This window comes from Nothobranchius furzeri, chromosome 1 (assembly GCF_043380555.1).
Source record: "Nothobranchius furzeri strain GRZ-AD chromosome 1, NfurGRZ-RIMD1, whole genome shotgun sequence".
Taxonomy (NCBI): Eukaryota; Metazoa; Chordata; class Actinopteri; order Cyprinodontiformes; family Nothobranchiidae; genus Nothobranchius; species Nothobranchius furzeri.
Genome location: NC_091741.1, coordinates 109,107,453 through 109,251,631, shown reverse-complemented (window position 1 = coordinate 109,251,631; position 144,179 = coordinate 109,107,453). Strand labels below are relative to the sequence as shown.

Genomic DNA, 144,179 nt, shown 5'->3' with positions numbered 1-144,179 from the left:
GAAACACTGATCCTAAAAGAAAGTGGACTTTCTTTTCCTTGTGACTGTAAACTCTCAGAGAGAACAAATCTTCACTACAAACGAATACAATACTAACAGGAAGTGGGAGTAGAGAGACTAATTCTGCAGATCGTTTGAGTTCTCCTCGAGTCAGTCGGCATTTTATTAGTAATGTTTAGAACCACAGGTGGACTAGAATAGCACCACAGCTGGCCTACTGAGAGGAGACAAGCAGTGGCACCCTCAAGGGGTAGCAAGGGGGCCATGACCACCCATGGAAAATTGATGGCCACCCCACTGAATCCACTTGGGGAAGACTCCCCCTTTAATGAATCACATTTGTGTTCGCACAAACTGTACGTTTGCCTCTGTTAATCAGGACATGAATGTACAAACCAATGAATGCAGTTATTAAAAACTGAGCACATAAATCTCAATTTCAATAAATGTGGCTGAGGCTCCCCATTTTCTAAAAAAGTATAAAATCAGTAGTTCTGCTGGATGCTTTTAGGACAGCAACACGTGAATTCAACTGTTGCAAAATGCTAAAACATTTTTGGAAAAAAATATTTAAAAAATTTGTTTTTCTGAAATTTGACGTGAATGTGTTTAATGTGTTGTGCTTTTTAGTGAAAATTAGTAAAGAAGCATGCCACAGCCACAGGCTCCTTCCAGAGTTATCGCAAGGACCGATCTGGTCATCACCCTGAAACCTTCACTGACTCACACACACACACACACACACACACACACATTACTTTTTCAGATGTTAGAGGAGGTTGAGGGCATCTGAATACTCATCATGATCCAGAATGATTCCAGAGTTCATTCCAGCGGTTCTCAGAGTCAGTTGTTCTGTCGGTCAGCACAACAGCACAGACATGTCCCACCTGGAGCTCTTCGTTCGGCTGAGCGAGAGCTGCTGGTGGTCCCCCGCTAAAAATGCAGCTTTTGGGGGGATCGTGCGTTCTCGTTTCTGGCTCCAATGCTCTGGAACGAGTTACCTCCGAGTGCTAGGCAGGCGCCATCGCTTTACGTTTTAAGACTCGTCTGAAGACTCATTTTTATGTGACGGTGTTTCAGCACTAGGGATCACAACATTGCCTTGATCTTTCATTGTTTTTTGTTTGTTTGTTTGTTTTAAGCTGCTTTAACATCTTTTAATATTAGTTTCCTGTTTTTATTCAACATTATTTTAATGATTTTTTGATTGTTTTTAGTTTCTACCTTTCCTTTAATGCTACACAGCATTATATTTGTGCCTATTGTGAGTTTTGTGGTTGTGTTCAGCACCTTGGTCAGCTGACACGGTCGTAGAAGGTGCTTTACAAATAAACAAATGAATGAATGATCATTAAACCCATGTGGTTAGTCAAACAACACCTGGAATCATTTCAGCCAAAACTAAAAAAGGCAAATCTACTTAAACTGAACAATAAAAGATGACTGAACAAACAGCCTTTCGTTTTCTACTGATGCAGTTTGGATCATTTCTGTAGTTTTTACTTTAAAATGGAAGAGAGTCTCTTCTGCTTCACAATGACAACATGCTATTTGGTATGTTTTTAGACAGGATATTGTTGTATTTTAATTGATATGTTGATTGATGGTTTTCTTTTGCTTTTGTTTTTTGAACTTCTGCTATGGACAAGTGTTGTGACTTAGCACTGGTGCTATAAATACTTACATCAATGCATCTGGTGAGTCTTCAGGTCCCAAACTAGAAACGGCCAACGAAGTGTGAGTTTGTAATGGACGAGTTATTATAGTAATGGTTAGGTTCTGCATATAACTGCATATCATCATCACCATCATCATCATCACTTTCATCATCACCACTATAATGTCCAGTAATGGTCAGTTTTTAAGTACAGTTTGACCCTTTAATATCTGGTCGACATGGAGACTGGAGTCTGCAAGTCTTTTTCCCCCCGTGTCCTGTCTGGCTGTGAAGCAAACAGAATTGATGTCTGAATGCCGGTGACAAGCCGTACAGATTTACTGTCAGGTGGAGCATCAAAGCTTCTGCTTTTAGTGTCACGCTTGATACTGATACTCGGGCATGTCCTGCCGGCAGCAGGCCCCCGGGTCGACCCAGGACACGTTGGAGAGGTTACATCTCCAATCTGGTCCGGGAACGCCTTGGGGTCCTGCCGGAGGAGCTGGTGGAGGTGGCCAGGGAGAGGACGGTCTGGAGCTCCCTAGTTGGGATGCTACCCCCGCGACCCGGACCCGGATAAGCAGAGGAAGACGGTGACGCCTGATACTTAAAACTTTATTGCTATTGTTTTTTGAATGCTTGTAATGCCGACCAGACACGGAGACAGAGGTGAAAGAGAAAGGAAGAGACAAAAGGAAGGGGGGGAGGGGGTCCACAAAAACAAACAATGATGAACAAGAATCTGCTTCTAGACCTGCAGAAAGAGAAGAAAAAGAACAAACAAAAACAAGGGACACAACAACAATACAAGATCCAGTTATCACTGCATCAACTTGATGAAGAAATATATAATCATCATTGTTTAACTGAACAATCACACGATAATAAATCACAGTGCATTTAGTGCCAACAATAGCCTTAAGACATGTGCCCAAGTCCATACTTGTGAGAGCACCATGTGAGCACCTGTGTGTGTACGCCAAGCCCCCACAATGCGGGTGAAAAATTTAAGCAAATGCGGAAGTGAAATAAATTGCAGTTCCACCCTCATCCGCTGGGGGCTGCTGTCAGAAGCGAGCAAATCCTCATTGAGTCCCATGTTGAAAACACCAATTTCACAGCAGAAATAAACATGTTTACAGCCTGGTACCAGAACATGTTTTTGGTTTAAATGATCTAGTTTACACTCATGACAACTCTGAGGGGGGTGAATTTTTTTCTCACTCTTCTGTTTAAGTGCATTAAAAGCCTAAAATTCTATATAATTAATGAGCATCTGACCCACGTGAGCTAGCTCCGGGGAAAGGCCTCAGTCGAGCCTCGGCCTGGCCTGGAAACTGTTCCGGGATTTTGAGTCTCTGTGTTTGTGTATTCTTTTTTGGATATTATTTGTGCAATTGCTGGACAAAATTACTTGATGTGGCATTAATTGCACTAATAGAGCGTCCAAGGAGTCTCCACTTCATTTTTTTCGGTAAGTAAAATTATATTTATGTATTTTAGGTCACTGCCGAGCTGAGCTTAGATTTTAACATGTACTGTTTAACCATGAAATGTAAATGTAATAGGGTAAAACCCAGTGCATTTAACATAATGCTGCACTTTAGAATATCATCTAAATTTAATAGACTTGTATCATTTGAGTTACTTTTATTAAATATCATGAAACATGATTTATCAGTATTTAATGAGTTTATTCCCATCAAGCCATAATTTTTTTTCATCTCAGTTTGTACTGTTTCTAGCATCTGTTTGATATTATCTCCTGCATAATAAAAGGTAGCATCATCTGCAAATAGAATACATTTTAATTTATTTTATATAGAGGCAATATCATTTATTAACATAATAAATAGTTTCGGACTCAGTACTAACCCTTGTGGTACCCCACAAGTAATATCACTTAGATTTGATTTAATGTAATTTATTTGTACATATCATTCAAATAACTTGTTCACCATTTTAGAGCCATTGCTTTGATACCATATTTACTAAGTTTTTTAAGAAGAATTTCATGATCTACTGTATCAAACGCTTTTTTTAAATCAATAAAAATACTTATGAAATGGTTCTTTTTGTCAATGGCTTCTGATGTTTCTTCTGTAAGTTAGTGCCATGGAAGTTGAATGATTAGTTCTAAAACCATATTGACTGTCGTTTAATATATTTTATTTCATCAGTAGTTCATCTAGCCTAGTAATAAATAGTTTTTCTAATATTTTTGAAAATTGCGACAATAAGGACATTGGTCTGTAATTGGAAAAAGTGTGTTTTTCACCACTTTTGTGGTTTTCATTCCCTATTCATATGCATGTATATTTTATTTTCTAGATATTTTCAGGGTCATATTGTCATGGTGTGAGGGTGGAGATGGCGGACCAAGTGTGGTGGAGGGTTCAGGAGGCAGGAAAGCAGGCACGGATGAAAAAATAAAAATGGTTTAATGGTGAAACGGGAGAGACGGGACAAAACACGCATGAACAAACAATGATCCGACGAAGACAGCAACAAGGAGAGAGGTATAAATACACAGGGAAATCAGGAACACATGGGCAGAGTAACGAGGGACAGGTGAGAACAATAAGGTTAATCAAGGCAGGAGAGACACAGTCAGGGAGGCCGGGGCAGATCATGACACATATATTTAGTATTCTAGTTCCTCATATGTACATGTAACATCCATTTTTTTCCTTTATTTACCTGAATTTCATTTTCATGCTTCTGTAGGTGATTTTACTCTGTTTTACAATTCACTTCCCACTTTCAATGATTATTGAATTTTTCCAAATCTTTCAGATCTTTTATTATCTTCGCTTGTGACCCTTCTTGTTCTTTGATCCATACATTCCCATTTCTTGTCCATGTTGCTACAATTTTTTTTAGATCCGTGCCTCTCTAGCTATTGTCCCATTTCTTTTTGTTAAGGGTTCATTTATATATACATTGGTGCCTCTTAGCTTGATTGCTTGCACCAGTACACTGTTCCTTTGTTTACTGCTGATGAATTTTAAAATAATAGCTGGCTTTGTTTTCTCAGATTTTTTAGGCAGTGTGTGACATATAGATATAGCTTCTTTTTGGATAGTTATATTCTTACTGTGCAGAAAGGTTGTTCAAGTGTCTCCAGTTCTTTTTCTGAGGCATCTTCTGCTGAGTCATGATTCGTCGCTGCATAGCTTTTGTGTCGGGTTTCCAGTCCCATTATTATCAGATCCTCTCTTCTTGTGTACTGTTCGAGTTCATCAACTCTTTGCTCTAAAGCTGTTATCATTTTGTCTTTTCAGTCAACAGTACTTTAAGTTCTTTCACCTCCTCCACCAGTCTCAATAATCGATTCTGCTGTGCTGTTATATTTGACAGCTCACCTGACATGAAGTTCAGTGATCGTTTGATCTCCTCCAGGTCATCTTGAGCCATGTCTTTGCCTTGTCCCGCAGCTCTTCCTCCAGGCATCCCTGCCACTCAGATAGATGTTCAATTTGCGTAATCACGCAACGCGATGTAGTTGGTCCTATCTTAATCGAACCACTCCTGGTTCGGTGCTGCTGGACCAGGCTGGTGGAGAAATGCTGGGTTCAGTATTGCTGGGTCGAGTCAGTGGAACAAGCCAGGTTTGATGTTGCTGGGCCGAACCGATTGTACCACACCGGATTTGGTGCTGTCACAAGGAGCCGGTGGAGTCACGCTGGTTCTGTGCTGCCGGGCCAAGCCGGAAAAGCCACGCTGGGCCGAGCCGATAGTACCACGCCGGGTTCGGTGCTGTCACAACGAGCACAGCTGCTGTGACTTCACACCTGCATTCACAAACCTTTGTTTGTCCATCAAACATGGTTCTCCCCAGCGGCAGCTCAGCGCATCTCTGACTACAGCGGCGCCTGTCTGCTGCGCGGCTGCCGGCTTGTGGAGCTCTCGGGAGACCTCTGTTTCCCACCTGGTTTTACCCAGCGGTCAGCCCGGCGCAATTCTGACTCAGAAGCTTCTGTGCTGTGCACAGTTAACTCCGGTTGTAGCTAGGTAGCTACCTCCGTTAGCTTAACTCCCACCTCCGCGTTAGCTTTGGGTTAGCTTGTAGCTACATCGCTTCAGTTCGGCGGGTGTCGTCATTTGATCCCAGCCTTACAGCCTCAGCTCCACCTCTTTTCCCTTTTTTGGAATTCTCTTGGTTTGACGGAACCTGTGACACAGTCAAAATGGCGGTGGTGGCCACCTCCCATTTAGGCTCGAAAACTTATAATTGGAGCCTATGGACAGGCATTGTCCAATATATATGTCAGTGGTATGGACAGAGCCACAGACAGTCATGCCAATCATACTGAAGGAGACCTGATGAGACTGCACTGGCCACAGCAGAGGCCAGGGGGGCTGCCAGAGATTTTGGGCCCCATGCAACATTATCAAGTTGGGCCCCCTGGGGGCTCGTCCATAGCTGGAGCTGGGGTTCCACCCTCCCAGATTCAAAGGGAGAAAAAAATATAATATATATACTTTATATTAGTGTTTCAGTTTTGCTTAACTATGTAGGTCTACATGCATTCTTACTTGTTTACATATCATTTTCACCAGCTGTCTCTCATTAAACAGTGAATTTCCTTCAACAGAATTAGCAATATCACTGCTGGAAAAAGCAAGAAATGCACATGCTGAAAGGTGTTAATCTCCTTTTCCCTTTTACTCCCTTTAAATATGTTTATTTATTCTAAAATTTTATTTGATGATAAAATTCAAATTTGGATATCTAATTAAATTTCCATGTTGTGTCAAAGATTTACAGAACTTCATTTTCAGCTGTCTTTCCTCTTGAAATCAAGTATTTCTGTATGACTGACAAAAATTAAGGATTCACTGCTGACAAGGTGACTTCTTTATTAAGTCTCCATGGCTTCACCATAGACACAAAATGAATAAGCACACAGTTCAAACCGGAGTCAGTTAGGGTTACATAACATTTTAAAGTTGGATAACTTTGCATGAATACGTATATAAGTCTCTAGAAACCCATTTTTCTCAACAACAAAAAAACAGCTAAAAATATATTCAGCCTTGATTGTACACAGCAAGATTTATTATTTACAGTGATATAATTAATAATGCTCCTGAGTGACATACTTAGTGACGGACTAAATAACAATGCTTCAACCTGCCCAGCATCAAAAACAATCTATACATTTTTACTGATTGATATATATAATTATCATTATGTGGAAAAACAATGTGTTTATCACCAAAAATGGCCTTTTTATACTCCTTTGTAATAGTACTGATAAAGAAGCGAGCCTTAAGTGATTCCCACAGACCCCCTTAAATGCTAACATGCTACACTGCTCACCTTCTTGAGGTTCATTGGGTTGTGAGGGGACACCTGCTGACATATCACCAGCTGCTGATTCTGGTAGGGACAAGGGCGACAACCCATTACCATAATTAGCAGGGCCGGCTTTGCTGACAGGCGACACAGGCGGCCGCCTGGGGCGCCATCTGATGGATAGGGTGCTAAATAAAAAAAAATAATAATAAAAAATAAAAAGTTTATTAAATTTATGTTTGTTATATGAAATGCACTCTCTACATGCTCAAAATTCCCCTCTGAAATGGCATGAAATTAAAACATCAATATTTAAATTCTAATGATCTAGCTGCCGCTCCGACGCATTTGACCGTTAAGGGTGCCGTAGATAATCTGCGTGGGCAGCACTGTAGAAGGACATCCTGTTGTCGTCGCATTTAAACTTTTGATATTTTACAATGAAAAGAACATCACCTTAGCCATCGGGATCAGCATTCTGAAAGTGAAGGAAGGAGGATGAAAAAAAACGGGCCCAAAGCAGAGGTATGTAGACTATAAATTTGGCAAAGGAACTTTTTGCGTTACAATTTTAGTTAACTGCCTCTCCTGCCATGCACGGTCCACGGACGGACCCTCGCTAGCTGTTTACATACACAATACAGTATCTCATAACTTTAACCAATTAATTTTACTTTTAAATCTTCGTGTCCAGATGCATTGAGACAATATCTGCAGCCACACAGGCACCTGTTGACATCTTCTACACCTGTTGAGTCTCACTGTGAAGATGAAGAATGTAAGATTTTTTTTACAGTTTTTTGGAGTATGATTGCAGCCTTTATATGAACTTCGATTCAAGTTTTAAGTATGCATACAATATGAATTTAATATTTTCATATCAGAAGAACGTTAGGTGTGGGTGTAGCAAATTTTCAACTTTGTCCGACACATCGGGCGGGCGGCACCGCCACAGCCATGGCGGGGACTCCCCAGCTGCCGTCGGGCCCAGCGGGGGAGTAAGAACTGCCTATCGCACTGCCAAAAACACAGCATGACATCTTATGGCGTCTCTTTCTTGTTTACGCTGCAGCGTCTTCATCCAGGCATCACGCAGCAGCACATTTACTGAGCTACAATCTCAGCATCTAGAACCAGGTGAGTAAGTTACTTGTTAGGCTATTTGTAATCAGCTGTAGAAACGGGCTTTTTCAAATTAAACGGCTTATCACATATATCGATATGCAAAATTAATTAATTAAAATCCACACCGGACACTTGTTTTGGCACAATGAGTGCAGCATTGATTTAGCATTGAGAATATTAAATAATCTGAACATCCACATCTGAAATTGTCTCCTTAAGATGTTATTGTCAGTTAGGCTGTAAATTTGTAAAAAAGGATGGACGTTAGTTTTTATGACATTAGTGAGTCTTCTTCAAGGCCTAAAGGTGTATGCCCTGAAGAAGGTCGTACCGAAACGCATCGGCGTTTCCTTGTTTAATAAATGAAATCCTCAGAGTGCCTCAGATCACCGGTTCTTCTTCCTCATATTCTAAATTTATTTGATGCTGAAGAACACCTGAGAGTGAGACATAAGTTTTTTCAAATATTCCCCATGGATGCGCTCACTTCCACCTGTTTTTGATAATTTTATTCATGTTTTCATAGAACAGATTAAAAAAGATAAATAAAATAAAAAGTCCAGTAACATTAAAAATAATGAAAAGCATCACTGCACATGACTGAGGAATATTGAATGTGAAAGTGGCACTGTTCTTGTGTGTGTGTGTGTGTGTGTGTGTGTGTGTGTGTGTGTGTGTGTGTGTGTGTGTGTGTGTGTGTGTGTGTGTGTGTGTGTGTGTTTATTTTCTCACAGAAGAAGAACCCAACACCAGCAGACTCAGTGCTCCAATCCAACAGTCTGAAGAGACACCATCATCAGCTTCAACAGATGTCTGTGAACATGTATGAGCTGCTGGCCCCATGGATCCTGCTGACTGGCCACAGCAGTTGAACAAAATGGAAAGTAGAACTTTCTTTATGATGACACTGATATTTGAGCTTTGCTTTTGATTGCACAGTTTAATGCTGCTTTTGATTTTGCACCCCCCCCCCCTCCCATGACATTTGCACAACATTTTGAGTTATTGGTTATTGTAATATTCTCAGGTTACTTATCTTTCAAGCTTACATTTATTCTTCAGGCTGTTGGCTTTAAAGAGTTGCTGTGTGAATATTTAAAATAAAAAATTAGTTACTAAGGAATAACTCTGGAGTTGCTTTTTCCAATGTGTGGTGGGTGGGTGGACTTGGGTTTGGGTGAGAGGTGTGCAGGCACGGGGGGGCAAATGGGCAGTCTCGCCTTGGGCACCAAATTACCTAGAGCCGGCCCTGATAATTAGATAAAACATAGTTCCTCACACTGTGGATATCAAAGCTAGCAAACAGGCTGATTTTAACCACTCACTAACTAAACCCACCTTTCTTTGAGAAAAACTGTGGCCTACTGACGCTCTCTCTTCTTCATGTCCTCTTTCTCCTTTCATTCTTTCCTTTACTCTGACCCAGACGTTGCTGCCTTGGCGCTCTCTGGCTGTCTGACTGCTGCGTGAGCTGGCCTTGGCTGCTACGCGCCCCTCGGCCAGGTGGACTGTACCATTTTATACTGAGGGGGGGTTCAAATTAATTAGTCAAAATAAAGAAGGGGCCTCTGAATAAATACACATTTCATAAAGACTAAAAGATTGTTTAATGTCTTAAATGAGAAAAAATACTGCAAAATAAAGTACTTGTGATTTTTAAACTATTTTTTATTCAACTTTGAAACTTTTTTGGGCCCCTGACAGCTGTGGGCCCTTAGAATCTTCCTAATCTTTCACCGCTTTACAGCGGCCCTGGCAGAGGCACCAACATTAGGATCTGCTGGCACTAAATCACTCCTTGAAACGCAACACAAAGAATCTAATCTGGGATTAGAAGTCCACCCAAATGTTCCTGGACCAACACCTAGCGAGACCAGCTGGCTTGTCCTAGTGGTTTCTGAACTAAGCAGGACAGGACTGATCATCAGAATTATAAATGTACCGTCATTCTTTCATCCATCTCACCACCTTTCCTTCTGTCTCTCATGCTGTCAGTTATTATCTTCCTTTCATCCCTTGATATTCCCTCCTCCTCCTCCTCCTCCATCTTAGCTTCCACCTTCTCTGTGTTTTCGTCATCTTAAATCAATGTGTCAGGTGAGAATGTCCAGGATTTCAAAAATAAAATGTTTCTGTAATCAGATTTTCTTTTTTCCCGCTTTCTCTTTGTTTTCAGCTTTCTTGTCTCAGTCTTTCAGGAGAAGTATTTAAAGTTCAGCTCTATCGAGAGTCAAGCCCCTCTGTTCTCTTTTTGCTTGCCTTGCTGATTGTTGGTACAGTGTGTGTGTGTGTGTGTGTGTGTGTGTGTGTGTGTGTGTGTGTGTGTGTGTGTGTGTGTGTGTGTGTGTGTGTGTGTGTGTGTGTGTGTGTGTGTGTGTGTGTTTGGTGCTGGCTGGATGAGGAGAAAAGCCTCTGATGGCTTCAGTCACTTCCCCTGAGCCTGCCGGATTAAGTAGGACACATATGAATGGAAATACACAGATTTTGTTTCCAACTGTGCTTCACACACACACACACACACACACACACACACACACACACACACACACACACACACACACACACACACACACACACACACACAGGTCACAAAATGATATGAAAGTGTGCGTCCTGGTGAACACTTTATCTTACTCTGATTCCAGGAAGTGTTGCACAGGCTGTTTTTAGTCCCGGCCATTAAATATTTAAAGGGACCAATAATACGGTTTAATTGAATCTGAGGCCCCGCCCTCCAGAGGCGACAGGCTCCAATCACAGCCAATTAGGGGAAGATGAGCCTGACAGTAATGGGTGCTATCTGTTAGTCCCTGGAGACACAGTTCATTGGTGTGTGTGTGTGTGTGTGTGTGTATGTGTGTGTGTGTGTGTGTGTGTGTGTGTGTGTGTGTTTGTGTGTGTGTGTGTGTGTGTGTGTGTGTGTATGTGTGTGTGTGTGTGTGTGCGTGCGCGCGCGTGCGTGTGTGTGTGGGGGGGGGGGGCGTGGGCGCACATCTACATTAACCCAATTATTTTGTCGGTCCCCTGTGTTCTCTCATTAGAAGTCGCAGCCAGCAGGGACCAGGATGTGTGTGTGTGTGTGTGTGTGTGTGTGTGTGTGTGTGTGTGTGTGTGTGTGTGTGTGTGTGTGTGTGTGTGTGTGTGTGTGTGTGTGTGTGTGTGTGTGTGTGTGTGTGTTGGGGAGGGGGGTAAGTAAGGAGAAGTCAGCTACAAATAAACAGAATGGTGCCAAAGGAAGGAAACAGAGACGCTTGTTGAAATGTGAATGAGCCACAAACTCCCAGTGTGAGTGGCGTTCTCACCCTCTACTCAGCTCTACTTCCTGCTCATCGTCGCTCATACGTGGTCACACCAACACATTCCAGCTGGTGTGATGTGGCGCCACGTTTTAATCTGGTTCTTGACGACTACTGGAACAAGGCCGGGCTGGGCTCCCCAGCAGCAGTGTGTGTTTATTCTCCTTTAGCACCTAATGACACACCTCAACCACCTCCTTTTAATCCCTGCACCTTACTGGTCTGAAAACTACCTTATGCCTCCTTTATGGCTCCAAATGAGTAAAGAAATGCAAAAGCAGAAAAATGTTCACAACTTTTATTCTTGGCTTGGTTGTTAAAGGGGTTAACTGACAGGTAAGATTGGTTTTAGTGGAATGGAGACGATTCTCGGACCAGCAGGAGTGACCCCTAGGCTCTGTGGCAGCCTGATGGCTCCTCCATGAACCAGACGTCTGACTGCTGTCTGAGAGCTTCTGGGTTTCTCTGAGCCCACAGGATTTTCTAACCATCGACTTCAAAAGTTATTGCTTGTGGCACGGTGTAGAGCTGAATACCTATTGTTTCTCATACCTGACTAAAGAAAACAAAAACACGTCAGCCTCCGGCTCTCCTCGCTCTCCCAGATGAGTTGGAACCGGTGTCGTAGCCTAAACCATACCACCTGAGACCCAGACAAGACCAAGACCTTATATATCAAAGAAAGATCATAACAAAACAAAACAAAATTCATATTTTTATTTAGGTTTGCTTTCAAATACGTGACACAACTAAAACAGTCTTTCTCTGTTGTTTCCTGCACAGTGAATGACGCAAATGTCAAATCACCAAACTTGTCGTGCTTCACTTGTAGAAAAAGCTGACTAGTCACAATAAACCTTTAATTTAGAGAGAGAAAGGGAAAAGAAGCTGAGGAATTGTTGCACTATCAATGATTTGAAGGTGTTCTTGCACAAAAAGCTTATCAGCAATCCAACATCGCCTAAACTCTATACTGTAAGATTTTTCCGAGAATGTTCTTTTCTTCTGTTTCTTTCTGTCAAAAAGACAGTTTTTGAACATTTTCACACACCAGCTGTAACAGGGGAGGGAATTTGTTTACAGGAGATGCTCACAAAGTAAATAAAAACAATCTGGAATTTAGATAAACAAGCAATTAAGTGATGTTTTCCTGCAACATCCGACTCCTTAAACCCAAACCAGGTCCGTATTATCAATGTTACTGTCATGGCTCTCAGGCTGCCATCCTCCTCTGCCTCAGCTGCCTCCTCAATCAAGCCCTCAGCCACTTAATTATCATCACCTGTGCCCTGTCATCAGCTCATGCCACACACCTGCCTCCACTGCTATATTCATTCATTCATTCATTCATATAGCAGATGCTTTTATCCAAAGCGACTTACAATTTATAACCTATAGGGTATGTTGTGATCTGTGGGGGAAACCGGAGTACCCGGAGGAAACCCAGGCATACATGGGAAGAACACGCAACTCCACGCAGAAAGGCCGAGCCGAGTTTCGAACCTGCAACCTTCGTGCTGCGAGGCAACAGTGCTAACCACTGCGCCACCATGCAGCCGCTCTCACCACCCAGCCTGCTCTCCAACCAGTGCCAGCTTATTGAACACCATAGCTAATAAATTCTCCATCCTTCCATCCATCCTCTGTCTCACGTATCTCGACCTGGTTCTGTCTCCTGGATTCTCGTCTCTCCTCGCCTCGCCCGTGGTTTGGACCCTTGCCTTGTTCCCTGCCAAGTTCCCTACCACGCCATAGAGCATAGAGCTCCGGGAGTTGACGTCACTTCTCCCGGCATGCAACAGTTCAAATCGAAACGGCGCCATCTTGGCAGGCAGAAGCCCGCAGCTGGACTATTTGTTATTGTCAGAAAACTCAAACGGGAGATATGGTAGATTCCTGTTGTGCCCCAGGATGCAGAACAGACACGGACGACATAAGGAATGAGCCATCTACAGGATTCCCCAAGATCCGGAGCACCGCAAACGTTGGATCATTGTAATAAAACGAGCTAGTGACTGGGCTAAAATGAAACTGTGGGATCCCGAGAGTAAAGGTTTTCGCTTATGCAGCGACCACTTCATATCAGGTACTTAAACCAACGTTTCCTCAACTGTGTATGGTGTTTATTTTAAATGCTTTTATTACGATTCTTAGTGGGCTTCCTAAACTTATTTTGGCGTGGCTTTTTCTGCCTTCTTACTCATAGCAACAAGTAAACGTCACGTAAAACATTGCCTTGTGAGTTCTGCGTGCTGCCGTTTACGTGTTTTATGATCACAGCAATTAACCGGCTAAGCTGTATTTAATTTTTAAGCAATGGTTGATCAATTGTCAGATCACACATAAAAAGCACTTTGGATTGCTATTGTCTGTCTCACCGAGACAGATCCTGAGACGCTCCTGCCTGACATATTTATTTTATTCACGGAAAAAAAACAGACTAGTGATTTCTCTTGGCGTTCAGTTTATACATTCAAACAGCACAGCACTCTATTTAAACTACTTACGTGTAAATCTGTTATTTGTCCATCCATCCATCCATTTTCATCCGCTTATCCTGAGTCGGGTTGCGGGGGCAGTAGCGTCGAGAGGCCCAGACTTCCCTCTCCCCAGCCACTTAGGCCAGCTCCTCCGGGGGAATCCCAAGGGGTTCCCCGGCTAGGTCCGGTAAGAAGTCCGCTCCGACAGCTTCTGGCGTTTTTAAAAAGTATCCCAGGGGCACGGTAAGGGTCGGAGATGTTTAGTCTATTTAATTTTTGACTAAATAAAACGATTTCTTCGTTTTTAAATTGTGAAGTAAACTCCAAACAAGTAAAATCCAAGCCGATCCCGTTCATTTTGTTTACCTTTGTTGCCTGCCAACATGGCGTCTACTCTGAGAGTCACGTGACGTCCGGAGCTCTGTTGGATTTCCCGGATTATCGACATTGGATCTGTTCCCTGACTTCAAGCTCTTGCCTGCCTCCTCGGATCTCCTGCTGTCATCTCTGGTTCTGGCCCATGCTTCCACCTGGCCACGTCTCAGCCTTCTCCCTGGTTCTGACCACGCTTCTGCCTCAAGTCAGTTCAATTCAATTCAAATTCAAAAATACTTTATTAATACCAGAGGGAAATTCAATTGTTTCAGTACACACAATTCTGAGATCAGACATACATAGACACTTGACAGGAATTGAATGACTGTGTCATTCTCAACACGAGTCGCGCTACCGTTATAGATCAAGAGGGTCTATCAATCAATCAAATCAATCAAAGATACTTTAATAATCCCAGAGGGAAATTAGAGTTTCAGTACACACAATTCAGAGATCAGACATACATGGGCAAGACACATGACAAGAATTGGTGACTGTGGTCATTCGCAACCATGAGTCGCGCTACCTTAATAGAGATAAGAGGGAAACATGAGGATTGGTTCAGGTGGAGGGAAAAAAAGGCACTTCAGAGTTACCCTCCCACCAGGAGGGCAGTTTTGCTCTGCAAAAAAGAAATACCTCAGACAGATATGCAACAGACTTCAGACAACATAAGTGTCCACTAGGTGGGTTGGTGGGTTGGGACTATCCCCACTTCAGTTCCTGCAGCCACGATAGAAGCAGCGCATGTCACCTCAGTGTGGATGGGGGAGAGGGAGCATTTAGGGTATGGGGATAGAGTCAGGGGGAGGGGAAAAAAGGCACTTGAGAGTTACTCCCGACAGCTGTGCTATGCAAAAAAAACCACCTCAGACAAATATGCGCACAGACTTCAGACGATACACAACATAAGTGTCCACTAGGTGGGGATGGAGGGTTCTGGGACTCTCCTCACTTCAGAGTGTGCAGCCGCAAGAGCAGCGCTCATCACCTCCATTTGGACGGGGGGAGATAATGGGTTAGAGATCACATTGAATCCTTGAGACAGTTCCACGGCCTTCACCGGTCACAGTCCCGCCCAGGCTGGGATAGCGAGAAAGAGTTTCCATAGCGACCGCAGCATTCCACATTTCTTCTGAGGGGAGTTTACACTTCAGCCTCACAGGCTCCAAGATTCAGATAGCAAGAATAGTTTTGGGTACAGACAGAGATAATTTCCTCTCTGCCTTAGAGTTCTGTTGGTCTTCAACCCCTCCAGGTCCATTAATGGCGTTATCAAACTATTCTAATCCGTGCTGATCTGTCAACTCTCCTTGATCGACTCAACCTTCTGGGCCAGAGCCTGATTCTCAGCCAAAGTTCTGAGCTTACGACTCATCTCGACAATTATATGAGTTTGTGAGTTTACAGCACGGTGCATTCCATCCCTGAGCTCCGGGATTAGGCCAATATTCCTAGAAAGCTCATTATTTTTCCGGTATGGAAAACCGCTCAGGCCAAACAGCAGGAATCCCGACACCAAAACGACGAATATCCAGACATCTTCAGAATCCTCTACAGACAGTTGAGACAGGCAGATCATGTTCCACTGTTTCCAGGCGTCCATGATATACCCAGCTGGCTCTGTCCCAGAGGGGCATCCGGGAGCCCCTTCTCCTGTTCTCATCGTTGAAAAGAGTTGAGAGACCAACTGACCAGATCCATGTTTAATAATTTCCATTTTCCAGAAAAAATGCAGAGAGCGCAGTGCACAGGCTGACAGGACAGAGAGCCTTGGGAAGAGAAGGGAGGGAGAGGGGAAAAAAACATCTGTACTCTCCAAGAGCCGGAAGGAGAACCCAGCCATCTCTTTGTGCAGTGTTGGTGACCAACTCCGGAGATTTTTTATTAAACATTTTAAACGTCTACATCCAAGCTCAGGTCATTACAGTTACCTTGTCTTTACCAGGTGAAACAGGAAAAACGAGAATACTTACCGGTATGTCAGTAATTTAACCTAAAATGTGAGACAGACTCCTTCCATGCAAAGCCAGATGTTTCAAGACTTTTTATTATAATTGTGGTGATCATGGCTTACAGCTGATGGAAACCACACAGTCAAAATCTCAGATAATCAATACAAAAATCTATAGAACAAAATATTAAACAGAAATGCTCCAGAGAGGCCCCTTTTGCACTCTAATTGAACACAAGCCCTTCCTCCTCCACCCGCTCCACCCTACATTGGTCTCAACCGGTCTCATTCAAAAACACCAGGCTCCGCCCTGTCAAAGACCAAGAAAGGACCACTACCCAGCATGTTTTCATTGTTTCTCTGCTCCAACACAATTGACTCAGCAGCTGGATCACATTTTCAGCAGCTCGAGGAGCTCTACAGAACCCTGTTAATTACCTGCTGACAGAAATCAGGTGTGTTGGATCAGGACCATCAAACGCCACCGGTCAGCCGCTGGAGTATGCATAAAGAGCTTTGCAGCGACCGTTTGTGTCAGAAAGTGTGCAGGAGGTGGGCTGAGATCCAAAACCACTTGAGCACATTTCTAAGACAGATGAAGCAGGGTGTCGTGGGTCTGGAAATAACTTTGTATCTCCATTACCGCTGTGGTCCTCATGCATCATAACACAGACCATACAGGTCCAGGGTGGACCCCGCCTCTCACTCAGTAACCCCCACACCCCCACCTCCCAAAGACCCTGCAGAGGAACCAGCAGGTTGAAGAACAGCAGCTAGGTGCTGCTGCTACAGAAAACATCAGATCAGTAAAAGTATGATCTCACCAGACGTGTGGAGTCTTTTTTTAATTGTGATGAGTGTGGATGATGTGATAACTCCAATTAAAGTGGAATGTGTGAACAGATGTTCTCAGTAGCTCATTGATGAGGGTCAATAGATCCAGTAAGCTGTGTGCGTCTCATTGCAACCATCATCAAACTCGGTCTAATGGGTCCATGGCTCTTGGAGCCAAGGGGATGTCGATGGCTCCGGGACTGAAACACGAATCAGAACTCCAGCGTGTGTGTGTGTGTGTGTGTGTGTGTGTGTGTGTGTGTGTGTGTGTGTGTGTGTGTGTGTGTGTGCGCGCGTGCGTGTGTGTGTGTGTGTGTGTGTGTGTGTGTAAAAGCTTGTAGATGATTTTGTTTCTGTGAAAACGTCCAGGGCAAAGCCAGGAAGTTTGAATGAATTTAATGGAAGCTGATTGGTTGACGCAGATTCCCGTAGCTGACCGATCATGGTTCAGGCCAGTGGTAGAAACACGCCACCTCATTAGCATACACAGGAAGAAATACATTTACAAATCAATAAATACATGTAGAGATACAACATTTATATTTATTCATTTCCTCATTTGTTCATTTAGGACTAAATGAGTCGTCTGTTCTTTAGCTGATGTAAAAAACAGAGGAAGAATCTTTCCTGTGTTCCTGTCTTCATTTACATGTTTCAGATGGACTTCACCCAACTCAAACACCCCACACACACACGCCTGATTCTGCTGCTCCTCCTGTATCACTGGTTCCCAGTATCAGCAGTCTGGCGCTGAGGAGTGAATCCAGTCAGGTAGAGGTGCTGCACAGGTGATGTCATCATCACCAACAGGTGTGAGCTGGTTTCCTCACCAGCAGGTGGACTAGTCCACTGAACCACTACTAGAAGAAAATAATTTAGGATTAACAAATTGGATTTAATCTGGAGTAGATTAGAGCAGCAGAGTGAAGCACTGGTTTGTTGTTAATCTCACAAGGTGTGTGCTTGTGTGTGTGACCTTTGGCCTGTGAGACACCTCCCACCGCAGCTTGGGGACAGAGCCAGGACACACCCACAGTAGCAGCAGGTGTCTCATTGTGTGTGTGTTGGGGGGGGGGGGGGGTTAGTGGTGAGGCCAAAGTTCAGGGACTTTAGGGGTACTATGAAGAGTTGAGAGGTTCAGTGAGGGGACAGCACCTCATCAAATTGGTTATGGTCCCAGGGGACAAGGAGCTGTTGAGACATGACATCATCCTGTCCTGGAGGGGGGACACGACCTCTGCATGAAGAGAGATGTGTCATCAAGCATAAAGGGGAGATTGCCCCATGGTTTGAGTTAATAAGATTAGTTTAACAAACAGCTGACCGTGAACCCGTGTGGACCCATGTCTGGCTCGTTATTGCCCCTTTTCCAGCAGCACTACTCAAAAGCCCCATTCCCACCTGTACCGGGTCGGCCCGGGCCGGGTAGCGTAGGTTGTTTACATATCTGGGTGGCCTGGAATTTTCCCGGGCCAACCAAGGCTCATTCTCGGCCCTCTTCCCGAGGGGTACTGCTTCAGGCCGACCAGGGCCAACACGCCCACTGCTGACAGCAAATTCACACCTTCCATTAGAGCAAGCCTCTGATTGGTGGGTAGAATCAGCCCACATGGGCTTAAGGCAAGGATGTGTGGAATCAACCGGGCCAGGCTGGGGCCGACTGGGGCTACCCGGCCCGGGCCGACCCGGTACAGGTGGGAATGGGGCTAAAATTTCCCTCAATGTGGCCCCTGAGCTAAAATGAGTTTGACACCCCTGCTCTGGAGCATTCCATTCAGGAGGAATTGGGGGGGTTGTGACCTGTGAAATAGCTCAGGGAAGGCAGATGAGTTTCATTGAATGTTTTAGGATTAATTAAAGATGTTTCTATTTTTGTATTGTAATTATTTAAAGAGATCTTAAGAGATGAGGATGTAAGGATAATTTAAGAATATGGAAGGATTGTATTTTTGTATTTACCTGTGTCTGGTTTTAGGATTGGTCCAATTAGTCACACCTGTTATAAATACAGCTCTGTGTTTGTTGGAAGGATGATGGATGGAGCGGCAGGCATGGATTTGTGCTGCCTAGATTTTAATTTTGTAAAATGTAAATAAAATACACTTGGGTCTGCACTGGACATCGGTCTCCTCAGCATTACTTTTTCCTCGGAGCACGAGGGTCATCCTGACAGGTGCCCTCGGCGCCACAGAGTGAGATCAGGAAAAAGAGAGTAACGCGAGTATTCTCAGAAATACCTCAGACAGTAAAGTCAAAAGTAGTTGTACAGTTCTGTGTTTTTGGCTCAATTCTTGGGTACAAACGATCTGATTTTTTCCATTTTAAAATTCAGAAAAAATATACAAAAACGGGCAGATATTTTTTTCTATAAGATGTCGATATTTGTGGAAAGTAATTTAGAAAATATCTAAATAGAGCTAAAATATTACTGGTATCGGTGTCGTTCTGTTGTGGATTGTTTTTGGGTCTAGAACATTTGTGATTGTGTCATCTCATGGTCTTTGTGTTGACGTACTTATTTGAAGCAACAATAATCTGGTGGCTCCTCTGAGGTTCTCGTATCTCCTGTGGCCTCAGCTTCCTGTGAGTCTGATGCTGCGCTGCCACCTTCTGGCCAGAAACACTGAATGATGTGTGTGAAAAGACAAAACACTCAAGTATCACCCCCTCTCCTGACGTGATACTGACTGTGCAGATTAAACCCCTCCTGGGCTCGAGACTCAAGACTCTATTGTTGTTTCACCCACGGTCGAACGAGAGAGTTGCTTCTCACCAGCTCACCTTCAGAGCTTCACTGGTGTGGAGACTGGGCTGGGGCAACTCTCAGGAGAAAACAGAGCAGTCTTTACAAACAGCCAGCACTGCACCAAGTGCCGAACACAAGAGCATGAAAGCATTAAAACATAAACTTTATGACATAAAAACACGAGGCAACAGTCGCAGAGGAGTTTCAGACGTGGACAGAGTAGTCGGTGCCCTTCAGTCAGTGAAAGAAAAGCCTACACGTATCACAGAAACTTGAATCTGTCAAAAGTTTTACATAAAATTACATGAAATGTAACCATTGAAGTTCAGACACTGCTCTTCAACCAGGCTTCAGTGGAATTATTTAAAAAGATTAACTCATAGAGCAGGCCTAGGCAAAAATTATGGTACCCCTAACTTAACCTTTTCAGACAGCCACTGCAATCAAACGATTCCTGCAACTGTCAGTGAGACCTCTGCACCTCTCAGCAGGTATTTTGGCCCACTCCTCATCAGAAAACTGCTCCAGTTGTCTCAGGTGTGAAGAGCGCCTTTTCCAGACAGCATGTCCTTTGCCAGTCTTTCCAAGGGGTGCCATCATTTTTGTCCAGGCCTGTTCTGTTGGTTTTTTGTTTTTTTCTAACCCTCTCAGGCTCAAAATAAGTTTTGATAGAAGGACGAACAACTAAGCCCTTCGGGGTACTTCCGAGTTAAAAAATGCTCATGAAACACGTGTGTGGAGTAACCAGGTAGGTAGGTTTTAAAGTTGCTAATCTGCAACGCCTGCCTCCAGAGGGTTAATAATTCAGTTGAAGCCTTGTTGAAAAGCAATGTCAGCGTTGCAGGTTTGTGTCCCGCTCATTCTGTTGCAGTCGTTGTGTCCTTGGGCAAGACACTTCACCCTCCTTGTATGCTAGGGTTGATCGGAGAGAAAGAAAGGAGAAAGATCCTTTGACAATCATATAAAAGAAGTTTAATACGAACTGTGAACAGGCAGCCAGAGCAGTGAGGGTAAACCAGTGAGGATGATCGGTTGTTTCCGTGGAGCGCTGGTTAAAAGCCGAGAGCAGCATTTGAGAGAACTGGCTAATGCTAAGGGGTGGAGCCTCAGGGGGGGGGGGGGTAGCGGGCCCCAAGCCCAGCTCTGATTTGTTCTGCTTGTGCTAATGCTAATACACAGAGTAGTAGTAATTCAGACAAGTTGTTATGAAAGCACATATTGCTGATCAAGTCTTCTACAGCAGTGGCAGCGTGGTGAGAAATATCTCGGTGCCAAAAGATGTTCCTTTCTAGTTATGCAGTTGGAAGATTACAATAATCCCTCAACAATCATTTCTTTCCCTTCTTCAGATCAGCAGCTTCATAAATAAACAGACCAAACAATCACCTGCATATCCTCGAGATAAGGGTCGTTTTCCACTATCAGAACCTCCAGGTAACGGTGAAGCTCTCTGACAACGAAGATGCTCGATTGCTTAATGGAAAATTAAAGAAAGGGCAGGAGCCATCCAAGTCTGCTGACCTGGTGTGTGTGTGTGTCCACCATCATGATGGGAGTGTCAGACAGGGTTATGGGGGAGTGGGGCTGTGTGCTCCCCTGTATTCTGGTTGTTGAGCACCAGGTTGTTGTGGCTGCACCAGGACACCAGCCGTTCCACCTCCGTTCAGTAGGCAGACTCATCCCTGTCGGAGACGAGTTTGATGACGGTGGTGTCATCTGCAAACTTGATAAGCTTGACAGACTCGCTGTTGGAGGTGCAGCTGTGAGTGTACAGGGAGAAGAGCAGAGGGGAGAGAACACAGCCCTGAGGGGAACCGGCACTGATGGTCTGCAGGTCAAAGAGATTCTTCCCCAGCCTGACTTGCTGCTTCCTGTCTGTCAGGAAGTCAGAGATCTACCTGCATATGGGGTCGGGCACGTTTATCTGGGACAGTTTGGATTGGAGGAGGTCTGGGAGGATTGTTTTGAAGGCAGAGCTGAAGTCCACAAACAAGATCCTGGAATGGGTACCCGGGCAGTCCAGATGCTGCAGGAGGAAGTGTAGAGCCATGTTGTCTGGCATGAAGGAACGGCCATCATTCCTGTTTGGATGACTCGGTGCAGAATACATGTCTGACATTCTCAACAACCAGGCAGCTTCAGGCAGTCATAAAGACGTGACCAATCAGCACACAACTCATTTATGTTAATGTCCAGGTGGAGTGGGCAGCCTTTATTAAAAGGCTTTATTTGGTCATTTATCAGGGCTCCTGGGCTATTGTGAGCTCCCAACAGTTTCAAATGCTTTATAGAGGATCAAAGAACAGCTCCCAATTGTAAAAGAAAAACTCATTCCTGGGAAACTTTAATAGGAATACCTACATTTAATTTCCATTTCAGATTAATAAAGTTTTTTTGAGTTTGAATTAAATTGAAGAAAAGATCCTCAGACCTTCATCTACCCGGCTACCTCTTCCAACGCATCCAGAGAGACCCCAAGGTCTCACCAAGCCAGTGGAAATAAAACCATTCAGGAGACATCTAAACCTGGTCTCATCACTTCCTGTAGTGGGAGTGGCCAGGCCTGTCACCGCTCGGCTAAGCTGGGACGTCGTTGGAGAGGAATTCAGATGTCTAGCTCCATCAGCCGGATTAGGGCATTTTCATACATTTAAAAATATGTCAATCATTCGTTTTTCAGACCCTGCATGTAAACGCGCCAAGTGTGGCTGTTTATGACATGAAGATGTAAAGTAGAGAAGGGTTGTGACTTTGTACAAACCACAGACAGACACTGTCTGGACTCACGCGGCCGCCATCTTGGATGGGTTCCAATTCGCTCCCAGTGCATCTATTTCTACTGAGGAAGTTGTTAACGCAACAAAAAAACACATTTTATCATGCTTTATCACTAAATCAAACATGGTATGGCCTCATAGTTAAAATATAATTAAATGAATAAAGACACCAGCCAGAACCGCCGCAAGCTTCCCAGCAGGGGCGTGCTTCCTCTGAAATCTGCGCCATAATTTGCCCACCAGAGTCCACTTGGTTCGCTTAGAGTAAAGGTTGGAGTAAAGCTCACCAACCTGGCAAGCACGCCGGAGCCTCTGACGGGTCACGAAGCTGCAGTGGTCTGCAAATATGGAGAGTAGTCCTTTCCTCTTTGGACCATCAGCCCTGCTGGCACTGGCCCGTGCCCTCTGGAGCCAGGACAACAGCAGGCCCACATTCCTGCCCAGCCAAGGGAGCCTCTCAAGCCTACCCCTGCCCCCATCTACTGCACGTCCAAATAACCTACAGTCCTGGAGCTTCATTGTGTTTACTCCGATCTCACAAATAGGACGACGGGAAACCGACTGAAACATGACAGCCGCGACCGTGACACAAGGCTCGAAAGACGAGATAAAGCCGAATATAATCGCACGTGCCTGATCTGAACTCGAGTGGTGTATCGTTATTGGATTTCTGTGCAAGCCGCAGTTTGGCCATAACGAACACCATGTTCGAACATAAGGATGCCCATCGGTACACTTGGTACCAGGGCAGCGAAGGTCGCAGGTCGATGGTAGACTTTGTAGTCGTATCATCTGACCTGCGGCCGTATGTTTTGGACACCCGAGTGAAGAGAGGAGCGGAGCTGTCAACTGATCACCACCTGGTGGTGAGTTGGATCAGATGGGAGGGGAAGATCCCGTGTAGACCTGGCAGACCCAAACGCATAGTGAGGGTCTGCTGGGAACGCCTGGCAGAAGAACCTGTCAAGACGGTCTTCAACTCCCACCTCCGGCAGAGCTTTGGGATGAGGATCAGCACCTCCAAATCTGAGACCATGGTTCTCGACCGGAAAAGGGTGGCTTGCCAACTCCGGGTCGGGGGAGAGGTCCTACCTCAAGTGGAGGAGTTTAAGTATCTCGGGGTCTTGTTCACGAGTGAGGGTAGGAGGGATCGGGAGATCGACAGGCGGATTGGGTCGGCGTCTGCAGTGATGCGGACGCTGAGCCGATCTGTCGCGGTGAAGAGGGAGCTGAGCCAGAAAGCCAGGCTCTCGATTTACCGGTCGATCTACGTCCCAATCCTCACCTATGGTCATGAGCTTAGGGGAATGACCAAAAGAACGAGATCGCGGATACAAGCGGCCGAAATGAGTTTCCTCTGTAGGGTGGCCGGGCTCAGCCATAGAGATAGGGTGAGGAGCTCGGACATTCGGGAGGGACTCGGAGTAGAACCGCTGCTCCTCCGGATCGAAAAGAGCCAGTTGAGGTGGTTTGGGCATCTGGTCAGGATGCTCCTGGACACCTCCCTGGGGAGGTGTTTCGGGCATGTCCTGCCGGCAGGAGGCCCCCGGGTCGACCCAGGACACGTTGGAGAGGTTACATCTCCAATCTGGTCCGGGAACACCTTGGGGTCCTGCCGGAGGAGCTGGTGGAGGTGGCCGGGGAGAGGACGGTCTGGAGCTCCCTAGTTGGGATGCTGCCCCCGCGACCCGGACCCGGATAAGCGGAGGAAGACGAAGACGAATCCCACGTGATCTGTGCATCCATAGGCTGCACAACAAACAGGAATATTGGTCCGCCCTGCGTGAACTCCAGTTAGGCTTGGAGAGTGAGGAACCCATCCAATATGGCAGCGATGCCATTACGCTCCCCAGCGCCCAATGGGGCGTCTAAGTATTCATGTCCATGGTAGAAACGCCCAACAGGATTTCTAGCAGACTTAGTAGCGACACTACGGCTCGGCTCACCTCAGGTGCATGTAATCTCACAACAGACAAAAACAGCTTCCAAAAACTGTTTATGCACATAAAAACAGGTCATTCTGAAAGAAACAGGCAGCAGTAATAAGGCCTTAATCTGACATCAGAACAGCGGTTTGTCTTTTTTATATGAATATACAATATTCTATGGTTGAACATAAATTACTGCTCTGACAAACGAGGTTAGGCATCAAATGTTTCAAACATTTAAATTTCAAAAGGAAGAAAACTATCTCCAGTTTCATCGTCAGGACAAGTCTAACAGCAAATTACATTTTTACACCGACCGTCTTTGAAACGTCCAGAACAAGCGTCGTCGGATTTGGCCGTTGGTTCCTCATAAAGCTAATAAAGACTTGCAGTTGTGATGCAGAAGTCCGTGAATAAAAACATGTTCAGTCAGATGTAGTCGTCGTCCACGGGCTCTCCTGGAGTATCGCAGTAATGAAGGAAGAGGACCACCACTCGTTGAAAAACACCTCTTTTCCTCTGTCTGCACTCTGAGATCTCCTCACCAATGGTCTCCATGCAGATGTCAGCAGACAGCTGTCCTTTACGCCGTGGAGCGTAGATGGTGGCTAACACACGACACACAGAAAACGGGTTTATGTCAGCATGGCGCATCTTTGGCTGTCACAAGGACATTGATGTAATAAAAACACTCAAGAACAACTTACACACATCCTTTACCTGTAATATTTATGGTAAAAATGGTAAATGGACTTTATTTGTACAACTCTTTATAGGGTTGCTACCCCCAAGGCACTTTACAACTAACTAGTCACTCACCCATACACAAACACATAAAAGCCCATTAATGCTTGTTAATTTCCTTCCATTTAACACTACGCTGGCTTCCCTTTCCCACTTTTCTCCTATATAGTCTCTTTTCAAGTCTTCTAGAGCCAAGTACAGTCTAGGAAGTATTTTCTGAGTCGCCCGTGATTCATACGCCTCGGTCATGAGTTTAGTTTATCTTGTCCGGTTTGTATTATTCTCAAAAGCTGAAAATAAAGAAGCACATGTCCCTTTATTGATGGAATATGTGCATTTACATTTTATTCTTTCAGAAAGAAGGTTGTAAAAATATGGACTGTTAATATAAACAGCTGTCAGAGCAGGTCGATGGATGTTTTTACAATACTTACTGCTTTCATCATCCTCAAAGTCGCAGCGGGCATAGCTGTTAGGATTGGTCGCCCGAAGAGTTCTTAGCCAGGGAAAATCTGTCACCATGCTGTAGGGAGCACAATCCACCACTCCTAAAAATCATATCGAAGAGGAATGGAGAAGACAAGAACATGGTTACCCAAACTTCTTTTTACAAATGCCTCGTGACCCATCTATCGAATTATCTAAAGGTTTCTATATTAAGGGTGCAACAGTACATTTGTGTGTGTGTATATATATTTATAAATAAATTGCCATCTCTCCCTCCGTGGGTGTTCTCATCCTTCCAAGCTCAGGTCCTCTACCAGAGGCCTGGGAGCTTGAGGGTTCTGCAGTATCTTAGCTGTTCCTAGAGCTGCACTTTTCTGGACTGATGTTTTTCTTGGGATCTGCATTAGCCACACCTCCAGTTTGGGGGTTACTGCCCCGAGTGCCCCTATGACCACTGGCACCACCAATGTTTTCATTCTTCAGGTTTTCTAGGCTTTTGTGTTTCTTTTTCATGATGTTGCATCACTTGGCATCGCCACATCAACCACAATGGCTGTCCTCTGTTGTTTGTCCACCACCACAATGTCCCACAGGAGCTTGGCTCTCTCGTTTTCAACCACCTTAGGGGGTGTTACCCACTTTGACCTTGGGGCTTCCAGTCCATACTCTGAACAGATGTTCCTGTACACGGTGCCAGCCACTTGGTTGTGGCGATCGATGGATGCTTTCCCTGCTAGCATCTTACACCCTGCAGGTATGTGGTGGATTGCCTCAGGGGCCTCTGAATAGCCTACACCTTGGGTCTTGTCTGGTGTGGTAGATCTTGGCCTCTGTTGCTCTGGTGTTCAGGGCCTGTTCCTGTGCAGGACTTTAACATTCACATGGGCAATGACCGTGAGACCTTGAGAGGTGTGGTTGGGAGGAACGACCCCCAGATTTCAATCCGAGTGGTGTTTTGTTATTGGACTTCTGTGCATGTCATGGATTGTCTATAATAAACACCATGTTCAAGCATAAAGGTGTCCACTAGTGTTTGTTGTTAGCCTCAAGCGCAAACTGCTGGCTTCATTATCACTTGTAAGTCGCTTTGGACAAAAGTATCTGCTAAATACATAAACACGTGTGCTCTTGGCACCAGGATACCTTAGGCTGCAGTTTGATGATCAACTTTCTTGTTGTTTCATCCGATCTGCGGCCGCATGTCTTGGACACTCGAGTGAAGAGAGGGGTGGAGCTGTCAACTGATCACTACCTGGTCAGTTGGCTTCGATGGTGGGGGAGGAAGCCGGTCAGACCTGGCAGGCCTAAACGTAATGTGAGGATCTGCTGGGAATGTCTGACAGTCTCCTGTCAGAAGGAGCTTCGTATCCCACCTCTGACAGAATTTCGAACACATCCAGAGGGAAGCGGGGGTACACTGAGTCCGAGTGGGCCATACTCCGTACTTCCATTGTCGAGACAGCTGACCGGAGCTCCGGCTGCAGGGTCGTTGGTGAATGTTGTGGTGGCAACCCTGAACCCGTTGGTGGACACCAACGGTTAGGGATGATGTCAAGCTGAAGAAAATGTCCTATTGGGTCTTTTTGGCCTGTGGGATCCAAAGGCAGCTGATAGGTACCGGCAGGCCAAGTGGAACATGGCCCAGGTGGCTGTGGAAGCAAAAAGTTTGGCGAGACCATGGAGCAAGACTTTCGAACAGCTTCGAGGAGATTCTGGTCCACCATCTAGCGTCTCAGGAGGGAAAAGCAATGTGCTACTAGCACTGTTTACAGTGGTGACGGTGAGCTGCTGACCCCTACCCGGGTCGTTGTGGATCAGTGGGTGGATTTCTTCGAAGATCTCCTCAATCCCACCAGTATGTCTTCCAGTGAGGAAGCAGAGTATAGGGACTTTGGGTTGGCCTCTCCAATCTCTGGGGCTGAGGTCACTTAGGAGGTAAAAAAACTCTGTGGTGGCAAGACCCGGGGTTGTATGAGATCTGCCTGGAGTTCGTGAAGGCTCTACAAAAATCACATGGACATCAGGGACAGTTCCATTGGACTGGTAGACCGGGGTGGTGGTTCCCCTATTTAAAAAGGGGGACCGCAGAGTGTGTTTCAACTACAGGGGGATCACACTCCTGAGCCTCACCGGTAAGGTCTATTCAGGCATTCTGGAGAGGAGAGTCCGTCGGATTGTTGAACCTCAGTTTCAGGAGGAACAATATGGCTTTTGTCCTAGCCGTGGAACACTGGACCAGCTCTATACCCTTAGGGGGTCCTGGAGGGTGCATGGGAGTTTGCCCAACCCATCTACATGTGATTTGTGGAGTATGGGGTACCAGGCCCTTTGATACGGGCTGTTAGGTCCCTGTACGACCGGTGTCTTGGTCCGCATTGCCAGCAGTAAGTTGAGCTCATTTCCTGTGAGAGTTGGACTCCACCAAGGCTGCCCTTTGTCACGATTCTGTTCATAACTTTTATGGACAGGATTCCTAGGTGCAGCCAAGGTGTTGACGGCATCCGTTTTGGTGACCAAAGGACCAGGGGCCTCATTTATGAAGCTTGCTTATGCACAAAACGGGGTCGGAAAACTGCGTAAGCAACTTTCCATGCAAACTTTGGGATCTAAAAAAAGCTTAACGGGAAAATGTGTGCAACTTTATGTTGACTAAAGACCTGGCTTACGTATATTTTGGACATGGAGAGCACCTGCAGTGCTTCTGCTAAGAAGGATACAATTATGACACACTGGAGGGACTATGTCTCTTGGCTGGCCAGGGAATGCGTTGGGATTTCCCCGGAGGAGCTGGCCCAAGTGGAGAAGGAAGTCTGGGCCTCTCTTCTTAGGCTGCTGCCCCTACAACCCAACTCCGGATAAGTGGCTAAAAATGGATGGATGGATATAAACCCAACAGAACAGGCAGGACTTTCCATATCTAGAGCCTCTTATATAAAAATTGCTTGGACACAAAACTGTAACAGAAAACTGCGTAATTGACTTTCCATGCAAACTTGGTGTATTACAAAGAAAAACTTGATAGAGGCACGTGCTCAACTATGAGCAAACTTTGGGCCAGGTGAAGGCTGTTTAATTTGGCCGCAGTATCCATGATCTCCTTCTTTCGGTCACAACCCAAAGTTTGTGACCATAGTTGAAGGCAGGGCTGGGCAATCAATCGAAAATTTATCATTATCGAAATTTCTGACTCTTATCGTGAAAATTTTTCCTATGTCAATGAATTTGATAATAAAAAAATGAAAAGATGTGTGTACGTTGGCAATGTTCATGTCCCTTTAGGAAGCTGTACCACGTTGAGCCACGTAAAAATGTGACTCAACATAATACATGTGACAGCCCCATCTAGTGGACAACTTGTGTTTCTGTGCATACCTGTAGTTATCGTCCATTTATCGTCACAAGGTGAAATCCTCAAAATATCGTGATACTGATTTTAGGCCATATCGCCCAGCCCTAGGTGAGGGTAGGAACGTAAATCGACTGGTAAATCAACACATTCTCACACCCAGAGCATCAAAATATGACACATGTGACCAAGCCTCAATATATGACGATTCAGGATGCCCCAGCGCATCAGTAGTAGGGCTGTCACGGTTGAGGAATTCCTCCTGCGGTGATTCAGGGTGGCTTAATATTGCGGTGTGCGATATTATTGCAGTCCTTTTTTTATTGCAGTACTATCTAAACATAATGTTTACACATTTAAAAAAGGTTAAAAATTGCAATGCCTTCTTTAATAACACTTTACTGAATGCAGATCAAAGGGCAGTAACAACACAGATCGCAGTAACGTTTGTTTCTCCGACAGTCGGAGTCCGACTGAACTTAAAAACAACAAAATTCAGGAGGAGGTTAAACTTTTAAATGCAAATTTGGCTGCAGCATCTAACAAATAAGAAACAAGTCCCCATTTTGTTTAGTTGTTTAAAATCAAGCATAAAAAAATTACATGTACCGGGCGCCCGCGCGCCGGGGGGGAGGGGGTGGGTGGGCACACTATCATTTCACTTTCACACACACGAATGACGGTGATTTATAGCTCGGTCACGTCCTTGTTACCCACAAGGAAAACCAGCATGTTAACAGTATACGGTTTGAGAGAGGACCTGAGAGGGGTGGCAACATTTGCAGCAACACTGAAAAGCCTCTCGGATGGTGTGCTCGTTGCACTAACGCACACGTACCTGCATGCGACTGGCGAGCAAAGGGAATCTCTCCCGGTTGTTGCTCCACCATGTCAGGGGGGTTTCTTTAGGGTGGATGCATTCCTCCTGCAGGTAGCGAGTGAGCTCCAGCTCGGCTCAAACTCTCTTCGGGACGGTTGCAGAAGCAGTGCTTGTCCGGGACTTCAGCAGGTCTCCGAGCGTTTATTATTATTTTTTGCCGCTGGTGGCAGCGCTGTCTCGGTCAAGGACCCTGGCTGTGCAGCAGCTGACGTACTGAAAACCAAAGTGCTCCCAAAGGAGCGAAGTTGATACCAGTGCAGCCATCCTTCTCAACATGCATCATTGAGTTGAACCAAGTTCAGTAATCGCGGTGGCCCATGATGCAGCGCGGTGGGTTTCTTCATATTGCGATATTTCATTTTTGCGGTTACCGCGACAGCCCTAGTCAGTAGAGGATGATCAGGGACACGTGGCGCCGCTGGTGTCCATATTTGACGCCTGCGGTCACACGGACATTATTCCACGATTTAACCTTCCCCTCACCCCAATCCTAACCTTAACTCAGTAACTCAGCTGAGTTAAGGTTAGAATGGGGGTGAGGGGAAGGTTAAGTAGTTCACAATTCGGTCTAATGTCCGTCTCACTGCGGGCGTCGGACACAGACGCTCTGGGACAGTACGTCCTCAATGCGTCCTCTCCTGACGCGCAGGGGCATCCCGAACTGTCATATATTGAGGCTTGGTCACACGCGTCATATTTTGAAGCTTTGGGTGTGCTCAGCTCTTTCATCACAACTGACCGGGACAACTCCTGCATCACTGCAGACGCAGCACCAATGTGCCTGTCGATCTCCCGATCCATCTTTCCCTCATTCACGAACAAGACCCCGAGATACTTAAACTCCTCCACTTGGGGCAGGACCTCGTTGCTGAGAAGTCTAATTAAATGATTTCATTAAATGTTCCCCTTAGAACTGGAATATCTCAGTGATCCCTGAGCACCACAGTGCTGCTTTTTATTTGATGGCGTCAGTGAATATTGCATTCTTAGCCTACATCTGACCATTTCTTTTTAAGACGTTTTTCTTATTTTTAAAGTCCACTGAGATTGCATCACAGCTCCACCAAAAGCAAGCAGTGTTTTATAGGTCTGACCTGCGTATCATGTATACTAAATTAATACTAATACTAAATAAATAGCACATTCAATATATACAAACAGTGGGTGTGATGAAGAACAGAATTTATTACCTTCAAGTGTGTAGATGTCCCGACCCCAGGGGTATCTGGGATACTTCTTCACATCTTCTTCTGTTCTGGTGGCCTCTGGGAAAAACTCGTACTTGATCAGCTCTCTGACAGAAACAGAAACCCAGAAAGCGAGCAGCGTTGAGTAGTTTGACCCGTTGGACCTCCAAAAACCATCAAGAGACATCAGTCTGTTGTTCTTTTGCTTAAAGATCTCCACAGCCTGAGAATCCTTTGTGTGAGAACTTAACTCCATGTTCATGCCTGGTGGGAACACACTTCCACTTATGTGTTTACATTAACCCGATATTAAGGCAGGTTACACTGCTGGGGCAATAGAAGCTACTCACTGGCTGATGTTGGCTATGGTGTCCATCCAGCTGCGAATGCGAACTTTGTTGCGTATATTTGGTGGATTGCTGAACTCGTGAACTATTGCAATATGATATGGATAAGGCCCCTGGAAGAGCTGCCGCTCCAACGCCACAGAGTCGATCTAAGGAGGAAAGAGAAGCACAACACTGACCTTCAGGAACTGGATCTAAGTCTTACACTGGATTGGACCCAGCTGCTTCAGCAAACCACTCGCCCAACTCATTAGGGTTACGAACATGGGTGGACCATGCCAGTGGTTCCTAACGCCTCAGTACCACCAAAAAACATATGACTGTCCCAATCTCCTCCCAGAGAGAGAGAGAAAGACAGACGCTCATGAAGGACTTTGGCTCTTTTTGGCTCCAGGAGTCTCTGTTGTTGGGTAAATGACTAACAACTAGGGCTGGGACTTGATTAAAAATTTTAATCTAATTAATTACAGGCTTTGTAATTAATTAATCTCAATTAATCGCATTTTAATCGTTCAGGAAAATGTGCTCTCAAATAAAACTTTTAATTAAAATTATGAGACAGAGAATCAAACATTAGACATGGTTCCTACTGTAAACTAAAGCTTTGAATAAAAAAATGCATTTTAATTATTCAAATGTCACTGTGTGATATGAAACAAAACCCCAAATCAACTAAAATTTATAATTTCATATAGAAAACACGTGCAAAGGGTTCCTGAGCCTTTAAAAAGTCTCTCTGTCTAGTTGAATTACTGAAATAAATTTGACTTTGCACCAGATTCTAATTTTTCCAGTTTCACTTGTTTGTATAATTGGGAGTTTTTATTAGCATTTCTACTCATAATGTAGTAAAAACACATAAATAATAATCCTTCAAAATGACAGTAGAACAGGCACAAATATGATCTAGGACTTAAATGTACTAACTTTTAACACCAGAGCAGGCATGGCATATTCTGAGAATGATCTTTTGTAAAGTTCCCATTGCCACCGGGCAGCTGCAGCAGAGACGATCTCTGAAAAATGTCCGTGACACGGACTCCGTTGTTGTCTGGAAGTTTTTTTTTTTCAAAGTTAAGAAAAGAGGCGGACGGGTTTCCTAAATCCTGCATCAGTCCAAGCAAGGCAACTTCTTTCTGTTTTTATTCCGTTTAGTAGCCTTTAGCACTGTGCATTGTTATGTGCGTCAGTGATATTCAGTCTACGAGGAAGTCGTGCAATGACAAAGGTTCCGCCACGCTTGAAATGCAAGCTGCGATTAAATGCGTTAATTTTTTTAACGCGTTATTTTTTTCTAATTAATTAATCGTAATTAACGCGTTAAAGTCCCGGCCCTACTAACAACATAATACATGTCCTTTGACAAATGTTGAGGTGGATCTGCGTCTGCATGACCAAGCCTTGTCCCTGGAGGCCTATTCACTGGGTGATTTCCTGACTGGGATTTGTCCCACAGGTCCTGCTGTATCTTCATAGAGCTGATGTTACAGCAGTGATGACTCCAAACAGTTTTCTTAAGACAAGGAGTCGTGCTGTGACCCTCTGGGGTTAAACTTAAATAAAAACCAGAGAGGACCCCAGTAGTCTCCTACCTGGTGCATCGGGCGCATATAGATGATGCGATTTCTCTCTGGAGGCATTCTAAGGATCTGATCCAGAACCTGTTCCATGTCCAGCTTCTTACACTGAGCAAAATCAAATCTGTTGACAATGGGCGCCCGCTCGATCTGCAGCTGCTTCAACACTCGACACCTGGTGGCTGTAAAGAGGGACGGCAAAAGAACAGAGATTAGTTTTACATAAATGTTGTAATTAATATGAAATGTTTTCTTTGACCACGTTTCATACCTAATTTGTAATATGACCAACGAAAAATCTAAATGTATGTCACGTAGGAGTGCGTGAGCAATACCTCTGATAACAGATGGCTGCTGCTATGTTCTTTTAGCCTAGAAATCTAGAAAGATCATAGGAGCAGCAAGAAGATTTTGCTCTATATGTTGGTCAAGCCACACTCCAGAGGAGCCTCAGCAGGAATACTGTTGGCCTGAACGTTTGCGTTTTGCCAATCACAGTACTCTATATGTTTGGTAGGTGGGATGATGCAACACAGTGGAAAAACAAAGATGGCGACAGCTCATTCGAAACAACTTGCAATCAACGTTGGACTATTTAGACTTGGGCTCATTCTTTTTTTGAGCCCAGAGCAGACAGAGGTTAGGGTTAGGTCCTGTATTCATGTCTTCTTCGATAGGGTGTGGTGGACTGCCCCGTTGACTGACATCTGTAGCAGAGAGCTGATTATTGAGACTTTGAAAGACAACCATAGATACCGCCCCATGACTGAGTCATGGCTAGGGCTGCATGATGTTAGGAAAACCTGCGATGCGCGACAACAGCAATGAATATTGTGATGGTGATATGACTTGCAATAAGCAAACATTTAACTCAAGAACAAAAAAATCTAAAACAAAGACAAAAATTACAAAAAAATGATCCTAAAACATGGGAAAAGCAAAAATTGTTACCAAAAGATGTAAAGAAAGGGAAAAAGAAGATGAAGATGAAAAGGTAATCAGGTAACAAAGCTAATTCAGGTGTTTGCTAGCCACCTAAATTAAGTGCCGTCTGCCTAGGGGGTGGGAATTCAACCTATAAGAACTCTCCCGATTGGCCAAATGAGCAAAGAGCTCTCTTTGATTTGTCAAAAACTTCATGCTTCCGTTTGATTGACTAAATGCTTACAGCAAACCTTAGAGCTGACCAAGCATTGCTTTTTTCTGTTCTTCGCGATTTGCGTATCAGGCATGCTGACAACAGGATGACGACACATTTGCCATGTATTGTGCAGCCCTAGTCGTGGGTGGCCAGACTATACATTCCCATCTATAGGATGGCTTGCCAGGCTAATGTTCTTTAGTAAGATATCAGAGTCCCTCTGTTGGTTACCATGGATGAACATCATCTTGGGACAGTCTTTCAGGACAAGGTCAGTGATTCCACAGTTTGTTAACGTGATGCCAACCAGGTTCTTACTCTTCAAAGTCAAAACCTGTAGAAGATAAGAACATCTTTGTAAAGCAGTCAATTCCTGTGTCTATCAAATAGACCTGTAGACACCACTGTACATCACCAGGATATCACCTGGATGTCACCAGCTGAGCTTTGATGGGTTGTTTACTTTAGGCCACATCTGCAGTGGACTCTAGAGCTTTCTGTCCATTCTGATCCAAACCACAGTCGGTGTGTTTACATGCGCATCAGAACAGCGAACTATTGCTCTAAATAGACTGACTTTTTATTTACATGCATGTAAACGAGTTAGTCTGGCTTCCTGCAGTCAGTTTCTGTGTCTGCTCTTTTCCTGAGTCTGCTATTTGTGTATGCAAGTGCACGCACGCATGTTAACAACTCTTTTTTCAATCCATCCATTCATTTTCATCCGCTTATCCGGAGTCGGGTCGCGGGGGCAGTAGCCTAAGTCGAGAGGCCCAGAATTCCCTCTCCCCAGGCACCTGAGCCAGCTCTTCCGATGGAATCCCAAGGCGTTCCCTGGCCAGGTGAGAGACATAGTCCCTCCAATGTGTCCTGGGTCTACCTTTAGGTCTCCTCCCGGTTGGACGTGCCCGGAAAACCTCACCAGGGAGGCATCCTGACCAGATGCCTGAGCCACCTCAACTGACTCCTCTCTATGTGGAGGAGCAGCGAATCTACTCCGAGCTTTTCCTGGGTGACTGAGCTTCTCACCCTGTCTCTAAGGGAGAGCCCAGCCACTCTGCGGAGAAAACTCATTTCAGCCACTTGTATCTGAGATCTCATTCTTTCGGTCACTACCCAAGGCTCATGACCATAGGTGAGGGTAGGAACGTAGATCAACCGGTAAATCGGTTGGGGCTGCATGGTGGCGCAGTTCTTAGCACTGTTGCCTCGCAGCATGAAGGTTGCAGGTTCGAAACTCGGCTTGCGGCCTTTCTGTGTGGAGTTGCGTGTTCTCCCCATGCATGCGTGGGTTTCCTCCGGGTACTCCGGTTTCCCCCACAGATCACAACATGCCCTTTAGGTTATAAATTGTAAGTCGCTTTGGATAAAATCAAGAGCTTCACCTTCTGGCTCAGCTCTCTCTTCACCACGACAGACCGGTGCAACGCCCGCATCACTGCAGATGCAGCACCAATCCGCCTATCGATCTCACGCTCCGGTCTTCCCTCACTCATGAACAAGACCCCGAGATACTTGAACTCCTCTACTTGGGGCAGGACCTCATCCCTGACCCGGAGAAGGCATTCTACTCTTTTCCAGGTATTTTTCTAACAGGAAGTCTGGTTGAAATAAGTCTCCACCCTTGGTGTAACTCACACTTTTGTTTGGTTTTCTAACGAACATGTAAACTAGGATAAAGACTCTGAGTTTATCATTTTAGATCGACTTAGATGCACATGTAAGCATACTGAATGAGTCAAGCACAATTCACGATGCTCTCCTTCCTTTAACACGGTAAACACTTGGAGCCTGAACTCACGCGGAGCCAGTTTTGAACCCCACTGATGTCTCACTGGCTGAGTGGGAGGACAATCAGCAGTCATGTGTGTGTACCTGAACGTGGTCGTCCTCAGTGACAGGGTCCGAGGTGCTGGTTGATTTGTCAGCCATTTGTTTCCTTTTTACTGCCACTCGAGCCCTGGGTCTGCAGAGCTCTACGGGGAATGCATAGAAAGCAACTGAGTGAGAATCAGGTAGGTCTTGGTGGCCTGATGCAGGATTCTCTGGTGAGAAACACAAACTGCAAACAAAGACACTAAAAATCGTTCATTCAGCTGGAGACTGATGTTATGCTTCACTAATATAAAGCTGCAGTTGCAGAAATGTCCAGCGGTTCAGACGTTTATGGACTGTAGCTCCACTTTTACCTGTCTCGGGTACCAAAGGTGCAGAAGACAAGCGAGTGCACGATCTAGTCAAAGGCCTTCTGGGAACAAAATCCTGACCGGCATTTTGGTGTGACCCGGTACCAGAGGAAGCCCCAGCAGTGTCTCTGTGTCTCTGTCCCAGAGTGCTAGGAGCAGGACATCTGGACTCTGGTCTGTCCACACCAGCAGAACCAGAAGCCTTCCTCACCCCAGCCCCCCGTGTTAAACTACACCCAGTCTGTTCTTTACACAGGTTCTTGTCACTCCTCATGAATCCAGAAGCTCGGTGGTTGTTCGTTCTGTGGGTGTTTCCACCTCCTACTCCACATCTCTGCATTGGGCTGGAGTGGACTGCAGCAGATCCAGCCACTGGTCTGTCTCTGGAGTTTGCTCCTTGCTCAGCATTCCCAGTGCTCTGTTCTGTCCCACCATCAGTCCTTGGTCTTGGATTGGCCTCCGCAGTATCACAAGTCATTTCTTTATTGCTAGTCCTTCCAGAGCTCTCAGTAGCAGCCTTGATGTCTGCCTTAATTTGTTCGCTGGTCACCTGGCAGCTCTTCTCACAGCTGCTCTGTAACAGCCGAGGCTTAGACTGATCAGAGGCAGCAGCGGTGCTGCTGCGCCGAAGTGGAGTTTTTCCTTTACCTGTGGAGGAAAACAGAGGCTGAATAGGCATTGTACAGGAGGAAACCTGCAGCCCTGTAAGGGCATGCCCTGGGCCTGATGAATAAAGCTTGAATAAGTGTCTTTTTTTCCTCGTGTCCTGTCTGGCTGTGAAGCTAACAGAGTTGATGTCTGAATAAGTGTCTTCAACACAAACGTTGTGATTTAAATAAAAGATTGACGGGACATTTTTGGCAACTTTAAGCAAACCCTGAACCTGGTTTAAGCAGATTTTTGAGACAGAGAAACTGGCAGAGCTGCTTGTGAGATGGTGACAGGGTGAATTTAAGCTACACGTTCAGATCTGCCCTTAAAGTGTTCATCGCTACAAAAACGCTGTGCCACTTTAAAGTTCTTCTGTTTGTGATGCCACAAGTGTGACCCCCAAATAAAACACTGTTGCCATGCCTTTACTTCAGAAACAAGCACCTCAAGTGAAATTGCATGTTCTAGACCTCTTGGTTGTCATGGATACCAGTGAAATGCCACAGATCAGCTAACTTATGTACAGTACGTCGCTAAAGTATTCCAACCCTTTGAACTAGTACAGTTTGACACCTCATAACCACAAACTTAAATGTTTTATTGAGTCATTCAGATTCTATGTGATAAACCAACACAAAGTAGCAAATTATTATGAAATGAAATTAAACTGATCCATCCATTTTCCTCCGCTTATCCGGGGTCGGGTCGCGGGGTCAGCAGCCTAAGCAGGGAGGACCAGACTTCCCTCTCTTCAGCCACGTGGGCCAGCTCCTACGGGGGAATATCAAGATGTTCCCTGGCCAACTGAGGGACATTAACCCTCCAGCATGTCCCGGGTCTTCCTTTGGGTCTCCTACCAGTCGGACGTGCCTGGAAAACTTCACCAGGGAGGTGTCCAGAAGGCATCCTAACCAGATACCCGAGCCACCTCAACTGGCTCCTCTCGATGTGGAGGAGCAGCGGGTCTACTCTGAGCCCCTCCCGGACGACCGAGGAGCTCACCCTATCTCTAAGGAAGAGCCCAGACACCCTATGGAGAAAAGGCATTTTGGTCGCTTGAATTCTCATTTGGTCACTACCTAAAGTTGATACATAGTTTTCAAAAGATAGCAAATAAAATTCAGAAAAGTGAGGCGTATATTTGTATTCGGCCCTCTGCACTCTTAAACTCCTAAATAAAATCCAGTACAGTCAATTGCCTTCAGAAGTCACCTAATTAGATAAAAGAGTCCAACTGCAAACCTACCAAGACACGGTCATCCATCTAACCCGACAGACCGAGCTAGGAGAGCTCTGCTCAGAGAAGCTTCCAGAAGGACCATGGTCATTCTGGAGGAGCTGCAGAAATCCACACTTCAGGTGGGACAATCTGTCCAAAGGAGACTGTAAGTTGTGCCCTCCACCAATCTGGCCTACATGGAAGAGTGGCAAGAAGAAAGTCGTTGTTGACAGAAAGACATCAAAGTCCTGTTTGTCAGGAGCCACGTTGGGTTCAGCAGACATGTGGTAGGAGGTGTTTTGGTCAGACCAGACCAAAAGGCAAAGGAAAGGCACTGCTGATCACCCTGAACACACCATCCCCACTGTGAAACATGGTGGAGGCAGCATCATGCTGTGTGGGAGCTTTTCTTCATCAGAGACAAGCAAGCTGGTCAGAGTTGATGGGAAGATGAATGGAGATGAATACAGAACAATCCTGGAGGAAAACCTGTTGGGAGGCTGCAAGGGAGTAGAGACTGGGAAGGAGAGTCACCTTCCAGCAGAATAATGACCATAAACATATAGCAAGAGCTACAGAGGAACGGTTTAGACCAATTAATATTCATGAGTTAGAATGGCCCAGAGTCCAGACCTAAATCCCACTGAGCCTCTGTGTTTGAAAAGAATGATTTCAAAATTTCAGTCTAGTACAAAGTTGAAGGGGGCAAATCAGTTTCATTCTACTTTGTGTTGGTCTATCACAGAAAGAGATTCTTCTTCCGGCTCTTGGAGGGTGCAGATACTTTTTTCCTCCTCTCCTCCATATCTTATCCACAAGGCCCTTTGTCTGTCTCTGTCTGCTGGGTGCACGGCTGCTTCTGCATTATTTCTGGAAAGTGAAATTCACTTAAATGGATCTCGTCAGTTGGTCTCTTAACGCGATTGATAAAAAATTTTCAACGATGAGAACGGGAGAAGGGACTCCCGGATGCCCCTCCGCGACAGACCCAGTTGGACACATCATGGACTCCTGGAAACAGTGGAACTTGATTTGTTTATCTCAGCTGTCTGTGGAGGACTCTGAAGACGAGTGGATATTCGTGGTGTTGGTGTCGGGTTTCCTGCTCATTGGCCTTGGAGGCTGCCTGGCTTACCGGAAAATTAACGAGCTGTCGAGGAATATTGGTCTGATCCCGGAGCTCAGGGATGGTTTGCACCGCGCTGTGAATTCACAGACTCACATAATTGTCGAGATGAATCATAAGCTTGGAACTTTGGCCGAGATTCATTATTGGCACAAAAGATGGATGCCATCAAGGAGAGAGTGGACGAATCAGCACGGATTGGGATAGATTAATGTCCATTATTGGGATTTTGAGAGGTTGAGGACCAAGGAACTGTAAGACAGAGAGGAAATTATCTCTGTCTGGCTCCAAAACAATTTCTAATCAGAATCTGGCGCCCTTGAGCCTGCAAGGCTACAACAAAAACTCCCCCCTCAGAAGATATGTGGAATGTGCCGTCGTTATGGCAGCTCAACTCTGTCTCCTATCCCAGCCTGGGCGGGACTGCGGGAAGGCTGTCGAATCGTTCCAGGATCACTGCAACCCTCCAACCCTCAATGCCCCTCCCCCTATCCACACTGAGGTGACATGCGCTGCTTATCGTGGCAGCAGGAACTGAAGTGGGGATAGTCCCAACCCACCCCACCACCCCACCTAGTGGACACTTATGTTGTGTTGTCTGAAGTCTGTTGCATATCTGAGGTTTTTTTGCAGAGCAAAGCTGCCCTCCCGGTGGAGGGTAGCTCTGAAATGCCTTTTTTCCCCTCCACCTGAACCAATCCTCATGTAATCCTCTTATCTCTATTAAGGTAGTGCGACTCATGGTTGCGAATGACCACAGTCACCAGTTATTGTCTTGTGTCTTGCCCATGTATGTCTGATCTCTGAATTGTGTGTACTGAAACTCTAATTTCCATCTGGGATTAATAAAGTATCTTTGATTGATTTGATTGTGTTGGTCTATCACAGAAACACTCAATAAAAACTTTAAAGTGCCCAAAAGTGTAAAGTTTCAAGGAGTGTAAATATTTTTGCAAGGCACTGTCTACGGATAATATTCATAAGGTACGTTTTGATACCATACCATTTTATTTGAACAGCGCCTTTTAAGATACAGCATGAGAGCTGAACAAACTGAATAAAAAATGTCTATAAAATAATTCAGGAACTGACAATTCAAAACAATTTAATAAATATGGTAAAATCAACTGTAAGAATAGTAAGAGCAATAAAACTAGCACACCAACAATCAGAACAGTCCAGACGATAAAGGCAACCAGTCAAAACAATAAAACCAAGCATAAAAGAGGTCACTGTCCAAAGGCCAAATCATAAAGTGAGTCTTCAGTCTAGACTTGAAAACCGAGACCGTTGAAGACTCATATCGTGAGAGGGAGCGCATTCCGAAGATGAGGAGCAGCATACACAAAAGCCTGCTCTCCTCTTGCTTTATCGTTCATTTTGGGAATGCAGAGCAGCAAGCGGTCACCTAATCTTAGGGAACGCACCGGCACAAAGGTTGTAAGCAGCTCTGACAGGTAGGGGGTGCCATTTAATGCCTTGTAAGCGAATAACAGGATCTTGAGGTGCATCCTGAAAGTCACAGGAAGCCAGTATTGACATGCAAGAACCGGGGTAATGTGACTGCGTTTATTCGCGTTGTTAGAAACCTAGCTGCAGCATTTTGCACAGTCTGCAGCTGGTTTAATGCTGACACAGGAGCACCAATGACTTTGCATAATCCAGGTGAGAAGTAATTAAAGCGTGTATCACCGACTCCAAATGAGGACGTTTCAGAACAGGTTTGAGGCGTACGAGACAGCGTAGTTGGAAAAACATGATTTAACAACTGCGTTTATCTGTGGTACCGCTAAAAATCCTGCATCTAATTTTACGCCGAGGCTAGTGACACACTTCTGGAGTTCACTACACGGAAGACTAAGAGTGGATTATGCGCATTAAAGGTTTTTTTTTGGCTTAAAAAGTATTTACTACATCTTTGCTGCATTTAGACACAAGAAGTTTGCAGTCAACCACTCTTTCACCTCAGAAAGACACTTTAAAACTAAAGCACCCGCGTCTTGATCTTTCATGGCCAGATAAAGCTGACAATCATCAGCATAAATGTGATAGCTGATGCCGTGACGTTTAAAAATCTGACCCAAAGGTAAAAGATAGATGGAAAATAGGAGGGGTCCCATGTGAGGCATAACCCCTAAGCTGCACACTAAAATACCTACTGTCCAGGTAAGAGTTAAACCAGTCCAGCAGAGTCCGAGAGACCAACCCATGACTTAAGGCAATCCAGAAATGTTTTGTAGTCAGTGTCAAGCGCTGCCGACAGGTCCAACAGCATCAAGAGTACATGTGATCCTGAGTCAGACGCAACCAGGATATCATTTAGTACACAAATCAATGCTGATTGGATGCTATGGTGGGGTCTGAAGGCAGACTGAGATACATCAAACAGCAAATTTATGTCAACATGAATGTGGATGTGTAGGAGGCGGGATGTGAGCAAAAACACCTGAGCATTCTAGTAAGGGTGTGGTTTATGAAGCAGACGTTACGTGCAGAGCTTAGGTGGAGTTTTAGTAAGGATTCTATGCAAAGTTTTACAAATGAGGCTCATGTTCTAATGTGAGGCATGAAGACTAAAAGTGCCTCTTCCATCCTTTAGTAACCCCTCACTAATTTCACACATGGGTTGTAAAATCAGGTGAGTAAATGAACCTAATGATGATATATTGAGATGAATTTTATATGAAGGGTGTCAAAGGTGAGGAGTCTCTCTATGTGAGCATTGTTGATCATAAATGTATTTGGACTGATGAATACACGGTTTCCAATGGTGAGTCCAGAAAAGTCTGAGTATACTGGTGCACAGCGGTGAAGAAGGCCCAGCTTTTGAACCAAGGTGGAGCTAAAGCTGCTAATGCACCTTAGTGTGTCCACGTGCCGCAGCACCATGAACTCTGCTGGTGGAGGGTCATAAATACAGCTGAGTGAATTACAGAATGGTCTCTGCCTCCCTAGACTCAGTAGAACACGCTCCATTTGTCTGACCACTGGTCTCAGGCTAAAGGTCAGACACAGTTGTGAGTTTACCCCAAGAAACATTTTTTGGACTCCGCAACCATATTTATTTATTTACATATATAATTTAGAACTGGTAACCCTCATTAAGAACCCAGAACCCTCGTTTAGAACACGGAACCCTTGTTTAGACCCTGTGTAGCGGCAGGAGGTACTGTTCCTTCAAGCCCAGTAAAGCATACAGTGGTTCCGCCTATTGTTTACTGATGCGGTACAGGTGTTCAGAATAAAGATCAGGTGAGGATGGCCTTGCTTCTTTGTTTGGATGGATCACTGTAAAACTGTGAGGTTCTGTAAACATGTCAACAAATAATAAGTTGCGCTTATTAAATCAGTTTGATTAATGTCAAATTAAACAATTTAAATAAAAATCATTCACTGGTGTGACGCTTAGGTCATCAGAAGTCATGAATTAGCACCCTTGGCGGAGTTTTTCTGCAAATATTCTTCAAGCTGCTCCGTGTCTGCCGCTAGATACCTTTGGTTCTTTTTTACTTTTTTGAGGGGGCAATGATGGGGCTGTTGATGAATTTAAAGACAGCGGCGTCCTAGCCAATCACAAGCTTGCGATCTCCGTCTCGTTCGACAGGTGTTTAGAAAAGTTGGCTCGACTGAGATGAGATCCGACTGGGAGGAGGCCCAAGGGAAGACCCAGGACACGCTGGAGGGACTGTGTCTCTTGTCTGGCCAAGGAACGCCTTGGGATTCCCCCGGAGGAGCTGGCCCAAGTGGCTGGGAGAGGAAAGTCTGGCCCTCTCTACTTGGACTGCTGCCCCTGTGATGGGTTGAAATGTTCTAATTACTGTTTACTGTGTTTACCAGTATGTGTGATTTAATGAATAATAATAAACGGGTTCATTATTGTTTACAATTGCATTGCTTGTCAGTACTTTTTACGTTATGCATCTTAAACTTCATTGCAATTTAGTCGTTGTAGTAACAAAGTGTGGCCACCAGAGGGAGTCTAGCGGTAGTGAGCCTTAGAAGAGAGCACGACCCTCCTGGCTCATTCAATACATGTTTGAGCAGAGGGAATAACGTGTCCGTGTTTCTTTTATCATTCACTCCCCTTTTCAGGTAAGATTGTTTGCATAAGCACACCTGTACTGTAAGATGTAACCAGACCAATTGAACGTTCGGAAGTGCACTGTGTGGTAGATTCGTTGTTTACTATGTTTTGGAGCTGTTGAATAAGGTTTAGCCACCGTTAGCCGCTAGTTCATAGCCGACGATGCTAACTAGCTAAGAAGATTTTTTTTTTTTTTTTTTTTTTTTTTTTTTTTTAATTGCAGAAAAGCATATTTACATTACAAATAAGGCGAACATGCCAATGTATTCAGATGAGAATTGAACAGTCAGTGAAAAGGGGGAGGACAAAAACAAACAACAAAAAAAAACAACACAAAAACAATGCAAGGGACCACTACACAGTTCCAGGAAGTCTACAAAAAAGTCTATACATATCTTCATAGCTGTTATTATTGATACATTTAAGGGATCTTAGATACAATCTAAAATCATGTACAAATGCATTGAACACAGGGGGTGATTTCAGTATTTTTTGTTTATGTATGAAGAATTTTGCCAGACAGAGAAGTAGATTGTAGCAGAGTTCTTGGTTGTTTGTTTGAAGGAGAGTTCCAAAGGTGACGACATCTCTTGAAATGGGACATGGGATTCCAATCTGAGGTTGAATCCAGTTTTCAAAACAGTTCCAAAACGTCCGTGTCTTGTTGCATTCAAAGAAAATATGATCAGTTGTTTCAACATCCTTCCCACAAAAGGAACATGAATTATCATCAATGTTAAAACGTTTTCTGAGCAGATCCTTTGAGGGATAGACATTGTTTAGAATTTTAAAATGCGTTTCTTTGACTTTAGGTTGAACAGGAAGTTTTAAATAAAGAGTCCTTAGTTTAATAATGGAGCTTTTACCAAATTTGTAAATTATGTTGTTCTTGTTGACTTTACAAGGGTATAGTTGATCAGTAAAACACCGTCTAATAAATTGGTTGGTACACTTTTTATCCGTAAGGGGAATACCTTGGATGGAGATAGAACCATACTGTGGATTTATAGGTTGGTGTTGAATAATGTTTCTGTACTGGAAGACCACCTCTTTAGGAAGTGCTAGTAATAATTTTATAAAATCAGATTTAGGAGGGCTAAAGTTATATTTAAGACAAAATTCATCGTACCCTAGTAGTTCACCATTATCTTTCATCAAGTGTACAACAGACCAAATTTTCCTATTCATCCAATCTTCATAAAATAGTGACCTATTACGGCATAATACATATCTATTGTTCCAAATTATAGAAGAGTGAGGGGAATAATTATGTACATACAACAACTTCCAATACATTAGTACTTGTTTGTGGAACTCTGATAATTTTGTGGGCAGTTTGTTTATATCAAAATCTGATAACAGTAAAATTTTTAGACCACCCATTTTGTTAAATATATGACTGGGGATAGAATACCAGAAAGCGTTCGGATTCTTGAGCCAAGATTTTAGCCAATTAATTTTGAGTGTTCCGTTAAGGCAATTGAAATCTATTACTTTTAAGCCTCCATCTTTAATTTCTTTGACCATTTCATCTTTCTTTATATAGTGTGGCTTATTTCTCCAAATGAAGTTAAAATTGATGGTGTTAATCTTTTTAATTAGGTTGTTTGAAATTGCAGTACTGCAGGTTGGATAAACTAATCGAGATATACTCTCCATTTTGGTTAAATAAATGCGCCCTAATATGGAGAGATCCCTCTGAAGCCAAATATTTAGTTTGGCTTTAATTTCATTAAGTTTATTTGTTATGTTTGTCCTTAGGTTAAATTGTTGGTCTTTAGAAATATATGTTCCTAGATATTTAATTTCAGATTTGATGGGAATGTTACAAATTTCTTTTAGAGGGGAGTCATGAATAGCCAATAGTTCACATTTTTTCAAATTTAGCTTAAGTCCACATGCTGCAGAGAATAGCTTTATTTTATCAATAGCAATAGGAATTTGTTTATAATCTTTTAAGAAAAGCGTGGTGTCATCCGCTAATTGACTTATGATCAACTCTGTGCCAAGGACATTTAACTTTTTTAGATCCACACAGTTTTTTAAGTAGATTGCTAACATTTCACTAACTAATATGAAAAGGCAAGGAGAAATTGGGCAGCCTTGTGGTATGCCCACAGAGACATTGAACCTGGGGGTGGAACCTCTGGGTAATGAAACACAGCTGCTAATATTCCGATACAAACCTCTGATTAGATTAGTAAACTTAACGCCAAAGCCAAGATGTTCTAGAACTGAGAAGATAAATTGGTGTTCCACTGAATCAAATGCTTTATAGAAATCTAAAAATAATATGAAACCGTCATCATTTATCATATCACTATATTCAATAATATCCATTACCAATCTTATATTGTTGTGAATAGATCTTCCTTTTAAAAATCCTGACTGTGTTTCCGAAACAATATCTGAAATTCCAGATTGAACACGTATCTTGAAAATGTAAGTCAGAAGTTTATAATCTGTATTTCTTAGGGTAATTGGTCTTCTGTTTTCGATAATCCTATGGTCTTTATCTGCTTTTGGAATTGATATTATTACACCATGTCGCATTGTAGGAGGGAGATCGCAGGATTCAAAAATCTCTGAGAAAACACCAAACAGTAAATCTTTTATTTCTTCCCAGAAATGATGGTAGAAGTTGGCTGTAAGTCCATCTGGACCGGGAGCTTTGTTCAGGGATAGTCGCTTCACAGCTTTATCCAGCTCTAAGCTTGTTATATTGTCATCACATAAAAGTCTGAAGTCATCATTGATTTTAGGAATATGCATTTCAATACTGTTCAGGAAGTTATTACAATTTTCTTCAGAGAATTTTGAGGAGTACAAATTGTCATAAAATTTAAGAATTTCCTTTGAAATTATCTCGTCATCTGTAATTTCTATATTATTTATCAATATTGATTTTATACTGTTCTGTTTTTGTCTCCTTTTTTCCAGATTACAGAAGTATGCATTATTCTTTTCACCCTCCTCAATCCACTTTGCCCTAGACCTAATAAATGCACCTTTTGCTTTTTGAGTATACATTTCATCTAAAGTGGATTGAAGATTCCGAATCTTTTGTTTGTCATCCTCCGTAGGGCTAGAATTGCTGCAGTAAAAATTCAGTTCTTTAACAAGATCTATCTCTTTCTTCTGAGATTCTCTTAAAATTGTTTTGCTAAATGAGATTGAAAATTGTCTAACTTTATATTTGAAAAATTCCCATTTCCTTACTGAAGTGTCTAGTTCTTCTGACGTAATAACACCTGACAGAATAGATCTTATCCCGTCACAATAAGAATCATAATTTAGTAGAGTGGAGTTCAATTTCCAATATTTAGTTGTCCCCCGAGTGGAAACCTTTGGTTTTAATTGTAGATAAATAAGACAGTGATCTGTCAGAGGTGCAGCGGAGATATCAGTATTGATCTCATATGATAGTAAATCATTAGCCACAAGCCAGTGGTCAATTCTGGATTTATAATTTGTGTTGAACCATGTGAATCTAATTGTATTTGGGTTAAGATGACGCCAAGCATCCACTAAATTCTGTTCATAGCAAAAGTTATTAAGGATGGAGTTTGGGTGACTTGAGGAATATTTAGAGGGCCATTTATCCAAAAAATCATCCTGAACCATATTAATGTCTCCCCCAACAATGACATTGTTGGTGGAGTATGATACTTTAAGATGCTCAAGCTGTGAGGCTATTACTTCTAACAGTAGTTTATTTTGGTGTATAGTATTGTACCCATACAGATTTGTTAAAATAAATTTTGCATTATCAATATCAATAACAAGGATTAACCAGTGACCATGTTCATCTTTGTGTTGAGCGATAACTTGGCCCTGGAAGTTTTTTAGTAAAACAGCGACCCCTGCTGACCTCGAAGTTCCGTGGCAGAAGTAAGCTCCGTCGCCCCACTGTTTAGACCAAAAAGTGTTGTCCTCAGGCTTGGAGTGAGTTTCTTGTAGTAATACTATATTAGCATTTTTCCCTTTGCAAAACAGGAAAAGACTTTTCCTTTTAGTTATGTTTCTTAATCCCCTTGCATTAATTGAAATTAAAGAAAGGTTGCTTTTCAAAAACATGTAACACAAATAACAGAACAAATTATGTGCGTGTTACCTTAGAAGAACGTAACAAGTAGCAGAACCCTGAGATAGAAATGAACATTTTAGCTCACATATATGGATTTAAAACCCATTTCCAGTGCTAATTAAGGAGTTATCTTTTGACCGTTGATGTATGCATGACGACCCCTGTAGATCGCCTTCAGCCCCGCCTTGCGTGCTTGCTCCACCTTTGGCCATACGGCCAGCCGTGCCTCTCTCTCTTCCTTGGTGAGATCCTCAGCAAATTTGATGTTCAGCTCCCTGCAGATCGGGTGGCCCTTGGTGGCACGCCAGAGTTCCTCCTTGTAGGTTCTCAGCGAGAATTGTAGGATGATCTGTCGGGGACGGCCGTTGAGGGGGGTACCGAGGCGGTGGACGGTGTCCAGGATCAGTTCCACTTTTTCAGCCCAGTGTGGCAGAATCTTTATTAAAACGCCAGCTACCTTTTTTCGTGTGTCTTCATCCTTTTCTTCTTTAAGATCGTTGAGTCGCAGATTCCATCGTCGCTTGTAAGACTCTTGGTCTTCCGTCATTTTTTCAACACGGAGCAATTTGGCTGTCAGATCTAGATTTGTAGCCTTTAACAATTTAATCTCTTCAGTCAATCCTTTGTTCTTTTCTTTGAGATCTTTTATTTCACCGCTGTTGAAGTCAACCGCTTTCACAATGCTGGCAATGGTGAGAGTGTTTTGTTTTAAATCGCCTCGGAGCTCTTCAATTGAATTTTTGAGACTTTCAACTGCAGCCAAAATGACACTTGCTTCAGCGCTGATAGCAGCCTCTTCATGTCCTCTTTGTTTTTTTAAGGGCAGTGCAGCTTTACCTGGTGAAGTTAAGAGATTCTTGGTCCCCCTCAAATTGGTCTCCATAGCCTCTTGGCACGCATAGTCGTGGGGTAGCAAGGCTTTGATAGCTTTACCGTTAGCTTTGCTGTTAGCCATTCTTCAGCATGCAACCGGAGTAACTTCCAAAGTTTTCCAATGACGGTCAAAGGCGCGTTTGAGAGTAATTATTGCTTAGGAAATAGGTATTAGGTAGTTTTGTGAGTTACATAGAGCTACATCTGCTATAAATTCAGGGTTAGCTACTCAGAGCACGCTACTTCTCGGCTACCCGCTCCACCATCTTCCCTCTCGCTCCAACTAGCTAAGAAGATGACGGTTGGTACTTTTCACTTGTTTCTTTGTGATGACTCTGTATGTATTTGAGTTGAATTAAGTGATTCAATACACGTTTGAGCAGAGGGAATAACGTGTCCGTGTTTCTTTTATCATTCACTCCCCTTTTCAGGGGATTTACACCCCCCACGACCCGGATAGGCGGAAGAGGATGGATGGATGGGCTCAACTCCGTCTGTCCTTGTGTGCCTGTTGGGTGTCGCGTGTCTCCGTACCAGTGCAGACGGAGATGTATAGATTAGGCTTAAATCTGTTGATGCATGTTTGTGTGTGATGAAGACAGACTTGATCAGTTTGTTTTTAACTGTGACTCTAGGAGCCATGACCAAGGAAAAAAAACACTCCCACATCCCTGCCTACTCCAACATGCTTCTGAAATCTGAGATGGACCTAGGTTGTGTTCACACCTTTGGGACATGAATCTGGATGTAGAAACGAGGAAGGAGGCATCAGCCTTGAAACAAGACCCTCCTCTTCCTCACTGTCAGAGTCTGAGATGACAGGAGGTGGCTTGTGAGCAGCACCGTAGGTGGGTCTGCACTGCTGGTTTAAACCACTGGGACCTATAGTTGGAACGGAGGAAACGGGTTAGAAAACAGACCAGTTTCTGATGCAAGGAGTTTAAATACTAAGAATTGAAGTGTTTTACTTTTCATCTGATGGAGAATGAAGTTCCAAACCTGCTTGTTCCTCATCAGGGGGGGCTGAGGGTCCAACTTGACCACTGGGATCATCCATACCCAGTCCTCCTTCTTTATCCTTCACGTTGATCTGAGCTTCAGCCTTTTCTTCTTCATAAACAGCCTCATCTTCTTCATCCATATCATCTTCCTCCATTCCATTTATTTCCATTGCTTATGCAAAAAGCAAACAAAGAAAGAAAAAGTTACTTGGCAGAACCACGACATTTCATGCATGTGTGGTCTGTGCTTAGAGTCCACACCTTCACCCAGACCTGTGTAGAGCTCACCGTACGGCTGCTGCGGCCTCTGGTTGTTGTTGTTGTGGGGTGGAGGTGGAGGAGGCATGTTGGCCTCGTTATTAGGGGGGTGGTGCTGGTTGTTGTCATTGTTAGAGTTCTGGTTGCTGACCAGAGCAGAAGACACTCCGATTCCCGTGCCGGCACTCAGGCCCACTCTGGCACAGCCCTAACACACAAACACAGGGAGCACCGCCCAGGAGGAAAACATCACAAAAGAGTAAACAGCAGGCGTGTTTCCACTGTCGGAACTTCTGAGTCATTTCTGGAAGGGGGAAACTGACCAGGAGATATGATGGCCCGGTCCTCTCAGCATATCGTGACTGCTTCGGAAGTGAGCGAGGTCACTGATCAGCAACAAAAAGTCCTTTTCTGGCCTATTTAATCTATTAGGAGGACTGGGACAGCTGCTGTGATGTAAAACGTGGCACTCAATGACCAGAAGAAGTGCCCTTTTTTTTTTTACAGAGCCCTGTGAATTACGTGGTTGTGGGGCTGTTACTTCATTTTTCAGTTTGGGAGTTTAGTTACATCTATTTTAAAGCGGCGTGAACAGTGCTTATTTGCTCTTTCTTCCATTTAGTTCACAAGCAACTCTTCTAAATGTACTAATGCCGGCTCTATTGGACGTCTGCTGATGTCATGTCCTACTGAGTTACAACCAATCAGTGTGAGTTAACCAAAAGTTCCATTCAGCTACTCTACCGGGCCTTTCAGAGTACCTGCCCCTGTTCAGGTCATCCGAATGTTCCTGAAAAAGACCCGGAAAACGGCCCGTTGAAGTGGGTGCACATGCAAGTTCTGGCAGAATGACCCTGAAGTTCCGATAATGGAAAAACGCCCATAGATACGGATCATCCTGGTCATTAACAGTGCTTCTGCAGAGTAAACCCCCGACGGTCCTGTCTGACCCTCACTCGAAGGCCACCACCTACTCCTCCCACACGCTTCAGGTAGTGGACCGGACCCGACGCAGGTCAGGCCAAAGAGAACCTCAACTAGTTTACCCCGCAGAAGAGCCTGTTACTCACGCCAGCTCTATGTCCCGCTGGGACGGGGTACCTTTAGACCTTTTTGATGATGCTTGGTTTATGGTACCAGTAACTGAACGGTACTTTTTCAGTACATATATATTTTAAAGTCTAATTTAAGGAAGAAAAAAGTATTTATATGTTTATTACCTCGGCACAAACACAGCACGGTTTTAGTGCAAACTATAATTTCATAAACATATTTCTTTTTAGAGCCAGAATAAGAGACAGAATTACAATAAAAAGGTACTTTCAGTGCAAAACAAAAGTAACCGTATGAAGATGTGGAGCAAACCAGTGGAAGACGGGTCCTGCTTCGGCTCGGAGAAGAACAACCAACGAGGTGCTTTATTTAAAAGTGTTTATCTTTAGAAAACGCAGCCAAACATTTGATTTTTATTCAGCATTTTCTAAGTTGGACTTGAACTCAGAGAAGTGTTGTTATAAATGTGAACCGGGTGTGACCGAGACCCCGGTCACAGGATGTGCAGCAGCGGCAGGAACAGAGCAGCGCAGCTCATAAACAGGAATGTTTTGTTGGAAAGCACCAAAATTTAGCAGCAAAAAAGTTCTGGCACCCAGCTTTACGGGTCATGAGGACCCAAACATACCTTGGGCGGTTCTCTGAACATCTGGTCCAGGCAGATAAACTCCAGACAGGGGAGGGACTCTATGAACTGGGAAAAGGACGGCAGTTTGATAGCATGACAGCGAACTAGAGTGAGATCGACAAGGCGGTTCCATCTGGACTGATCTGGGAATAGAAACATCAGAAGATGCAGTTACAGAGCTCCTCCTCTGCTGTGAGGATTCCAACGTAAGCTGTGAGTTTTACCCGACATCCAGTGGTGAGGGTTATGAAGGTGAGGGCAGTTGTAGATGAGCAAATACTTGATATTAGGCAACACTTCATTCACCACCTTTACGCCGATATCAGTGATGATACCAGGGTTCTCGACGACATCAGCCAGCCCGTACTTCACCAGCTCAGAGTGACTCATCTTACCTGCACCACAAACACAACAAATCCAGCATCAAAATACACAACCGGGTCACCAGACGGAAAGACAGGGGAGTCCAGCAGAAAGAAGAAGGAGCTAACATTGTAAGAGGAACTCGTCCACATATCCCAGGTGAAGTGTCTCAAATTGAGGAAACTCAAGCTCGGCCATTTTGAGGGCTGAGAAGACACCGTCTTTTGTTAGTGAAGGCTGGATGCGCAGCTCATGAAGCCTGGTGAAGACAAACATGACCAAGTTAAAAACCTGCTCAGTAGAAATGTAGAAACTGCATTCATGAAGCCATACAGCGCTGTGCATTCTGGGACACTAATCAGGAGGCATCTCTATGCCAGAGCTCCAGGGTTCAGACTGCTGGTGAAATCAGGCCAGAGTGTTGGAACATCAAGGCCTTCCTGATAAATCCCTGCTTGACAAATCACACCTGTTCACTCAAGAACATGTACATTCCACCAACAATGCTCAGGTGGATCCATTCCTCTCTAATTCAAGCAAGAAGCAGCAAGCGAGCCTCACACGCATCCACAGGCAGACCCTGTTCAGTGATGCTAGATGAATGAGAATGGAAGGGAAGACCAGGGCCTCGTTCTTCTCCCACACAGAGGAATAATTATTCATTCATGCCTACGAGGACTACAAAGATGTCAGGACTAAAATAGAGACCACACGCTGCTTGATTAAAGCTGGTGTTATCATGCATAGTTTACATGTTTCCATGGCAACGCCAGACGTCCGCTTCAGCTCATTTCTCCACATGTTTCATTCAACTTTTCATCATTTACGTGTCGTTTACATGTTCTGCTCCAGAGTCTGGATGCTTTTAGACTGGAGGACTTTGTTTTTGCCGAGCAGTTGTGAGTTTTAGGAACTTACGTTCGTGGCGGTCACGTGACCCTAAAGTTATCGCTGTAAACCGTTTAGCTGAACTATATTTTAGTTTAAACTCCACATTTATTAATAATTTAGCCATCAAGAACAAAGCTGCAGCTGCTGCTGAGGGCCAGAGCTGGCACTAATTCACCACCTCGTAGCCGCCAGCTGCTAACAAGAAAAACAAGACGCAACATGCCTCGTCCAATCACATTCCTCAAGCTTCAGCAAGTCTAGCTGCTAGCCTGCCACGGAGCAGGTTTGTGCCATGGTTACCATGGTGACTGGGAGGGGCTTCAGGCTAGCCATGTTAGCGGAACCAAACTTGGGCAGGTTAAACACGGATTTTCAAAAGAGAGCCTGGCTTTTGAGATTAGCTCACTATAGGAAATCCCCCACTACCACCACCGCCACCACCACCCCACCCCACCCCGATCTTTGCATTTTGTTTTTGTGTCTCCTTGTGTTTACAACCAAATTATTTCATTAAATGAGGTCCTCACTTCTCAACTAATACCGAATATCTCAGGTAGAAAAGATAAACATCTAACAGCTGAAGCTGCACGGTCCAGCATCAACATATATCACTATTATAGAACCACACACACACACACACACACACACGCAAATGTAGAAGGCATGTTGGTGGCTGGATGAAAGTACCTGCGAGCAGCGGTGATGATAAGGTAGCCCAAGTCCACCTCCAAAGCATTTTTACAAGCTCCAAACACAATGGTGTGGAGGTTCCTGAATCCTCCTAGGCATGTAAACAAACAAACACACACACACACACACACACTTCTTTAAAACTACATTAGAGTTTATAAAACATCACATCTGAGTCGCGATCGTACGCATGTCTGTAGATGTCCTCACCTGACCTCCAGCTGTCCTCCACCACATGCTGGATCAGCCCTCCCAGGAAGGGAACTCTCACCAGCTCCAGCTGTTCCAGATTGCGGGCCGATGCTAAACCCGTAACCAGCGGGACATACTTCAGCGAGTTGGTCGGCCCTGCACAGTTCCTCATGACAAACGTCCTCAGGTTCACACACAGAAAGTCCTTAAACGGCTGCGGTTTGGTAAGACGAACCCACTTCAGATACAGGTGGCGAAGCATGTACACACAAGGGATCTCTGGGACATTCACACCTACAACACAATTATAACAAATGCTGCAGCATTTATTTATCGACTGTTGTCACTTCAGCGGTGATACGTGGGTGGAACAACAGCTCCTACATTTTAGGCCAAGCAGTTCACTCACCTATGAGGTGGAGGGTCTGGATTTTTGCAGTTGTGGGGATGGTGAGTTTGTTCTCAGCAGGAATGGGAAAGGCGCCGTTACGGTTGCGGAACTTCCCTAGAATGTGAACCTGGGGCATGTAGTTCCAAATGGCCTCCACCAGCTCCAGGTGGGATGTCTCAACTCCCTGAAATTACATCAACTACAGGAGTTAGATATGTCCCTAAAACCGCTACCAGCAGGCAAGGAGAGTCAAGTATCTTGCTCAAAGACACAACTGACACAAACAAAGCCTGTGTTTGAACATGATGGCAGCCTCACTGATCACAGAGCAAACTCCTAAATTGAAAGCCATCCAGCCATCCATTATCTTCCCCTTACCCCGGTCGCCGGGGCAGAAACCTAAGCAGAGGCCAAGACCTCTCTCTCCCCAGCCACTTGGGCCAGCTCCTCCAGTGGAATCTCAAGATGGCCAGTCGAGAAACATAGTCCCTCCAGCGTGTCCTGGGTCTGCCTTTGGGTCTCCTCCCAGTTGGACGTGCCCCGAAAGCCTCACCTTGGAGGCGTCCAGGAGGCACCCTAGCCAGATGCCCGAACAACCTCAACTGGATTTTCTTGATGTGGAAGAGCAGCGGGTCTACTCCAAGCTCCTCCCTGATGACCGAGATTCTCACCCTATCTCTGTGCGACTTTTTCACTCGCAGTGTTCAGCTCAAACTGTACGACTTCCTCGCAGAGCAGATCTCACGAGTCATGCGCTCACACTGCACGTCCCAGTTCTCGCATGCGACCTGACTGCTCACACTGTACGTCTGGTAGCAACACGTCGGCCCTAAAAATATGCTAAAAATAGCAGTTTTTACTCAACACGTCAGACTTTTTTGTCTTGTTTTGCCTGTTGTCCTTCGGGAGTGCTGCAGGAGGACACACAGGGATTTATGGGGTTGGATGAGGAAAACAAAATAAAGTAAATCTGTGTTTTGTGATCAGTTTAATTTGACATGAACACGACAAACACGCTTTCTTGACAATCTTTGTGAGTAAAAAAATGTGTAGAAACAAAAACGAACAGCGTGTGTTATTAGGGAAATAGCGAGCGGCGTTGATGCAGGATTGCGCATGCGCCGTGAGCGGTTCTGATACTTTTTGGGTTGCAGCTGCTCGCAGCGCCGCTTCAACAGTGCGATACCCTCACGAGGGACGAGCGAAATATTAAACATGCCAGAAGTCCGTGCGACCTCACAACTGCTGATCGGCAGCTGGTCACGTGGTGTTAATCGCCTCTCGTAACCCCCTGTACACTACACGACCGCTCGGCGCAAAACTCGCCCCGATGTCGTGGATTCTCGCACGAGTGGAAAATCGGCTCAAAAAAGTGAAAAAGTCGCACAGTGTACGCCCGGCTTTAAGGGAGAGCCCCGACACTCTGCAGAGAAAACTAATTTAGGCCGCTTGTATTCACGATCTCATTCTTTTGGGCACTACCCAACGCTTGTAACCATAGGTGAGGGTTGGAACGTAGATCGACCGGTAAATCAAGAGCTTTGCCTTCTGGCTTAGCTCTCTCTTCATCACGACAGACCGGTACAACACCCGCATCACTGCAGATGCAGCACCAATCCACCTATCGATCTCATGCTCCATCGTTCCCTCACTCGTGAACAAGACCCAAAGATACTTAAACTCCTCCGCTTGAGGAAGGACTTCATCCTTGACCTGGAGAAGGCATTCTACCCTTTTCTGACTCAAGACCATGGTCTCTGATTTAGAAAAGCTGATTCTCATTCCAACTGCTTCAAATTCAGTTGTGAAATACTACAGCAAAAGCTGGAGAACAGTGTCTGGTGAAGCCAACAGGACCACATCATCTGCAAAAAGCAGAGACCCGATCCTCAGGCCACCAAAATGGAACCCTTCAACACCTTGGCTGTACCTAGAAATCCTGTCCATAAAAGTTATGAACAAAATCTTTGGCAAAAGGAAACTCTCAAATGAAACGAGCCCAACTTATTGCCGGCAATGCAGATCAAGCTCTGACACTTGTCATAAAGGGATCTAACTGCCCATATCAGAGGGCCTGGTATCCCATATTCCTGTAGTCACCCCCCATAGTGCCTCCCAAGGGATGCGGTCGAACGCTCTCTCCAAGTCTACAAAACACATCACGGCGGTTGAGTGAACTTTCACACACCCTCCAGGATCTACCAAAGGGTATAGAGCTGGTCCAGTGTTCCATGGCCAGGACAAAATTAACATTGCTCCTCCTGAATCGGAGATTGAACTATCTGATGGACCCTCCTCTCCAGAACCCCTGAATAGTCTTTACCAGGGAGGCTGAGGAGTGTGTTCCCCCTATAGTTGAATCACACACAGCGGTCCCGTCTTTTAAATAGGAGGACCATCACCTGGTCTGCCAATCCAGTGGAACTGCTCCAGACGTTCACACGATATTGTAGTGTCACATCAGCCAACACAGCCCGGCTACAGGGCTTCCTTAAGGAACTCTAGGCAGATCTCATCCCCCCTGGGGCCATACCACCGAGGAGCTTTTTGACCACCTCAGTGACCTCAGCATCCAGAGATTGGAGAGCCCAGCCCCAGTCTACCCTCACAGCAGGTTAACAGTCTGGGTGTCATTCTCGACAGTTCACCGTTTTTCCATGCCCACATCAATAACATAACTCGGTCAGCCTATTTTCATCTTCTATCCATAAATCATCTTCGCTCCTCCCTGACCCCTCATCCTGCAGCCATTCTCGTCCACAGCCTCGTCACTTCCCATCTTGACTACTGCAGTTCACTCCTTTTTGGTCTCCCCTATAAACTCCTTCATAAACTGCAACTGGTCCAGAATTCAGCAGTCCGTGTTATCACCGGAACCCCTTCCTTTCTCCATATCACCCCAGTTCTTCAGCAGCTCCACTGGCTTCCAGTTAAATTTAGGTCCACCGTCAAGATCCTCCTCCACACCTTCAAAGCAACACATAATCTTTCTCCTCCCCACTTATCAGACCTCATTAATATCGCCACCCCATCACGCTCACTCAGATCCTCTTCCTCTCTCTACCTTGTTGATCCTTCTGCACGCCTCATTATCATGGGGGAGCCACTCAGCTCCCCGTCTTTGGAACGCACTCCGCCCCAGACATCAGAAACATCGACTGCTTCACTCTTTAATCCAGACTGAAAACTCATCTGTTCAAAACTGCTTATGACTTGTTTCATTTGTTTTATTCTTGGTATTTTACAGCATTTTATTGTGTTTTATCTTGTGAAACTGACCATTAGTGTTTTGAAAGGCGCTTTCTAATAAAATAGATTATTATTATTAAAGAACTCAGACTCTGCTTCCTCACTGGTAGAAATGCTGGTGGGATTGAGGTCTTTGAAGTATTCCATCCACCGATCCACAATGTCCCGAGTCGAGGTCAGCAGCACACCATCCCCACTATAAACAGTGTTGTAACTGTTGGAGATTTTAATGTAATACTGTCTTAAATGTTCCTTTTTAAGTAATCATATGTTAATCTTATGATTGTGAAGTAAGCCACAGGGCTTTCTCCTCTTCTCTCTGGCTGTGGAATGCGGCAGATAAGCCCTAATGTTTGTCTGGTATGCTGTGGGGGTTGGTGAAATAGCCTGTCCGGCAACAGGTATCCATGGTTACGGAGTTTCTGGCTGTCAGTCATAAATTAAGGCTTCTTTTCTGGAATGCTCTGCTTGGCAGCAGAAAAGTCAGCAGTCACCCCTGTAACTTGAGACTTCCTTTTTAGAAGGTCCCACCTTAGATAGAAGCAACAGTGTTATTGGTTAAGTGTGGACAGTGATGGATTGTTCTTTGTCCTTAGGTGCCTGTGGTTCAATAAAACCATCTGTGGTGGAGAGAACACGCCAGAGTTAATCGGACAAGGGCCTTGGACAGGCTTTTGGCCGGTTGGTCTCCGCTGCCTCTTTACAGCGTACAAAGCCTACTGACTTCTCTCCCGTGTTGTTCCTTTAGGATATAAAAATACCCAACAGTAACGCACTGCTTTCCTCTCTTGAGGCGCTGGACGGTGGACCAGAATCTCCTCAAAGCTGTACAAAGTCTTGCTCCATGGTCTCACTAAACTCCTCCCACTCCCGGATTTTGCCAGGTGTAAGTTACCATCATACAAGTGCCTCATGATTTTTATCTTGAGAGGCGCTATATGAAAGATTGTTTCCTCTTCAAGTTCTTCACAATATTACTGGGCAGTGGAAGAGGATGGCACAGGGCTTAGTTTATATGTCCGTTAAAACTGAGTGACACTGGTGATGAGAGGGTGAATGAGCAAATCTCTGACAACCGGTGTTGTCACAGTTACCATGAATACATAATTCGATTACAGGTTCAATTTTATAAATATAGATTGGCCTTCTACTCCTATCCAGAGTGGCCAAGGGCCTCTTGGAAGCTTCTCCGACCAGGGTTCTCCTTGCTCTCTCTATCACTTCAGGTGGGCGGTCAAGTAGATTTGCAGTTGTAGCATACTTTTGCATTTTGGGATGACAGACTGCTCCTTGTGATCTTCAAAGCTTGGGATATTTTTTGTTTATTTTAACCCTGATTTAAACATATCTAAAACTTTTATCACTAGGTCAGTGATAAAGTTTTAGTCTGCTGAGTTCCTTGGTCTTCATGATGCTGTTCGTTCAGTAAAGTTCTAACAAACTACTGAGGCCTTCACAGAACAGACAATGAGACTAAATTACACACAACTGAACTCTTGTGACCTATCTAGCTGATTTCTGAAGGCAATTGATTTTATTGGATTTTATTTAGGAGTGTCAGAGGACGGGGGCTGAATTCAAATGCATGACACACTTTTCAGAATTTTATTTACTTATGGTGTCCCACAAGGTTCTGTTCTGGGGCCCCTGCTATTCATCCTTTATCTGCACCATCTCCGGCACATGCTGAGTTTTTTAAAGGAATCTCCTAACATCTTTACACAGATGACATCCAACTGTACATCTCCTTTAAGCCCAATGAGACGTCTCAGCTGCAGCTGCTACACACCTGATTAAACTTTATTAAAAACTGGAAGGCTGGGAACTTTCTTCAGCTGAATGAAGATAACCCCCCGTTAGGAATCTTGGTGTGACCTTTGACCCAGCTCTCACCCTGGATTCTCATATCAGTTCTCTTGTTGGCTCTTCCTTCTTCCATCTCAGGAACATTGCTAAGCTAAGTGCCATTCTGTCCCGCTCTGAACTTGAGGCTGTTCTCCACACCTTCATCTCCTCACGCTTAGACTACTGCAATTCTCTTTTCATGTGTCTGAGCAGAACCTCCCTGATCCATCTATAGGTGGTGTGGCTCCTAGTCGAACAAAGATGAGCCTTACTGATGGTTAAAGATGGTTTCCTTTTAATTAGAACCTGTTCCCAACATGCCACTCCAATAACCAACGTAAAAGCTAGTAACAAACACAGTGCTTAACTTGAGCCGGATCTTGCCGGAACAAGATTCGGGAACTGTCTTATTTTTGAAAGGACCGTTCCGGCAACTGTCTGCTAGGATCCGGCAACTCACGCGACCAACTTGTGATATACGCAGGGTTTGAATTACAGGTGAGCTAAAGGGATCCTGGCTCACCCCAAAGTATGACAGGCTCCCCTGGAAGCCCTCAGTTTACACACCCAGGGGGAGCCCGAAAACGATTCTGGTTCTACTTATATTAAGCCCCATTCCCACCTGTACCGGGTCGGCCCGGGCCGGGTAGCCCCAGTCGGCCCCAGTCTGGCCCGGTTGTTTCCACACATCCTTGTCTTAAGCCCATGTGGGCTGATTCTACCCACCAATCAGAGGCTTGCTCTAATGGAAGGTGTGAATGGGCTGACTCTACCCACCAATCAGAGGCTTGCTCTAATGGAAGGTGTGAATTTCTTGTCAGCAGTGGGTGTGTTGGCCCTGGTCGGCCTGAAGCAGTACCCCTCGGGAAGAGGGCCGAGAATGAGCCTTGGTTGGCCCGGGAAAATTCCAGGCCACCCAGATATGTAAACAACCTACGCTACCCGGCCCGGGCCGACCCGGTACAGGTGGGAATGGGGCTTTACATTATCTACGTGGACTCTCCGGGGATTATTTAGAGCTGAGAGGCGCAGAGCTCTAACGCACTACAGACAGATGCGTCCTGAGCACGGCCACAGTAACATTATCAAAGTGTCGCCACCTCAAAAACAAATTTAACACGCGATCGTTCATGTCGGCTCATATCCTTTCATGCTTTCTGTCTTTTATTTGTGCCTGATATGTTTCGCTGCTGCGGAGCGGAGCGTATCACCTGTTTTGTCCTCCGGTGATTTCCCCTTACCGGTGCAGCCGGCGCGCATGCCGCTGTATTTGCGGTCGGTAGATCTTTTAGAACTGCAGTTCAAAGGTAACTCATAAGGTGAATATATATTGAAGCCAGGTAGCAGTTTGTCTTTAGGACTGAGAGGAGATGCAGGAAGATAATAAACGGGCAGGACAGAAAAATAGTCAAATAAAAACAAGTTAGTTTTGTACCTGGTGGTTGCAACAGACACCATTGAAAATAATCAGAAATGAGGAACAGAAAATGAAATAATTTTAATGTTTAGAGCAGCAGGAACTCCGAGAGGCTGCAGGCGCATTCAATTCAATTCAATAATACTTTATTAATCCCAGAAGGAAATTAGAGTTTCAGTACACACAATTCTGAGATCAGACATACATACATACATACATACATGACAAGAATTGGTGACTGTGGTCATTCGCAACTCGAGTCGCACTACCGTAATAGATCAAGAGGGTTTATATGAGGATAGAGTCAGGGGGAGGGAAAAAAAGGCACTTCAGAGTTACTCTCACCCGAGAGGGAAGCTTTGCTATGCAAAAAAATCAGGGAGTTTGCGGCCGCTGCGCAGGGGAAAAGTAGATGCAAAAACTGCCGTTGTTGAAAGAAATGTGTTCACTTTGAAAATGTGCGCGCAATTTTTAATTGTCAAAAACTCCAGCAAATCAACTGAAACACACACACGCACACACACACACACACACACACACCCACACCCTGCGTGTTCCGGCATCTGTTTCGCCTGTAGTGAACTTTGGTTTGATGTCACTATTTGCGTTCTGGAACGTTTCATTTACAAATTAAGCACTGAATAAACACACACAAAAGTAATACAATAAAATGTCACCTTAAAGGTTTTAAAAATTATCTATGAACATCAATTAACCTCTATACTTATTCTAAATAATTATTGCACTAAGCATAAATCTACCTTGTTCCTCCTTTTCGACTGGTGCTAACCCTTTGTTTAATAATTCCGTATTTTAGCTTTGACATTTGTCATTGTCCTGGTTACCATCAAGCAACTGAAATTACATTACAATCATGTCTTTCAAAATAAATCACTTCTAGCTCTACAGGAAATTTCACTATAAAAATAACAAAATACTAATGATCCCATTAATTAATGGTCATTACAGGTGGTTCAGAACGCCTGTGCTCGGTTTCCGACCAAGTCCTCCAAACACACCCACATCACCCCGCTTCACCTCCAGCTTCACTGGCTGCCAGTCAACTTCAGGGTTCATTTCAAGATCCTGGTTCTGGTCTATAGGACCTTACATGGACAAGCACCATCTTACATTGGTGATCTTCTTAGTCCCTACACCCCCAGCAGGTCCCTGAGGACCAGTGGTCAAAGCCTACTGGTTGTGCAGCACCAGGCTAAAGACCAAAGGTGACAGATCATTTGCTGCTGTGGCCCCCAGACTCTGGACCTCTCTCCCCCCGAGCCTGAGATCAGTGGACTCAGTAGTCTCCTTTAAAATCACCTGTTCAGGTTTTGGTGTGACTTGCTGTTCATTCTCTTCTTCCTCACCAACTTCTTTTTCATGCTGCAGTTTCTGTCACTAAAGGTTGTGCTAGTAGCCTACAGCCTGTGTGTTTGTGTGCATAATTTTTCTCCTATTATCTTGGTGTATGTGTCGCCTTAACATTAATCAACATCAGCATTAATAGATTAATGAAGTATATTCTTCTATATTTTGGCTTCTCGTGTATTTTCATATGTATTTATATTTTTGAAATGTCACTTTTATTGTGCGGATCTCTGATCACTCTCACTGAAGCAGAAAATAAGGCTAACAGAGGTAGGATGTGATATTTCACACACTGACCAGCAGACTTGGACAGACTTGCAGTGCTTCCAGAACTCCTGGTATGCTGAAGGCCTCACAACCTCGGACTCGTCTCCTTTCAAGGAAACGAGGATGAAGACCGTACAGCTGCTCCAGGTCAGGCATCTTCTTCAAAAGAGTCAAAAAGCTACTGTCTGTAAAACCTACAAACATAGAAACAAACACAAAATTGTTCCTTAACACACCCACAGAAGCCTTAAAGGTGGGGAACACTCCAAAAACTTTTTTAATGATTATTTATGATTATAATGAGTCACGCTGAGTTTTTCATGCAGGCTGAACATGAAAATAGTCTCCTACACCTATCTCCTGCATTAGCTTCTGACGGTGAAACTCTAGGATTAGAAAATCCTGACAGATCTACGTCACACTGTCACTAACATTCATGGAGGCTTGTGTTATTTGTGGAGATAAAACATCAACGTTGCAGAGCAAACTGAGTCAGTGGTAGAGCTGTTAGCCAATCAGAGGAGAGATGTCCACATATCAGGAAATAAAACTCCAGATCCGTCTGAAACTCTATTCTGATGTGAAATTTTCTAATTCCTGACACCGGTACACTGGGTTTTTTTTTTGTCCCCAGAGTATGACTTACAAGGCACTCATACCTACTAGAGACCGCTGCAGATGTGTTGAATAAACAAGTGCTCCACATCTACGCTCATTTTTCCATTAATCTGCTGTAGCCTCTGGTATGAACAAATGTCTTGTGGGACGTTCTCTGTGGGAAAAAAGCTGATGCTAATGCTTCAGGAAGTAGAAGTTGGTTGGGGCATCTAGTTCATTAATATTCATGATATCTCACCTCTGATTGGCTAACAGCAACGCAACTCTTCCACTGCCTCCGTTTTTTATTCGCTTGTCAGCGAAACCTCTTCTTTAACTAGAGGCAGCAGATGTCTGACCTAAGACATGGTAAAAAATGGTAAATGGCCTGTAATTGTATAGCCCTTTCTTAGGGTTCTCCCCAAGGTACTTCACAACACAATCAGTCATTCACCCATTCACGCACACATTCACACTCTGGTGGGGATGAGCTACAATGTAGCCACAGCTGCCCTGGGGCGCGATGTCAGAGCGAGGCTGCCGAGCACTGGCCCTCCGACCACCACCACCAACAGGCAAGGCGGGTTAGTCTTGCCCAAGGACACAACAGCAGCATTCTCTGGTTGGAGCCAGGATCGAACCTGCAACCTTCAGATTACTGGACGACCCGCTCTACCTCCTGAGCTACTGTTGTCCCTTCCTCATCTCTTCTCAAGCTCAGTCACCAGGATGTACGAGTAATCATGTTGCCAGGTTCCTCCTGGTCTTGTACGTGTGATTCAGCCACTTCCTGCTGTGGCTCAAAGCTGTTCAAGGTTCTGATATAAATTCATATGGATCAGTCGACAGATCAGAGGAACCTGTCCGACGTTTCATGCTTAGGTCATGCTTCTCTGATGTTTATTCATCAGGTTTAAATTAGGGTTAGTGACAGGATGTGTTGCTCTGGGTGTCACGGCGGGGTCGGACCTCTCACCTGCAGGCATGTACTCCCACCAGCGACCTGCACACAGATCCACCAGTTTGATTACTCGCAGGTACAGACTCACAGCTTCACGAAGCTTTTTAGACAGACACTCCATGCACATGATGTCCTTCATAGGAAGGTACCTGCAAAACAGAAGTGTCGCTGTTTAGAGCTCTATCCTAGCATAAGAAATGGCTCAGTGATGGACATGCTGTAATAACACGTTCAGATTCAGACTGTAGCAATGTGCTAGAAGGTTTTAAAGCTAGAGAATTAGAACACACTCATCTTCACCCAGACTAGGACGCATTTTCAATGGCGACAAGAGGATTTCATGTTTGGTATTTTAAGGTGGAATACGTCCGGGGCAATACAAGCCAACAGTATCACAACAATCAGCCTAAAGGGGGACATATTATGCAAACCTGACTTGTTGTGTCCTTTTTGCTGCCATGTGGATCTCTACTGCCTCTTTAAACACTCAAAATGGGAAAAAAACATCCTCCTATTTTAGTCAGTTTAGGAATTTTGTGCCTTTTTAAACATCTACAATTTTGACATCACAAACAGGTATATTAGCATAGAAACAACCCCCCCCCCCACACACACACACACACACACCACCACCACCACCAAAATGGAGAGACTAGGATTTTTTTGCCGGCCTGGGAAAACCGTAGGACTCCCCTAAAGCAGTGTTTCCCAGCCCAGGTCCTCAGGGCACCCTGACCTGCATGTTTTCCATGTCTCTGCTTCTGCACACCTGTTTTACATCGGCTCCTCAGGAGGACACAAGTGCTGCAGATGCCCGTTAATTAGGGTTGGGCATCGAGCATCGATTGGAACCGGGACTAAGTTTCGATTTTTCCTGGAATCGTTCGAGTTCTTTATTTTCTATTCCTAGTTTAGAGTCCTACAGCGATGTAAAAGAGGCTGAATGGATCATTCTTGACTCTGGAAGCTAAGCGCCATAGAAATGTTAGCCTCAGAGAGGACAAAAAGGCAATGAGCCCATCACACAAACCAGAACTTATCCCCACAGATGTCTTCTTGAGCACTGAAGAACTTCAGTTGTCAGGTATGGTATAACACACACACACACACACACACACACACACACACACACCAGGGGTGGACATTAACTTCAAAACCAACCGGCCAGCTGGGCCGGTAACTCTGAATATTTACCGGCCCCGCCAAGAATCTACCGGCCCCGCTGGTCAGCTGCCAAAACGAGTCAAAATAACAACTGAACCGTTTTAAATGTAATAAACCTTTATTTTGTACACATTCACAAACATAATAACGTATTCAAGTTTGAATTTGTTTGTTCCCTCAACAACTCGATTTTGTCGTCGCATACTTCCACCATACAACGCAGTACATCACCAACTCCGCTTTGCTGTATTCGAGCCATTGGCTGTGTTCGAGATGAGCAAGTTCTGCGCAGATTAGATCACCGGTGATCGGCGAGCAGTGCATGCCGGTTAGATTTGTGTCCGAATTGACGCCGACTTGCTCTGACGTCATGCATACGTAGACAACGATAACCTCGTGAGATCAAGGCGGCCGCAGATTTTAGAGCAAGGCGCTGCAGTTGCTCTCCACCGGCTGCAAAACCTAGATGATGACAGGAAACGCCTGGCTCTCACCTGATCTAAGATCTGATTGGTTCATATTTTGATCCAAACATCCGGTGGTAGAACATGAAATGTTAGTTGGTCACATGTATTCTGTAAATCATGTAACGTTGATGATAACAACAATATAGGCCATAAAGAGAAATGTGTTTGGTTTTCTTTTGTCACGTTTCCTATGAGCACACTGAAGCTACAGCTGCTAACCTTTACTTATTATTACAGTCATGTCTCCATATGCAATATATGACATCCACAAGCACGTGAGGATGTGTTTCAGCTGCTAACAGGCACCAGAATTAAAATTGAACAAGTGTGAATGCTAACGCGATATCTTCAGCCATCGTCAGCCCCGAGCTACACATGCAGGGGAGTCCAAGAGATTCAACTGGCAGAATATCTCTCTCTCTCTCTCTCTCTCTCTCTCTCTCTCTCTCTCTCTCTCTCTCTCTCTCTCTCTCTCTCTCTCTCTCTCTCTCTCTCTCTCTCTCTCTCTCTCTCTCTCTCTCTCTCTCTCTCTCTCTCTCTCTCTCTCTCTCTCTCTCTCTCTCTCTCTCTCTCTCTCTCTCTCTCTCTCTCTCTCTCTCTCTCTCTCTCTCTCTCTCTCTCTCTCTCTCTCTCTCTCTCTCTCTCTCTCTCTCTCTCTCTCTCTCTCTCTCTCTCTCTCTCTCTCTCTCTCTCTCTCTCTCACACACACACACACACACACACAGAGGAAAAGAGCTGAGAAAAGGCAGAGAGGAAATGGAGGACACCAAGTAGTTAAAAGAAAAACTACAGCTGAGCCGAGGCGCGAATGGGGCGCGTCTGATCTGAACTGAGGAGCGGCGAGCAGCAGCCGAATTCCATGAGCGATTCGCACATACCACATCAATACTCTGAGGAAATGGCACAACAAGATTTGGAACCAACATTGTATTAATTACTCAAAAATCCAGTAACTATTATTGTATTAAAATTTAATTTGTGACCCTATTTTTTATTACAGTATCCAATGGGATTGATTTTCAAAAATGAAAACAAAACCAATGACTTGTCTGAAGTACTACAACATATTCAGCACAAGTAAGTATAAGTGTTAGCAACATGAGTTTCTGTGTGTGCATGTATTTGTGCAAACCCTATTCTATTTCAGATCCCAAACTTATTGCAGTAAGAATGCCTGCTGTTATCGTACAGAGAACCAACAATGAAATTGAGAAACTGTAACGGCAGCAATTATATTTATATTATTATTCAATTTATATAATTCTATTTAGCTAAGATCACCTTTTTCTTCCACATGACATTTACTTTTGAAGTTTTTCTGATCCAGAAGAGCACCAGAGACACTACAGAAATTATAGTTTGATGCACTCACTCCCACCTGTCTGAATCTATTTAGCTAAGCTTTTATGGCAGGCCACAACCTTCCTTCCTGCAGAAATTTACGTCTTTAGGGAGTTGTGGCCAAAAAAGATGTTACAGATGTCATAGCCCCACTGCTGTGTTTAGAAAACAAACTTGTTAATCGACATGTGCTGTTAGTTTATAATCTGAGACACTTGGCTAGTCCATGGTTTTTTATTTACTGTCTTAATAAAGTGATTATTAGTTTTGTTTCATGTTTTAGATTTACATGAAACTGTAAAAAAAAAAAAAAAGCAATACAAACAAGTGACACCTTTTAATTGTTCATATTTTAACAGCTATAATCAGCTGCTAATTTTTACTTTTTTTCTGCAGGGAGGGTAAATTTGGATTATTTAATTATTGTTTGTAAACCTAATATTTCTGTAAACATTGCAGGTATACCCAAAAGGCCCTGGTGGTGTGTCCAAAATACTGGCGGGAGGTGACAGGCTCACTGAGGCAAACTGTCGAAATATATAGTGCGCCCTTGCAGATGGAAACACCCATGAAGAGAGGCTTGAAGGCATGGTTTGAGAACTGGCATGCTATTAGAGTGCTTTTTGAGGTTTGAGTGGTTTTTTTTTGGGGGGGGGGGGGGGTATCTGTGCTTTTTTTAATGTAGCATGTCTTTAACGATTTTTAATTTTCCTTTGTCGTAGACACACTACAAGGTATTCTTCAGTGGTAAGTCTGGCAAGGACCATGGCATGCTGTGTGCCAACATGACAAAGTTTAGGTATGTCAGCTGTTATGAATATATGTCAACATAAATGTATTTATATTAGTGCAGCATTGACTACTCAGCCAGCAAAACATGATTTGAGCACTATATATGACGTAAACATTTTTGAAATAATTTACCAATTTCTTCACAGGTGTGACAACGCACACAAGCAACGCATTTGCTCCGAGCATCGTCTTTTGCAATGTGTTTGAATAACAATTGTACCACTTTCCACTACAGAGACCCCCTGCCAATCGGGTCTATGAATCAACAAGTCTGGTATGGCTTTATGGTGTGTGTGTGTGTGTGTGGGTGTGTGTGTGTGTGTGTGCGTGCGTGCGTGGGTGCGTGCGTGCGTGTGTGTGTGCGTGTGTGTGTGTGCGTGGGTGTGTGTGGGCGTGCGTGCGTGCGTGGGTGTGTGTGTGTGGGCGTGCGTGCGTGGGTGTGTGTGTGTGGGCGTGCGTGCGTGGGTGTGTGTGGGCGTGCGTGCGTGCGTGGGTGTGTACCCACTGAGGGTTAAGTGAGAAACAAAGATGGTGGTGCACAGTAGTAGTATTAAAACAACCGTTTAGCAACAACCGGAGCCAGCTGGTAAATTAAACTTTTACCGTATACCGTCGGCAAAGCAGCAAATACATCCTTTTTCAAAATAAAGGACTTTAGTGCCTCTATCTGTTCGTGTTTTAAAGAAAAGCCCAAGTCTAAATCGTCCAATGTTGACAACAAAGCTGTTTCAAATGAACATGGTTCCTGAGCTGCCGCCATTTTGTTTGTGTTCGCGGTCGCAGTTCTGACATCTTCAGCTACTACCGCTGATTAGAGCACTGTGATTAGCTCACAATATAGAGCGCTGTGATTGGCCCAACAACAACTAAAGAGAGCTGTGACTGGCTAGCCAGACTGCTGGTAGGAGCCGTGGAGGTTCCAATGGAGCGTTCCTAGACCAAACTCTGCAAAGCAAGAATTTGGTCCAGTTCACCAGGCAAAGGTGGTTCTCCAGGAGAAACAAGAACTTCTACGTAAGACACACAATCATCTGTGAAGGCTTTATATTTTTTATCTTATTGTTTTTTATTTGAGTCCTGCAGAGTAGTACTATAGCATTTGAGTCCAATTTTAAATAATTTAAAGTATTTTAAGTATTTAGTGTACTAGGAAGAAAATCATTCATTATAAAATGTAAAATGCATGTTTTTGTTTTTGTCAGAGCTGCCCCGACACTCACTCATCCTTGACGTGATAACGCGCTGGAACTCTCTCTAATGCTGGAGAGATTCACAGAGCAGTACCCTGCGATTCAAGCAGCCAGCTTGGACCCGCGGCTGAGGAAAAACATTGAAAGGGACAGGTAGAGACAGTTGAGCATGGACAAATAAATACACTCAAAATATGAATTCATAGAACAAATGAGTGTAAATACTTTGCATCAGTAAATTGATTGACTTAAATGACTCCAAAGGGCAGTCACTATGGTAGGCTTTGAGCATAAGTGAGGTGTTTTGTTGAGAAAAACAGAATTTTTCTAACACAGATCTATCTGTTCTTAATTTTTTTGTACAGGCTTGCTCGGCTGACTGAGGAGGGCTTTCGGAAAGCAGAAGACTTCGTCAAACTCATGAAAGTTCTCTACACAACAACACTCTGTGTGTCTTCAGAAAAGAGCCCCACATGTGGACGGATACTTCCCATTCTACAAAAGCTGGAGGTGTGAAAGAGGGAGATAACAGTATTTGTTTCCAACCTTAAAAACAGGTTTGGGCCAACCTGTCTAAGCGCTACCAAGTAAGTGGCTGAGGCAGGCGGCTGGGAAAAAATTAGTACAATTATCTGTACTCCTTTCACTTGTTAAAACATTTAAAGAATGTGTTTTGCAGAGCGAGGAGATCAGGAACTTTCTCCAAGAGGCCACCGCGCTTTAAACACAAGATGGATGATGACACCGTGTGGGACCAAATCCGGAGGAAGCCGATTGAACCGCTGAAATGTTAATTATGCACAACTTTTCTTTTTCAGCAGTTAAGAGCTAAGGTAAAAATGCTTGTTTTCTGTAGTCGACAGAGAAAGACTGTGGAGCTGATGATGAGAACACCATGCAGTCTGACGTTGAGGAAGAGGAGAATGGGGAGGTGAGTGTGTGTGTATGATAAAACCTTTCCCTTTTAGTGAAGATTTTGATGAATCTTTCCTTTTTTTTAGCATCCGCCTCCCTGCAAACTGTCCGGGAAGACTCCACTGGAGGAGCACAGAACATAGTCTCACAGCAGAGCTCCATGTCCATCAAGAGACGAGTGGAAAAAGAGCTGCAGATGTACGAGCAAACGCCACCGGCCATTTTGTCTGATGGCCCTGCTGCCTGGTGGTGGAACCAACAAGACTTATCCGACTGATCTCAGAGCTTGCATTCTCACACTTATGTGTACGAGCATCTTCTACACCCAGTGAGCGTGTGTTCGCCACTGCAGGAGACACCATCTGTCCTGAGCGCTCGCGTATACTGCCTGAAAAGGCAGATATGATCATGTTCATCAACAAAAACTAATCTAATCTAATCTAATCTGGACAGGATTGCAGAAGATGTTCCTTAGTTTTTTTGTTTGATACTCCGAGTCTGCACCAGTTTTGCACATCAGTGGGAGTACATGTTTCTTGTTTAGGTCCCTGCTGCATCAGACACTGTTAGAAGTTTTCAAAATAAAGCTCCATTGTGAAAGTTGTACTTTTGTGAAAAGAAAATGTGTAGTGTTTGTGTTAAAGTATAAATTTCATATTTATATGCTAGTTGAAAACAGCCCTGTGAAAAATTCAAAGTAAAGTTTAAGTTCACAGAATTAAAATTCATGGGGAAGTTCAGACTGTTTCATCAAGTAAGACCTACGGTTATCTGGCCTCCTGAAAAAATCTGAATCGAGAATCGATAGGAACCGGAATCAAAACGAGGAATCGGAATCGTTCAAAACCAAACGATGCCCAACCCTACCGTTAATCACGCATTCATTTAAGTCAGGTGTGGAGCGGCAGGGAAGCACCGGAGTTTACAAGGACGAGATGGAAAACATGCAGCACGGTGTGCCCTGAGGAGCTGGACCGTGTGGCTGGAGAGAGAAGTTCTAAGCTTCCCTGCTTAAACCGTCACTCCCGGGACCCGACCCTGGATAAGTGGAAGATGATAGATGTGTTGGTTTTTGGTCCGTGACCTGGTCTGCACCTCGGTCAGAACGGCCCACAGTTTCTGGTTCTTTTCCTCACAGGGGAGAGGCGCTCGAAGAGTGCAACCACGGCAACTCACCTCAGCTCTTAACACAGCAGACCTTCAATAAAAACAACGAGGCAGCAATTCCATTTTTACTCCATTTATATGTAACAAGCAGAGAAAATGGTACGGAGCACAAAAACGGGATCCGGACCATTTGGGTGGCTGCCAGAAGGTGACTCAGCATCTGCTGACATCATCAAATAACTCTGTCCAGCTATCACCATGGGCCATCTTGGCCGTCTCTGACTGGCTGAAACACCAAAGGATGGTGTGAGGCGTGACTCTTTGGATGTTTGCGCCTGAATATGTGATTGTGGAAATGAGATAAACACAATTCCAGCCAGTTTTAACTAGATTGTCTGTCAAAGGTCAAGAAACCTGGAGCAAAGTGACCCGGTCAGTTACCATCCAACAATAGCGAACATGACCAGGTCCCAGCAACAATCGGTACTGTGCTGTGGGAATGCTTCAGTGGGTCTGATCGTCCCTTTGTCCTCCAACATTCAGCAAAAATCACAAACCAGACTCATCTTTTCTCTGCGTCAGAGCCTCCTAGAACTGCTTCACACAACAACCGAGCACAGGAACCCGAAAATGTGGGTTTTTACTCGGGTGTCTGAGGATGTGACCCAATGTGTGTGTACCCCCGAAAACAAAAATCAGGAATTAAACTTTCAGTCTGTACACAAATCCTTCACATAGTTAAATCATGTATTCACTAAAGCAATAGGGCCTCTGATCAAACAGGATGGTGCATCTGACGGGTGTTGTACCTGAATATGTGACAGAGGACCTCGTGGGAGGTGTTGTACCTGAATATGTGACAGAGGATCTCATGGGAGAGGGTGTTGTACCTGAATATGTGATAGAGGACCTCATGGGAGGTGGTGTACCTGAATATGTGACAGAGGACCTCGTGGGAGGTGGTGTACCTGAATATGTGACAGAGGACCTCGTGGGAGAGGGTGTTGTACCTGAATATGTGACAGAGGACCTCGTGGGAGAGGGTGTTGTACCTGAATATGTGACAGAGGACCTCGCGGGAGGTGTTGTACCTGAATATGTGACAGAGGACCTCGTGGGAGGTGTTGTACCTGAATATGTGACAGAGGATCTCATGGGAGGTGGTGTACCTGAATATGTGACAGAGGACCTCGTGGGAGAGGGTGTTGTACCTGAATATGTGACAGAGGACCTCGTGGGAGAGGGTGTTGTACCTGAATATGTGACAGAGGACCTCGCGGGAGAGGGTGTTGTACCTGAATATGTGACAGAGGATCTCATGGGAGGTGTTATACCTGAATATGTGGAGGACCTCGTGGGAGAGGGTGGTGTACCTGAATATGTGACAGAGGACCTCATGGGAGAGGGTGGTGTACCTGAATATGTGACAGAGGACCTCGCGGGAGAGGGTGTTGTACCTGAATATGTGACAGAGGATCTCATGGGAGGTGTTATACCTGAATATGTGACAGAGGACCTCGTGGGAGAGGGTGGTGTACCTGAATATGTGACAGAGGACCTCATGGGAGGTGGTGTACCTGAATATGTGACAGAGGACCTCGTGGGAGAGGGTGTTGTACCTGAATATGTGACAGAGGACCTCGCGGGAGAGGGTGGTGTACCTGAATATGTGATAGAGGACCTCATGGGAGGTGGTGTACCTGAATATGTGACAGAGGACCTCGTGGGAGAGGGTGGTGTACCTGAATATGTGACAGAGGACCTCGTGGGAGAGGGTGGTGTACCTGAATATGTGACAGAGGACCTCGTGGGAGAGGGTGTTGTACCTGAATATGTGACAGAGGACCTCGCGGGAGAGGGTGGTGTACCTGAATATGTGACAGAGGACCTCATGGGAGGTGGTGTACCTGAATATGTGACAGAGGACCTCATGGGAGGTGGTGTACCTGAATATGTGACAGAGGACCTCATGGGAGGTGTTGTACCTGAATATGTGACAGAGGACCTCGTGGGAGAGGGTGGTGTACCTGAATATGTGACAGAGGACCTCATGGGAGAGGGTGGTGTACCTGAATATGTGACAGAGGACCTCATGGGAGGTGTTGTACCTGAATATGTGACAGAGGACCTCATGGGAGAGGGTGGTGTACCTGAATATGTGACAGAGGACCTCATGGGAGGTGCTGTACCTGAATATGTGACAGAGGACCTCATGGGAGGTGTTGTACCTGAATATGTGACAGAGGACCTCATGGGAGAGGGTGGTGTACCTGAATATGTGACAGAGGACCTCAATGGAGGTGTTGTACCTGAATATGTGACAGAGGACCTCATGGGAGGTGTTGTACCTGAATATGTGACAGAGGACCTCATTGGAGGTGTTGTACCTGAATATGTGACAGAGGACCTCATTGGAGGTGTTGTACCTGAATATGTGACAGAGGACCTCATGGGAGGTGTTGTACCTGAATATGTGACAGAGGACCTCGTGGGAGAGGGTGTTGTACCTGAATATGTGACAGAGGACCTCGTGGGAGAGGGTGGTGTACCTGAATATGCGACAGAGGACCTCGTGGGAGAGGGTGTTGTACCTGAATATGTGACAGAGGACCTCGTGGGAGAGGGTGGTGTACCTGAATATGTGACAGAGGACCTCGTGGGAGAGGGTGGTGTACCTGAATATGTGACAGAGGACCTCGTGGGAGAGGGTGGTGTACCTGAATATGTGACAGAGGACCTCGTGGGAGAGGGTGTTGTACCTGAATATGTGACAGAGGACCTCGTGGGAGGTGTTGTACCTGAATATGTGACAGAGGACCTCATGGGAGGTGTTGTACCTGAATATGTGACAGAGGACCTCGTGGGAGAGGGTGGTGTACCTGAATATGTGACAGAGGACCTCGTGGGAGAGGGTGGTGTACCTGAATATGCGACAGAGGACCTCGTGGGAGAGGGTGTTGTACCTGAATATGTGACAGAGGACCTCGTGGGACAGTTCATTGATGTAGTCCTTGGGCTCGGCGGCTCTCAGGGCTACGTCCCCTCCACTGCTGCCTGCTGGAGGGGGCAGTTTTGAAGCCTTCCTCCTTGGTCCCATCACTTTAGAGTTAGTGTCCACACGTGCACAAATGCATGTGCATGTGTGCACACACACACACGCACATACAGGCACACACACACACACTGCCCAAGTTCTGAATAAACCTGAGACCTGGAAAACATCAACAGGGAAAAATGCTTCATCTATGTATGAAAAGAAATATATCAATCTCCACTTCTCAGATAAGCAGTCCATCTTTGTCTTTAATTATCTAATTAATCAAATACTTCAATATACTCCTACTTCAGTATACATTCACCTCATATTTATTTGTTAGATAAATATTTTATCAAGGATCATTAACTCTCAGGCTTCATTAGGGACATTTGTGTCCATTTGGGCAGTTTGTTGCTTTTCTTTTGGACGTCATTTCACCCTTGTTTGTGCAGATGGTACAAAATTTTGTCTCAAAACCTCTCTCTGGAAAAATTTTGAAATTCAATTTGGAACGTTGAAAACAGACCAAGGGAAGACTATAAAAGAATAAACACTATACACTTGAGTCTTTAGTGGACAAAAACGTCCCATTGACCTCCATTCAAACCAGTTTTTGATCCTGTAACATCTGCAGCAAATAATCATGCTTTCTGTGATATTAGGGTTTCATTTTGAACAGAAGTAGTCAAATTTATGATTTTTACTGTTCACCACCAAATTCAGTCATTTATCCATATGTGGCGCAGGCAAGAAAGTCTACACATTTCTTTTGATCTTCTGCTGTTTGTATTGAATTCAAAAAGTCAGTCTGACCTCTGATAAGAAAATAAAACACCATCTGACTCCCTTACGTGAAGCCTGAGGGTTAAAAATATGATTTGACCTTTATTTGTCCACGTAAAATCCATCTGAGACCTAGAGACCTGACCCAGAGGGCAGCATTAGATTTTTTTTGAATATTATATAAATAAAATGATGAAAGGATTTCAAAGAGACAAGTCCAGACATTGGTCCACCTCTGAGAACATCCTAAACTGAGACTGATTATAGAATAATTTCATTTATCTCAGGTAACCATAAACACCAAACCATGAAGCCGAACATGACGGTTCTGTAGGTAAAAACCTTCCTTCTCTTCCTGGTTCTGATAACTCATTGCCGCTTAGCAGTGGTGAATTTACTCACAGATGGAAAAATAAAAACACTGGCTGATCACAGATTCATTTGATCTTCATATCAGCCAGTAACTAGAGGTTGGTAACTAGAGGAATACCCTAAGAGCTGCTGGTGATCACAACCTTAGGGTACACTTCTAGTTACCAGCACTTTCAAGTACTTTATTACAAATAGAAGCAGCTTCAGAACCTGGAAATCTCATTAAAACACAAGCATGAATCCCATTAAGAGCCCAGGGTCTATTATTATTATTATTATTATTATTATTATTACTGACAGCGTGTGGTGTGGTCCCATGAACACACTCATCCTGAGTCTTTACTGTTTGTTTCAGAGGCTCCAGGGATTTTTAACATCTTAGTAAATCTGTCAATTATGCTGTATTTTAATGACCGTTTTTCTCTCCGGGGAATCGTTATGAACCTCATTTCTGTACATGTGGTCTGTCACCTAGACCTCTGGAAGAAGCTAGAGAGGAGAACAGCTGTGGACCATGCTGAGATGTTCACGTGCAGGGAGAAAACATGACGAAGGGAAACGTCACGTTGAGACGCTGCAGGTATTACTGAGGTGGAGAAGCTCTGGATGTCCACCTTAAGCCAGGCTAGCCCACCTGCTAAGCCAGTGTCAGCACTAGCAGCTATCTTGTTTACAAGCAAAACACACCTGCTACGTGCGAGGGGAGCGCGTGCTCGGCTCCTACCGGGCTCTAGACGGGAAAGAAAGCAAAAGTGTTTCAAACCTACCGGTCACCGGTGTTCCGAGCCGGGGGAAGCCTGTTCTTCAGACATTATTGGCGGACTTCATTCACGAACACAAGGCCGGCAGCCAGAACTGAGGCTTCTCTTCTTCTTCCACTTTGTTAACTAGTGCTGAGTCAAGCAGCGGCACCGCGCGATGGCGCCACCTAGCGGTGAAACTGAGATATGGCGCTAAAGCGCAGAGGAAGAGGAGACAGTGGGTGGCAGATGCAGCTTTTCTGTTGGATATTTCCATGTAATAACCAAACCTGAAGACAACCAGGACAAGTTAGACAGAGAGATATTTGTTCTTTATTCCAATCTACTACTAGTTTACCCTTTAATTATAAATTCACTAGGATAAATACTGTAGCGTAGATTGCCGGAAGGAGTTTCAGCTAATGAGAACAGACACTGATGTCAACTTAGCAGTCAACAACTTTATTTTAACACTGAGCAGCTTCCCACTCCATCTGCCAGCATCGAACACCAACTCACGGTTTGAAAGTAATACCAACTGACAGCAACACATATATGTTTATGTTTATGTATTTAGCAGACGCTTTTTGTCCAAAGTGATAATCGGCATGTTGCCCTTGAGGCTAACAACAACAATAACAACAACTTGACATCAGTCATGGAGAGGAGGGAACAAAGGAGTGGACGGTAGGGTGGTGGGTGGGTGGGTGGGTGGGGGGGGGGGGGGGTGTGCAGGGAGGGTGCATATAAAACATATAAAACACTAAACAAAAGTAAAACAATGCTAACATAACCCAGAACAATAAAGCTGTACATAACGCAACCAAAATGGAACAAACAACTGTGATTTACTCCCACAATGCACCACACCACTGCTTAGCCTGGCAGTGTGTGTGTGTGTGTGGGGGGGGGGGGGGGTACTACACACACCCCTTCTTAGTGGGTTAAGTGTCCTCACAACCCTCAACGTCCCCAGGCATAAAGTCTCTGAATTGACCCGGCTGGCGCCAAATACGTACTGGCCTCCCCGGGTCAACACCTCCCACCACAGTTCCATCCACCACCACGTCACTGGCCAGTCCCGTGTTTTCGAAAAAGGACGAGGGACCACTCCCATCAGCAGCCGTAAGCACAACAGTTCGTGGCCGATATGGTGCCAAACGGTCTTTGTGAAGGACCACTCACCGGCCTCGTCCAGGTAGGCGAACTCGGAACACCACCTCAGAGATCCAGTCCAAGATCTCTCCAGGTCCTTGCCAGGGGCTCATTAGCTAAGGGGAAAGACCTTTATTTCGGACTGACAGTACACCCAGACTTTGTCCCCAGGTGCAAAAGATGGTCCATGAGCTGTAGAGTCATATGCCCGTTTCTGGCGAGCTCCAGCTTCAAGCAGGGTTGATCGAACCAGTTGATGAATCTCCTTCATGCGCTCTTTCAGTCGTCGTTGTAATGAAATAGATTACAGTTATTTAATGAGCCATAAGGCGTGGGATTCCATCGGAAATATGAAATCCACCTTACGGATCTGTGAGGTTATTTAAACCAGAAGATTGGATCTTTTTATTGCAGGGATTAGATAACCGCTTCGTATTCACTCAGAGACAACAGAATAGAGAGAATCAAGTTTAAAAGTTAAGAATTTTATTTCTAACAAATTAAACTAGACTGACTTTAAAACTAAATGTATGGTGTAACTAAAGTGGATGAGGCGGTTGATGGATGACGTGTGATGTTAATCAGAACCAACAAATCCGATGAAGCGATTGTTCTGACGGGAACTGAAGGTGTTGTTTTCGCATTAAGCTTTGGTTAGGAGTACATAAACACATGAGACACCATCGTGCCGGTCTACCTACCCTTCGTGGAGGTCCTCTGCAGATCAGGAATATCGAGGTCCAGTGGACCCTCTCTGGAACCGAGATGAGGCCCTGTTCCTCTGGGTAAATGGGAGGAAAAACACACAGGAAACAAAAACTATTTTTTGTGCCAAACCCTGGAACCAAACATGTAAACCACATGAACTATAATGAACAATAAAGACATAAAATAATAAAATAACAGGCAGCACAGTTCACCAACTACAACCCGAGGGTTTTAGGACAGATACAGTCAAATTAATTAACAGTCAATAAAGTTAGTTAGTTAGTTAGTTAGTTAGTTAGTTAGTTAGTTAGTTAGTTAGTTAGTTAGTTAGTTAGTTAGTTAGTTAGTTAGTTAGTTAGTTAGTTAGTTAGTTAGTTGCAGCATGTATGAAACAAGAAAATTACAAATCAGATTTGCAGAAAGAGGAACCTGACACAAGTGGGGTGGTGTTACACTCCTGTCCAGCAGGGGGCGCGGTGCACCTCGGAGCGGTTTGCAATGCGTCAAACAACCAAGAGAGGAAGAAGGAGAAGGACAGCCACATACTAGTGGACGCTGCACGCCCGGCTCTTTGTGATTGGCTGACAACTGTCCAATGGGAAGTTGACAGAAATGACTTGCGTGTGCGTGTGTGCGCGCGTCGCCGACAGAAGGGAAGCGTGTGGCAGAATGTTGGACAAAGTTCTGATTTGGTGCTTATTTCTGCTCGCTTTCTGCTCCGAACCCTGCGATGCTCAGAAGAAGAAAGAGGTAAACCGTTCCAGCAGCTGGAGACGCTCATGCTGCTCGGGTCGGGTTTAATCAGGCTTCAGTTAAACTTAGGAGCTAGCTGTAGCTAAAGTAGTTTCTGACAGCAGACACTGGCTAATGTTAGTGTCACCAGAACCAAAGCGGAACTTGGACTGAACGGTCAGGTCGTCCTAGTTTTCCGGGCGTTTGAGTTCCCCTCCAGAACTTCCACCCATCGGTGTGTTCCTCCTGGTACAGGTGAAGAGCAGATTAGCTCAGCGTGTGAGCTTGTTTTCCTGCCGAACACAAGATTTTAATGGCATCGGTAGAATGCATTTCCTCTGCTGAGCAGCGGCTGCTGCAGGAAATCCCTCTGAGCCAAAAGACTTCCCTTCTCATTTAATTCAAATGAACAGTCAGACAACAAATACAATTCATGTGTTGTGCTTCTCCACGTCAGCAGCTTTATAGGTAGTCAACGAACACATTTATAGATAAATAGTGAGAAGTTGGGGTATGACTGCACTTGTTTAGCGTAGAATTAAAGGAGCAATATGTAGGAATTCTACAACCACAAAACAGTCGAATGCCTCAGTCATGTCAGAACATATCTAATGTTTTACTCAAATGTTGGGTGAAGTAAGCTAGTGGCTAACATAGAGCCAACAATGCTAACAGTCAATTACAAGCAAATATTCGGCGCTAAAATATCTCAAGCTACTTTTTTAAATTACTAACAACCCAATATTACAGTGAAATGTGTGTGAAGTGAATCAGTCATTCCTTTAAATGAGTCGTTCAGAATTATAGCAGCAAGCTAAAAACAAGAAGGTAAACAGCACTTCCTCTATGCCAGAGAAATCTTACCGTAATGCATGTAGTAAGTGCAACAGCCATGAAAGGCTGTGAGAAAGTGATAGTGGTTACCAAGTTTGTCCACATGATGTCGTTCTTACTTATTGCACCTTTAACGGGGCTCTAGACTAGAGTGGCCATTTTGGTCATAAATGCCATCTAATTTTTTTAGTGGTGCAACGGGAGATAATCTCAGATTACATGGTTGTAACTAGCTGTTCAAGTAGAAAAAAATAGTCTTCAATGCTGAAAATCTCCCAGTGGAATGACAAAAAGTTTTCATGAACAGAAGAAGGAAGGATCTGTTTTTCCCACTGGACCTCAGGGACCTGCTGGTGGTGTAGGGACTGAGAAGATCACCAGTGTGTGTGTGTGTGTGTCATGTGCAGACTCTGCTGTCAGAGAAGGTGACTCAGATGATGGACTGGACCTCCAAGCGTTCAGTCATCAAGATGAATGGAGATAAGTTCCGTAGGTTTGTGAAAGCTCCTCCCAGGAACTACTCCGTGTTCATCATGTTCACGGCGCTGCAGCCACAGAGACAGTGTGGCGTTTGCAGGTGAGACACAACCATGAATAAACGGGTTTCATTTGTATTAGTCGTCCTGAATTTAGAGCTTCCTTTGTCTCCAGACAAGCAGACGAGGAGTTCCAGGTGCTGGCCAACTCCTGGCGTTATTCCTCAGCCTTTACCAACAAAATCTTCTTTGCTTCAGTGGATTTTGATGAAGGATCAGATGTTTTTCAGATGGTGAGATTGACACTGTTCAGAATATATATATATATGTGGAGAGACTGTTGAAGCCCTCTGAGATGCACGTTGATTGTGTCTGTTTGCAGCTTAATATGAACTCCGCTCCAACCTTCCTCCACTTTCCACACAAAGGGAAGCCCCGCAGAGCTGACACTTACGAGCTGCAGGTTAGAGGATTTTCAGCTGAACAGCTGGCTAGATGGGTGGCTGACAGGACAGATGTGCAGGTAAATGTTTGGCCCATCAGGTAGATGTTTGGCCAAGGTCTCAAAATGAGTGCTGTGGCTGATAGTTTTAATGAAAATAAACACTAAAGTCTAAGAAAAAGGATTGTTTAAACGTGTGATCATTACAGTTCTGCTGTTGTGTTTCAGATCCGGGTCATTCGCCCCCCCAACTATGCAGGGCCCCTCCTGCTGGGTTTCCTCCTGGCTGTTATTGGAGGTCTGGCTTATCTACGAAGAAACAATCTGGAGTTTCTTTTTAATAAGAACGTGTGGGCCTTCTCTGCACTGGTAACTTCTTCCAACTCTCTCTCTCACACTCACTCACTCACTCACTCACTCATAAATAATGTGAGGAATCTGGGACCCCGCCTGATTGATGATGGGAATGAGCAGCATCAGCTATCTGTCCTTGTTCTGAGGCCCTGTCCACACGTAGCCGGGGATCTGCCAAAACGTAGATATTCTACGTTTTGACCTGTCATCCACACGAAAACGGAGTTTTTTCACACGAAAACGGATCTTTTTAAAAACTCCGGCCAAAGTGAAGATCTGCGTTTTCTCCTTTTTGGGTGTCTGCGTGTGGACGGACAAAACCAGAGTTTTAAGGTCCGCAACGTCACTTTCTGCTACAAAAACTGCTGACATCACGTGTGCGACCTGTGTTTACACTAGCCGACAGCATGGATGCCCTCAGAGCTGCGCTCGCTTTATCAATTGTCCAAGCGCTTTCTGCTTGTTTGTTTTTGCAAGCGGAATTACTGCTCCTTGCGGAAGACCACAGACGAAGGACGAGTTTAAGAACGGGGGAAGTACTGCCGCCTACAGGTCTGGCATGTCCTTAACAACGTATTTATCCGGGTACGTGTGGACAGAGTTTGTTTTTTTTAAACGAGGTGGTGTGGATGCGTTTCTGGAGGGGCGGATATTCGTTTTTAAAAAACCTGGCTATGTGTGGACTAGGCCTGAGTCCATGTAGTGCTGTAGGTCAGTGGTTCCCAACCTTTTTTGACTCGTGGACACCCTGAGCCATTTTCTCATTGCACAAGCACCCCCTTAAAACTTACTGACAGGTGGTGCAAATGCTCTGACTGGACTCGATGGTTTCTGATCCATGTGAAACTGGATCGCATCCAGTCTGCATTTGGTGTGAACGAAGCTTCAGGCCCTCTCCCAGTAGCAGCTGCAGTCCTGCTCTGGTTTTCCTTCATAGTGTGTCTTAACCCTGGTCCTCAGCAACCCTCCGTCCTACATATTTTAGGTGTGTCCCTGCTGCCACACCTGATCTAAATGAATGAGCGACAGTGTTTCCCCTAGGAATTTTTCCAGCTGTGGTGGAGGTGGTGTTGGCGGGGGGGGGGGGGGGGGGGGGGGGGGGGGGGGGGGGGGAATGACACGTCTCACCTTTATGTTAATATTGTTTTATTTGATGCTCTCCACTTTGAACTGCACCAATCCAGCATCTTCTTTTGCCCCCCTTTATTTGACTCTCTGCCCCCTTTATTTTGGTCCAAGATCATTACTGGGCTGGCCCTATTAAACACCTTCTACACCCCTGCTTAGTAGACTTAATGAAGTATTTTTAAGCCAGTATAAAAATGACTGAAACACACATTTACATATTTGGCGTTATTGACCAATAATTTTTTATTTAATTTATTTGTTAAGAACATCAAGATGCATTACAGTGAACATTATAATAAGCTGGGCGGACACTGTGCGACTTTTTCACTCGTAACACTCAGCTTCAGCTCAAACTGTACGACTTCAGCGCAGGGCAGATCTCACGAGTCATGTGCTCACTGTACGTCTGGTAGCAACACGTCGGACCTAAAATATGCCAAAAATAGCAGTTTTTAACACAACACGTCAGACTTTTTGTCTTGTTTTTGCCTGTTGTCCTTCGGGAGTGCTGCAGGAGGACACACAGGGATTTATGGGGGTTGGATGAGGAAACAAAATAAAGAAACTAAATCTGTGTTTTGTGATCAGTTTAATTTGACATGAACACGACAAACACGCTTTCTTGACAATCTTTGTGAGTAAAAAATGTGTAGAAACAAAAATGAACAATGTGTGTTATTAGGGAAATAGCGGGTGAGCGGAGTTGATGCATGATTGCGAATGCGCCGTGAGCGGTTCTGGTACTTTTTGGGTCGCAGCTGCTCGCTGCGCCGCTTCAACCCTCATGAGGAACGAGATAAATATCAAACACTCCAGAAGTCCGTGCAGCTCACGATTGCTGATCGGTAGCTGGTCACGTGGTGTTAATCGCCTCTCGTAACCCCCTGTACACTACACCACGCTCAACGCTAAACTCGCCCCGATCTTGTGGATTCTCGCACGAGTGGAAAATCTGCTCAAAAAAGTGAAAAAGTCGCACAGTGTATGCCCGGCTTTACTGTCTGTGTGTGTGCGTCGATGCCCGGGCCGAGCTGACGGAGCTCCCGGCTGTGTGTAGGGAGGGGCGGGCGCTCTATCTGACTGGCCAATCACAGAGCGTGAAGACAGTCAGTTACCCAATGAGGATTTCATTCAGCACGATTACAGATATTTTCGAGTTTTACACTCGTTTCTTGCTCGTATTCGTCAAAAATGCTTTATCCATACGCTCATAGCTGTAACCACCCTGCCCTGCCTCCTCCTCCTTGCTACCTGCCGGCTGTGATCACAAGCAACAACACAGTAGTTCCCGCTGCTTCTTCGGGAAACGGCGCAAAAAAAAAAACAAAAAAAAAAAACCATCAATAAAACTTGGGATGTTGTAGGCGTGGCGGTGGGATTTCAGCCGTGGCGGCCCGCCACGGCTGCGCCTATGTAAGGGAAACCCTGAGCGATTAACAGGTTTCTGCAGCACTTGATGTCATCCTGAGAAGGCCATGCAGATATGTAAATCAGGTGGGCTGAAGCTGAGACATGAAAAACATGCAGAACAAGGGGGGCTTGGTTTATTATTCTGGGCCAAAAGGCCTAAAATCTATATCACAATATATTGTTTTCTTCTATTTATGTATTTATGACTGAACGACTGGTTTTACATTCTCACAGTAGAACAAATACTTCTAAAAATTATTGAACCTTTAAAGTTCAAAACTTATTAAAATAAACCTTTTAAGTAGTTTTCATGTTGTGTTATAATTCATTCTTCAGACAAAGCAACACAAAAATCCTCATAAAAGATGAGACTTCAATAAAATTCAAGCTAAATTTGATGAAAACACAAAATTATAGTTTGAAAAAATGTAAAAACAGAAATAACTTTTCTGATTCGTTTAATCACTTTTAATGTTTTTCGTTTTCTCATAGAACTCAGGTGTCGCTTCAGTAGATAACCAACGGTAAAATGATGCGTTGCTGCGTTTTTTTTTTGTCGACATTAATAAATAAATTGGATGTGTATTCCTTTTCTCTGTCTCTGGTTGAGCGACGCTCTGATCGGTGGGTCTGGGGTTAGAGGTCAGGTCCGCGGTGAGCGAGACGGGGAGAGAGAAGCTGAACAACCACGAGCGTTATCGGGAGGAAAAGCTGCGGATGGAAGTGTGTTCAAACTAAATCTCGGGAGACGTCCGTGCCATTTTAGGGGATTAGTGTTAACAAGAAATTAACGCAGATACGACTTAAATTATTTACCGAGGAGGTTTTTCTGTTCAGCATCAGCTCCTGAAACTCAAACGAGGTCCATGTAACCAACATTACCGGATCAAGTGCACCTGAATCCACGCGCTGTGGCACTGACGCAGCTTGAAGAAATTCACGTACAGTCGCGGTTGGCGATAATACATCAACCATACATTACTGAGCGCTAGCGGCTGCATGACTTCATTTTTTTAAAGTCGACCGTCAAGTAATGAAAATCGAGTCGACTTCGACTAGTCATTGATGACGTCACACACCTGAAGCGGGGGTAGGTTCGCTGGAGTTTTTGACAATTAAAATTGCGCCCACATTTTCAAAGTTAAACACATTTCTTTTAACAACGGTAGTTTCTGCTCCAGCCCCCTCCCCCCTCCCCCTGCGCAGCGGCCGCAAACTCACTGATGTGCCTGCAGCCTCTCGGAGTTCCTGCTGCTCTAAACATTAAAATAATTATTTCATTTTCTGTTCCTCACTTCTGATGACCTTCAATGGTGTCTGTATGTTGCAACAGCAGGTACAAAAACTAACTTGTTTTTATTTGACTATTTTTCTGTCCTGCCTGTTTATTATCTTCCTGCATCTCCTCTCAGTCCTAAAGAGAAACTGCTACCTGGGTTCATATATATTCACCTCATGAGTTACCTTTGAACTGCAGTTCTAAACGATCTACCGACCGCTAAAACAGCGGAGTGCGCGCCGGCCGTAACGGTGAGGTGCGTTACCGGAGGACAATCACTCCAGTTTTACAGTCCCTCCACTGGCTCCCGGAAGAATATAGAATACAGTTTAAAGTTTTAGTCCTGACCTATAGAGCTCTTAACAACCAGGCTCCAAGCTACCTATCTGAGCTTTTATCCCCACACACCACCTCTCGGAACCTTAGATCCACATCTGAAAACCTCCTGGCTGTTCCTCGAACCAGACTGAAAACCAAAGGGGACAGGGCCTTTCAGACAATTGCACCCAGACTTTGGAACAGTCTACCTTCAAATCTCCGTCTCTCTAACACTGTAGAGGTCTTTAAAAATCATCTAAAAACTCACCTTTTCATCCAGGTGTTCCCTCCCTAAAGTTTCAGAATGATGGCTTTGTTCGGGTTCACTTTGTTTATAGTCATGATTTTATTTTCTACGTTTAACACAGCTATTGTTTTTCTGATGTTTTTATTGGTTAGAGTTATTTGCCCTGATCTTTATCATGTTGTACAGCGCTTTGTGATTTATATCTGTGAAAGGCGCTATATAAATAAACTTTTACTTACTTACTTACTTACAAAACAGGTGAAACGCCCCGCTCCATAGCAGCGAAACGCATCAGGCACAAATGAAAGAATAAAAGACAGAAAACATAAAAGGAAATGAGCCGACATGAACGATCGCGTGTTAAATTAGTTTTTGAGGTGGCGACACCTGATTTGATAATGTTACTGTGGCCGTGCTCAGGACGCAGATGTCTGGAGCGCGTCAACGATCAGAGATTGGCATACGCAAGCTGGTTAAGGTTAGGATGGGGGTGAGGGGAAGGTTGAATTGCAAGAGGGTGAACGTCACAATTCAATCAAATGTCCGTTTTACGCCGGGCGTCAGATACCGACGCTCTGGCACAGCGCGTCGCCTCCCAGCGCGCAGGGGCTCGTCATCTGCTGTCTTTTCCGAGGACTGCATCTTGCCGGTCATTATCACCTGACGGCGACTAGTCGATGACGGGCATGAAAAGTCACTACAGAGCGGTGAAGTCGACTAGTTCATACAACCCCTAACTTTATTTGCGTTCCAGAGGAAGAGACACAGGATAAAGCTCCAACCTTATTTATATAGTCCACAAAAACACCGCAAAGCATCCTTTTACCTGCAGTCCTTCACCACAACAGTTAACTTCTGCGAGCAACAGAAAAACATGAAAAATGATGAGATTCATCAGGCAGGAATACCACAATATCACAACATAGATTTGAGGTCATATGGCCCGTTCCTACTCGAGTGAAGCGCCCCCCTGTCCTGCACGTTTTCCATGTCTCTGCTTCGGCCCACCTGATTTACATATTTCCATGGCCTTCTCAGGTTGACATCAAGTGCAGCAGAAGCCTGATAATCACTCATTCATTTAGGTCAGGTGTGTGGCAGCAGGGACACACCTAAAACATGCAGGACAAGGAGGCGCTGAGGGCCAGTTTTCGCATGGAGTCTGTTGTTTTCTGGAAACTGCATGAGGATTGTCATAAACAGACAGACAGGAAGTGAGACGTGTTTCAGCGTTTAAGTGTTTTAATTAAATTATCTTCACTTAATACGACTTAATGTACTTTCTGCTTTTGGGGAATCATCAACACATTGACTAAGGGGGTACTCGTGGTTCGAGAAAACGGCTCAGGAGGTACGCAAGTCGAAAAAGGCAAGGCAGCTTCATTTATACAGCACATTTCATACACAAAGCCAATTCAATGTGCTTTCCATTAGCAGGAACAGCAAGAACACCAATCAACGTGAAAATACAATTTAAAAATTCTAAAGAAACCAAGTTCAACCGACCAATGTTGGGAAACGCTGGTGTAGGTAGTCATAGCTACGGTTGCAGCATTTAAACCACATATAATACCTTGACTTTACCGTACAATACGTCCATGGCAGACATTATTCTTATTTCCGTTATTGTTACTTCATGTGGAGAAGGAGATTAGAACATGTGGACATCGTCCAGATGAAGACATCACCAACAGAAGATTGCCTCATAAAGGCCTCGGAGCCCTGCTGGGTGGATATACTGCAAGGAGATCTGACACGTAGTTTGACCCCATGCCACTGAGTGATTTATAAACTAGCAGTAGCACTTTGTAGTTTACTGGTAGCCAGTGTAGAGATTTAAGAACAGGAGTGATGTGCTCGGTCCTCCTGGCTCGAGCATCTTCCCTGCTGGACGAAACCCTAACCAAACGAGAGAGAATGTTGAGGTTTTTGCATTGTTGTTTTAATCGCTACAATATATTTATAGCTGTGCAGTGTTAGAATGTTAAGAAGCACGAAAGCAATGTTTTACGTTGATTTGTTTTCCAAATTAGCCTTTGTAGCTTTAAGACGCCAGCAGCAGCCTTCTGCAAAAGCTGCAGTTGCTTTAAAGCTTATATGGGAAGGCCAGACTAAAGACTGGTGCAATAATGACGTGAAGGCCGATCATTTTCAGATCTTAAATTCATACAAGCATGATGATCTGGTTTCCAGAGTGATGGGATCCTTGTGTCTTCAGACTGGTAGTGGATCTGTACGTCCACACAGAGTCCATACGTGGTCCAGATGATGCTCTGCTGCGGCCATAAAGACACTAGTCATTAAGAATTTGATGAAACGTAGGAGAAACACCATGAGAGAAGGCGTGTGAGCCGACCGGATGTGTCTGAATGTCAGTTAGGGGAACATGTTAAGTTGCTATTTACACATAACGCCAACAGAAAGGAGACCTGATCCAGCGTTTAGTTGTGTAGAAGACCAACTTGTCCACAGTGGGTTTGAACCCAGCCACTGCTGAATAAAACGGGTCTGGTTAGGCTGGCGTCTACTCATACCAACATCTAACCAGAACACCTGCTCCTGCTCTTCTGTGTTGTCAGTGTTTCACCCTGATCATGACGTCAGGCCAGATGTGGAACCACATCCGAGGCCCACCATATGCACACAAGAACCCGAGCAGCGGACAAGTGGTACGACACAAACACACACACACGCGCACGTATCGGACGCCTGCTTCAGTGTTGTTTATTTAATGTTCCTTCTGGGTTCCTCGGAAACAAACGCCAGTCAGTTTGAGATCTTCAGCCATTACAGGAGAACCGAAGAAAAATAGAAAAAAATGAATAAAACGGGCCTTCAAAAACACAAATCCAAATCTTCTTTCCAGAGCTACATCCACGGCAGCAGCCAGGCCCAGTTCGTGGCAGAGACGCACATCGTCCTCCTCTTCAGTATCCTTTCAGCTGGACTCAGGTGTTTGTCATTAACCTGTCTAAAGTTGTCCGGGGGGCGGAGTTAGGGTGTTTGTGTAAACAGGTAGGTGAGATCTACACTTGAACCAAGACCTACCTGTACCCTAAACCTGGACGAGATCCGGAAGCACAGCACGTGGTTGAGTTGAAGGCACGCGTGGTGCTGTTACGGCAGTGTTAGCGCATCTTTCACTGGTCATAATGTTTTGGCTCATTGGTACAGACCAGCTTCATGGCTCAGTGTTGTCTGACCCTTGACCTTTCTGTCAGATGGTGCTATTACCTTGGGGATAATCCTTCTGTGTGAGGCTGCTACTTCTGACGTTGACATCGGAAAGAGGAAGAGTATGTACACGTTTATCATCCAGCTGTTCTTCCGACCAGTAGGACAATCCTGATGTCTGTGGTCTTTCATGGAGCTGCCGTGAAGAGGCATCTCCATCAGACCACAGAGTACCTTAAAGTCTTACTTTCCTAACATACACACCTTTCTTACATCGGTTTCTGCTGTGACCACAAGCACCTGATTCCCAAAGAGCGCTGCTGCTTGTGATGTGCATGTAGAGGGAAGCGACCACCTCCTGGGAGCTAGAGCTGTTTGAGTCACACCCGGGCTCCACCCCATGCATAAGCAGTGGTAGCGTAGTAGGTGTGTATTCTCCATGAGTTCAGTCCCTTCCCACCGAGAGCCTTTCAGACATAAATCGGCAGCGACGGCGTTCTAACGCAGCTGGTCCAACGAGGTCATCACAGGAGGATTGCAAGATCACACGAATTTTGATCGTTCACACTCACAAGTAGGGTTGCACCAATATGAAAATTTTTGGGCCGCTACCATATCCGATATTAACTCATTCACTGCCAATGAAGACTAAAGTCGTCATTTGCATTTTTTTTTTTTACTGTGTGGGCGTCGGAAAGAGCCCCCGCACCGTGAGAACAAACATCTCAGCTCTAACCCGATCTTCATTCCCATACGTCACACGTCACGTGATCAGGAAGATCACAAGACGTGTGATCTTCCTGAACATCCATGTGTTAGGAAATCGTTTTGGGCCGCTGCTGTAAAAAAAGTGAGGCGCGAACCGGAAAAGCTTCTGCTGATCACTATTCAACAACGGATTATGAAAGAACGGATAACGCTCGAAACGCGGGGATTCTTCCTGATGTAAGAAGTGAGTCTCCGCTTTGTTTTGGTTGTTTTGGCGTCAACATCATCCTAGCGCGCAACATTCTGTGACTTAAATAAACAGTAAAAACGGTGAGAAACGCTGGCAGTGAATGAGTTAAGATCACTGTTATGGCCGATACCGATATACTGACATTAATGCTTCTAAACTCCACAGATTTTGTATAGAATGAAAATTATTAAAGCTTAGTTTACGTTATTATGTACACACAACGCACACATTTACAGTTCTGAGAAGATTTCATTCGCTGTTCACATGACTAAACAATCACACATCACCCCCTCACCCTCTGAAACAGGCAAACAAATGGAGACGAGATGGAAAAAATATCGGTTGTATCCAGTAAGGTCTGCGGTTTATTTTCTGTTCTGTTTCCCTTGACTATGGAGGTAAACTGGAAAGGATGTTCTTTATTTACTAGTTAAGCAACTGGAAGTCTCTTTTGCTTTCAGAGTTCCCGTTTACACAGCTCCCGTGTTTTGACTTCCTGTCTGGCCTGATCTGAACCCGCTGAGCCGGACGGGTTCTGGAAGCGTAACGCGTACAACACAGACACAAAGTGTAAATTTCGCAGGGTTGTGTGACGCTACGCTTCTGGATCACATCAGAGATGTGCTGCTTCTCGGCTAGTGGAAACGCCTGTTGACTAAAACGGTGCTATTAGCTGCGTATTACGCTTTGCTGGTGCTACATTTCCCGGGTGTTACACAATGCTTAAGTATCCGGTGGAAAGCTGGGCTGAGGGTAAATAAACAATGAATGGACGCTTCTGTAAGACTCGTAATGTATCTTATGTTCAGAATTGATTTTAAAAAAATTCTGATAAAACACTTCCACTAATGGTGAACAACCAGAACCAGAAGTGGTGGGATGATTCTTGTGGGTCACACAAGCCAGCAGTGTCCGCTTACAGCGCTACCATGATTAGCAGGCATGTTCGGGTTTTCATTCAACAACCTGCAGAAGAGCCCAACTAATCTGGATGTGCTTCAGGCTAAACTTAGCTTCAATTGATCCTTATTTACAGGGTATCCGCGGGTCCTTAAAAAGTCTTAAATTAGCTTTTCCAAATTTAAGGCCCTAAAAATCCTTCAAAATGACAAATAACCCTTAAATACAGTTTCCAAAGGTCAAATTACCAAAGACTCAATAAACAAGATTCTTTTATTCCTATAAAATTTTCATGAATTTCTAGTTAGTGTTCAGCATTTTTTGTGTATGATGTTGGCATAAGCGGAACCGTACACATTCAGTTGGTTGTGAAAGGGGGCTATTTTAAGTGAGCACATTAGCTGGTTAAGCTAGTGGGAGCGTGCGCCATGGGGAAGTGCAAGCTTAATGGTAACTGGATGGCTAATCCCACGTTCGCAACGTGGTTAGCACTGGTTCCAGGCAATAGGTGGAAATTATAGCTTAAATTTAATCTTTAAAATAGCTTAAATTTGGTCAAAGTGGCCTTAAAAAAGGTCTTAAAAAGTCTTAAATTTGGCTCCCTTTGTTGGGTAATTTTATCGATCTGCGATTACCTTAGGGAACGTTTAAAGCACGGGGGTTTATAGTAATCAATCGATCAACACCAATACCAATCATAAACAATCAATTTAGACTTTGCAAAGTGGAGAGGAAAGACACACACCAGACAACGGGTCTCAGTTCACTCTCATCCGACTGACGTCTTCTGAAAGTATTTATTAAGCACACAAAGATTAACGCACACACATTTTGACATTCTTTAGACTCTCAGGCGGGAAAGCTGTAAAAGGGAGTCTAAACTTTCTCCAGGTGCACCCTAAATCAAACAAAGCCATTGCTAGACTTTCTCAAGGGAGTTTTACTGATAACGGTCGGTTCCGAGGTAAGGTCGTCCTCCCTGTAGGAACTGGTGGAGCCTGGTATCTATCAACAGGATGAAGCTACGTTTAATATGGCACCAGATGTTAGCATTAACATTAGTTCAATAATAATATCAGTTTTTATCCAACACCCTTAAACCCGCAGATACCCTGTATTTACAGTAACGGTACATGTATGTAGTAGAAATGCTTTTTCCCTGCCCTAGTTCAATTCGATGGAAGTGCATGTTCATAGTGCATACAGTGGATTTACATTTTGTGTTGGTGTTTGTGTGTCAGTTATGTGTATAGCAGGAATTTGTCTGGTGATGCTGTTCTTCAGCTGGCTCTTGTCCATTTTCAGAGCCAAGTACCACGGATACCCGTACAGGTCTGGACACTCATGGCTGTATGACTGGTGAAATTACTGCCGTATTTACTAAAGTTCCTCTTGTCTCCCGCAGCTTCCTGATCAGTTAGAAGTTCGTGACCACCTACGTTCAAAACCAGCTAAAACTTCAGGACCATTTCTCCAAAAAGTGCCATCAACACCAAGAACAGAGCTATGCATGGTGACGACGTCTCAGAGCTGTTTACTTGGCATCGACCGGTCTTATCTGTCTGTGTGTGTGTGTGTGTGTGTGTGCGTGTGTGTGTGTGTGCGTGTGTGCGCGTGTGTGTGTGTGTGAGATTTTCACCATCGTGCCGTAATGTCTTGATTAGTATTTTGTCCAGCTGGATTCTGACATGTTTTGATTAGTTTGTGTTTCATCCTAAGACAAAACTTGTGTCTACATTTTAAACTGATGGAAACAGCTGATTTTGGTTTGTCTTTTTTGGTCTAAGCAGCCATGGCAAATTTGCAAAACAGGCTAGCTTTTAAACACAAACACGGAAATCCTAACCCCTCCCGTCGGCCATCATCCCTAGGCCACATCTGCCTGATACCGGCTTTGCCGCAGGAAACGAAAGAGCGCTAAACACCAGTCGCCGTTTTCTAGGACCAAACGCCTTTTGTTGTTTGTGACTTCAAACTGTGATTTATTTTTGAGACTCTGGTAGTTTGTCCTAAAGTAGAAGTGGTAGCAGCCGGCTGTTTCTCCTTTTATTATTGAGCGGAGATCCTCTCACGTTGGGAGTGTTCTCTTGCAAAATAAATGATGTAGTGTACCAAAATGCCAAGTATTTCATCAAAATGGCTAAAAGTTAACTTTTAACTTGCAGGCCCAACCTACTTCTTCACACGGTGTCAGATTGAGATTTGGCCATTTTGATGAAATATTTGGATTTTTGGTACGCTACCATGAGTGGAGGACCCAGGGAACAAGTCATGTTATTGGCTGAGGGTTTCAAACAAATGTGCGAGAATCACATTTTTTTCATTTTTTAACACCACTAAATATTTATAGCCATACTATTTTAGAACTTTAAGAGAACTAAAAAATATTTTCAGTTAGCTTGTTTTGCAGATTTGCCATTGCAGCAAATCTAAGGGGCCCTGTATCCTAAAGGGGTTTAAAGTTATTTCAGGGTTAAAATAAAAAATTTATTTTAAGGAACAATTCTTTGTTTTTGATTTGTGGTTCCCACTTATTCATTATGTACTCAGAATAATTTTGTTCCTACTTTAAAGGGGAACTAGGCAGTTTTGGCTTGCTTTTAGCATCCCCTAGTATCCAGTTAGTTAAACCAAAAGTGAAACTTGTATGCTCACTGTGCGTTGTGATGGGAACTTCGGCTCTTTTATGAGAACCGGTTCTTACGGCTCAGCTCACTAAAATGAACCGGCTCTCAAACGGCCATGCGCACACATTTTGTTGTTTTTTAGAGGTTCGGGGGCCTGCAGGTACAGTCTGTAAGTCACTCCAGTTCCTCCGAGAGCTGTTTTGTTCGCGAACGACAAATCACTAGTGCATTTGTCTTTTTAACACCTTCATCTAACAGCTGAATTGTCTCCTCGGCCTTCCTTAGTGTCGACAGGAGTGATCCATCGCTAAATTAAATCAGCTGTGTTCATGATCTAAAAGGTGCTGGAACCAGACTGCAGCGCCAGGTATGTCAGCCCAATCTTTTTCCCAACAGAGCAGCTGCCAGTCTAAACTTGCAAGTGGAATATTCTGACCACAGGGGTGATGGGGGCTGGATGGCCTTTCGTTTACCTTGTAAAGGGTCATTTTAGCGCATTCTGGCTCAAGAAAATGATTCAAAAATATGAAAAAGTTGCAATTCTGCTTTTCAACAAGTCAAAAAACTTCACCAAAGAGTGAAATAATTTTTCTGTAAAATGCACAAAATAAGGAAAAAAACTATCATCAGCTGGGGCAGTGGTTCCCAAACTTATTTAGCCGCGCACCCCCTTCTATGTCCCGACTATGTCGACGCACCCCCCACCCCCACCCCCACCCCCCAGCCCCCACATCGGGGAATGGCTCTATATATATATATATATATATATATATATATCACATGTCAAGCTAAACAGAGAGGGTTAAAAAAATTCCCCATCACTTTCATTAATAAGCATTCGATACCATTACAATTTCCTTTGATTTCATTTTAAATGAATATTTAGAGTGCCCAGGTAGCACATAAACAATGCAATTTAACGGTTTTCTTAAAGTAGGAACGTTTAACCTGTGCGGCCAGAGCGCTCTCCTTCCTTCTGCTCTGCGTAAACCTGAGCTGATCACCTACTTGTGCGTAATCAAATGTCAATAGGGGACAAGATAAAGCCATGAGGTTCACTTTTACCTCAGACCGACTTATTGCTGTTTTATGGTGTGGCTGAATCTGCGATCTGCTGCCACGCTGACTGGAATAACAAATGGTGCACTAACAGGAGTTGTGGTCAGGTTCATGAGGAGTCACTGGCTGGAGCGGACCCGACTCATCCCAGAAGCTAATATCTTAATTTGACCTTGAATGAAAAATAACCTCTTAAAAAATTTTATCACGGTGGAGGCAGCGTTCATTTCTGCCTTCAGTCTGACGACGCGCCGGAGTTAAAGCAGCGTGTGCGCTTATTGAATCTGTGTGTGTGCGTGCGCGCACGCGCGCGGCACAGCCGCTCAAGTCACCGCGTCTCGCGCTATTTAAACCAATGTTAACTTCTGCCCAGCCCAGATGTGCTCACTTGTGCACCCGTGAGCCGGTTCCGCTGGAACGCGTCTGACCTCTGACAGACGCACTCTAAACTTCAGATCTTCAGCGCGCTGTTAATAGCCTGAATGGGAATCATTTCTTGTTATTTTGTTACATCCACAATGTTCTGTGTGTGAGGTTTACAATGTCAGAACACCTGCATGAGACAGGTGTTAATTACAATCTGCCAGAATGACTCACCACCTTCAGATTCCTCCAACACCGTTAAAAATGATCAAATACGGAACATATCGGCGTGCGCAGGTCAGAGCGCTGAAGCTCGGCGCATTGTTATGAAGCTATGGCACATGCGGAGGACACGCGCGCGCGCAAAAATATACTTGTTTTAAATTACATTTATTGTGCCCACTTACTTTTTCTTTGACCCACCCACAAATGAGTTTCTACGCTAATGGTGACACATGACAGACTTCTCTGAGCTCCGCAGCCATTACACTTTTCACCTCGCGCACCCCCTAGCGGCAGCTCGCGCACCACACTTTGGGAATCCCTGAGCTGGGGAAATAGACGTCTGTTTTAAGACGAGTGATGAAGGCACCCGCAGCACTTACCCCTTTCCTCCTCATTAATGCCTCAAGTTCCTTTTTTTCTGTCTGCCATCACTTTTTGCGGTCCAGAAACATTGTGACACAGTTCCAAAAGTTATAGTTCATTTTATTTTTTCATTATGTTGTTAATGGTGAGCTTTTACCCTCAGAATACTGGCATTTTCCAACTGTTGCCACCTGTTCGGTCCACACTCACACCCAGCTGCAGCTTTTACCCCTACGGTATATTCCCAACATCATCAAGAGAAAACTGCTGTTTGAGTTATCAAACAATCTGAGGTAGGAGCCAGGCTGAGAGAGGAAACAAAAAATATGCCTCAAAGTGCAAAAACAATCAAATAAGTCTTGTTTGCCCACAGAAAATTAAAATTTAAAGTACCTGAGTCATCAAATCAATAATCAGCGCTTAATAAGATGAAACAAATCATTAAAATAAAAAATACAGGTGCAACTCTGTGACTAATGTTTCCAGTTTTTTCTGCCCTCGTATTATTGGTGCATACCATTTGTACTTTATACTCAAAATTTGCAACTTGAGTAGGAAAAATGAACTGGAGCGTCCCCGGAGTCAGGTCTCGCACTCGGAAATTCGGATAATTGTTTGTACTCTGACTTAAGCATTTAATATAGCAGCTCATCGTGACTACGATGGTAGCTCTTTTACGTGATGCACTGAATCTAAAATCTATGTTATAGTCGTATTTTTTCCAAAGTAAAGCGAACGCTCCATAAGGGCTGCCTATGGCGGTCTCATTTCAATGTCTATGGTTAACAGGATGTTTTAGCCACGGGTTTAGCTCCACAAAACTGCGAGAGAGCACAGTTCACAAACGCCTGAATGAGCACGCTCACTTTAAAAAATGAGTGGATTCAGTTCACGAGATATGGGCACAACAGGAGTTACAACTAGCCACCGGTGCTTCTTTTTCTTATTTACTTCAGTAGCTCTTCAAATGCTACAAATGCCAGATCTGTTTCCCTGGTTTTACACATCATGAAGGTCCTGTTGATCCACCTGAAGAAGCAAACAAGAACATATCAGGACCTCTTCAATTCAGTTCATATATTTAACACCAAATCACGACTAATGTTGTTTCAAGGCACTCCACAAAGTAAGGCATTCCACTTGAGTTCAGTTCTTAGTTGCCAGTTACATAAAAGTTTCCTATATAAGGAACCCAGCAGATTGCATTGGAGTTTACAGCAATTCTCATGCTAAACAAGCATGTAGCGACAGTGGAAAGGAAAACTCCCTTTTAACAGAAAGAAACCTCCAGAGGTTTGCTGTGGAGTTGGAGTTGAAGATGCCATCATACACCTGCTTCAACAAATCCTGTCATCTGGAAAAACAGGCAGCTATGTGAGGACCATGTTCTTTGGGTTAGCCTGTGCATTTACCACGATTCAGCATGATTTGTTGTCAAAACTCCAGAAGACACAAGTGGATGCTTCAGCAGTCACCTGGATTAATGACTACCTGACAAACAGACTGAAGGGTAGTGTGTTCGAGGAGGTGGTCAGCAACACGGGGGAAGGTAATCTCACCATTCCTTTTCTCTCTGTACACTTCAGACTTCCAACAAGTCAAAGACCTGTCATCTGCAGAAATCTTCAGACACGTCGGGTGTATCAGAGATGGCCAAGAAACTGAGTACCTAGAGCCGGTGGACTGCTTTGTGACTTGGTGTGGGAACAATCCCCTAATCTTCAGTGTGGACAAAACAAAGTTGATTATTGTAGATTTTAGAAGAAACAGGAATGGGACAAGCTCTATTTTCATCATGGGAGATGAAGTGGAGGTGGTCGAAGCATTTAAATACCTCAGTGTCCACCTGGACAATAGACTGCTGGAGCACAACAGTGAATTAAACTAAAAAAAATACATTTTAAAATAAAATTTGAAATAACATTTTAAATAACAAATGTATTTTTCTGAAATGTTTATGTTTGTAACATTTAAGTTAAATGTTTTGGATACGAACTGTTTTCTTTTAGATAAAAATGAATAAAGGAGCAATGCAGTACATCGCCACAGGCTAAACTCTCCCAGAGTTACCACAAGGACCAATTTGGTATGCCACCCCAAAAAATGTTTTGTCCCTGTCTGGCCACCCCTATCAAAATGGTCTGGAGGCGCCCCTACGCCCAAGGGCAAGGCTGCGGCAGACTGAATGAGACTCGATCCCACAACCTTCTACTTACGAGACAGGAAATCCTCTTTTTCCAAGAACACATTCCAACTTGGTATGAGGGGTTGTTGCCTCCCCATCGCTCCATAGATCCACCCCTGGTCGACTGCTAGAGCATTATTTCAGTTCAGCGATCAAGGAGAGTGGATATCTTTTGTCTTTTACTTCATCTAAAAAACAAAAAAGGATTGTCAACAACATAAAATTCCTCTAGGCTATTCTAACTTATTCATACCCGTGAGGTGAGTTATTTTTAAGTTTATGAGCATGTGACAGGTTAATGGACCGGTTTCCTGAATTGGAAGAACAGACTTCCGGAAAGGCACTTTGTTGTACTCTCGCCTTATTCCAATAATGCCTCCTTTAACAATTAAGAACTGTTCTTTTGTGGACAGGAACTGCAATAATAAAATCCTTAGATGTTGGCTCACTGACGCCCTCTTTCCCTTACCTCTTAGAAGACAGGAATTAGTACGTCAATTTAGTAATTCTGTTGTTAAAAACATTAGATGCAACTATCTCAAATTCCCAATCCCTCCTAAAGCCAAGGAAGTTCGTTTTAAAACTATAAACAGTATTTATCCTTGCAAAGATTTCTTGCAGTCTAAATTTAATATTGGAGAGAACGACTGTGCCTTTTGCACTTCTAATATAGAATCTGAGATACATTTATTCTTCACATGCATCTTTACCAAATGTTTCTGGGATAGTTTTCACTCGTGGTAACACAATAACAATTTCATTATACGCTCCTTATCTTTTTCTGACATCAAGTATGGTATTATTTTGGAAAATAAAATGCAGCAATTCACTGTCAATAATTTGATTATTTTCGCTAAATTCTTTATACACAAATGTAAATTTGGCAATGTCAAACCGATCTTTATTGTTTTTTTGAAAGAACTTGCATACTTTATGGATTCTCTTAAATTATGTAGTTCCAAGAAAGCCATTTGGCTCTATAACAATTTGGTGAATGTTTCCTTTACCCCTAATGCTGTTTGATGTAATATATAATTTTTTTTTGGTTATGATTTCTGCAGGTTGATATTGAGCTAGGTTAATGTTATTGTTTCTGTTTGTACACCTGCTTTTTTTTTGTTTTTGTTTTGTCATGCTCAGAATTCAACTGTAAATATTGATTCTTATGTAAGCCTGTAAACTTCATTGGTTGAATAAAACTTGTTAAAAAATTTAAAAAAAAAAAGAACAGACTTCCGGAACTTTCCTTTTATGTCCCAGCCGGCTCCCTCCACGCTCCGTGGCTCGGCCCCACACCCCTCCCACCGAGTCCGTTAGTCGTTCTCTTGCGTGTGTCAGCAGTACCGAGGTGGGTCTCATCATGTCCGCCAGCTCCCTCCATCTGCTGCTGCTGCTGCTGCTGGTCCCTCACCGACATCAGCTCCTACAAGGTGCTCCGCTCCTGGTCTTCCTGGTCGACGGGTTCCGGTATGACTACATCAGCGATTTGACCGGATTACCGGGATTCCGAGAGTTGGTGGAGAGGGGGGTTAAAGTGGATTATGTAACCCCGGATTTCCCGAGTCTGTCCTACCCCAACTACTACTCTTTGATGACAGGTAGGACTTCCGCCTGGGAATGAGATGTTCTGCTGGGACCTTTTCACTTCCTAAAAGAACTTGTGCAGATGTATATTTGAACAGCCTCAGTTAGGAGAAATAGAGTTAATGGCGGCGCCCCCTAGGGGTGGCGATGGCCACTCCTAGAAAATTGCTGTCCCACCCCCCAGGAAAAGCCGTGTTAATAAAGCATATTAATGTTTACTCTAACCATAAATTGATCTTATGCATTCAAGACATAATTGTAAAACAAAAATAAAAACAATACAATTAACGAATAAAGAAAAAATCAGAATAAATAAAAAAGTTCATATGTTTCTGCTGCTCACCATTTTAAATATGTTTTTATCGCCATAGTTTTTGTGAACACAGCAACGGGAAAATTAAACAAAAAAAGATTTTTTTTTTAAATAAATTTTGAAATAATCTTTTTAGTCACTGAAATGTTTTTTTCTGAAATGTTTGTTTGTAAAATTTAAGTTAAATCTTTTGGATACATACTGTGTTTTAAAAAAATATAAAAACGAATAAAGGAGCAGTGCAATACATCGCCACAAACTAAACTCTCCCAGAGTTACCACAAGGACCAGTTTGGTGTGCCACCCCAAAAATGTATTTTGCCCCATCTGGCCACCCCTATCAAAATTTTCTGGAGGCGCCCCTGGATTGGACAGAAACAAATCGCATCAATACAAGTGTTAATGAGCATACATGTAGTATGTCAAGGCCTCGCATGTCATGAGGTGAGGGTGGAGATGGCAGACCATGTGTGGTGGAGGGTTCAGGAGGCAGAAGAGCAGGCACGGATGAAAAAATAAAAATGGGTTTAATGGTAGCAGCACAAGCACGAACACACGAAGACAACGCAATGATCCGACAACGATAGGAACAAAGAGGGAGGTATAAATACACAGAACAATCAGGGAACACATGGGCAGGTTAACGAGGGGCAGGTGAGAACAATAAGGCCAATTACGGAAGGAGCGACACAGTTAGGGAGGCCGGGGCGAATCATGACAGTACCCCCCCTTAAGGGGCGGATACCAGACGCCTACAAAGCCACACACAGGAGACCCTGAAAACACTGGAACTCGGGAACACCAGACTCGGGAACACAGGACTCGGGAACACATGACTCTGGAACACATGACTCTGGAACACATGACTCTGGAAACTGGAAGACTGGACATGGGAACTTGGTCTCTGGAATTCAACAGCAGTGGGTGCGGGACACCAGAACTCGACAGCATTACGCTGGACCTCGACAGCAGCAGGCACGGGACACCGGAACTCGACAGGACACTCGAAAACTGAAAACATGCAACTCAGTCCGGGGCTGCAGAGCAGGGGCCTCTCGGTTAGACGGCACAACTCTGACTTACAAAGTCTCCTTGAGCTCAGACTGGGGTTGCAGAGCAGGGGCCTCTCGGTTAGGCGGCACAACTCTGACTGACGAGGGTCTCTTGAGCTTGGACAAGGAGACTCGGACACACGAACACGAACTCCTGACTCAAACACAGGAACACTCGATGCACGAACACTTGACCTGGAATAGGAACACTTGACTTGACACCAGGAACACTTGACTTGACTTGACATCAGGAACACTTGACTTGACACCAGGAACACTTGACTTGACTTGACTTGAGACCAGGAACACTTGACTTGACACCAGGAACACTTGACTTGACTTGACAGGAACACTTGACTTGACTTGAGACCTGGAACACGAACACTTGACTTGACTTAACACCAGGAACACGAACACTTGACTTGACTTGACACCAGGAACACAAACATTTGACTTGACTTGAGACCAGGAACACGAACACTTGACTTGAGACCAGGAACACGAACACTTGACTCGAGACCAGGAACACGAACACTTGACTCGACTTGAGACCAGGAACATGAACACTTGACTTGAGACCAGGAACACTTGACTTGACTTGAGACCAGGAACACTTGACTTGACTTGAAACCAGGAACACTTGACTGGACAGGAACACTTGACTTGACAGGAACACTTGACTTGACAGGAACACTTGACTTGACTTGACAGGAACACTTGACTTGAGACCAGGAACACGAACACTTGACTTGACTTAACACCAGGAACACGAACACTTGACTTGACTTGACACCAGGAACACGAACATTTGACTTGACTTGAGACCAGGAACACGAACACTTGACTTGAGACCAGGAACACGAACACTTGACTCGAGACCAGGAACACGAACACTTGACTCGAGACCAGGAACACGAACACTTGACTCGACTTGAGACCAGGAACATGAACACTTGACTTGAGACCAGGAACACTTGACTTGACTTGAGACCAGGAACACTTGACTTGACTTGAGACCAGGAACACTTGACTGGACAGGAACACTTGACCTGACTGGACAGGAACACTTGACTTGACTGGACAGGAACACTTGACTGGACAGGAGGACAAACTGCAGCAGCCGGGACGGGACCCTGTAGTAACTGCAGCAACAGGCGTGGGAACCAGCAGGAACTGCAGCAGCAGGCATAGGACCCAGTAGAGACCGCAGTATGAAGGACCTGCAGGCACAGACCCTGCAGGCACAGACCCCGCAGGCGTGAACCAGGAAGCGGAAGAACAGCAGGAGCGACGCGAGGAAACCAGGAGCGGTAGCAGGTACTCGGCAAACAGTCCTGAGCAGGTGACTCGACTGGATCCACAGGCAGGCTCAGGTGAAGGGAAGCTGACATGGAGCGGAAGACCAGCCCTGCCACTCCGAAGAACGCTGGCGTGCGCAGGGGGTTTTACCTCCATGAAAAACTCCAGAAAACAGCAGCTTCCATGAAAAACAGGACGGGGTGAAAACAGCAGGAGGAGAATGACCCTGACCACCCCGAAGACAAATAGGATGCCCCAGGATCTCCCAGAGGGCTCGACCACCCCGAGACAGGTAGGATGCGCCGAAAAAAACAAAAAACTCCAGGCCGAAATCTCCCTCTGCTGAAAAGGAGAAAAAATAATCCTCCAGAAACATGTGTTAGCTCACCACAGGTCCTGTCGTTGTCGGATCATTCTGTCATGAGGTGAGGGTGGAGATGGCAGACCATATGTGGTGGAGGGTTCAGGAGGCAGAAGAGCAGGCACGGATGAAAAAATAAAAATGGGTTTAATGGTAGCAGCACAAGCACGAACACACGAAGACAACGCAATGATCCGACAACGACAGAAACAAAGAGGGAGGTATGACTACACAGAACAATCAGGGAACACATGGGCAGGTTAACGAGGGGCAGGTGAGAACAATAAGGCTAATTACGGAAGGAGCGACACAGTCAGGGAGGCCGGGGTGAATCATGACATCGCAAGTAAGGCCCCTGGCCTCCCAAGACATCGCCTTGCAAGGATTTAAACTTGACATTTGTCCCCGAAGTAGCTGTTGGCTTCTGGTTTGCCATTCTTTTGAAAATACAGCACTGGTTGCTGGGAAAATTTTGACCAGGGCTAGGCTACAAGAGACCTCCCGTGTATCCTTGCTCAGCTAGCTAAAAGGCTAACATTGGAACATGCCTTGTTGGTTCCTAATGACGTATCTCCTAGGCAACCGGGGCAGGACCAAGACATCAACGCAAGGTTTCTTGGCATTGAGAAACACCCCAGGTCTCATCCCGGTGTGTGAGTAGCATCTGAACGCGGTGACCCCACCTGCACTTTTGTAAATACCGCATTAACATTAACATGTCCATTCTATGAGCCCCACCTCGGCGTGTCAAAATCTTCCCACAAATTAACTGGGCTTGAACTATTAGAAACCAGATATAACTGGCTAGAAAACAAATTCCGTTGCTACTTTTCCTCTCTGTTCAGTACTCCCGTAATTCACTGTTCTGTCCTTCTGTAAAAACTGAACTGGGGTTGAAGGCATGCTGAAGATCGCAAAAAAGGTGCTACTTTTCCTGATGTTTATTACTCGTGTCACTCACTGTTTACATGCTTTTGTCCTCCACTGTGGTGGACCCATAGGTGCTAAACTTTACTTGAAATAAATTCTCAGACAAAATATTCTCAGATTACTTAAAAATCTATTAAATCAAATTAAAATGTAATAATCTATTACAGTATTTACTTTTTATGAAACTGTAACATCAATACTTTGTTATTCTCAGCTGCAACTGAAAGAACTATTGAAAAATAGAAAAGTTTCTTATCTTTTGGAAATTTCTTTGATTATTTACTTAAAGAGCAATTTACCCCCAAAATAAACTGTTTTGCTGATGTACTGTATAAACGGGTGTCTACTAGTGCTGTAGACGTGTCTAGTCCGTACTTTGGCAATTTAATGCATCTTATTTAAAATGTAATAATTCATCCTTGATCCAAATCACCAAAGCAGGGGCCCAGGAGGATAGAGAAGAACAAAACTACAAAGGAATTTTTCTGTAGAACGTTCTGAACAATATTTGGACAGAATGTCAGTTTGTGGGAAAACACGAGTTCACTTTAACAAGTAGAAAGTTCTGGTGGAAGATGATTCAAGCTAGTTACTGCTCAGATAAGCAGAGCTTCAGCTAAACATTAAATGAAGCGTATGAAAACTGGCACATGGACAAAATTCCTCAAAGCAAGGAAGGCTGTAAAAACCTTCAATAACATAATTTATGAGAAATCACTCAAATGGATCCATATTCCTAAATCTTGTTTTAAAACTGTTTAAACACCAGTGTTTTTATTTGTGTAGAATTAATGTAGTTATTTTATACTTGTAGTTAGGGATGCACACATACCGATACTGTTCACTTAATATTTTAGTTTTGTGATCATTTCTATTTTATTCATATACTTTACTTGTATCTACCTCACAGTCTTTTCCTGTTGAAAGCATAGAAGAAAATAAAACCCGTATTCCAATTCATAGCTTTTTTTTGTGTGTGGTAGAAATATTGGTCATCTGTATCGGCGAGTACTCGCATCCAAGTATCGGTTTGGAAAAAAGTGGTATTGTTGCATTTGTTAGTGACTGTTTTACATAGTTATCGGTGTCAACTCGAAGCAGTTTCAATTAAAAACGGCCATTTTGGTTTTGCTTGCTTTATTCCAAAATTTTCAGGCCGTCACTGTGACATCCATCAAATGACTGGAAACTACATGTGGGATGAAGTCTCAGAGAAGGAATTTCTGATTGGGACCAATCCTGACAGTCGATTACCTCTGTGGTGGGAGGGATCTGAGCCACTTTGGGTCACCCTGCAGAAGCTGGGAAGGAATGTTTTCATGTACTACTGGCCAGGTGAGTGCCTAAAGCAATGAATTTAATAACCCATGCATTCCTTATACCACGTATGTATTTGTGTATGCAAACTCATTTCCAAGGACACAGTCGAAACCCACACGGGGTTTATAGATTTTATTTTAGGTTTCAAATTATTGTTTTAAATTGCCAAATCTTCACTGCTCCTTTAACTTATGGTTTTTTTCCCCCTAGTTTGCTATTATCTAAATCCTTTAACTCATTCACTGCCAGCCGTTTCCAGATCAGGAAAGCCCTTTGCATTTTTCTGCGTTTTTACTGATTTTTTAAGAGTCACAGAACGTTGAGCTCTATTATGATGTCAACGCCAAAACTACCAAAACAAAGAGTAGACTCACCTCTTACATCAGGAAGAATCCACGCTTTTCGAGCGTTATCCGTTCTTTTATAATCCGTTGTCGAATTGTGATCGGCAGAAGCCTATACGGTTCGCGCCTCACTTTTTTACAGCAGCGGCCCAAAACGATCTCCTAACGCATGGATTTTCAGCTTCCTGATCACGTGATGTGTGATGTACGCGGATGAAGATCAGCTGGGATGTTTGTTCTCATGGACACCCACACAGTCAAAAAGGCAAATGACGAATTTAGCCAACGACGACTTTTGTGGTCAATGGCAGTGAACGAGTTAACATCTGCAGTGGTCCATGTGTCAGTCAAGATCAAAGGGGACAGACAGTGGAAGCGGGTGGTAATGGTCATAAACTGAGTGTGACAGGGATTTAAAAATAATCCGTGCTCTAATTTGGAGTAAACGAACCTGGAGTGTTGTAGCACACTCCCGTCACCTTACTTTCTGATTCTGATTCAACAGGCAGCACACTTGTTTGCCCTCCAAAATCAGATCAAGACATTCCAACACATTTGAAAGTCCGAATTTATGATCGGAGTGGTCCAAACATAAATTTGAGCAGACTAGAGTGGACTTCCCATAACCATACATGGCAGGAATATCTCTTAAGATTATCCCTGTCAAATAAATATTAAATCAAATCTTTAGAGCCATTACGGTAAACAGTTGGCATCCTTAAGATAATCAGAAAGGGAGATTAAAAACATCAGTCCATCTTCACCACAACAGACAGATTTGTTCTCTCATTCGTGATCAAGGCGAGATGCAGAAGGTAGGACCTCTCCTCTGACCAGGAGGTGGCTGAGAATCATGGCCCCTGATTTGATAATGCAGACAAAACCTCTTAGTTCATAGCTATGACTTTTTCCATCCAACTTTTCTCAACAGTGCTTGATATTTCTTACCAGACTCCATCTCTTGTGTTGTCAGTTAGCATACTTGAGTGAGGTCCCTGTAGATGAGCCAACATGTTGCTTAGAGCTGTCCCTGTTACTCCTAACCATTTTGGGTTGCGTTGAATTCAAACGGATCAAACAGAGCACACCACCACCATGCACCTAGTGCGTCCTTTAACTAAATACTTTGACTTACCAGACCAGGCAGCTGCTCTTTGAGCGATCGTTTTCCCAAAAGAGCGTTTTAATTATTCACTGAATTTGTTGAAAGATATTGGAAGGAAAATGTGGGAGCAATTTTAACCCAAACTCTAATTCAAACACATTTCTAAAGTTAAAGGAGTGATTCACTGATTTAATCAATACATTTGCATTGATCTCTAGTAGGAATGAATGCCTTGTAAATCATTCTTGGAGGAAAAAAATATACCGGTGCACTATTTCCAGAAACAGCTAGGCCGTTTCTCAATATGCATATCTATCTGAACTTGTGTACTCGTGGCCTTGTGAAACCTCGTCAGTGATGACCCAAGGACTGTTGTAATCTTAAGTATATATCATGACAAGTTCGCTCAGTCCCGGGATGTGTTCTTGCTCCGCCCTTTGTATCGAGGATGCACTGATGTGGACTTGGGACAGCTAAATATTCCATAATGCATTGTGCCGCTAATCGTTATACTCCAAACTGCAGAAGAGAAAGCTCGGAGCTGTAGTGTTTTATTTCAGAAATACAAATAAATAAATATAAAGTTGTCTGTTGTTGTAAATTAAATGTGTGTTATCAGTAAAATTGGCTCTGTGTATGTGATTTTTTTTTCTTTCAGACTCTTCATGATCCCTCAAAATACTAATTAGCTAACCCACTATCAAAATAAAAGCAGCCTTGCCTTCAATAGCTCTGTTTTGAAGCAAAAGAAACCTTCTTCTTTTTTAACATCAGGAAAGGCTGGCATTTTTCTATTTTGATAAAAGTGGACTAAATATTATAAAAATAATATGTATTCATTGTTATTTTGTTGTCTGGGAAATGAACTAGACTTTTATTTTTATGTCAGGTCGTTTTTTAACCGTAGTACCAAGCAGCGCTTGTTGCCTTGACACAATAAAGTACGCATCTGTTCCAAATGCCGTCCTCGTTCTCCCATACTCAGTAGAACGGACTTTCTGGTGTCCTTGCCAAGAACACAAGAACATACTAGCATCCTTGGGTATTGAGAAATGGCCATACTAGTGACCCACATTACAGCTGAGCTTCAAACGGCAGGTTTTGGAGTCTTATTTCCTGATAATTTCATCTCGCCTCAGATTGGACAACAGCAATGTAACTCTACCACTGACTTGCGACATGGATTTATTATTTCCACAAATAACACAAGCCAGGAGGAGCTTCTGCTGTGTGGTGAAGTTGCTAATGCTAACGGTTAGCTTATACTAGTCCGGGCAACAACAGCTTTCCCGTCAAGGGTTAAAGTGGGTGAGTCCATGAATGTTAAGTGACAGTGTGACGTAGATCTGTCAGGCCTTTCAAATCCTAGAGTTTCACCGTGTATTTTTTTTAATCTGAAGCTAATGCAGGAGATAGGTGTAGGAGACTATTATCATGTTTATTCTGCATGAAAAACTCAGAAATAATCATTTTTAACAAATTTAAATGAGTTTTCAGTGTTCCACACCTTTAAAGTTGAGCCATCAGATCACATTTTCAAGAATCTAAATCTGCTGTACTGCAGGATTCACCACCAAGCATACCCTACATTCAGATCATGAAATCTACCTGTCATTGTATGTGTACATTTTCAGGCTGTGAGGTGGAAATTCTGGGTGTTCGACCAACGATCTGTAAGGAATATGTATACAACCCATCAGAGGAAGATCTCATACAGTCCTTTAATGATTCTCTTAATGTCCTGAGGTAAGAGATGTCTGTAATGATTGACATTCTAACTTTACATTAAGAACTTCAAAATACCAAAGAAATAATAGTAAGAATCACTGTACACAAGGCATTTTACCACCTCATTGAGAAACTGTGAGATGGTTAAAAGGTGCATTATGTAAGAATGGCATCCTGTGGTCAAATGTGGTTACTGCAGGCCATTTTCAAACAAATTAGCCCTTTATAGGGCCAACGTCTATGTTTAGACACTTCCACTCACATCATAAATGATGTTGGTTTCCCCTTTCGCAAATTCTTAGGATTACGGGATTTCACCCAACCAATCATCAAAGATCAAGCTAGTCACAGTTTGCACCATGGCGCCATTTGACCAATCAGCGCAGGGCTATAATGTGCCAAATATTGGTGTGTCTGCAGAGCCAGAAAACTGCTTGGTGTCCTCACATATTTATGGTCAGATCTCTAAAACTAACTATTCTTGGTTTATGAAACTCTCATATCACAAGGTTGGCTATTTGTGCTAAATAAGGATACATGTGTTGTAAATATTAAACTCAAGGAAGTTGGTGGAATAGTGGCATGAAACTTAAATCTGCCATATTTGAACATACGCCCTGAACAAGGAAAATAAATGATGTATATTTTTAGGAAAAATCTGTTGTTTTTTAGACATAATATTAATAGTCATAGTAAAAGTAATAATAACAACTATAATATTGAATATATTTTGCAGTTTTAAACTAAGATTTCTCTGGAAAACAGAGGAGGACAGTTACTGTGCCAGCCAATCCTGCTATCGGTGATGATGATGAAGGGGAGGAAGATGACACTGATGCAGATCCTCAAATATATAATATTATAAAAATCTATATTTGATCAGAAAGGTTGTGCAATACATTTCAAAAACATTTTACAGTAATTTGCTTTTATAAAATATACTATTATTATTTAACCCCTTAAATTTCCAGGTTTATTGAACGCATTGGGATTTTGTCCCCTGGGCGGGACGCTGGAATGCTAGGGGGTTAATAATTGTGATATATTTTGTATTATTCTACATTGACATAATGTTCTAAAAATGTTGGTTATTCTAAAGTATCATATAATTATCTATATTATTCAGAAATATTGATTATTTAAGTTGTTCATGTTATTTTATTTTGGGATTTCGTTTACCAGAACAGGACAACAGAAATGCACTTTGATTATATGTGGGGTGGGGATTGATAAGTTTTTATCAATATCAACGGCATAGGGAGCCTAAGGCACGCCCATCTACTTCCGCAGAAGAATGAATGCAAGTCAACGAGGCTAAAAACGCTATTTTCTAATTCCACTTGTTATGTGTCATGGATTTCACATACGATGTCCGTGAATTTTAAAGATGCATTTTGATACCAAGAACGTGTTTATTTTCGAAAAGGGGGAAATGCTGTTTTAGGTTTTGTGTGAAAACAAGTCCAGGACTACAAATGCCCTTCACGAAAGTGACGTCATCGAACCAGACACGGAGAAAACTGAGGGAAAAGGGCTGTAAGTTCAGAAAACTTCAAATCCTTCCTGCAGGAGGAAAACCACCGTATGGCCATCTGGTAAGTAGCAGCTACGCTAGGGGATAAGAGATTCTGTGGTGACGTGCCGATGTCTGATTTGTAGTCATGCTAATTACGAACTTTTACAAGCTAATAAATCTCAAAGGCATGGTTGAAACACCCCATTAGTTTTCATTTAAATTGCAGTACAACATATGTGTGATCCAGGATCTAAAGCATAATGGATTAGAAAATAGCTCTTTTAGCCCCGTTGACTAAATTTTTTCGTTCTTCCGGGGACCCATGAGCCGACCAGAAAGGGAGGAGACCTAGGCTCCATATTGTTGATTCTGTCTATCAATCCAATTCCTATATCTATTCCAGGGTAGTTAAACAGGTAGCAAAAAACTAATTGCGCACGGCTCCTGCATTATAACTGCCAGTTACTTTATGATAAATAATCTGTTGTATCTGTATCGGTTGGAAATATCTTTCTGCTTCCTGTGAAGGCAGAGTCATCTTCTTGTTCGGTCCAGTGTTGCTGTAGCTTTTATAGAGTGGGAAACATCTCACCACAGGTCAGATCTTTGTCGCTGGAGTCTGCTGGTGTGGAGGTCTGTATATAAGGCTAATGACGCTAACATGATAAACAGTGTTAGTTGATTAGTTACCTGCAGTATTAACAGGGGAGAAGAAGAAGAAGAAGAAGAAGAAGAAAATATTATTTCTATAGCGCCTCTCAAGATACAAATCACGAGGCGCTTCACAAAAACAAAGCAAATGTTAAAATATAAAAAAGCATTTAGAAAATGTTTAAAAATATTTTTCAAATGAGAAAAAATAGGCAATTGGGATTGAAAAGAAAAAATGTTAAGAAAGAGAGAGAGTTAATATGAAAGAGGGAAATTAGTGGATCCTGAGGAAGGTGGAATAGGTGGGGAGAGCAGAATAAAGAGAGAGTGGTGAAGAAGGTCATACAAAAGCCAGCTTGAACAAGTGAGTCTTCAGCTGCTTTTTGAAGGAGACCACTGAGTCCACTGATCTCAGGCTCAGGGGGAGAGAGTTCCAGAGTCTGGGGGCCACAGCAGCAAATGATCTGTCACCTTTGGTCTTTAGCCTGGTGTGCTGCACAACCAGTAGGCTTTGATCACTGGACCTCAGGGACCTGCTGGGGGTGTAGGGACTAAGAAGATCACCAATGTAAGATGGTGCTTGTCCATGTAAGGCCCTATAGACCAGAACCAGGATCTTGAAATGAACCCTGAAGTTGACTGGCAGCCAGTGAAGCTGGAGGAGAAGCGGGGTGATGTGGGTGTGTTTGGAGGACTTGGTCAGAAGCCGAGCACAGGCGTTCTGAACCACCTGCAGACGGTTCAGGGAGGTTCTGCTCAGACATGTGAAAAGAGAGTTACAGTAGTCTAAGCGTGAGGGGATGAAGGTGTGGAGAGCTGTCTCAAGTTCAGAGCGAGACAGAATGGGACTCAGCTTAGCAATTCCTGAGATGGAAGAAGGAAGAGCGAACAAGAGAACTGACATGAGAATCCAGGGTGAGAGCTGGGTCAAAGGTCACGCCAAGATTCCTGACGGAAGGTTTGGTGTGAGAAGCAAGCTGACCAAGAGAGTCTCTGACTTTGGGAACCAGCTTGTCTGGGGCACAGATGAGGATCTCAGTCTTATCTTCATTCAGCTGTAGAAAGCTCCCAGCCATCCAGGTTTTGATAGAGTCTAAGCAGGTGTGTAACAACTGCAACTTACCCCCAAATTCCACTACCTCCGCTCCGCTCCGGTCCGGTCCGCCCCCGCCTTCCGCAGCCGCTCGCTTCCGAACTCAATTTTTACTGGTACGCGCTCTACAACAGCTCCGCTCCGGTGCGGAGACCTGAGATGGGCAAACAAGCATGCGCGGGATTTTCGAGATCTTGCGATACAGTCCGAGCTATAAACGCGGAAGTTAGATCCAAACACCCGTTGTGTGGGAGAAGCATCGGCATGAACTGTTTAACCTGCCCATCATTTGTGTTGAGAGATCAGCAGTGTTTGGATCAACAAAGTGTGACTACTTTGATAGTGGAAACTGTATTTATGGCTTACTTTTGTGCATTTAAACTTCAGCCACCATTGATAGTTGTTAAAAGTTGTTAAACCTGTGCGTATGAAACAAAAAACGCCTTTTGTTTATCGATTTCTTGTGAAAAACGGAAGTTGTGCTTACTCCTTTTCCTGTTGGGCGGTGGTGATTTCTGTCCATTTACTGCGGAGGTGCTCCGGCGTCCGGCAAAAATAGGATCGATTCTATTTTTGCCGGACGCCGGAACAGAGGGCGGCGCACGGCGCCGCACTGCCGGAGCACGGCCGCAGTAGTGGAATTGCTCTGATTGACTACAACGGGACCGATTTTGCTCCGGCGTTCGTGTCGGAGCGGAGCGGAGGTAGTGGAATTTGGGGGTTAGACATCTCATGGGGCTTAAAGGAGATGTACAGTTAGATGTCATCTGCATAAAGATGGTAGGAGATTCCTTTGAAGGAGCTCAGGATGTGCTGAAGAGGAAGCAGATAGAGGAGGAAGAGCAGAGGCCCCAGCACAGAACCTTGTGGGACACATGGGTAAGAGAGGTGGTGGAGAACCTAAACTTGGAGACGGTCACAGAAAAGGAGCGCTCAGACAGATAAGAGGAGAACCACTCCAGAGCAGATCCTGATATGCCTACCCAGTCTCTCAGCCTCTCCAGTAGCAGGTGATGGTCAACAGTGTCAAAGGCTGCAGTCAGGTCCAGCAGGACCAGAACAGAACAGTCCCCTGCATCACTGTGAGTCAGAAGGTCATTAGAGACCCTAAGAAGAGCTGTTTCAGTAGAATGAGCTCTACGAAAACCTGACTGGAAGCTATCATAGATGTTATGTTCATCAAGAGCAGCTGTGAGTTGTTTAGCCACGACCTTTTCCAAGATCTTGGAGATGAACGAAAGTTTAGAGATGGGTCTGAAGCTGCTATGGAAAGAGGGGTCGAGACTCGTTTTTTTAAGAAGCGGGTGGATTACGGCATTCTTAAAGTAAGCAGGGACCTGACCAGAAACCAGAGAAGCATTAATTATGGAGAGCACGCTGGGACCGATGGACTGAAAAGCACTTTTAAACAAAGATGAGGGTAAGATGTGGAGTGGGCATGCAGAGGTCTTCATAGAGTTAACTAGTTTGGTTAACTCAGGCAAAGAAACAGGAGCAAAGCTATCTAGGATGATGGGCCTGGTTGGAGTCGGGAGAGGCAGCGATAAGGCTGAAGGAGAGATGCTAGATCTAACCTTATTGACTTTGTCCACAAAGAAATACAGAAAGTTCTCACAGTCTGCAACAGAGTGGATGGAGGCTGTAGGAGAGGCAGGAGAGACGATGCTGCTGATGGTGTTAAACAGCACCTTGGGGTTCCCTTTGCTCTGGGACACCAGGTTGGAGAAATAGGAAACCCTAGCGTCTCTGACTGCAGAGTTAAAGGATGTCAGAAGATCCTTTAGGTGAAGCAGATGGACGTGGAGATGTTTTTTTTTCCACAAACGCTCAATTTTTCTGCATTGGCGCCAAGGGCGTCAGTTTGTTTTCAGAATTGCTGGGGACAATAACCATACACTTGAGTGGGGTTTAAAAATTGCTGGGGACAATAAAGTAGGCTAGCACAGGGGTCGGCGGCTCTGGAGCCGCATGCGGCTCTTCCATCCATCTGATGCGGCTCTCTTTGTAAAATAATGAATGGATATTTAAATAAAATGCTTTATATTTTACTGCATTAATTTTACATCTGTATGCCAATTCTAAATGTAAAGATTGTCTGCGTAAACCTGAACAGGTCCAACCCGGTCTTACTGTGAGACCGGGTTGACGCGTCACGCTTGTGCGTAATCATATGTGCTTCCTGAGCTGAAGGATGTCAGATTCTGGGCTTCTCCTCAGACAGGTTCCTGGATGCGTCGCCACATTGGAGACAGGAACAAGCACTATTCAGCCAAAGTTTCATAATCAGGTGTGGCAGTGTGAGTGTCCTGTCACAGTGTCCCGATAAATCATGCGCCCTGGCTACTTGGTCAAGGGGTTGTCCCTTTGGCTGACTGGTTAGAGCGTATGACTCTCACCCGGGAGTCTGGGGATCGAATCCCACCCGGGCCCTCGTTTCTCCACCTTGCCACATATTGACGGATAAACTCAAGGATGTTGGTTGTTTTGAAAGAATTACCCCGACGCACACTGATGCGCATGGATGAGCTGACATTTTAATCGTTAACGCACATCGCGGAGGTAACTTGATTCCCATCAGAACATCAGAGCTTTATACTGGACACTGTGTTCAGCGCGGCTCGGAATGCCCACGGTGGACAGTGAGCTGAAGATCTGAGGGGTTTGCAGCGCAGTGCAGAACCACGGTGCATGCGATGATTTCCTCCCACTGAAGCGGTCTGGAAACCCGGTCTCTCTGAGGGATGTGTCACTTGGAAAAATGTTCTTTTTATGAAATTATGAAACTTTGGCTGACCAGCGCTTGTTCCCGTCTCTAATATGGAGACGCATTACGCATCCAGTCTGAGGCAAAATAGCTCTTCAGCTCAGCAAGCACCTGTAGAGACATTTGATCACGCACAAAGTTTATGTGGAGCAGAAGCGGTCGGGCACGGCAGGTGGAATGTTTCTAGCCTACATGAAGTGAAACTGTTTAATTTTAACATTAATATGTTACTGGACACGCTGGTCTGGTTGGTTAGACCAGTGTTTGAAGTGGAAAACACACACACACACACACACACACACACACACACACACACACACACACCAATTAAAATAATGCTGATAGCGTGGACTAGAAGACAGGTGGTGGGTTACGTATTTAAATGATGATCAGGCTGCTGTAAAATGTAATCTCCATCCACATCCAGACACAATTTTACTCTATTCTTTCTCTATTTGCTCTGCTCTTGTCTGGGATGACGTAGCTAATGGTGCGCGCGACGCGCCTAACTAGCGGCTGATGCACATTTTACGCATTTGGAGAGATGGGCTGGATGCTCTGCTTTTACTGTAGACTAAATATTAATGACAAATGAATGAAAATTAAATTGTGAGTTTTTACTTCATATTTTATAAATTAAAATGACGGGGTAACACATTTATGACGTCTTTTTAAACTAAATTTTTTAGCGCGACCTGCCTGCTTCACTTAAGTCACTGCTTATTAAGGTCCGTCCAGAATTACCGTGGCCCACCCAAAAATGAAAACCTGGTGCCGCGCCAGTTCTAAACCTCTGCAAATGGTTGTTCTTCACTTTATCAAACTCAGACTTTGTACAGCTAATGTCAAGATGTAAAATTATGAATTCAGTCGAGCTCTTCCGTCCCTCCCTCTCCTGCTCTCCTGGAAACCCGACATCGGCTGTCAGAAGTGGAGGGGAAGAAGGAGATGAGGCAAACAGAGTGAGTGTGACGTAAAGAAACCAGACTGGTGTGGAGGTGAGCAAAACAGAAGGAAAAGTGTGGGTGTTGAATCCCCCACGGGTGCGACGTCCATGCGAGCGACCGGTACCGGCTGCTGTCACCTGGTTGTGAGCAGCGCTCTGCTGTCTGAGGGTAGGCCCCGCCCACAATGCTGCGGCTACTGCGGTGTTTTCTTTACTGTGGGAAACGGGTAATAATGGCTCTTTGATGGGAACAGGTTGCCGACCCCTGGTATAAGATCTGAGCTGGTAAAACAAAAATCCTCATCAGCAGGCTTTTTTTAAAGTGGGGGGGACACAGCTGCCAATCACAAATTTTGCCGGGGACATGTCCCCGGCGTCCCCGGTTAAAATGACGCCTATGATTGGCGCTTCAGGCTGCTCAGGCTATCATTAAACCAGGGAGTAGGGTTCACTGCAGGAACTGATCTGGTTCTGACAGGACAGATGTTGTCCAGAATGGAGAGGTAGTGCTGGTTAAACTGATAACTTAAGGAATCTGGGTCATTATCAGAAGAACAGGGTGGATCAAAAGCAGCAGAAATATTGCTAGCAGTGCTCTCATTTTTTTTTTTTTTTTTTTTTTTTTTTTTTTTAACGTGTCCTGTCTGGCTGTGAAGCAAGCAGAATTGATGTCTGAATGCTGGTAACAAGCCTTACAGTTTTACTCTCAGGTGGAGCATCAGAGCATCTGCTTTTAATGTCTCAGGTGGAGCATCAAAGAGTCTGCTTTTAATGTCGCACCTGATATTTAAAACTTTATTGTTATTGTTTTTGAATGCTTTGTAATTTCGACCAGACACGGAGACAGAGGTGAAAGAGAAAGGAAAAGAGAAAAGGTGGGGAGAGAGGGGGTTAGGTGGGGGGGGGGATTCAACAAAAATAAACAATAATGAAATAGAGTCTGCTTCCAGACCTGCAAAATGAGACGAGAAAAAAGCAAAACATAACAAAAAAATGGGACACAACACCAATATAACAAAATCAAGCTATCACTGCGTCAACTTGATGAAGAAATATATAATCAATCATTGTTTAACTAAACAGTCACACGATAATATACCACAGTGCATTGAGTGCCCACCATAGTCTTAAGACATGTGTTGAACGTGCCCAAGCCCATACTTATGAGAGCACCATGTGAGCACCTGTGTGTGTACACGCGCTTGTTTATGTAAGGTTTATCTATAGGAGCGTCCAATAGAGAGTGTGAGGGACCACAGATCTGCCCCCCAAAGACGCGTAGGAGACGGGGGGGAGCTCCAAGTCCCAGAGATCCAGGCGCTGCCCCAGAACACAGGAACCCCAAGGAGCCCGCAACCAGAAAGGCCCCCGCCCCCCTCGAGAGGCACAGAGGATCGCCCCGGGGGGCCACAACCAGCAGCCGGCAGAGCCCCGGGAGATATCAGCGGCAAGTCCTCAGGCCTGCCCGCAGCCTCCCACCCCCTAGCCGGCCGAGTCCGGGACCCAGCGACCCGGGACCCAGGGGCGACCACCCCCGCCGGGGACCCAGCAGAGCCCAGGGACCCAGACCCCCCCAGGCCGCCACCGGGATTGATCAGGCAGATGCCAAAAATCTTAAACTCCCTGACCCGGGAGCCACGAACACTCAGGCAGACCAAGGCATCACACCCACACCAGGTGTGACAGGGGGGAGGGGAGACGAAGATCTATATCATCAAAGGAGGTCCCAGGAGAAGGGAGGAGTCAAAGGCCCCACCTGACATATACAGTCATACACAAACACAGTCACACACTCCCTCCCTCATGCTCACACATGCACATACAACCAAAGACTTACAAAAATACACGCCGGACACCCATTCATGCTCCCCATACACACCCTATTCACTCTGGTCCCGGTAATGCTGCACATGGGGTACAACCACCACCGGTTACCAGAGTTTGACCCTTTCTGCTGGGGTGCTGATGAGCAGGCTCCCCCGCCCACCGCCGAGCACAGCAACCCACCACCCCAGACCCCAACCAGACGGCCAGATCTCCCTCCTAGTCTCCAGCCCCAGGCAGCCAAGCAACAACAGAGGTGTGCTAAGACCCCCTGGTCTCCCTCCACCTGCTCCAACATAGTGTTGTGTGTTAATGAGGTGTATTCTATTGCTGTGGTGAGCGGGCAGTGCGGGCATTTTCTGGCCTATGCCAGCTGATGCCACTGCACCACCCTACTTGCACCCACAGCCCTTGGTGTCTAAATGCAGTTTAAAATTCGAAGTGGGCACCGGCACTCGGGAGGAGGCTGAGAACTCCCCCAGCCAAGTGCCGTTGAATGTGCTCACTCCCAAGGCCCTAAGTGTATGTTTGCGTGGAATGTCGTCGGTGGAAGTGCATAAGGTGCAAATAAAATTGGGGGGCAGGAAGCCACAGGAATGCGGAAATGGGGTCCATACCCGCACTCCTCGACTTGTCCACCCCCCAAGGTCCTATGTGCATGTTTGTGTGATGATGTGAGGGAGCAGGAGGAGAGAAATAAACGGGGATGGGGAGGAATGGCTGGTAGGGCTTAGCCCTCCAGGGAGCCAGCTCCCCCACTGACCCCAATAGGCACCTCCGTTGTCATACCGCCGCCCAGGGCATGGAGACCCCAGCCCATCCTGCCAGGGCCCAAAGCAGCAGCATCACAGAGCCCCACAGAGCCCGAGGGAGCCGACCCAGCCCCACCCCAGCAGAATATCTATGCCCATCCCTGCATTTGCACAACTTCCAGAATATATAAGACATAAGACATCCAGGTAAGGTTGGGTCCTCCCCCTCCTGGACCTCCCCCTCCCCTGTGATGGGACAACAGAGGAGCCAGGGCCTGCCCTACGCCCCCGAACCCGGGCCAGGTACTTCTGCGTATTCCTGCCTTCTTCCCGGCAGCGTACATGTAGGGACCCGACCCCCAAGGCCCAGCCCAGATCCCCACACGGGGCCGGCCACCCCAACACCCCGAGCCCCCAGGCCCCCACCCAGACCCACCCAGGGGCAATGCAGCCGCCAGGCAGTGACCCATGGCCGCCGCCAAGACCTCCAAGGGGCTCCACTCACAACCGCCAGCAGTACACCCCCCGAGGCAACCCAAGCACCTCCAGAGGGGGGGAACGGCCCCCCAGTGCCAGACATCCCCAGTGAACCCATCCCCAGGGAACATCCAGATACTCCAAACTCAGACCCTCCACCCCCCCACCCACATCATCCCGCAGGACATCATCAACGGCCCCCCATCACCGCTATGTGATGGAACCGATCAAAGGAGCCCAGAGAGATTTATTTGAAGTGGAAGCAGAGGCTAAATCAAGTGCAATATGATCTAACAAAAGATTTCTATACTGGTTAATGCAGAGATTTTCTCTATTTTTCCAATTCAAGAGGATAGTTTTCTTAGCGATGCATATGGCAGTCAGAACCACGTGAACCAAAGATTTTTCAATCGGGACATCATCCAGGTTTCCCAGTAAACAAAGAGAGGGGGTGATTGGGATATGACATTTCAGAGACTTTGACAGGTCTTCACATACTCTACCCCAAAATTCCTGGACAGGTGGACAGGACCACAGTGCATGAACGTAATTGTCAGGAATGTTGTTTGTGCAGTGTGTACAGATGTCAGACGACACAAACCCCATCTTGAACATCCGATGACCTGTATAATGTACTCTGTGTAGAACTTTGTACTGAATTAATTGTAAATTGGGGTGTCTGATCATTTTAAAAGTTTTTAAACAAGTTTGGGACCAGAAGTTCTGGTCAAAGCTGACTGATAGATCCACCTCCCATTTTTCAATAGGGATTGCTATTCTATCGTCTATTTTGGACAGTGTCTTATATACTTTAGACAGTAGTTTAGGGGGTTTGAGATTGCAGAAGTCTAAAACCCTTGGCGGGGTTTGTAATTCTATTTTATTGAGCTTAAATTTTTGTTTGACTACAGATTTGATTTGGTGGTATTCTAAAAAGCTATTCTTTTCTATTCCAAATTGGGAGACTATTCTATTAAATGGGATGAAGTCCAATCCTTCATATATGTTTTCCAGGTATAGGATTCCTTTATTTTTCCAGTCCAGAAGGTTCATCATTTTATTATTTTGCAAAATATCAGGATTATTCCAGATAGGTGTGCGTCTGCATGGTACTAGTGAAGACTCTGTCATTTTAAGATACTCCCACCATGCTGTCAGAGAGGTGATGATACTAATACTTTTGAAGCCTTCATGTTTTCTTACGCTTGAGCTAATAAATGGTAAGTCTGAAAGCTCTATCGTATTGCAAAGTTTCTGTTCTATATCTAACCAGGACTCGTCTAATGGGTTATCTTGCAACCATCTTGGTATATATTGCAGCCTGTTGGCTAAAAAATAATAATAAAAGTTGGGTAGATCCAGTCCTCCTCTGTCTTTGCTCTTCTGAAGCGTTTTTAAGCTAATTCGTGGAGGTTTATCCTGCCAGAGGAATTTGGTAATTGAGGAGTCCAGAGATCTAAACCAGTCAGCTGGTGGTTTGTTTGGGATCATTGAAAATAAGTAATTTATTCTGGGTAAGACCATCATTTTAATTGTAGCAACTCTTCCCATCAGTGATATTGGTAAGGATTTCCATCTAGCAAGATCATCCTCCACTTTCTTTAAAAGTGGGATGTAGTTTAATTTGGTTAGATCTGCTAACTTGGGAGAGACATTAATTCCCAGGTATGTGATATTACCTGACTCCAGTTGAGTATTAAGTAAATTGACAAAAGAGAAATTAATTGGTAGAACTGTTGATTTTAACCAGTTTATAGAGTAATCTGAAACTTTTGAAAAAGAGTTTATCAGTTCTATTGAATGAGAGAGAGACGATTGAGAATTCTGGAGGAAGAGTAAAACATCATCTGCATAAAGACTGATCTTATGTTCTATTTTATTACACTTTATCCCTTTAATACCTGTTGTTTGCCTAATTGCTGCTGCTAGTGGTTCGATAAAGATAGCAAACAGTGAGGGGGAGAGTGGGCATCCCTGCCTGGTCCCCCTCTGAAGACAGAAGCTAGCTGATATTTGGTCGTTCGTCCTGACACGTGCTGTTGGTGAACTGTATAATGTTTGTAGCCAGTTTATGAAGAAGTTCCCAAAACCAAATTTATGTAAAGTTGCAAATAAGAACTTCCAGTTAACTCTATCAAAAGCCTTTTCTGCATCTAGAGATAATATACTAGTTTCTATGTTTCTACTGTAAGAGAAATCTATCAAATTAAGTAATCTACGCGAATTAGTGGACGACTGTCTACCCTTTATGAAACCAGTTTGGTCAGGGTGTATTAAGAAGGGGGTTACCTTCTCTAATCTTTTTGCCAGGGCTTTACAAATTATTTTGAGATCAACATTAATAAGAGAAATTGGGCGATAGCTGGTTGGAAATGCTGGGTCTTTGCCTGGTTTTAACAAGAGACTAATATTGGCTGAGTTCATGTTTGGCTGTAATCTGCCGCTCTCTTCGATTTCCCTCACCATTCTGAAAAATGTTGGAGCCAAAATGGTCCAGAATTCTTTGTAGAACTCTGCTGGGAACCCGTCTGGACCTGGAGCTTTCCCATTAGTCATGGATTTAAGGGCTTCCTGGAGCTCTGCTGATGTTAGTGGCGAGTCCAGGACTGTAACTTGGCTGTCTGTTAATTTAGGAAGTGTTATCCTATCAAGGAACTCATCGATCTCGTCATCTGATGGGTTTATCTGTGGTGAGTACAAAGTTTGGTAAAAGTCTCTGAAAGTGTTGTTTATTCTTTCAGGGTCATAAACTATATTCCCAGTTGAGTCTTTAACAGCAGATATGGTAGTTTTCTCTTTATTAATTTTTAATTGGCTGGCCAGAAATTTACCGGATTTATTACTATGTTCAAAGTTTTCTATTCGTAGTCTTTGTGCTAAAAATTGTGTTTTTTTGTCAATAATTCCATGAAGTTCTAATTTAGCTTTACGTAATTTGCTCAGTAACTCTTCTTCTGTGGATGTCTCTAAAGACTTAATGATTTCTTCTAACTCCTGGATACGTTTATTTTCTGTTTTTTTTTTATGTGATGAGAAAGAGATTATTTTACCTCTCATCACTGCCTTTCCTGCCTCCCAGAGAATAGATGCTGATGTTCCAGGCAGGTCATTATGTTCTAAATATAAAGCCCACTCCTTTTTACAAAATTCTATAAAACCTTCATCTTTAAGCAGTGATGTATTAAACCTCCAGTTTTTGCTTGGTGGGATTGCTTTCTTGTTTACTAGAGTTAAAGAAACCGGAGCATGGTCGCTGACAACAATAGGGTGTATCTCAGTGTCTGAAATGTCAGCCAGCAATGAGCTGCTGACTAGAAAATAATCCAAACGTGAATGAGAGTGATGGACGTGTGAGAAAAAAGTATACTCTCTACGGTTAGGATGAAGAGATCGCCATGCATCACAAAGCCCATAATCACTCATGTACTGTTTAACTATATAAGTGGATTGCCAATTGCGCCGAGTCCCAGCTGTACTGAGCCTGTCTAAGGAATGCATCCAAAGATTAAAATCACCTCCAAGTATAAGTGGACAGTCCAAGTGTTCGGAGAGTACAGAGAAAAAATTATGAAAGAATGGAGGGTCATCAATATTTGGACAGTATATGCTCACAATACATAAGCGTTGGTTCTGTATAGTTATTTTTAACATTATAAATCTACCTTCTGGATCAGAAACTGTGTCCAGTACTGTGAAATTGATGTTTTTGTGTATTAAAATAGCTACCCCTCTTTGCCTAGAGTTATAGCAGGCAGAGAACATGCTGGGAAACTCAGGTGTTTTAAGTTCATCTGCCGATGTGGCAGATCTATGAGTCTCCTGTAATAATATTACGTCTGCTTGCATTCTTTTTAACTGATCAAAAATCTTTAATCTTTTATCTCTTGAGCCAGTTCCATGTACGTTCCATGAGACAAATCTTAGTGCACCCATAGATGTGTGTGTGAGTAGCTAAAATATGACGCCTTCATGTGAATAAGATGGAATAAGTATCTAAATGTATAAAATAGTATGTTAATAAATAACAGAAAAGTAAATAATAATAAGGATTCAACAGTGTTTGTGGTTGTATTATTTGACGCATAAATTATGATATTGTGTTGTGACTTAAATATATCCATGTGTGTGTGTGTGTGTGTGTGTGTGTGTGTGTGTGTGTGCGTGTTCCTGTGTGTGTGTGTGTGTGGGTCTGTGTGTGCATGTGTGTGTCTGTGTGTGTGCGTGCGTGTGCGTGTGTGTGTGTGTGTGGAGTCTGACGCAGTGTTGGAAAGTTGTGTGGTTGTGCCATACAGGTGTAAAGAAGCAGATAAAAAGAGGAAAGGAAAATACAGAAACAGGTTAAAAAAGAAGAAAGAACTAAAAAGAAAAGGTGATGGGGTGTGAGGTGATGATGAACAGGTGAACTCATCATCTAAAACACGGATCTAGCAGCTGTTTATTACTGACGTGCTCAAACCCAGTGAATCTGATAAGAAAAATAAAGGTCTGACCTGATGTTGGGCTAATACAGCCAGTCTGTCACTCCTCGCTCCTTGTAAAGTTTATTATCCACATAAAGCTTATCCACTGAGATGACAGCTCTCTTCCCATCTTGGATAAACTTTTTACGCAGCGGAAAGAGAACTCTGCGCCGATCCAGGATTTCCTTAGGAAACTGGTCATTAACGCTGAAGTCTTTGCCTTTGAGCTCTCTTCCGTGACTTTTAACCAGATCCTTCTGCTTAAAATGTTCAAATTTAGCCACGATGGGACGAGGTCGTCTGCTGTCCCCTCTTTTAGCTCCAAGGCGATGTACTCGGTCGAAGGTGATGTTTTTTACCGTTTCTTCGGGTATCTTCATTTGGGTCTGGAGAAAGTGTTTAACAGTGCGTTCGCAGTCCTCGGCCCCTCCCACCTCCTCCGACAGACCTGCAAACACCAAATTATCCCTCATGCTACGGGCCTGAAGGTCCAAAACCGTCTCCTTCAGAGTTTTGTTGTCCTGGGTGATCCGCGTCATTCCCTCTTCCAGGGAAGAAACGGACTCCCGCAGAGACGCGTTCTCAGCAGCGAGCCGCTCCACCTGCTCCTGGCTGAATTCCAGGGACTGGCGGAGGTTCTGAAACTCCTGGTGCAGAACCTCAAGCAGATGAAGACGCCCCTCAAATCCCAGAAGCCGTTTATCTATGGATTCTAATAATTCCAATATGTCCTTCCGGGGAGATGAGGCCTCAGGCGAGTCCTGAGGGCGGCTCCGCTTCGTCCCAGGTGTTTCAGGTTCACCTGCTGATTTCTTCGGACCCATAACAAATAACTCGAAAACTCCGTCAATAAAGTTCTGTAAACTTTCTAAATTTTCTTCACTTACCTCCAGATTGAGCGAGTTATACTTACCAGATTATTTTTTTGCGTTGTCAGTTTTTAAATTAGGCAAAAATGCATCTGAATTGTTTGTGAATGTTTGCTAACGAGCTGCCATCAGCTTCAAACGCTGCTGTGTCCGGTAATCGGTCGTCAGCGCATGCGCATCTCTCCGCCCCCTAGCCTAGCAGTGCTCTCATTAAGAAAACGAAAACAAACCATACGGCGAGCAGGAGGTGGGGACGCAGAAACTGACAAGTTGAAGAAAATGCAATGGTGATCTGAAATATAAACGTCCTCAGGACAAACACTGTCAGCATTTAGACTCAGGGTAAAAACAAGGTCCAGAGTGTGCCCCCTGGTGTGTGTGGGGCCAGAAACATGCTGGGTAAAGCTGAAGGAGTCCATAAGGCTGGAGAAATTCATGGCAAAGTGATCGGAGGGATCATCAACGTGGATGTTAAAGTCACCAACAATCACCATCCTGGACAGCTTCACAGTGGAGGATAGAAAGTTACTAAACTCCTGAAGGAAAGAACTGTTTGGACCAGGTGGACGATAGACCACAGCACAGTAGAACGGGTCCTTACGCCCGACTTTAATCAGCTGCAGTTCAAAGGAAACAAAGTGACCAGAGGTTGTAGAGCTTCATGGAAGGTGGTCTCTGAAAACAACAGCTTGGCCTCCACCACGACCAGAACCCCAGGGCTGGCTAAGAAAAGAATAACCACTCGGGCAAAGTTCAATCATACCAGAATAATCAGATGTTTGCTGCCAAACTTCAGTCAGAAACAGAAAATCCAGGTTTTTAGTGAGAATTAGATCATTGAGCAGGAAAGATTTATTGTTAACAGTGCGGGAATTTAATAAAGCCATACTGAGTGAGGTGGAGGAATCAGAAACTACAGAAACAGCTGGAGTTAGTGGACGTAAATTAGCGGGGTTAGATCCATGGTGTTTATAAAAACCACTTATGGAGGGAACAGGAGGAGAAACCACTGAGGAATGAGGATAAACCGACCTTAACAAACTTGGACGGATGAACCGCGTCGCAACACGGCCTGGCGGGAATACGGAAGTGGCGCTCAGGTCACCAAACAAAGGACAAGAAGCTAGAAGATCGCGTCGATGTTTACCAGATAAACCACGCTTTAAGAGAAGTCTGGATTCCTGCTCGTTTACCTCTTTTCCTCCGATGTTTTCCCGGGACCGGACAAACATAGCCGGAGGCAGGCAGCTCGTGACCGTTGTTTGGCTCCGGGCTGGTGCGCCACTCAGGTAAACAAACAGGATGGTACGTCCTCGGTGCATCTTCGGCGATCGTGAACGAACGAAAGGACAGAAGAGTCTGGCGATCATAGGAGATGGTAGCAGGGACACTACTGAAGAGGACCGCAGACAGGAGCAAGGTGGAAAAGAGGAGGTTAGTGGAGAGAAGTTTGAAAAAGTGGCCGGTGACCGCAGCTAAGCCAAGCACAGGCGCCATCTTTGCCGACCGGAAGCGGGAGGACGTGTGAATGTCACCGCTGTCGCTGCGTTGATATTCACTAGTCTGGAGGAGGTCAAAACACGTCAATAACTTTAAGCTATTGCGTATTTTGTGCCCAAAGACGTTTGTATATTTGGAATACTTCCTCCCTTGATGAAATATCTACTTTGCAATTATTGTTATCAGTTAAGTTACCTTGTTGTCATGCTTTCTTGTAAAATATAACCAAGCATTTGTGGGGCTTCAACACCATGTTTCCTGCTTCTGTAAGCTACGCAACATGTGCGATGATGGCATTCGCACCACCTGGAATTGATGAGGGGAATTGATGTGGCGAACGATTCCTAGGAATTTTCATTCCCAACCCTAGTTATATACCACAATAACATCCTGGGGTTGAAATTTAAACATTTAATCTACTCCAACGAGTGCCTTATAAAGGGTTAATGGTATGAAAAAGTAGCTTGAGTATTTTTAGAGCCGACTATTTGCTTCTAATTCACCATTAGCATTGTTAGCTCAATGTTAGCCTCTAGCCTGCATCACCCAATATTAGAGGAAAACAAAAGTATGTTGTGGCTTCTTAGGGGATCAAGAAATAACTTCTGAGTCCATCCTGTTACTGGTTTAAGATCTTTGCCAAACACCGCAGTATTTTTCCAGCTGGTGTCGAATTACAGTTGCTGGCGCTGACTTGGCAACCTCGTGGGCTCACTGATTGTAAACAGTTACGACATCCCTCTTTGGCCAATTTGAAAAGAGAAAACTGACAAACTCCAAGCTCGCTGAGAAAGAAATCCGTTTCGATGTAACCTTCCTTCCAACATGATTGAAACATTAGACTCTTTTGTGATTATTTCACTGTAAAATTCTTACTTATTGTACCTTTAAAAGACAAGTGAAAGTTGAACATGCTGTCCTTTGTGTGAAACCAGTGATTTTCTCAGAAGATTTCTATTTAGTTAATCCATTTTCTTTTGTGTCTTAAGTAATTTTTGGGGGGTTTCTTCTCTGTCATCAAGATGATTTTAACTACCTGTTGATCTCTTTTATGTACAATCTTCTTTTTTTTTAGCTCAGGCCTAGCAGATATGGCAGCTGTGTATTTTGAGAAAATAGATGTGGAAGGGCATCACTTTGGTCCAGACTCCCATCAGGTCCGAGCAGCTGTGAAACATCTGGATCTAGCCCTACAGACACTCAACAGAAAAATCAAAGTAATATTTCACTTCTCTTTTTATGTCTGCGGGCCGTTTTATGATTTCAGGTTATTTCCTTTCATTTTCTTATTGTGCATTTGTTTTGTTTTATAATATATTTTGCAGGACACCAATATGGAGAAACGGCTAAATGTGATGTTATTTTCAGACCATGGTATGACAAAGATCAAGTGGATGGAGAAGGTCATAGAGCTGGACAAGTATATTCACATGTCAGACATAGTGAAGATGATGGACAGAGGACCGGTGGTCAGTCTTTGGACCAAAAATAACACTTACCAAAAGGTAACTGCTATGTTCTTTCTCCGTAAATGTAGCACAGGTTTAATGGAGGATAGCAATAATCAAGATAGCCAACTGGATCCTGATTCCAACTGGTCTTAAAAGTAGACAGACTGTCTCACTAGAGAGAACCCCAAGAACTGAAAGATCTGCCACCCATTCCACTTCTAGAACCTCTAGGTAGCACAGGTAAACCTGAGAGACAAGTGCTCTTTGGGAACATCTGGAACATGAAGATCACCAGTAAGAAGGAGCTCAGATGTGTATATAACTGTCACTATCACAGATTTGGTTCAAAGAACGTATTTGTCATCATATTTCATCATTAATTCATGGTATTTTGAATGTTGACAGAAGCAGAAGGTTTTCCATTTACTGGACCTGTTTCTGACCAGGTGTACGCTGCGCTGAGTCAGGTCCCTAACATGAAGGTCTACGGTCGACAGGACATCCCCAAACGCTTCCATTATAGGAACGGGAAGTTTGTCTCCCATCTGACGCTGGTGGCTGAGCCGGGATGGTTCATCGCTGAGGTAACAGAAATCAACTTAATACCCACCTACTGGTTTTTGAAATGGAAGTAATTCCATTTGAAGGAGTGAATGTAGAGGAACCAGAGCAGACAACCAGTACCAGAACCAGCTGAGCAGATTCCAAAGCTTTCTGCTTTTTGCCTTCATCAAGTCAGTATCAAGCATTGACTGTTCTTACTGGAGACCAACATACCTTATTAAACCATAAAATAAGTAGGTTAGTGCATTCTCACATTCAGTGTTTGTTTGCTTTGCAGAACAAGGAAAAACTTCCCTTCTGGAAAAATGACTCTGGGCCACCTTCGGCATGGCAGAATGGCTGGCATGGATACGACAATCAGTTTGTTGACATGAGAGGCTTTTTTTTGGCAGCAGGACCCGGTAACGAACCTCCTCTAGCTCTGTTACCATCACACCTTCTGGGCTCAGTCTTGACGGATATTTGATTGTCTTTGATTTAGAGGAAAGGTCGTGTTTTGTTCATTACAAAAGTGCCTTTTTTCCCATAGATAACAGAAACCTATCCAACTAAGCTGTTCTACAACATTTCATCGGACTGGCTCTAATGATACTGAAATAGGAATCTAATAATAGTGAATCTCAGTACATCAGTGATGTTTTCTTTGTTTATGCAGATTTCAAGCAGAACGTTCGAGCAGCTCCGATTCAAGCAGTGGATATCTATAACCTGATGTGCTGGACGCTCAGAGTGGATCCTTTACCTAATAATGGCTCGTGGTCTCGAGTGGAGTTCCTACTGAACAGCTCAGACGATCTGTTCCAGACGAGGAAACTCTGGACCCGCTTTTTCTGCTTGTTGGGATTTTTACTATCATACATGAAGGTTTAGCGTAACATGATACCAACAGGTAGGGAAATAAACTGAACCTAAAAAATTACATTTTCACATTTTAGAATCCTAAATAAAAAGATTAATTTAAAGGTACAGTAAGCTAGAAGTTTACATTAAGATAATCGTAAAACGGTCTAATATCTCCATCATGTTGGAAGGAAGGTTATGCTGAAACAGGTTTCCTTCTCAGCTGTTTAGGGAGTGGTCAGTTTTTCTCCTTTTAAAAAGGCCAAAGAGGGACAACGGCCCAATCCTGATACTTGCACCCTCGCGCCCTTCATTTGCACGTTCCCGGCCAGGGGTGCAAGTGCGTAGGGTGTCCCAATTCTGACCACGCCCCCATTGCACCCTTAATCTGCACTTCACCCAAGTCCGTAGCGATGCGGAGCTCGGACAAGGGTATTACCCACAAGTCATTGCTGCAGGAGAAAAGGCTCAAGTTCAATTTCTGAAAATGTGTTTTCTAATCAAATTTGTACATTTTAGGACGATTGGTTGGTGCGCTGAATGTTTTAGACAAAGCAGCAATTAAGTTAAATTTATTTCAAATAATTGCTTTATTGTTTGTTTGAAAGTTGTTAATAAAGGTTTTTGAAAAAAGTTTCACAGCAACAAGCATCACGGCATGCGTTGCGATCGATGACGCAATGCTCCCTGTCTCAATTCTGCAATTATTTGCACACTTGTGTACTACGCACTCAAACCCTACTGCTCACTTTCTTTAAGCGCACTTTGCTGAAGGCCGCAGGACGCAGTGCGAGTATTGAGATTGGGCCATAGGCACAGTTTACTCTCTGTTCCACTTCCATATTTCCTGGTTCTACAGCCAATCATATGTGAGCCTGTAAGGATGCAGAAACTGAGCCAAAAACACTGTTGTGCCGATGTTTGTAATTTGACACCAGCTGACGCAAAGCAGCAGATTTCTAGAGGTAAAGCCAGTGAACCAGAGCAACCCAGATGTTGTTTCTTGTACCCCTAAGAAGCATCGTTTTACTATCAGGTGAAAAGGGCTAGAGGCTAAAGCAGAGCTAACAATGCTAACGGTGAATCAGAAACAAGTAGCTGGCTCTAAAAATATCTACAACTTGATATTACAAAGAAATTTATTTATCTCACCTCACTGTGTATGACTCGTCTTCACTCATCATCTAGAATCTTCTGGTCCAGGGGCCTCATTTATCAAGCTTGCTTACGCACAAAACGGGGTCGGGAAAACTGCGTAAGAAACTTTCCACGCAAACTTTGAGATTTATGAAAGAAAACAGCGGAAAAATGTGCGCAACTTTAAGTTGACTAAGGACCTGGCTTACGCACATGTTGGACATGAGAGCACCTGCAGTGCTGCTGCTGAGAAGATACAATTATGAATTCCTGCAGCATTATCACTTGTACCGCTTCGTTTTCACACAGAACAAGACCCCCCACACACACCCACACGTGCGCACTCACACACGCGTGCACACACACGCACACACACACAGCCTGAAGTGCAGAATACAGAATGCTGAATATCAGCAGGGGGACAGATTGAGACAGAATGTCATGCGTCTGTGACAGTGTGTGTCCTGTCACTGTGACCCGATTGATGATCCGCCCTGGCTACTTAGAAAAGGGAGATCTCCATTTGGGTGACTGATTGGTGTGTGACTTTCACTCAGGAGTCTGGGGATCGAATCCCAATTGGACCATTTTTTAATATCCGCCACAGATCTCTCTGAAGAATTCACAACAGTGACGGCTTCAGCAACGCTGTGCCACTCTGTGGATTTTCATTATTTGTTTTGCAAAAGCATTTCCTTTCATTTCTCCACTTCACCCACAAGTACCTCAACTTCTGCATCTGTGAAATTGCGCTTCCTTGATCTGCCTTGATCTATGGTCGCCATTGTCATTGGCGGAGCGCTGCAACAGCCAGCTTATGTATATGCATGAGGTCCACAAGGCACTTTGCATTGACTATTTATGGCAGTAAGTGGGCGTGGTGAGGGCAGGACGTGACTAAAAAGCAGCTGAGAACCTTTCTAGATAGTTTCCAATTAATGAAGCGGAGATTGCGTGCAGCTGTGCGTACTCCATGTTTGAAAGATCACAAACCTACTTGGCGTAAATATATATTTTTTGCTGAGCTTAAGTACGGTTTTAGTAAGGATTCTACGCAATGTTTGATAAATGAGACCCCTGATCCGTATCTGGCGACAACCATGAAACTCACGGATGGGAGGAGAGTTCTTTAGAGTGGACACGTTTGTATTGATACATGGACTGCAGTACCCACATTTGACCATAGGATGTAATTCTTACTTTAAGCACCTTTAAATAGTAATAATAACCCATTTACTTTCATATCTAGACAAGTTTTCTGTCTTAATTATTGAGACAATAAATTTTGACATTATGAAGATAATAATAATTATGTAAAAAGTATCATATTAGTATTATTGTTTAGCTTTTTATTCAATTCCATAACTTTTTTGATTTGTCTTTTTTTTTTTAACCATGTTAATTTGAAACCACACACTAGTAAGACTGGTATGGGCTTCAGAGAGTGGGTTAAACCAACAGTGGCTGATAGGGCCTTCATATTAAATATCATGTCCAAGGAAGTAAATCTCTAATACTTTAGATGGGGTTGTTTTATTTTTAGTACTCATATCTTAGCACTTCAAATCTTGTGTTTAAATTTGTTATGATTGGTCATTTGTGAGCCTTAAATCCTTGTTTTAATTGGTGTGGAATTTGAAATGACTTGTTGATTTTTTTTTTTGCGTGACGTTTATAACAAATGTTTGTTTGTTTTTTGTTGTTTAGAAGAAAGAAATGTATAATAAATTTACCTACAGCTAGAAAGAAGTATTTATTGTAATTTATTTGGTAAATAAACCATTTACTATGATTAATTTTTAGGGTTTGTTTGGGCATAGGTTCACAGATAGAAAGTACTGTGGGGATAAATGGCCCAACAAAACCCAATAATAAAGACCTACAATGGACACATTCAGCCAGGACATTAATATTAAATGAGCTGCGTTCTGATTGGCCAGTTTACCTTGGTGGCTCTTTGACGCTGCCTGAAGCTAGAAATTTGTATACAGAATCCAGATAACTCAATAGGCAAGTTATAGATCTGGCCTTTGTTCGAAGTCTAGGTAATCCCAGTACTTCCTGGAACATTATGTGCGCGCTCCGACATTCTTCTTTGTTGCTTTCCTGTCATCTAAGAAGGATTTTAGCATTAGCTCGAGCTAGCATTAGCAGTAGTTTGGCTTAGCAACCAATGTTTATAAACTGGCTTCATTGAAGCAGGCTAGGAAAAGCAAATGCATGGTGTTGCATCTATGCTTATGATGTGTTAAACCAGCTTTTCTCAGACCCAACCGTTTCTCAGCGGCCATTACAACATTACTAGTTTACATAAAGCAGGTTAGAGACGGCAACGACTTTTTGGTACATTAGACACAACAAGCTACCTCTAATCACTAACAGCATCACTGTAAAAGGTGTTATCTCAATACCACACAACACGACGACTCGGTGTAAGGTAGAAACTGGGCCAGATCCTGATTGACTGAGAATAACTCTAAAAGAACTCCTACTGTAGAGAGGAGGTCCCAGCACCTCTGATCAGAGGAGGAGAAATCACTTGGTGGTTATTAGGGCTAGGCAATACGCACCAAAACTTAATCTCAATATCTTTTTGACTTGGGGTGACTCATTTGTGAAAGCGCTTGCAGGAAGGTAGCGTTTGGGGGGGGGGGGGTCTCCATAAGGACTCTGCTTTCATCGTTCACTTTGAAAACCCATTCAAAAGATTCCATTCATTCGTGAATGTCACATCACTATACTCTGCTACCCTTTGCTTTCTAGGCTGTATCACTTTTAACACGAGGCCTTCCCTAATGTAACCTTTATTTAACCAGATGACTGAGAACACATTTTCATCGATGGTCTGGCCAAGGGGCAGCAGCAACTGACACATAGTTAGCTTTACATCAAAGACAAATAGGTATGATAAAACATACAAGATCAAAATAAGATAAAACAGACATCAAGACAAAGGACTGTTCTCATATACAATATGTACAAACAAGCAAAACAGCCTTAAAACAATCTTTAAGTACTCAGAGGCACATTGATCAGAAACTATTGATCGTAAGGAATTATTGAAGGTAGATAATGGAATGTAGGTGGTGAGCTTCCGTGATTTTTGCAGCTCATTCCAGTCGTTGGAAGCAGCAAGCTAGAATGAGGAGCGGCCAAAGGAGGTGCAAGCTTTGGGAATAGCCATAGAGATTAAGTTACTGGAACGTAAATTGCACTGGTTGTGGGGAGTGATGAGCAAAGATACGACGGGGTTCTACCGATGATCGTTTTGTTTATGAACTGATACCAATGTAACAACCTGCGGGAATGGAGTGATGGCCAGTTAACGAGTGAGTACAGAATGATGAGTAGTGAAAGGGGCACTAGTAATGAAACGGATTGCTGAGTGACAAATGACATTGAGTTTATGAAGAAGATTTTTGGAAATGATGTCACCGTAATCCCTGGAGCAAGCAGGGGGGGGGGGGGGGGCGAGCTGCTAGCACTAGTGTTGACAGCTCTTCTGCTACCTGTCAGTCAAAAGGAACCACCCCTAATTATGCATAAGTTCATGCTTTAAAGGTTGAATATGGAACACGGACACTCTGGTGACCTGTGGTGTTCAAATGGGGTAGTGCAACAACAGAACTCATTTTCCAGTCGTCGGGGTGTTGGTTCACTGCTGACATGTTCCAGTACCATGTTCAGTGATGAATTGTACAGGACAAGGTCAAATTTCCACTAGTAAGATTATTTTACCACAGTATTTACTGTTAGAGCATCTTGTGAGCTCAGAATCAGCTGCTTGACTTGTCAAGTCCACCATTTTACACAGTCATCTTGCTGAGCAGAATTTTTAGTGCAATGGTGTCCTCTAGTGGCTGGTAGCTGTAAACATAAACCCAGTGCTGTGCCCCTCAAAATAAAATTTTGATGGGATCTGTCGGGTCGCTCCCAATGGCTGCCTGGTGGGGTCTAGATTCCTGGGCTCTGTCGGGTCCCCAACGGGGTTGGTCGCCCTTGGGTCCCAGGCCACTGTGTTCCAAGCTCAGCCAGCTCAGGGATTGGTAGCTGTGGGCGGGCCTGGGGGCTTGCCATTGTTATCTCCCAGGGCTCTGGTGGCTGATTACCCCCAGAGAAATCCTCTGCGCCTCTTGGGAGGGGAGTTAGGGCTGTCTACCTGGGGTTCCTGCGCTCTGGGGACCCTTGGATCTCTAGGGCTTGGAACTTCTTCATCTTCCGCACGTCTTTGGGGACAGGTCTGTGGCCCCTCACACTCACTATTGGACACTCTTATAGAGAAACCTTACATATACAAGCACGTGTACTCACGCAGGTACTCACATGGTGGTCTCATAAAGGATGGACTTGGGCATTTTCAACACATCACCTGTGTGGTGGCTGTGGTTGGCACTAAATGCACTATGAATTATTAACGTGTGTTTCTCAGCAGAAATTGTTACTTTTATATATCCTCTTGTTGGCGCAGCGATATTTTGGTCTTGTTGTATTTTTGTGTGTCCCCTTTCTCTCTCTCTCTCTATCGCTCTTTCTGCAGGTCTAAAAGCAGATCCTTGCTCATCAGTTATTGTTTAATTTTTTGAAAAAAAAGTTCATTAAAATTTTTGATTATTAATTTTTTTAAATATAGCTTTTAAAGGAGAAACCGTACATTCATTCTGCACACTTCTAAATGCCTCGTGGAGGTTTTTTTTTAAATATAGCTTTTTATTAAAATGTTCCATATCCAAACTTTAATTAGATGAGTTACAACATACACACCCCCTCCGAGTATTCATGATAGTAAACATGACCTGTTCAACCTAAAATGTTTGGTTTTTTACCATGGTGTAAATGTGTTTTGGCATTTTTAACATGGAAGACAATGTGAACTTGATTTTTTTCTGGATCCGCATCCTAGTGGATGAAAGGGGAACTGCAATTTGTGTCACTTGGGTTAGCATTGGCTTCACATTTGCCAGGTGGAATTTGCCCCTTGGACTGGAGCCAGCGGGCTCCAAAAGGAGACATTACTCGATGGAGACAGATGATTCATTGTGGCAAATCCTGAATGGAAAAACTCAAAGAGAAAGAAGAATCCCCAAATTATTTCATGAGAATCTATTATTCTTATCTTCATATTGTTTGTTTTTTTGTGTGTTGTTCCTCTGGGTTTCTTTTTAGGTATGGATAGTGTAAAAAAACCTTTCTGAAAAGGAAACTTTTATTTTATTTTTATTTCATTGCCAGAGATATTTTTGTAATTTACTGTTATTTGCTTGCGTGTCTTGCTTTGTTCTCTGTCACTATGCATTTGATGTATTTTCACTTTTTGTGCATCAGCTGCATCTGTGACTCAGAGACAAACAAGCCAGCAGGTGGTGTGTGATGTAATACAGGACACATATAAGTCAGGAGACTGGCTCCTGGATCAACCTGAGGATGACGCAAATTGGAAAGCAACAGACTAACTGTAGACTGGTGCGCACATGGAGCAGGTCTTTAGAGATGTTTAAATATGATTTATAAACTTTTATGTATTACTTTTAGAGCTGAATGGTTTTGATGTAACAAGCCAGACTGGATTTTATTTTTTGTTCAATTACAAGTGAACATTTTATTTGCATACACAAACTTGTGTACCTGTTATTAAGTAGAGGATGTCGGTATCAAGCTCCAAGCTCCCATTATTCCTGTATGGGATTCTCCTGTGTGGCTCTTTTGCTTCTTTTCCACTTATTAGCAGTATTAAACATGGCAGACACAACGCCAGATCATTGATGCATGGCAGCGGCAGCCCCTGGAACAAAAGGGAAGAGGCAGCAAGAGATGGAGAATACTTGCTGGGAATAAAGAGACTTAGGAGGCTTTACTGTAACGTGGGCATCGGCTTCCACATTCAGGTGCTTCCAACCGGGAGGGTCACAGGAGTACACAATGAAAACATTTACAGTAAGTATGTCTGATGTTACCTGATCAGTGTGAAGCAACAGAATTGAGTTAACAAGGTAAAGTTCAGAGATTGTTAAATAAACCACATTTAATTTTAATCTATCCTATGTAAAAAAAAAATTTGTACAGAAATGTTAAAATAGTGTTTATGTGTTATAGTTGAAACAACGTATTATATTACCATTTTTGTTTTGTGTATAATTTTATAAACTCCTCTTATGAGATCTTTACTAAACATTGACTGGCTTTTAGTTCAGGGTTGTATTTATGAATAAATGTTCTTTCTACAGATGCCCATAAAAATACCACAAAAAATACTAAATACCATACATGAGCTGGTATTTCATAGTCATGCTTTGAGGGACTTTAATTTGAGTCGATTTTGTTTATTCTAGCTGCTTTTTAAAAAAAAACGACAAGCTTTTGTGAAAAATCATCTTTCGCTGTGATTTCTCAGTAGATATTCTATTTAGTAAGAGAAACTTTATTGTCTTTATCTGAATGAATATGTAATTATTTTAGGGTTTTGGAATTGTTCAACATTGGCATACATCAGAATATTATTTTATTGAATCAACTGGATGATTTGCACCTCTGTGCAAAACCAGTGAATGGCCTTCTTACCAAAGTACGGTACTTGTACGAAACCAGGAAACTTAACTAAAGTAGTTTGCAGTAGTGTTGCTGTGGTTTTCTCCAGGTGGTTTAATTACATAAATGGAGGATTTTCGTGAAGTCACAGTGAAACATTGAAACGTCCTATGCACAAGTCTAAAAACAGGATAATTTAAAAATAAAACTGCCATTTTCAACGTTGAGGCCACAGCTTTATGTGAGAGATGCTTTAATGATAGAAAATTAGATTTTGTTGTCTGTCTTATCCTTTGTAAAGAAAAGTAAAACTGTAACCCGTTACTGTTGAGTGTGTAGGGACTGTACTCAACAGTTTGCTCTTAAATCCCACAGACATGATGACCTAAACCAAAACATGTCCATTTAGGTTTGCTTGACAGTTTGGACACTTCTGTTTATATTTCTGCTGTTTTTCCCTCCAGGCCTTATAGAGATTTCTCCCGTTGAGAGAGGAGTGGTGACGTTGTATGGAGTGAGAAGCCATCTCTTTATTGCCATGAGTGAAAGAGGGAAACTCTATGGCTCGGTAAGAACTTTCACTTCCAACCGTGTTTCTACATTATATATATATATATATATATATATATATATATATATATATATATATGCACACTCACTGGCCAATTGATTGGGTACACCTTGCTAATAACAGGTCGGTCCCCATTTTGCCTTCAGAACTGTCATCCTTTGTGGCATAGATTCAACAAGGTGCTGAAAACATTCCTCAGAAATTTTGGTCCATATTGACATGATAGCATCATGCGGTTGCTGCATCAGAAGATGGGGACTAGTCATAAAGGGATGGACATGGTCAGCAACAATACTCAGAAAGGCTATGGCATTACAACAATGAACTAATGAGTCCAAAGTGTTCCAAGAAAATGTCCCCCACACCATTACACCACCACCACCAGCCTGAACCGTTGATACAAGGTAGAATGGATCCATGCTTTCATGTTGTTGACCCCAAATTCTGACCATACCATCTGAATGTCGCAGCAGAAATCGAGAGTCATCAGACCAAGCAACATTTTTCCAATCTTCTATTGTCCAATTTTGGTGAGCCTGTGCTCTGTGTGGACACGCGCGCGAGCGTGTGTGTGTGTGTGTGTCCTCTCAATGTCATAACAGATGGCTGCTTATACTGCATTGGCACCATGAGATTGGCTAATTAGTAATTTGCATTAATGAGCAGTTGGACAGGTGTACCCAATAAAATGGCAAGTGAGCATATATATGTGTGTGTGTGTATATATATATATAAATATAAATATATATATATATATATATATATATATATATATAATTGGGTGTGTGTATATATGACTTATGTACAAGGCTGTACATAAGTCATCACCTCAGTTACAGCTTGATGGCCTAGATACTGAGAATTTTCTGATGTCTCTTGGTAAATGAATGGCTTTTTCTTTTCATTGTAAGGTCTATTGAAATAAGTTGTCCCCTGGGAACTGTTTCGCTGTAATTTGATCTTATTTAACAGCCCAATAATTCCTTTAGCACAGAGTGGTACACAGAAAAAGGACAAGCCATCCATGAGAAAAAATTTTTCTTTAAAACAAATTTCAGCTCGTATATTTTCCTCAAAATTAAACATATTCATGTTTTATGTTTTGTATTAGGACCAGCAAACTCTTTTCATCTGAAAGTGACAAGAAAAATAGAAAGAAATCAAACATAAGACTAAAAGTACTACTACCAGATCTCATGTTTTACACTCCAAATATTCACACAGAATCAAAAGTTCTTGTGTCGTATTAACATAGGTAGATGTATTCTGGTTTATTTTAACAGAATTAAATGTTTGTCTCCTAAATTGGTTGAATTGTTAAATGACCAAAATAAAAATTGCTTTATTTAGTCGTCTAATTTAAGTTTCTCTGAAAGGCTCATTACTATGCACCTGGATCTATGATAGAATAAAGCGTTGCATTCTGGTAGTGCATACAGGTTTGTAGGACAATAGGCAAATTCAATTCAATTCAATTCAATTCAAATTCAATTCAAAAAATACTTTATTAATCCCAGAGGGAAATTGATTGCTGTAGTAGCTCAGAATAATAATAATCAAGTCATCAAAGAGTTGTTGTATATTACAATGGCTGTTGGCAGGAAGGATCTCCAGTAGCGGTCAGTGTTGCAGCCAAACTGAAGAAGCCTCTGACTGAAGACACTCTTCTGTTGTCGTACAGTCTTGTGAAGAGAATGCTCAGGGTTGTCCATCATTTTCTTGATTCTCTAAAGAATCCTTCTTTGCATTATCTCCTCCAGTGGTTCCACCGTCGTCCCCAGAACAGAACCAGCCTTTTTTATTAGGCTGGTGAGCCTTTTCAGGTCCCTGCTTCTGATGCTGCTACCCCAACAGACGATGGCTGAAGAGATTACACTCTCAACAACAGACTTGTAGAAGATCTGCAGCATCTTGCTACAGACACTGAAGGACCTAAGCGACCTCAAGAAGTGTCATTGACAGGGTTAAGGCTGTAGGTTTAGGCCAGTGAGCATCCAACACTGGTCCTGCAGAGCCCTATCCAACATGTTCTAGTGGTTTCCTACTCCCAACACACCTGAGTCAATGACTGACTCTCTTGTTCAGGTCAGCAAACTCTGCCAAAGCCTCTTAATCATCTGCTGATTCAAATCGGGTGAGCTGATGAAGACAACCTCCTTGAAGCTTTAGGATGGTACCCTAGAGGACCAGGGGTGGAGACCACTGGTTTATGCCAATGAGAAGCAATGGTGCACAGCATGAGAAAATTAATGCACCAATAGTTTGATGGTTGTCTAATGGTACTCCACTTTTCCTTTTATTCTTTTCAGGGGAATTACAACACTGATTGCAATTTCAAGGAGAATCTGTTGGCCAACAACTATAATGCCTATGAGTCAGCTGCCCACCCTGGTATGTACATTGGCCTCAGCAAGATTGGTAAAACCAAAAGGGGAGATCGTGTGACCCCAACAATGACCATGACACACTTCCTCCCAAGGATATGATCATCAGCATCAAACTCCAACAGTGAGGACGTCAGAAGAAACCATCTGGTGTTTCTACTCAGCAGCATGAATGAAAGCAGTGCGATAATTACATGGTTTGCATAATTCTACAATTATTTATGATGTATTTAATGGAAAAATTAAATACATGGTTTCTGTTGAGTGGTCACTTCTTTACTTTTGTTTCTAATGGAAATGTTTAAAAGACTCTAGGCTACTTGGTGTTTGTTGCATTTATTCAGCCAAAATCAAATTAAAACATTTTTTTTAAACTGTTTACGCCTTCTTTGTGTATTTTAATTAATATGTTTCAGGCACGAACGTGTTTGAACTTCCAGCTTAAAAAAAAGCTCAGAAATAAGTTTAAATCAGAAAATGAGTTCATTGTGAGCTGAGGAACATGTTGACCTTCAAGTGTTTGTGCTTGTTTAGATTTGTGGCCGTAAGAAAATTATTCTAGATCTGAAACTGAAATGTAGTTCTGTAAATTAAATCTAAAGACACCGATCCAGACCCATCAATAATGTTACATAATCTCAAAGTGATCAAAAGCAATAGAATGCCAGCTGGACCTTCAGCAGAGTTGTCATCCGTTTCGGAGGTCAGCCCTACCTCTGGTTCTGAGTCTGGATGTAGGACGGACCTACTGATCTCTGGTAGCAGTGTGATGGTGGAGAAGTTATGGCAGGTGGTTCTGAGATATTACGTTTAGAAACAAGGAGCAAACGTTTAGACTGGACCTTAAACTGGACAGGAAAGACCTGATGGCTTTTCCTTACCTGTCAGAAGGTGGGCAGCTTGGAGATGTTTGAGAGAAAAGTCTTTTAGACCTGTGTGTAATATGTAGTGATCCAGGTGAGAAGGCATGAAGGTAGGACTTAATGTTACAGTGGAGCTGAAGTTCAAAGACACTTGTCTGGACAACTGAGCCTGCTACCCTCTAGTTACAGGGCAAAATTCTCTGCCGTTACCTCAAAACTGTTGTGTGTAAAACAAGAAGTTGTAAGTTTCCTCTGTGGAGCTGGAACGGACCAATGGTCACCATCTTGGGTTTGAATTCTTGCAGTGGCCTTCACATTCTCCCTGGATTTGTGGATTTACTGCAGTTTGCTCCCACAGCTCAAAAGGACTGATTAGGTCCTAAGATTCAAAGGTGGCCTTTGGTCTTTTCCAGCATGTGGCTGTTCTCCTCTTTGTGGTAGAGTGGGGACTCGTTTGGAAACGTGGCGTTAGTGCAGCCCTAGAAACACTAGCACCTCTCTACAGAACCGGAGTAAACTCGAATAGTCCGACTTGACACTTACTACGGTATTCACAAACCTTGTGACATATTCTAACTTCTATTGGTGCTGATGCTGTCACTGTTGGGCATTGCAGAAACACACATGCTTTAAATTAGATTTCATTAAAGAATTTCAACCCGATCAGGTCTTAATAAGAGTGGACACACCTAGAGCCGTTCACCAGACTCTAACCGTAGAGGTTTTAGGACACGCTTCACATCTCTGAAACCCATGTGAGGCTGGTCAGCAGCATCTGACAGGAAGCAGTACTTTCTCAGGTCAGTTTGGATATAATTGTTTTTATTACATGTTTGGAACTCTAAGCCAAGTCAAGCCAAGCAACAGTCAGATGGTAACAACACATGACTCAAACCTCTAAGCGTACAATCATTAAATAATGGTAAGCGCAAGCAGTGGAGACATCTGTCCTCTTCATTTTGACATCAGCCATCTGTTTTGTGAACATGTTCCTGGGTCCAGCCTTTTGCCCTCTTCCCTCTCCCATAAATCTTATGGTATGGGAGTCGGTTCCCTCCTCACATTCCAGTTTTGTCTCAGCAGCTGCTGCAGCTCCAGCTCCTGTCTTCATCCTGTCCATCTTTCCTGTCTTTGCTCAGGGTGACAGTACCCCTCGACTCCTCGGGAAGCTGGCTGAGTACTAGGGGCTTCTGTGATTTCAGCTTGTGGGCCACAGTCATAAGGATAGCTTCAACATGGTCACTGTTATGGTAGTTTCCATCACCATGGCTGTTGGGGTTCTTTGCAGATGTCTCAAAGAGCGGCATAGCTTGGCTGTCCGCAAACTGCTGCGCCAAATCTGTGTCCACCTGAATACAGTCCTGAAGATCACACTTGTTTCCAACAAGGATCCTGGGTACCTCAGAGCCCAGAGCATGCTGCTTGCACTCCTCGATCCAAGTGGGAAGGCTGCGGAAGCTGGCAGCATTGGTCACGTCGTAGACAAAAACAACTGCATGCACGTTGCGGTAGTAGTGCTGCACCATGGACTTCCTAAAGCGCTCCTGGCCAGCCGTGTCCCACAACTGGATCTGTGGGGACAGACGGTACACTGAAGAATCAGAAAATGATCACTGTGTGTTGAAAGGTTTTTAGAAGTGTATAAAAAACATACAATTTTTGTGTCCAGTAACACACCTAATGACCACAACTGGCCTGTAAATGTCTCACCACTGTAGCAGCAGGATGTAAAAACTTTTTTATCACAGATGGGAGAGAGAGTGCTAAGCACACGCATGCACATGCACACATGCACACACACACACACACACACACACACACATATGCACACACCATTGTGTGCTTTTTATATAATATATTGTTTTTGTCTCTATGTTGATCAAACTAACAAAGAAGGTGGCAGCTGGTCTGAAATGGCTGTGGCATCAACTTTGGACTAATTAGACTTGGGCTTTTCTTTGAGTCAAGGGCAGATGGAGGTACTTTAGAAAAAAGGTGAATTTGTGGTAGTGATGCACCGGTATGAAATTTTTGGGCCGATACCGATATCCGATATAAAGATCACTGTTACGGCCGATAACCGATATTTGCCGATACTGATAAACTGACATTAATGCTTCTAAAATCAACAGATTTTGTATAGAATGAAAATTATTAAAGCTGAATTTACGTTATGTACAGACAACACACACATTTAGGGTTCAGAGATGATTTCATTCACTGTTCACATGACTAAACAATTACACATCACACACACCCCCCCCCCCCCCCATCCTCTGAAACAGGCAAACAAATTGAGACGAGATGGAAAAAATATCGGTTGTTAAATTCGCTGCCAGCCGTTTCCTGATCGGTAAAGCCCTTCGCTGCCAGCGTTTCTCACAGTTTTTACTGTTTCTTTTAAGAGTCACAGAACTTTGCGCGCAAGGATGATGTTGACGCCAAAACAACCAAAACAAAGTAGAGACACACCTCTTACATCAGGAAGAATCCGCGCATTTCGAGCGTTATCCGTTCTTTCATAATCCGTTGTTGAATAGTGATCGGCAGAAGCTTTTCCGGTTCGCACCACACTTTTTTTACAGCAGCGGCCCAAAACAATCTTCTAACACATGGATTTTCTGCTTCCTGATCACGTGACGTGTGACGTATGCAGATAAAGATCGGCTTTAGAGCTGAGATGTTTGTTCTCACGGTGCGGGGACTCGTTCCGACGCCCACACAGTAAAAAAATGGAAATGACGACTTTAGTCGTCAATGGCAGTGAATGAGTTAATATCGGACCAATACCAATATGTTAAAAAATGACTAACATCAGCCGATACCGATATTGATGCAGACATATTGTCCATCCCTAAATATGTGTCTTCTTCAACTGTGTATAGGGAGCCTAAGCCACACCCATCTACGTCCGTACCATTGGTGCCCAGAACAACAAATAAGTGAATGTAAGTCAATGGGGCTTCAAAAGCTATTTTGTAATGGGCTTCACATATTATGTCCGTGCATTTTAAATACATTCTGATGCCAAGAATTTGCTTATTTTCAAACAGTGGCAAAAGTTCTTTTAGGTTTTGTGTGAAAAGATGTGTAGGACTACAAATGAACATCACCACATTGACATCATTGAACCATAAACAGAGAAGAATAGAGGAACAATGGCTGCAAGTTCTGCAAGCATTGAATCCTTTCTTTAGGAGGAAAGAAAAACCATAAATCTGGCCATGTGGTAAGTAGCAGCTACGCTAGGGCAGAGATTCTGTGGTGATGTCAAATATGCAACATGCCGACGTCTGATTTGTAGTCATAGTAATTACGAATGTTTACAAGCTGGTAAATTTCAAAGTACATGACTGGCAAGTTCAAAACGCACATTATTACTTGTACGAGACTCACTAATTGTACTATGCAAATATTGATCCTCTGACTGGCTAACAGCAATGGATGCTTCTGCTGCAGTCGTTGATGTTTTATCTCCACAAATAACACAAGTCCAAATCTGTTTAGCCATGTTGTTGAGTTGCTAACTGTTAGCTTCTTCTAGCCGAGACACGCTGTACTCTCTCCTGCCAGCATAATCAGCTTTCCTGTGGATGGTCGCAAGCCAAGATGGACAGGGCCAAGAACACAAAGTTTACCTGTGATATAGACAAGACTTTTTTTTTTGGCCCAACCATTACAGTACATCCATTTCTTTTCTGCAGCTAATGCAACAAATGGTTTGGAGGACTAGTTTCACATTCAGCCTCCATATGAGACAGCGTGACTGATGATGACATTTCAAAAAGAACACGCGGTTTCTCAGTGAACGAAACCTTTAAGCCGATGTTTGTAGTGTTCTTTAGTTTTGAACTTGTGTCGTGACAAGAACAGCTGGCCCCACCACTAACTTTAGTCTAGTATCGCCACTGAGCACGTGTGTCTTATGTAAAGAATATATAACGGCTAACTGCTGTGCTAGGCACCACACAAGGCCTTATTTACCAACATAGTGGTAGCTTTCATATGCTAGCAATGCTAGCGTATCATCAAAACAGACAGTAAATGAGGTGTAAACCACAAACACTGAATTTAAACTTGGCAAAAATATCAAGTTATCATCACTGTCTTTCCTGAATTTAAGTGATTAGGTTCAGACTAGGAATGTAAGTAAACAGCGATATTGCAATATATCGAGATATTTTTTCCTGGGATATTATATCGATATTCAAAAGCTGTGTATCGAATTTTTGGAAGAATTAACATGCAAAGATTTTCTTTTCTTTAAACGCCGACTTTGATTTGGCAGCAGTTTGCAATCGATTTTGTTTCCACCATTGAACTGTAAATTCCTCTAGCATGGTTCAGATTAGGGATGTGTATTGGTGAAACTTTGTCAATATGATATGCATCACGATACAGGAAAGACAATACAATGTATCACAATATATTGCGATACATTCAGTCAGACGATATTAGCAATTTTTTAGACTGAATTTATTGTATGACTATTCAATAGAGTCCAAACTGATACTTAACATGTTTAACATGAGGTATCTGAACCATAATAGGATTTACATTTCAATGGTGGAAACAAAACCCATTGCACACTGATGCCAACTAGCGGTCAGTGTTTTAATTGCACCAAAAGAAAAGAAAATACACAAGTATCCATCCATCCATCCATTGTCTGAACCCGCTTTGTCCACGTAGGGTCGCGGGGGGGCTGGTGCCTAACTCCAGCGGTCAATGGGCAATCAGGCGAGGTATACCCTGGACAGAGAACCAGTCCATCGCAGGACAACACAGAGACACACAGGACAAACAATCACACACTCACACCTAAGGACAATTTGGACAGACCAATCAACCTAACAGTCATGTTTTTGGACTGTGGGGGGAAGCAGGAGTACCCGGAGAGAACCCACGCATGCACAGGGAGAACATGCTAACTCCATGCAGAAAGATCCCAGGCCGGGAAGTGAACCCAGGACCTTCTAGCCACAAGGCAACAGCTCTAATCACTGCCCCACTGCGCAGCCAATACACAAATATTTGCATATAAATTCTTCCAAAAATTTGATTCACGGCTTTTAAATATCCATATGAAATTGCTGGAAAAAATATCAAGATATATTGCCTTATCAATATTTTCTCACATATAGTTCAGATACTTCATGGTAAACATGTTACGTATCAGTTTTGACTGTTTATTGAATTTTCAATAAACCGCTATTGCGTGAATAAATTCAGTCTAAATAGTCGCCATCGTCTGGCTGAATGTATCGTAATACCGTGGTAAATGGTATCCCCTGTATCGTGATACGTATTGTATCGCCAGAATTTCACCAATACACATGCCTAGTTCAGACTGTGTGACATCTAAAATGGTCTGAGCAGAAACTATCCCTAAACATAATCAGTTCAGCTTTTTTCCCTGATGGACCGTGTCTTAAAAATGACTCTAGCTTTTATTGATGGTCAACATTCAAACCAAGCCCCAATTTGTGCTGTTGTTACTGTCAAGACCAAAACACCATGCCTTTTTCTATAATAGGCCCAAGTCTCATTTTTACAAAAGCCTGACAGACATTTCCTGTAAAAACACACAGTTTTGTTTCATGTTTAATTATTATTCAGCAGGTAAATCACAAATCCTTTATGCAATTTTTACATTATTATAAAATAATCTCCTTTTTTGGCCTAGTAGTTTGTAGCTTAACCTCCGGATTATCATCCGAGTTTACATATAGTAAAATTATTTGTGAGTGGCTGTAATCTTGATACATCTGATCAGAATAACCATGGAGCTCTAGATAAACTTGATAATCGTGTCAGTGACCCAGTGCACCTTGATTTTCTCTCCATCGATCTCGACCAGCCTCTCCCTGAAGTCCACCCCGATTGTAGCCTCGGTCTTCTCGGGGAATTTACCGGCACAGAACCGGTAAGTGAGGCAGGTCTTCCCGACTCCAGAGTCTCCAATAACGATGATTTTAAAGATGCGGGTCCTTGGCGGCGGAAGAGCCGAGCTCGTCAGGGAGCGTGGCTCCGCCATGTCGAGCCAGGGGACCGGCCGCGGCGCCTTCAGACCTCCGCTGCCGAGATTAGAGCTTCTCCATCGGCTAATGGACGAGGGTCTGGGAGGCTTTCAGAGACTCGGTCGCTGAGCTAGCAGTTATAACCTACAGATGTAAATAAACAATTCGTCCTTTCATTTCAAATCAGTAAACACGGATCCTCCCAAAAAGTCTTTCTTCTTCCTCTTCTTCTCAACCTGAAGTTTCATCCAGCTGGAGCATTACTGCCACCCTCTGCTTCACATGGGGACTCAGACCCACACCTAACCCACCATCTCAATCAATCAATCAATCAATCAATCAATCAATCAATTCCTAGACAGCCATGGCCAAAAGGTTTTAGGAAAGACAGTAATGTTGGTTTTCCATAAAGTGTGCTGCTTCCTGTTTCTATGGCGCTGTGACATCAGATCCAGAGCTGTAGAAAGAGAGAGTTTTATTTAACAAACTTTATTAGTGAAATTGGGTATCTTACATAGCAACGAAGTAAAGCACAACAATACAAGCAAACA

The 144,179-nt window shown here is 43.9% G+C and overlaps 5 protein-coding genes and 1 long non-coding RNA gene across 8 annotated transcripts; 4 read left to right on the top strand and 2 right to left on the bottom strand.

The window, feature by feature from the left end:
* Positions 1–24,528: 24,528 nt before the first annotated feature.
* fbxo38 (F-box protein 38) lies at positions 24,529–75,619 on the bottom strand. Of its 2 annotated transcripts, XM_070553066.1 has the most exons (21): positions 75,479–75,619; positions 73,483–73,730; positions 63,559–63,692; positions 62,016–62,179; positions 53,858–54,023; positions 53,467–53,742; positions 53,254–53,347; positions 51,804–51,934; positions 51,537–51,707; positions 51,313–51,455; positions 49,635–49,839; positions 49,372–49,545; positions 49,099–49,254; positions 36,336–36,980; positions 36,022–36,122; positions 34,378–34,480; positions 33,021–33,187; positions 31,432–31,577; positions 31,085–31,188; positions 25,656–25,769; positions 24,529–25,085 (listed from the first exon to the last, which is right to left on the bottom strand). In XM_070553066.1, the coding sequence occupies exons 2-21, from the start codon at positions 73,614–73,616 to the stop codon at positions 24,907–24,909; spliced, it is 3,507 nt and encodes a 1,168-aa protein (XP_070409167.1). In that variant the 5' UTR covers positions 73,617–73,730; positions 75,479–75,619; the 3' UTR covers positions 24,529–24,906. The 2 variants fall into 2 exon arrangements, with proteins under 2 accessions (XP_070409167.1, XP_070409169.1); XM_070553068.1 differs by lacking the exon at positions 73,483–73,730 and having other exon boundaries at positions 75,479–75,600.
* Positions 67,896–69,579, top strand: LOC139070583 (uncharacterized). The gene is made up of 5 exons (XR_011521077.1): positions 67,896–68,650; positions 68,863–69,084; positions 69,177–69,286; positions 69,354–69,428; positions 69,499–69,579. It is a non-coding gene; the product is annotated as an uncharacterized lncRNA (long non-coding RNA).
* Positions 75,620–77,699: 2,080 nt separating the features above from the next.
* Positions 77,700–91,154, top strand: magt1 (magnesium transporter 1). The gene is made up of 10 exons (XM_015965237.3): positions 77,700–78,064; positions 79,288–79,457; positions 79,532–79,649; positions 79,739–79,879; positions 80,027–80,167; positions 87,114–87,203; positions 87,401–87,464; positions 87,756–87,830; positions 90,808–90,898; positions 90,972–91,154. Exons 1-10 carry the CDS (start codon positions 77,927–77,929, stop codon positions 90,985–90,987), a joined length of 1,044 nt encoding a protein of 347 aa, XP_015820723.1. The 5' UTR covers positions 77,700–77,926; the 3' UTR covers positions 90,988–91,154.
* Positions 91,155–97,631: 6,477 nt separating this feature from the next.
* enpp6 (ectonucleotide pyrophosphatase/phosphodiesterase 6) lies at positions 97,632–126,294 on the top strand. Its single transcript, XM_015962201.3, has 8 exons — positions 97,632–97,986; positions 103,083–103,262; positions 106,331–106,442; positions 124,352–124,493; positions 124,602–124,781; positions 125,174–125,311; positions 125,569–125,692; positions 125,947–126,294. Exons 1-8 carry the CDS (start codon positions 97,749–97,751, stop codon positions 126,159–126,161), a joined length of 1,329 nt encoding a protein of 442 aa, XP_015817687.3. The 5' UTR covers positions 97,632–97,748; the 3' UTR covers positions 126,162–126,294.
* A 6,502-nt stretch (positions 126,295–132,796) lies between these two features.
* On the top strand, positions 132,797–137,123 carry LOC107387436 (fibroblast growth factor 4). Of its 2 annotated transcripts, XM_015962524.3 has the most exons (4): positions 132,797–133,199; positions 134,255–134,358; positions 136,671–136,752; positions 136,841–137,123. In XM_015962524.3, the coding sequence occupies exons 1-4, from the start codon at positions 132,908–132,910 to the stop codon at positions 136,915–136,917; spliced, it is 555 nt and encodes a 184-aa protein (XP_015818010.1). In that variant the 5' UTR covers positions 132,797–132,907; the 3' UTR covers positions 136,918–137,123. The 2 variants fall into 2 exon arrangements, with proteins under 2 accessions (XP_015818010.1, XP_015817927.1); XM_015962441.3 differs by having other exon boundaries at positions 136,671–137,123.
* A 1,286-nt stretch (positions 137,124–138,409) lies between these two features.
* On the bottom strand, positions 138,410–143,874 carry rab33ba (RAB33B, member RAS oncogene family a). The gene is made up of 2 exons (XM_015962325.3): positions 143,439–143,874; positions 138,410–139,179 (listed from the first exon to the last, which is right to left on the bottom strand). The coding sequence occupies exons 1-2, from the start codon at positions 143,643–143,645 to the stop codon at positions 138,685–138,687; spliced, it is 702 nt and encodes a 233-aa protein (XP_015817811.1). The 5' UTR covers positions 143,646–143,874; the 3' UTR covers positions 138,410–138,684.
* Between the last annotated feature and the right edge of the window lie 305 nt (positions 143,875–144,179).

Excerpts from the sequence above, each read along its gene's own strand:
- fbxo38 (XM_070553066.1), bottom strand. The coding sequence starts at position 73,616 with ATGGGACCAAGGAGGAAGGCTTCAAAACTGCCCCCTCCAGCAGGCAGC. Across the intron at positions 31,189-31,431 it reads ACCATAGCCAACATCAGCCA|AGAGCTGATCAAGTACGAGT; the intron begins GTGAGTAGCTTC and ends TGTTTCTGTCAG. Across the intron at positions 25,770-31,084 it reads GGACATCTACACACTTGAAG|GAGTGGTGGATTGTGCTCCC; the intron begins GTAATAAATTCT and ends TATGATTTTTAG.
- magt1 (XM_015965237.3), top strand. The coding sequence starts at position 77,927 with ATGACTTGCGTGTGCGTGTGTGCGCGCGTCGCCGACAGAAGGGAAGCG. Across the intron at positions 78,065-79,287 it reads ATGCTCAGAAGAAGAAAGAG|ACTCTGCTGTCAGAGAAGGT; the intron begins GTAAACCGTTCC and ends TGTCATGTGCAG. Across the intron at positions 80,168-87,113 it reads TGTGGGCCTTCTCTGCACTG|TGTTTCACCCTGATCATGAC; the intron begins GTAACTTCTTCC and ends CTGTGTTGTCAG.
- enpp6 (XM_015962201.3), top strand. The coding sequence starts at position 97,749 with ATGTCCGCCAGCTCCCTCCATCTGCTGCTGCTGCTGCTGCTGGTCCCT. Across the intron at positions 97,987-103,082 it reads CTACTACTCTTTGATGACAG|GCCGTCACTGTGACATCCAT; the intron begins GTAGGACTTCCG and ends CAAAATTTTCAG. Across the intron at positions 125,693-125,946 it reads TTTTTTGGCAGCAGGACCCG|ATTTCAAGCAGAACGTTCGA; the intron begins GTAACGAACCTC and ends TTGTTTATGCAG.
- LOC107387436 (XM_015962441.3), top strand. The coding sequence starts at position 132,908 with ATGTCGGTATCAAGCTCCAAGCTCCCATTATTCCTGTATGGGATTCTC. Across the intron at positions 133,200-134,254 it reads ACACAATGAAAACATTTACA|GCCTTATAGAGATTTCTCCC; the intron begins GTAAGTATGTCT and ends TTTTCCCTCCAG. Across the intron at positions 134,359-136,670 it reads GAGGGAAACTCTATGGCTCG|GGGAATTACAACACTGATTG; the intron begins GTAAGAACTTTC and ends TATTCTTTTCAG.
- rab33ba (XM_015962325.3), bottom strand. The coding sequence starts at position 143,645 with ATGGCGGAGCCACGCTCCCTGACGAGCTCGGCTCTTCCGCCGCCAAGG. Across the intron at positions 139,180-143,438 it reads TCGATGGAGAGAAAATCAAG|ATCCAGTTGTGGGACACGGC; the intron begins GTGCACTGGGTC and ends CTGTCCCCACAG.